Below are 144,179 nucleotides of genomic sequence, written 5' to 3'. Positions count from 1 at the left end.
ACCATCTGTAGCTTAGCAAACACCATGCAGAAAGGTGTGCTTGAAACCTCACTCCTTTTTAAAAAGTGGCTACTAGGTTCCCAACTGCAACCGAGCACTCACATCCTCATGGACACAGAGCCCAGGGTCCTCCTCTACAGATGAGCACTTGTCTTCAAAAAAACTGACCCAAGCAGAAGTGGTCCCTGCAGCGAGCCTTGCAGTGAGGTGCTGCCGGGCTGGTCGAACTTGCCTCCTGCCACACAGACTGTCTGTGGCAAAGGATTCAGATAAGGCATTAGCTGAGGTATGCAGCCCTCCTCTCCCCATCACCAGGGCACTGACTCAGCTACCTTCAGAGATTAACCGAAATATCCCAAAGCTATATATTAAACAGCACCAATTGACAGGAGTTTTTTTTTCCTGGTCTCCTGCCTTGACCACTCAAAACCATTGTTTTTTTGGTAGAAATTAGGTTAAAGTTTAATCGGCTTATACTAACATTGCAGCAGAATTGCCCTGAGCATCTTGCACCTAGGAGAAACACTGCTGTTCTTTCCATCCCCAACTGAGATTCAGTATTCGACGAGAGGCATCCTTTGGTCCATGAACAAGAGATGAATATTCACATTTAGGAGCAACAGGATTTCCCCACACACGATCTCCAGGCCACAGAAAAAGGCATGTGGTTTATGTGCAGGCAGAATGGTTAGACTGGATGGCAACTACTTATGATCCTATATTAAGAAAATGACAGGATATGAACCATTTTCTGTGGGCTTTTTTTTTTTTTTTTTGGATAGATTTCTAGTTTAAGTTTCCACTGACTCCTGAAAAGCACCAAGTGTACAGTTGCCTTTTTTGGCCAGTCTCAAATTTTTTAGACCTGATAAAGCTATAAAATTATCAGATAGGTTTTTGTTTGGGCTGTTTTGTTTATCTAAACACTCAGATCATTTCAAGATCAGCTTTAACGCACCCACATATTGTATTTATTACCATCTGCTTTCATGTGTATCCACACGTAATAGGATGGAGTAGGATTTTGCCAATAGTAGCAAACTCTACATACTTTTCCCAGCATCTTTGCCAAATGGCCATAAAACTCTGTCTGGTAGATGGCCAATGAATGCTGGTGGTCTATAACCACAATTTCTCAAACAATATGGAAAGAAATCTGCTCTGGACTATCTTTGATCTGCTAGCAAACAAAGCATTTATTCACTGGGATGAAATAATAGACATTCGTCAAATCATGAATACAAACTTTCTGAAGAGAAAACAAAGATCTCTGCTACTCCATGCAGTGGGACCACATGCACATCCCAAAATCTGATAATATTTTTTAAGTCGACTGAGCACTGGCACCTGTATTTTTGTCTCTGTGATGAAATGAATATGTTGTATGCAGAAGAAGGGCTCCTATGGCTAGTGCAGTTATCACTGCATGCATCCCCAACTTTCTGCTACTGCAAGCAACACAACTCAGCAGCACTCCTGCCTTTGCAGCTGAGTGATCAGGTGTGTCACTCTGCAGTTGTAAGGAAAGAGTGGGCTGTGGCTCTATCCCATACGTCCTGCCTACTCAACAGGTGACCTTCCCAGCTATTCTTGATAACAGTAAGTTAACCAGGAAGTTCCCAACAGTACTAATGGTAGGGTTTGCTTTCAATGAATTGAAAGCCCTTTCAAAAACAGCCTGTACATGTTTTTGCCTTTGCTGCCTTCCTTGTGAAAAAAGGCTCTGGTACCACTGCTAAATGTGCAAAGCAAACACAGGGTTCTGTCACACACAATTTACTGATCATCGTGTCTCTCACATTTCAGGTGGGATTTAGAGACCTTCTGGGCAAGAACTCGCATGTGCACTTCCCTGTTTCATTCAGGTCCAACAGCCTTGCAGTGAGAGCTCCCAGAGGCTTTCAAAGAGGAATGAGATCTTTACTGGGAGATTCCAAACAAATCCGTCCCCACCTTTCAATTTCTGGTTAGGTTTTTTATTGCAGAACAGCTCTATATACTCCCATACTGGTCTAAACTCAGCCCAGCTTTCATTACAACTCACCTTAAGATCCATTAAGGAAAGAAACTTCTCAAACAGGCCACGTCTGGCACACTGAAGAAAGCAGAGTACAGAGGCACATTTCCAGAGATTTCGACATCCCTACTTTCCTTCTGATACCCATGTAGCTGTCTGTGGCACACCTGCATGTGTCCTTGCCCTGGAGCAATAACCGTCCCGAGAAGCTGCAGGGATGCACCTCTGCCAAGAGCCCGTTCAGACTTATCTGCAGAATGACTGAGCGGAGCCTCTCAGACCTTGTGGCAGCAGAGAGCCCAGGTCTGTGTGAAAGTCTGAGATCTGGGTGAGCTAGAAGGCTATAGGCAGGCTGGAAGAGGAGATGGTTGTTACGAGACAGCCATTCAGGGGTTAACAGCACAGCCCAGAAATGCTTTGGGACAATGCCATGCGCCAAACCTCCTTTCCTTCCTGTTCATTCAGCAGGAGTCGTTCCCCCTGCACACTATTAGGATGCAGCTGAAATAAAAATAGCCTGTTGCCTGTGATTCTCTGGACAGGCTTCAGCTGGGCAGGGTTCTTTGTGCAGGACGGGGGATGAAGCATAAAGGGAGGAGAAGAATTTATCTGAGAAATCTCTTTACAAGTCTTGCCACCTCAGGCAAAGGCAGCTGTGTGGATATCTGTACTAATGTCAGGGCGCTCCTTGCTTGCAGCCTGAATGGTTCACCAGCCCCCACAAGAGTCTCAATTTCTTTTGCTTGCATACCAGTCCCCCGCAGCACTCCAGAGCAGTGGGATGTTTTGTGCTAATCCTGTTTTCACTGGTGACAGAGAAACACCACCATTAGACATAAAGCTATGATCCTATTCACATCACAGAACAACACAGCACAGTAACATTATTTGGGATTTTTCTCACCTTCAGCAGTCTAAAAGTCAGGAAATGAGGCTACCACAGCTGTTTAGGGTTCCTCTGCATTCAGAGATAGTCACTTTTAGGAAGCAGCTGATACCATTTTTCTTAAATGCTCATCTTAGGGTGATTCTAGTTTTTCCCTAAGACAAGATTAATAACCCTCCCCAGTCCCCAGTAACTGGCATTTCTCATCTCTAAGTTCCACCTGACTGCAAATAGCTATTTGAGGCCTTCCTAAGAACTAGACACATACAACTCATAAAGCTATAGTCACAATAAAATGGTGGTGCCAACTCTTACTAATAAAAGCATATCTGAAATGCCATAGAGGCTAAGTCTCACCAGAAGCTGGTGAGATCTGTTAGCAAGGGTTAGGGCTCTATGTTACTTTTGCAAATACTACAGCGGCTGCAGATTGACCCTGGAAATCTCTGTCCAGTCCTGATGTCTACACTTCAGAGTACATTCTGGCAAAAAAGCTGCAAAAACTATCCTTAGTATTGAAAATTCTCCTTGTAATAAGAGATGCTTGGGAAATCTCACTGATTAATACAACAAAAACTTAAACAGCGATTTGGTCACAGCCTGTCAGTACCTACATTTGGTGGACATTTCCAATAATATATGCTGCTTTCAATCAAGCAAGTAAAAAGACATGATGTCATTCAATGGCTGGAAGCTAAAACTGAACAGAATCAGGCCTACAATAAAGATGTATATTTTTTAAAAGGAGGCTGATTGGCCACTAAGGTGGTCATTGGTTCTCTGCCAGTGAAAGCTTTTTGATAAATAAGACTTATCTTTCCACAGACATACTGAAGCGCAACTGTGGGGTTGATACAGAAATTACTAAGTGAGTTTGATAATCCATGCTGTTAGGAGATGGTAGTAGTTACACACTTTTCCTCCTAGATGTACAATAGTCTCTGCCTCAATCTTTAGGGCCTTCTTCAGGAGTCTTTGCGCATCTCAAAAGATGGAAAGGAAGAGGAAGGAACATGGGGGAGGTATTATAGAATATTTGAGACAGGGACAGGAAACCAATGAACGAGTAATTCTCAAATGTGTTTGAGCAGAAAAAACCAGGGTGCTTGATGCAAGTCACAACAAAGAGTTGCCCTACGGGTTTGATGTGACAATGACCATAAGAGGTAGATATTTGCAATTGTTATGACACTGTAATATGTCTTTTTTTTCCTACTAGTCAAATGTACAGTGAATAACAGGTCAGACACTCAAAAAATAAATCTTGATTGGCATCTCAAGAGCTATGGCAGCCATCAGTGAAAGAGAAAGAAGAAACCATTCTAGACTTCAAACCACAGAGGAGATACAAAAAAATACTTTTTATCCTCTTTCTCTGAACTTCTGACTTTTCCTACCAGCAAAGGAATTGAGAACTACATCCAGACTGTCCAAAAGAGGAGTGTGCCAGGTGCATCATTCCCACCACCATGCTTCATTCTGGAGCAGTGCTCTGGTTCTTCAGCCATGAACAAGACCATGCAGGGTCATCAGCCAAAAAAAGACATTCTTGCCCCAATCCAGTAAAAGCACAGCTGGTAAAGGCTCATCAGGCAACACACACACACGTAGCTTAGAAAACCTGCAAGTGGCAAACGAGGTTACCATCAAGGAAAACAGGTGGAGATTTATTGATGGGCTCTTGGCAGTGTTCTCAAAATTCCCTGATAAAGGCAAAGGCTTAGTTATAACAAGTCCGCTGGCAGAAACAGCAGTTTTTCCTCCATCCAAGTGATTGGATGATCAGACTCGTATGATTGCCTTTTGAGTGCTGACTCACCAGAGGGCAGCAGCCTTCCAGATGTGATGTCAGCCCCTAAAAATGCAAGACGTCCCTCTTGCTCTCCCAATCAGACCGCCCCTCTTCTTACTGTACCCTGATGTCAGCAATCCCATTTTGCATGCTCGGCTGGCAAACTAAACATTGCAATGTTTTGGAATAATGGCAAGTCAGGTCAGGTATCTGATGCATGGTTAGTCCACAGTTCAATCTCTCAATGTGTCTGTAGTATCAAAACAATCTCATGCAATTAGTCTGCAATGAGTAACATGTCTAGGATGATCTGCTGCCTCATACAGACAGACTTTTCTGTTACTCCATGACAAATTGAAAAGATTGTTTGAAAGATCTGTACTTCAGCAGCTAGACACACTGGAAGCAGGATACCCCTTCTTCCCCCCCAATTTTCTACTTTAACTGAAGGATAGGGAAAATTACATTTATACTCTATTAAAGCAGTAAAAAACTCTGTCTTCTACGAGTATCCCCAGGCAGGGAGAAAGTCTGACATCTGTATATCTCTGGTGATGAGAGTGTCTGCAGCTACCCTTCGTTATTAGCTCCATTCCCTTTCCTATCCCTTCATTGCCCATGCCAAAATCAGGATAATATTTGTCTCCTGGTGGGGAGGTTAGGAGAGTTTCTGGGAGGCTCTATGTTACATGTGCCATACACCGGCACAAAACACAACAAGCAGGAAAGCTTCACTGCAGCGGCATTTCTGTTCTTGCTGCCTGGCTTCTGGGTAGCCTGGTGTAAAACCAACGCCTTGAAACTTCCAGCACAGACTTGGTGGTGTCATTCATTACTAAACTGGAGATAAACTAACTGCAGAGGCTGAAGGACTGAGTCCGTTTCCATTTCAGCTGAATGGGAACAGTACCACTGTTCACAGCAGGGCCTGCAATTTGCCACTAGTGATGTGGAGAAAATGCCTTTAACATCCATCCCAAAGGAAGCCCACTGAGGGAGTGCACAGGGCATACGTCCCCTGAGCGGCCACCAAGACTCTGCACAAGACACACCCACAAGACACAAAACCCATTGGTGGTTGTTTTAAATACCCCTGCCTCGTCCAGTGCTCCTGGCAAGGTGAGAGGAATTGGAACAAACATTATGGGAATGCAAAGTCTTATCAAAAAATCCCTATCAAGAGATTATAAGAATTTGTCAAGTACCGGGCAAGCGTGCCATACATGCGCAGGACTGCAGGCTGGAGCACAGTAGGTTCATAACAACATGTTCAAAATATTATATTTGAAATCCTCTCTCCACGCACGCTTTGCACTTGAGACCAAACTTCTCAAAGATGCTTAAGTGTTTGGTTTCATGTGGAAGCACTAAGTCAGAACAGAAGTTGTGATTTGTGCATAACAGAGGGGACTTCCACCTTCCACCAGCAAGATACCACTTAAAGATTAATTACTTGGAGCTTAAACATGTATTTTGGGTGCTACTTGAACAGGAGCAGCAGTCCCAGATGAAATCACAAGTCTATTATGTTAGTCACTGTATACATACAAACTGTCAAGAAAAGACAGGTCCTGCCCTAAGTCATTCACTGTCTAAATAGATTGGAGGAAGCACAGGAAAGCAGGGACACAGAGAGACGAAAGGGCTTAGCCAAGGTCCTACCACAGCAGAGCAGGAGCAGGTCACAGCATCCCCCGGTCCAGCTCACTCCACTGCTGTCATTTCTGCAGTCAGTGCTCACCAGCTTTCCCCTCCCCGCAGGCTCAGCTCTCTAAGCTGTTGATAAAATTTCTGGAGCAACATGAGACATAACGGTACAGAGAGAAACACTGGTGGGGAAGGGATGCAGGACCTCCAGCATGTCCAGGTAAACACAACACACCAGAAGGAAACTGAACAAAAAGGTTTCCTGTGAAGGAAAACACCTTTCCCTGTGACACAGCAGAGACAAGGGAGTGCTTGCAGCTCCCCCCCACCCCCCAGCAGTGGGACCCCCCACGGCTGCCCAGCTGCGGTGCCCACACCACGGAGGGGTTGCACAGATGTCCTCACCAGGACTGTGTGCTCCTGCAACCCATGCAGGACCCTCTCTGGCTAGCAAATAGGGAAAAAAACCAACAAAACAGGGCTGAAGTTGTCTACATGGGTAAAACACCTTTTCTCCAGTGTACCAAAGGTTTTGTGGCTACATTCGGGCAGAAAAGGACTCCTCCTCACCTGTGAGCTCCCCTCCATCTGTTTTGTAGCTGGAAATTCAGCCTTTAAGAGCAAGTACTTATAGAAGTACTGGTATCCAGTAAGCCCTTTGTGTGCCTTGTACAATTCATCAGGGTGGATATACTGTTCTTCAGTTACTATCCCAAATCACCTAGTTTTTTTCCTCTTCAACTGAAATCACATCTGGTTCAAGTCTTTCTAAAATATCTTAATTAAATTGGTAAAATTATTTTCTCTATGCTTGTTTTTCTAAGCTTATGTACAAGCAGGTTTTTTTAAGTAGGTGGGGGAGTGTAAATCAGGATAGCAAAGGCTATTGCTTTGGATTTATAAAAGCACACATCTAGCATGTATCAAGTTGCATGGAAACATGTTTTTGCCTAAAATGTTAAGCTTTTTTTCCAAGATCCTTAACAAGGAATTAATAACGATGTAGCCAAACAAACATTTAACCACTATATACTGTGGAGAATTTCTGATAGCTTTAACAAAGCTTGTCCTTCCAGCAGTGCCTGTCAACCACTATGATGTTGCTCACCCTCAGGAAGGGTGGCACAGAAGACTCATAAAATTTAGGTTTAACAAGAGTGAGGGGAAGCAGGCAGAAAGGAGACATATGAATTATTCATACAACCTGCAGCCCTGCAAATAAATTCTTAGTGCAGGAGAAAGACACTCGCTTACAGCAATCAAAGGGCACTCTGCAGCATCAGCAGGGCTGCAGGCAGAAGAGGGATTAGGTAAACTGTAGGATGTGGGTGCAAAGAAAAGCTGCTGGAAGTTGCTGCCACCCATTTGCAGGGCAGTGCATCAGGTCCCCTGACTCATATTTTGGAAGGAGGTCCTTGGCCGTGGTGGGATAACAGCGCTGCAACTGCTGACCTTGGAAAGCATGAAACAACCCAACCCTTCCATGGGCTTACCCCACGGATGTGGGCATTGCTTTCTGCTGTGGCTGCTGGGTGACTTCAGAGGAAGGCACCGCCTGCTGAGCATGTCTGGCCTTCTAAGAAATTGGAAGAGTTTTTAAACACCTACCCTCCCATAACTACAGTTCCTTTAACAGATGATAGTTTTATCAGCAGTGACTAAAACTGAGCACTTGCAAGCCTGCAGCTGTATTTTTGTTACCAGGCTCAGAACCTCAGTCCCTGGAGCCACGAGCAGTTTAGGCCCGGTGGTGTCCCCCCAGGTTTCCTCTGAGACTGTCCTCCTTCTCCCAGGATGCCTCCAGGAGCACCCGTCCTCGGTCATCCTTCCCTTCCCACCGCAGCAGCGCCCCAGCTCTCTGCGAGTTGGGCGCAGTTCATGCTCCCCAGCGGGTTTGTTGCCTCTTGCACCCTCCTTGTCTCAGGCTAGTCATAGCACTGCTCCTCCTGCTTTTCAGTTTGCTGCAGTGTGAGGGATAAAGCGTGTAAGCAGCCATGGAAGCCATCAAAGGGCACTTACTTTGCCATTTTTTTGCGATCAATTGCACGGCAAATCTCTGTTAAAGCTTGTATAGCACTGTCCTTTGCAGTTCAGCGAAAAAAAATGTACACAACCATGTTAACATAAAAAGAATTAATTAACAACAAAAAATCTAAGCTTCAAGGAACCCTTTTGCAGAAGTAACTCTCATTATGTAGAGTTAGGTTTCTATGCATAATACTGATTTTAAGAGACTTGATAGCTTCCTAAGGGAAAAAATATAACTTAGATCATGCAGTATAAAAGTAGCTGCCAGCTACTGGTAGTGAACAAAATATAGGTGCAAATGTTTACTTTTTAATAGATATGTGAGAGTCTTGTGTCTTCCTGGAGCCTGACTGGAATTCAGATATTGTTTGACTTTTTCTCTCCCACAACACATTTGATCTTATAATACTTTCGAAACCTTGAGCAAATAGAATATTGCAAGTTAAACATTACATGAGTCAAATGTACCCATTACCATGACTTCAAAACAACTCCGCAGAAGAACTTAGATCTGTAAGCAAATATTTTAATGAGGAATTAAGGGTAACCAGTCTTTAGCACAGCTCACCTTCCTAATAATTCACCTGCCAGCTGTGACGATTTCTGAATATAACACCACTCCTAGCCATTCCTACAGCTTCTTTTTGTTGGTGGGTGCTTGGTTTTTTCCCCATTGGAGAAGCCCAGAGCATTTGACATCTGTTCGTTATTTACCCAGTGCAATGCACTTGGCAAGCACAGACAGTTCTGTTCATTTCATCACAAGACTAAACCTAGACATGGCAAGGCACAGCCTCACTGACAGTGTTAATGGCTTACATGGCACTATGACAATTTACACCAGGTAATGATATATCCAAGGATGTTAAATTGGTTGCCAGGGCTGTGAAACAAGTCAGGGCAGAGCTGATAGTAGAGAGAAACTTTGCAGTTCTGGTCACCTCTGATGATAGCACAGCACCTGCAGGTTGGACTACTGGTAGTCCCCAAGAAGATGCTGTAGGAAGGGAGTCTGTTGCCAGGAGTCTCAAAAGTACTTCTTTTTCTTATTTGAAAATCTAAAAAATAACCTACTTGTCCACATAAATATATGTATTTGAGACATATTTAATAAAAATATCTCAAAAATTCAAATACAAAAATGCAATGTTAATTTTCAAAATTATAGTCACTCATCCCCTCTAAACTGAATTTCCTGTGAGCAAACATAAAATAGTGAAATTTAAATTCAAGGGTTTCTTATTTTTTTTCCTAAATGTAGATGACTGATTGCTGACCCCATGAAAAACAATGCCAGTGGAGTCAGGATTTCACCCAAAATAATATAGGAACTCCTGCAGGTAGCAGCTGAGGACAAGCATCCTGAAAAAGGCACCTTTGCTTGCCTTCATAGTTTGGGAATGAGAGGCAGAAACCTTTTTAAGCTGAGCATCGTCTCCAATATGCTGGCTTTGATCGCTACAGCTTTCTCTCAGTGTCACACTAAAGCAGTCCAGCAAATATCCTTGTTAAAAAATAAAGTCTTGCATAAGTTAAAAGTCAGTCTAAGCATGCCTTTAGAAACAACAGTATTGATGATACAGGTAGCCTGAAGTAATACCTACACTTTTTAATAGAAAGGATCTCTGGATTACTCTATTTCACACAGACTGATATTACCATATATTTTCTAACCTTCTATGTTTGGAAGCATATTTTTCTACTTTAAACATTATTCTTCTTTCTTTCTTGTCCTCAGAGCTATATTTTAAGATTGTGTGACATTAGTGCTGGAGCAACAAATCAGTTTCCTTACCCCAAATTTTATTTTCATTTCTATATCAAATTCAGTGCAATTATGTTTACTTCAGTAATTTTCTTAAACTTTTAATAAGACAAAGCAACTTCATTTATTTAAAGGTTTTCTAAGTGCTTTTTATGGTTGTGTGTAAGTGCCAGAAGGAAAAGGAATTGACAATTTTCAGGAATTTTTTTTTTAATTACAGAATTCTACACCAGGCTAATAAGAATTGAGGGAGTTCTACAAATAGACATGTGTTACAAGGACAGTGCATGTACCCATGAAACCAACAGAAAGATGCTTTAATGTTCTTTAGTATTGATAGCTCCAGAAATTATGGGGTTTAATTGCCTTTTTCTTGAGCAAACAGGTATTTTCAATAGCATTGATTCAGAGCCCACAAGCTTTGAGACTATGCGGTCCACCAAAACCTTTAACAGATCCTTTGTTTATTTTAACAGACAAACAAACAGACAAATGCAAGCTCCACCCTGGCCTTGGAGCCAAGAAAGAGTGGGTGTAAAGCCTTTTGCTTTCCTTCTGAAAAGGAGATTTCTGAGTGGTGTGAACTTGACATTTATTTCATACCCATGCCACTTCTTCTGGTGCACTGAGACATAAATCATGTAATATGTAAAACTGTAGAGCTTCATCATGTTTTGTTTTGGTCCCCCCATTTAAAAATTGTACAGAGAAGACCATTAAAAAGGTAAAGTTTTTGTAACAAAAAGCTGGGTCCCCAGCACAGGCAGATTCTGTTGAGAGGACAGATGCTTCCATTTCTGTGAATCCTTTCTTGGGGAGGCTTGCCTGAAACACATGTGAGTACAGGAAAGTTAACTGACTTCAACTCAGCAACCTGAAGCAATATTACAACAAAATAACATTAACTTTTTAGCAACCTATAGTAGAACAGCTATGATTTTATGGTTATTTATTTTTAAAAATTAAGGACTCCAGTACTGTAAGAGTCATTTCATCCCCGGCATTAACAGAACCTAGACTTTTTTGCATACATCTTGTCTGCTGGGGTTTACAGACCCCTGCTTTGGCACACTCAGTGGCTACAGAGCTATTCTTCTCTTCCCAAAGGCCTTTCACCTTTTTGGCATTAAAAAGGGATATCTGCAATGTTTGCACTCTAATGGAAACCAGACGTGGCAAGAATGAAAGCAGAGCCTGAATCCCACAAAGCAAATTTTGGCCCTAAAATGTTTCAGCTAAAGCTAGCTTCCTTGATCTGTCCCCTTCTGCCTGGATTTCTCCTTGGCTAGACAAAGGTCTCCATGGCCACCAACAATTCCATGCCATCTCTCACTGTTGGTATGTGGTGTACATGGCCTCTCTTTCCCAAAATCAGATGTTGGTGGGACTGGGGCAGCTGTAAGGAAGGTGCATTGGAACCATCAAGACAAGCTGTTTCTTACTTGTATGTGAAGACCATGTTTTTGGGGGCATGCACCTGAACAGCTGCAGTTCTTTGGTTTCTTTCTTGTAGGAGCATGACAGCTCCTCAGCTTTTGGTTTGCCCAGTGGTAGGCTCTGAAGTGATTTCCAGCCACCTCTCTCAAGATACTGCAGTGACAAAAATAAAACCCACCAAGCCCATTCTTACCACAGCCATAGCAACTACTTTGTGGTTACAGCCCAAGGCATGAGGAGGAGCCCAACATGGGCTGTGACATAACAGCCCTGAGCTCAGGAGCCGGACACAAACTGAAAACCAAAATATTTTCTCCTGAAATATGGAGTTCCATGAAAGTAATGTACTTTGTCAAAAAATAAGTGGTGATAGTATTTTGATGGGAAATTTGTTCCAAAAAGTCTTTAATGTTCAATAACTATTTAAAGGTGGATTTTTTTTTAATTAATCCAGCGGCTTCAGTTTCCATTACAGAACTTTGAAACCAGAGCCCTCTGTCCTCGAAAAATGTTGCTGTTTTGATTTTCTACCTTGTTTCTTTAACAAAGTCTGAGAGCTGAAATGCAGCAGGGTGGAAGCTGCCTTCTCAAACATGCTACGGAGGGCTAGCCACAGGCTCACCAAACCAACCCCCATCTAATAAACCTCGCTCAACCCATGTCAGCTCCATGCAGTAACAGCCTTGGATTTCTTTCAGATGACCTATCAGTACCTTCCCCACAAGCCCTTGCTCCCCTCCCCCCATTCTCCCAGCTCCGGAAAGTACCACCAGCAGCTTATGCCCCTCACTCCTCTTCTCCTCCTTCTTCCCCAGGTGTATTTTCTTGACTGCTTTCCATTCCCAAGCATGCTTCACTTTGTGTCTCTGCAGAGAAGCAAACAAGCCAAAAGAGAGCTTTTTTTAAGGGTTTTCCTTCATCAGAAGTCTTTTGAATGTTCACTAGCACTCGAAATAAAACTGAAAGTCAAGGTCCCCAAGCGCAGTGCAGTGGTGCTCCTGTTTTGTTACTGCTTTTGCTGCATCAAGTAAGCTATGAAATTTTGCAATGGACACAGCCCCAGATTATAACTGACAAATTGGGTAAGTGTACTCTTGGCTGTTTGACATACGATTATATAAGAGGCCAGAGGTAAATGATACACATATTACATGTTGTACAGATACACATTTGTCCAGACAAAATGAGGTCCACATCAGAATAAAAATTGTGTTAACAATACTGCCAGGTTTGAAATACTCATGTATTTTAGCCCCTTGCTTTCAACTGTTACCCTTCAGGGCTTTACAGAGTGTCTTGGAAAACAGCTAGCATTTTGCACTCCTCCTCTGCATAAAACAGCTGAAACTGTGTTTGTTTTTAAAAATTGGCTAATAATTGAGAGCTTCCTTGCCAAGATTCAAGCCTGAAGCCAAGTGCAGAGACCATATTAACATCTTGGAGTGCAGGAAGGAGAATTTTTGTGTGAAAGAAATAAATAAATTCCCTATCACAGGAAAAAAGTAGAGAAAGATCAAAAATCAAAGCACTTAAAAATGAGCAAAGGACCAGAAACTTAAACATGAGGGAGGGGGGGAAATGTTGTTGTTTCCCCACGGATATATCCTTGTATTATTGCTTCTAAGATCATCTTAAAGCAACCATTTCTTCTAGAAAAGGGGAGGAGAACAAATTAAAATTCTAGAGTTCTTTTAGAAGTGCAGCTTTCATGGCTCCCTGCATTGACAGTGTTAAAGACACTCAGGTTTCAGTGACAGGACACTTTTAAAAAGCTTAGGACATCAGACTTCTAATTCAAAATCTTCTTCTTCAAAACACAGAACATTAGCTTTTTCACAGAACCACCAAATTAAAGCAAACAGCCAACATAAAACTGAACAGATAGTTTCCTGAACCCTCTCCGTAAAAGCTGGCAAGACTATCTGTCATCTGGCAGTTGCAATATCACTCTGAGACTCAGGGCATCTGGGTATCATTCCCAGCTGTGTCCCAGTACTCGCTTCTGCTCTTTGTACAAGTCATTTACTTCCATATGCCTCAATATTCCAAATGCAAAATGTAGAAAATAGCTTGATGCTACCCAATAGTACTCATATTATTTATACATGTACACATGTCCTTTATTACTCCAGCCAGAATCTTTTGTCCCATATTCACTTGCAAAACCTGTTAAAATTCACTGAAGTCTCTTTCACTAGCTTTAGTATTGAATGCACATCCTTGGATATTTAATTTTACATAAACAAATTCAGGGTGCAGTACATCTTGAAAATCACCAGCTCAGTACAAATAATAAAAAGGAGAAGAAAGCACCTGTTCATCAGTAAGGGGCAATTCTTTGAAGCTTGGAGTAGTTAATTTAAAATAGTGCAGGTTAGATGTCTTGCCTTGCCTGGAATCCCAGGTCTCCCCTAGGCTCCCTGCAGTGGTCAGGGGAGCCTATCCCTTTCAGAAAATTTAGGTCTGAATCAAAAAACCAAGACTTCTCCAAAGCCTGAAACTACTTTTGCCTGGTATGACTCCTGAGAGCAGTGTGCATGTGTATGTGCATTTTTTTCACTGTGTCCACTTTATGCATGGGTAAAATGAACCACAGAGGTTAAATGATTCACCCACAAAAGTCTCTGGACACAAATAGAAACTCTTGGTGATTTGCATTCCCACCCATGAGATCTAAGAAAAAAAACCAGTGCCTCATGGGAAGCAGAGCCAGGTACAAGACAAGTCCATTTCAGGAGGAGAAAGTTCTCCAACAATTACAATGCGACTGCATTCCTTTTCACTGAAGAGGAAGCTCTGCTCTTAAGTCATACCCTTCCTGGTTCATAGAAACCTCTCCAAGAACCAATTTTAGACATCTGACTTGAGTCTCTTAGGCTAATGCACTATTTTCCTCCCCATTCCTTGACATGAGAAGCACATCTCATAGCAAGCTGGGAGAGATGCTGTCGCTGGTTACCAACTGAGAAAGAGCCAGGAGTTCTCATAATCCTGGATATGTCACATGCATCTAGCTGTGGCCTCAGGCAGGCAAACGTCTTCCAGTCTTTCATGCTACCAGCTGGAAATAATATCTGCAATCTGTGAGTGCTTCAAGGCTCATCTCAGTCACTGAGCTCCACGACTTACATTCAAGATTGCAGGCACTTAACATAGTACTCCTCTTACAGTGTGACATCAAAAAAGAGCAGTGCAGCCTTGCAGCTCAGCTTTCCATTTCAGATTTCCATCTTACTGTTCTGAAGGAACATTGCTAGTCTGTGAGTATCCCATTCTGTGATTATTTTGAAAACTATTTTGGATAGGCCGGATCATACCTGAAGGCTTCCTGAGAAAACCCAACAGCTTTTGCATATAAAATTTCTACTTCATGAGGCTCAGGCCCCTTCTATTCCGTTTCCTTTGTCTGTGTTCAAATTTGCTTCTAGTAAATAGTTTTGTTTTTCAGATTAACCAGTACGAAGAATTTAAGACAGCCAGATGGAAATACCTTCACAAAATTACTGAGAAATGTCATGTAGTAATACTGTGAATGAGTTCCAGGAATTACTGAAAGTCACTTGCTATTTATTGCTTACTAATACAGTGCTTGAGGTTTCCTGTCACTAGTTCAGTTGTGCCAAAGCTTAAAAAACTAAAATACAGTTTCACAAGCTTTGCAAATGCCTGCTTCTACTGGATCACTTTACAAAAAGAACTGACCTCTTATTCAAGTGCGAATGAAGAAGATTGGAGGACCTTTCTTTATTCACTTTGTGACCAAACTGCTTGCAAAAACTAACCATGAGAGCAAGAACAAAAAGGATAACACAGAATTAAAGTGTATTCTCCCCTGATTTCAGACAACTAATTCCATCACCCTTCCCAAATAACTCAAGGACAGCATTTCACATTCATTTCAACTTGCAGCTGCTAGTCCACATCGGGTAGGCAGCCCCTCACCACCACAAAGAGAAGGGCTACTCTGCATCCCCCTCTACTTCTGAGGCCGTCAGCTGAGACCACAGCGTGGCTTTCATGACTGGAGGGAACTGACATCCTCAGCAGGAACACACAAACACTCCTGTTCCCGACTGAAGACTACTGAGGACCACAGACTCACGGAGCCCATCAGGGACCTTGGGAGGACTGCAGTCCAACCCCCTGCCCAGAGCAGGCTCAGCCATGAGGTCAGACCAGGTTGCTCAGGGCTTTTTATCCTGTTGGGTCTGGCAATATTCCAAGGATGAAGATGGCACAACCTCTCTGGGCCCCTGCTGCACTGCTGGGCTGTCTTCACGGGGAAAAGCCTTCTCCTTATCGTCAGGCTGAGCATATCCTATTTCAGTCTGTAACCATTGTCCCTCACCCTCCTGCTGTTTGCTGCCCTGAGGAGCAGCTTTCTCTTCTCAGTAACCTCCTCATAGGTATCGGTGGGCAGGAGGGCACAGCAAAAATGGGGCCTCTCCATGGTGGACACAAACAGGGTGCCCCCAGCACAGGCAGTGCCCACAGCAGTGTCGGTCTGGAGACAGTGACCAGTCCCATCTGCAGCCCCGGACAAGGTGAGGTAACAAGACAGTCCTGCGGTCCACTAAGGGACTCCAGCCACAAACAGCAGGAAGCAGGGCTGGGTGCACTGTGGTGTAGCTTAGGCCAGAATGGCCTGACGTGCCATTGGGTTGGACTAGAGACCTCCAAGGTCCCTTCCAACCTCCACAGTTCTGTGATAGACCTCATGTTTGTGTTCTGGTAAAGGAGTACTGGAAAGTAGAAGCGTTTGACCCATACACTGGATGATTGCAGTCTGGTGGGCAGAGAATGAACTCTAAAATCTGAATCCGGTTTTATAATGGTAGGTGCACAATGAACTGAACCAAAGAACAGACTGTGTTTGATTAATTCCCTTGTGGGGTTTCTAATGCTGTCTACTTAGAGACCCAAATTCTGTGACACAGAATCTCTTAGTAGGTTCCTCAACCTTTTTCAGAAACAGCTTTCAGTATGTTCTGTGTAAACAGGAAAATCATTGTCACTATTATGCACTGTGTCCATCTTCGCTTCTGTCTCCCCTGATAAGCCTCAAACTCATGTATTTTCCAAGTTTGGGAGAAATGTAATAGTTGCCAAATAAAGACAATCTTGTCAAGGAAGTAAACGCCATTGGTATCCTTACCCAGGGAACTATCTGCAAAACCGCAGCCTAGTCGAAACTGAGAGATCAAGACAACTGCGAAGCCCCAGGATGAGAAGCTTTTTTTGAGAGTCAAAGCAGGCTATACTGACCAAAAGGAGAAAACAGGGGCAACTTTTATACATTTACAGCAAAACAGTGAGCAGAATATATAGTTCTCTGGATCCATTTTAACTGCCCCAAGGGGACACAGTTTACACAGTCAAAGCCACCCCCCTGATTCATGATGCTGCCACCCTCAGCAGTGAAAATACAGGCTTGTCTGGTAACAGAAATAGCCCTACATCTCAAGCCCAAACAGAGCTGCTACTTCTGGGAAATTACTTCTGCTAGTCTCTGCATGTTTTCTTAGAGGGAGACCAGTTAGGTCATGTACTCTTCCTTGGAGACCATCCAGATTTTAAGGGATTCATCTTTTTGCGCCATAAAAAGTCATGTCTGTACACCAGCACGGCACTCTGATGTAGTTTTCCACCTATTTACATCAGTAATGTCAACAGTGACATGAAGTGTTATGGCCACCAGGACCAAGGCAGCACCCTACAGGCTCTCAAAGATGTGTTCTGGCCCAGGTCTGCCTGGGAGAAGGCAAGCCCACCAGCACCCCCTCAGTAAGGACAGAGGAAATGAGATAAAACAGTGAGAACTAGTGCAAAGAAGGGACTAGAATCAGCAGTACTCTAATTCTACTAGTCCAGGGTAAAATTGGGTGTGCTGGGAATTTCCAAAAAGAAGGAGAGCAGCCCAGAAATCAGACAATTTTGCTTCTGGGGACAGGAGGTGAGGACAGCCTTTTATTTTACAACCCCAAGGAACAGAGAGCCGGTGGGAGTTTTAAGGCCTTTGCTAAACTGGCAGAGATCTGGAGCTAATTGGCATGCTCATTTAAATAGAGTATATGATCATCAGAGACAGCAACCTCCCTGCCCTCATTATCTATACTCCCACCATGGTTCCCAGCCTCTGTTTCTCATGTACTCCCTTCTTACCCATAACTCCCATCCTTCTGCCCAAACAGTTACTCCGAAGGACATCTGTGGTTACACAGCTTCTCAAGTAAGGAGGTGCAAAACAACAACATCTCCCAGGACTGACCTCCTGCCTGGGAGGCTGGGCACACACAACCCTTGTACTACAAATATGCCACCAGGAGTCAGAAGGCAAGTGCTTCAGGTGATAAGCAATGACATTTTTACAGTTGTCTGCCAACAGCAGCGTGGATGTTGTACTCAGTGTCTTGTGCTTAGGAAGAGCATCTACATAAAGAACTTGCTGAGAAAGGAGTAACAGCACTACAGATTTGTCCCACATTGATGGTGTTATGTGAGGGGCACGGGTCAGAAAGAGAGAGGAATACCTGAAGTGTGAAAGAGAATGGTCATCTGGTTGCTGTCTGTGCAGTGAGTGGGCATAGCTTCACTGATATCTGGATGAGTAAAATAGGCTATTAGTTCTCGAATTTAATGTTTTAAAGAGCAAATCACTTTAAATCAATGCACCTCTGCAACTTCCCTTTACATGCTTTACTGTGCAAGAAGAGAGGTGGTAAATACATACAGCTGCTATGCAGTTTTAAATATATTTGTTTAACTGCCAGAAATTATAATTTTGCAAAGATCACTAGAAACAATATATTATTCTTAAGTCTTGGAAATGAAAGAAAAATGCAAGCTGATCCAGTAGCAGACATACCCAGGAAGCAAACAAATGAGAAATGTTTCATCTGTTGTTCTCACAGAAGAAAGAAGACAAACGAAAAGACTAACTCACAGTTTATTCTCAGAGCAGTCCTCTCATCAGGCCACACAGGCCAACACTGAAGGTTTACAATATCCATGAGTTCTTGTTTCTGTTGCTATTAAACTCTGCAGCTTTACTCAAGTTATTTAGGGAAGCATGTTTTAGGGATGCCACTGACTTGAGAGTGCTTCTGGTTTGGGATGTACAGATTTTAGCAGGTGCATAATATTTCCTTTCTGATATTTTGTTGTCAGCAAAGCTTTTGATCCTGACGTTTCCAAAACAGGGCACACAAAAATCAGGTTAGCTAAAATGAACCTTTAGATGGACTTGCAAAGTAGCTTGTGTAGTTAATATTCTGGGAGTTCCCAGAAGACTCAGAAGTAGTGTATGTACTGAAAGGGAGAAAGTTAACTTATTTATGGTGAGCACATTTTATCACATGTATTCAGGAATATTTCAAGAATTCCCTCCCACAATCATATGACAGCTATTACTGTGGCACTGGAGAAGGGAGGAAGCTGTATGTTTTTAACAAAGCCAGTGCTATGGGAGGCATGAAAACTGTGGGTGTTTATACTAGAAAACAAACCCACAGCTTAAAAAAAATGTTAGTCAATATTTATTATTGAAATGTTAATTTCACAGCAGTGTTAAGGGAGAAGAAAAGTAGAGAGGCCAGCCAATGTTTTCCAGTTCTTCACCCTTTTCTTGGAGAAGCACAAATATGACACAGTATCAGAAGCAGGAATAAGAGCACAGGTCCTTGTTGGGACAGCCTCAAGATTCTCCACATCTTGGACAGAGCAGAGGACATTCAGCAAGTGATACTTAGGAAAGACAAATACCTGACATCCTCCTGAGAGGGGGCTGTTTCAAGATTCAGTCAAAATCAGGTGAAGGAATGAAAAGAGTTGAACCGTCGTCCTTCTCACTTCTGGTGAGAATTTGGACAAAGGGGGAAGAGAGACAGAGACGAGAAAGTATAACCCAACCCTGCTTCTTTGTCTAGCTCCAGGAAAAATTGGTTGCCGTGACCTCTGAATAGATGCACTTTTCCAGCTAGTTGGCACCTTTTAGTGTCTTCTACCTTATAAAGCCTCTTCCTCTCCAGAGAGTTTGCTAGAGGTGCCTTACCAGCTTGCTGGCTTTGTGAATCGCCTCTGTCTGGCACCTGGTTCTGCAAAGCTTTCATCAGGGCTTTAAGGGGCTCTGAGATCCAGTAATGACTGAGCACTACTCTAACAGTACAGCTGTACCAATGACTGGTGATGACTAGGCTTTCTTCTGTGAAACGGCTTTGGTTTCTCTTTCATAAACATGGGAAGGTGAAGACTCCAGCAACAGCATGTCTGACTCAGTGGAGGAGATCTGGAACAATGCAGTCTACCAGCCTCAACTGCCCTTACTGTGATGGGACCTCAAGCTCACCAGAGCTTTGAGATGGACTTGCTGAGATGTTTTTCTTATAATGAGCTTCCCAAAGTAATCCAAAAATCTTTCAAACTCACTAAGCCAGTTTTATTTTAGAATTGGGAAAAGAAAAAAAAATTAAAGCACTGAGGTCAGCAGAAATGTAAAGATGTTTATAATTATTTCCTGGTACCAATGTCCCTGTTTCCATGCCTGACTTCAGCCACCTGGGGGGTTACCCAGAGTCCCTGGTCCCTTAGGGGTTTCTCTGTCCACCACCATAACACCACCCTTTTGGACTTTTTGGATATAACCTGCCCTCTTCAGCAGTCTCTGCTGCAAGGTTCCTGCTCTTCCCTCTGGGTCTAGACAGGTATCAGGACATGTCTCAATGCCTGGGACCATATCTCCTTGAGCACATTCAGTTGCTTTTGAAGGAAGGGATACTCTTCTCTCCCTTCCAGAGGTGTCTACCAAACACAGTTCTTATAAATGAGCTTAACATAGGAGATGAAAGCAAAAAGGAATAGACAGACTCTGTTCACCAGCCCATCAGATTCACAACAGGAAACAATTAACAGAAATTTCACCTACATCACTCCGAAAGCAAGTCTTTCAGTAATGCTGGGCTTCACAATTCAAACATACTTTTATTTAAAAGCTTGACCTGTTTATGTATTGGTTTCTTTAATTTTCATATTAGTCTTCCACCAGCTTCTTACTTTTTCAGGTGCAAATCTTAGTCATTTTGACCCTGAGGCAAATTATGACTACACCAGCATGTGTGAAACACAGAACTGAAGTTAGATAATGTTGCAAATAAAACCCTGAGAGAGGAAAGGCCTTCTATCTTGAATACATGTAAAATGCAACAATTGTCACCATTTTGCCCCTTAAAATGAAACAGAAATCTTTTTGCACTTGGCCCTATTCCTTCGTAATTTGTAGCACTGTTTCAAGTCCAGCATCTATTACTCCAACTCACTGCTTCATCAAATTTTTAAACAAGTGTAAGGGAACCAGACATGAAACTCTCATCTGTCTTATGTTTATATGGCTATGCCTTAACATATGGCTCAACATTTTTGGATCTCAGCTGTATCTGTTAGCCAACAGGAATAGGGGAAGCTCAGGACATGATGTGCTAATTATTTCAGGTATAAAGATAGACGGGAATGAAGGTAGGATAAAGGGGAGGTGGATAGCGTCAAGTTCTCTGGAGTTTAAATTGGTGACAGATATATCTATACGGCAGTAGAAAAGGAAAAGCGAGATTTGCTCTTCACACTGGTACGTACTAATAAATGATAGCTTCTGCTGAGGTGTACTATGTTCGGGCACATCTGCAGTAGCACCACCTGAGAGGTTCCCCCGTCCCTTTCTTTCATGTTTGCTGCAGGACATGTATGAAGCACTGGCAACGCATTCTGACTTTCCAGGTTTATCTGTTAATCAACGTCATGGCATGGCTCATCTGCACAATCCCTTCTCTGACAGGAGAAGAACAGAATAAAAAGTCTCCCTATGCTGAACCCCTGGGTAGCAAGAGCTTGCGATACCAAAACTTTTAAGTCCTTTCATGACTACAGTTAGCAGGCTTTGGAAAAGCTTTAAGAAAAAAGGATTGAGAATACAGGCCCTTAATTATGTGTTTGTCCTGATTATATCAATGGAGTCAGTCCCTTTGAACTCCACTGGCTACAGAGAAAAACACTCGGCTCCACTTCTGAGAACCACAGACATATGTCAGGACATTCTCATACCCTCTTTTACCAGACACAGTTGTTCGGGAGACAAGAAGGACCTGTATTTGGGTCACCCCAGTGCCTGAGAGGATGCTACAAAAGAACTAAGCAGCCCCAAAATGTCTCACCATGCCACCACTGCCAAGCCAAGCTAGTATACCTAGGAGCACTGCAGTAAAACTACCCAGCTGCAGTCACTGAATGCTGCTGTTCACAGGAAAGGTGGTTACATGTCTGAGCACTGGTCAGGTATGAGCATCTGATCTCAGCAGGCGAGTTTGCCATAATCATCCCCAAATCTTCTGACAGAACCACCTGGAGTCCTGTACCCTAACAGACTATTTCCTGTTTTGTAGTAAGAATTTCCTAAGAAACTGCACAAAGAATGATGACCCAGCGTGGTGACCCAGCTATGATATGAAACAAGCCAGAGTACTAATAAATCAATGAAGTGCAGGAACCTGGTCAGAAACTGCAGATGTTTTGATTACTTCTCCAGTGGTATTTGGAGACTTTCCAACAGACCAGAAAACTAGGGAAGATTGTGATTTCCTCCTGGCCAATGGAAGTCTGCAGAAACAGTGTCTTGAGATAGGAACTTTGTCTCTGACTAGAATCATGTCTTTCAACACAGAGAAAGAGACCGCAAAGATACTTATAAGTTCTTTGTTAATCCTTCCAACAACTCCTCTGAAAAAAAGAATAAGCACATGCAACTAACAGAATAAGTTCAAATTGAATAATTTTTTCAATACCACAGAACAAATAACTAAACTAGAACTCAATCCCATCCCTTAGCTATCTTTTTTGTCTTCTCACCTGACATGTACAGTTAAACAAATAGTGTTCATTTATTTCATAGGAACTGTGATCACAATATCTCTGTTGCTTGAAGATAGTGAGCATAGAGTATCTGCCTACAACATTACCCAGCAGAAACTGTTGCAAAATGAAACCAGGAAGTCTACAGAGGCTATACTTTTTTCATGGATTCGCTAGCTTTTAATAAGCTGAAAAAGCCTCTAATTCTCCTTCAGTCCCTCTTTTTCTGCTGTACCAAAACCCCTTATTATCAGTTCTTGTAATTTTAAGCATGTATTTTTCAGAATTCCCACTAATCTGCATTTCAGGTTTAACTCTGTTGATTTTATGTTCCCTTCTATTGTCCTAAGTTGCATTAAATTTTCTTTTCTGGAAGACAATTCTTTAGGCTCTAGGGATATCTGAGAAGCTATTTCAACCCAAGCTGCCCCACGCTGAGCCTCATGCTATTGATATCCCTCCTATAGGGCGACAGTGTCTTCTTGTTGTCAAACATCTCATTGTTTCAGCTTACTAATCATTACCACAGCTCTATGCACATAAAGATCCTTAAAAGATGTTAAAAATGCTACATTTTTTTCACAAATCAGAGACAGAGTTAGAGGTGAAAAAGCCTGAAACATTTCAATTTCTCCCACTGAAGCTGCTCCACTTTGGGAAGACAGGGCAGGAACCTAAGCCCTGCCTCCTTTCCTGATGGTACCTTTCCTTTCAGTACCAGAGGTGTTGGCTCTACTGTCATTGAAACTAGGGGCTGAGAGAGAGTGACTGGAGAGTATGCCCTTGCCCAGTGGTCAGAGTACTGGTATGGAAAATGAGAGCTGTGGTCAAACTCCTTGAAGAAAGGAGGGAGAGATTCAAGTTCAGGTTAATGAACAGAAGGTCTCCAACTCCATCACATCATACAGTTGTTTCTCTATGAAATTCCTACTTTACTAATAATGCTGTGATAATTCCTACTGCATCCAAGTAGCACAGAAATGCCTAGCTTATTCCAGCAGGGATCAGGCATGGCTGACACATCTGGCCCTCCACTGTGTTTTAAGATACAGATTGTTCTGGTAAAGTACCTAAAGAGCTTCAGAAATGCAAATTTGTGCATCAAGGTCCTCAGATATCTCTAATGCAAAACAATAACTGAGCAAGGATCTCCAGAACATAAATTTGGCAGTTAAATAACCATGCCATCTTACTGTGATCATTTCCAAATGACACTCAGCTGGTGGGAAACACAGAAACAGGAACACAGTGGGCTGTGTCAAGATGACCTACATCTCCCTCCAGCATGTGTGTTATTGCTTAAGGAAGTCTGATAGCATTCCCAAATTCACAGAACTGCAGTTTTCACCAGGTTGCAGAAGACTAATGACTAGCCTGCAAGAGTTGGACTTCAACCAGCAACTGGTGGACTTTGTTTCATTATCTAATTACTATCCCCTTTTATGGTAAAATCAAGCAGAATGACCCACAAATAATAATGACCTAAGCCCCTGCGCTCTATTTGTATTTGAAGATTTCTTCTTGTTATATTCAAGCTGCCTTTTCAGACATGTAGAAATGTGCCACTGGCACTTGAAAAATAAATTAAATAAACACAAAAATGGAAATGTAGGCTCTGTAGCATCCTGAACTTTATGCATTAGCAGGTGACTGATAAAATCTTTAGGTGGGAAACTGTAGACTGCATCCATAGCTAGTGCCCATTAGCTTAGGTCTGTATTAATCTCCACCACAGTTTACCGCAACTGGGGGCCTGTGCAGTGTTCTGCAGGACACAGCCACTTCTACTTTGTCCACAAGCACATCCTTGGCACATTTTACTCACCACTGTGAGTAATTTTTCTTGGCATATAGATACACCAAAAGTTATCATTCAGAACAAAATTGTCACAGTATTTACTCAGCTGTGATTGCAAGCCCAGCTGCCAACAGAGACAAGAAGAGGTACTAATTCCTGTCACTCTGATATGGGTACAGGAGCCAGTAAGGGAGACAAAGCTGCAAAAAAAAGTAGCACGTGTCTCTCCGGAGCAACCCAAAGGGAGAAGAAGGTGCTTCTGGCCCAAGTCATGTTGTCATCTGCCCACTGAGTGATGCAGATTCTAATGAGCCTGAGTGCACTATTGGTGTGTCTAAAATGGGTGGAAAAACATGGGGTTTAAGTTGGACTGAAAGACTTTCACAGCAGCTAGTAAAGTTGTTCCTCTGGAGAGAAGAGCCAAAACTTGTTATTCCAGCCCACTTTTCTGGGCTAATTCGATCTATAACCTGGTTTCTAGTTTTTTAAGTTCCTCTCCTTCAGGCTGTGCCACCAAATGTCCCACAAAATGAAACAGTAACAGCAAAAGGAAGAAGGATAAGAAGTTACAAGAGAGAGAGAAAAACACACAGTTTCAGAAACAGACTGTGTGAGAAGAAAGTGTTAAAAAAAGGAAAAAGGCTTTAATACATTACTCAGAAACATGTATTTTCTCTTAAGTGAACAGATCACTTTCAAAGCAAGCATGCAAAAAGCATCTTCCTTCTTGTTTGCCACTCGTGATAAATTTTACAGTTCTTTGTTTTGGGGTGTTTTACAGAGCATGAATGGGCAAAAGTGAGAGAGACTTTCATGCTGGGGAATCAGGAGCAAAATTTGTACATGCAAGTTTCCAAAAGCAGCTGGTGAATTTGGGGGCTCTTCTGAGTACTCATAAGGCCTGGTTTTGCAGGAGCCCTGAGCGTGTGCAAGTCAGCAAAGAATGAGGAAACACAGTAGGATATAACCATTGATAGAAAGAGAGAAGACAACACCCCATGCTGTGCAATCACTTGACAAAAAGGGAGCTCTTGAATCTAGAGGTGGAACCTGCCATGCAGTTTTGTGGTGTACAGTATCTGACCTCAACATCTTGCACACTAAAGACATTTTTTATGAGAATATCAGCACATGTGGTGGTAGCTCCAGGCACTCAGAAGAAAATAATCAAATTCAGCTCTCCCATACCAAATCACATCACTGTTATTGCCCTAAATTAAAAAGGTGTTTGTTACGGATTCCAGCTCCCCTGCTGTCAAATCCTTTGCTCCTCCTGCATCTGAACCCCACCAAGGGCTAAATCCAAGAATGACTGCTGAATAAAGCCATTTTACACACACAATGAGCATTTTGTTCAAGCCATTTAAGACATATTTTACAATAAATCTTTTCATTATCAGAGGCATTTTAAAAATGTTTCGCCTTTAGTCACAGTTTACAGATTCACTGTGTACAGTATTAAGTTCAGTATTTGATGCACAACATATTCCTTTTTTTTTAAATGTTTAATTATTTTTAAACCACCCCATGTTGCTAGAGAGGGCCAACCAGGGGTAAGTAAACATTTTTGTCCATAGTATATGTTTTCATATTTTATCTCATTTCAGTATGCAATAGGTTCTTTCTCAGAATAGAAAGTCAGGTGACAGTATCTATATGGATACAACTGCTTTATAGCATTGGTTTCTTTATGGTGTTTCCCTGTGAGTTTTTTTTAAACAATCATTCATTGTGTATTCTAAAGGGTAGCTGTGACATGCCCTTGGAAACATTTTTCTTTAACACATATTCAACTAAAAAAAAAAATCTACTTTTGAGATGGGCACAGACCTATAGCTGATTATGGCACTGATCTCACAAAAAATGTTTCCTGTACAGTGTTTTATTTTTTACAGTCATACAGTGTCCCACTCACCTTGCTTGCAGGAGCAAGACTGGCTTGCTGGAACCAACCATGGTACAAATAGAAACCATTTCTTCTTCAAAATGAATGTGACATCATCTTACCTCTCTGCTGAGCTTTGTCTCTCATTGCTGCAGATCACAATAAAGACAAACTCCAAACTCAGCTCTTAGTGAGCACCTCCTGTAGGCTGCAAAATTCCATGACACACACCCCCAGGACTCTGCTTGGAACTAATGAAATGAACTGACCAGTATCAAAACTGTCTGCTCTTCAGGAAGATTTGGCATCAAAGTGACTCAATTGAAACTCTGTCTGCTGATGCAAGACCCATGATGGGTTAGTAGAAGAACCACATTTCACTGTGTGGGAAGTCTTCTGTATGTTAAAAAGAGAAAGGGACTCCCCCCTACATCTCATTTTTCATATTAAATCTGACCCAGTGATGACTTCCTCAACAAAGAGATCTGACCCAAAGGTGCTGGGAAGGAATACAAGGTTACAGCCACATCCTCATCTGCTTATGACTCCTTTACTCATGACTTCACCCCTCATCCTCTAAGAAGTGAATTTATGCTCCGTTCACTTCTAAATGAATCTATCACTTTGTCATACTGGGGGAGGCTGTATTTTTCTTCTTCCCTGCAGTGAAAAGCTGGACATTACCTCTCCTCTAGACACAAGAGACTAATGAGTTTCTTCACACCAGAAAAAAAAGCAGACTATGCTGCATACAGGGAGGCAAGAGGGAGGCACCACTGCAGTGTACACATGCTCTCAGACTTGCTTTAGATGATTTTTAGCTAATGTGGGTACAGTAAATAAGGAATTTGCAGCAGCAGCTGAGTACTTAGCAATTGAAAGTACTTTCACCCTGACTTCAATAACCAGGCCTGGTAGCTCAAAGGTAGTGTGAGTACGTCTGTGTATGTCCCCTGATGCTGTGCAGAGATGTCCTGAAATGCCTGGTGCTGCCATGAGGTACCTGCTTTTGTAAACACAACTGCCCAGCATTCCTCCTTGCTGCTGTGCAATGTCCCAGATACAGATCCTTTTGCTGCTGCCCAGTGTGGTACTGATCAACCACAGATCTGACCAACTTAATGGAGAGCAACCTCAATAAATAGTGCAGAGTAAATGAGTGGGTGAGGCTGCCTGTTTCTCTTCCGCAGACCAGGAAGCTTCATCACGTTTGCACCAGTTAGACAGCATCATGGAGTAGGAGACAAGCCACAAGTTACCACCTGAGCTTGCCCTGCTGTGTTTGTACCTTCCTCAGCTTCTGCCAGTGAGCAAGTGCCTACAGGGCAAAGTACTTCACATTCATTGCTGTTCATCGGTTTGTCATTTGCAGTAAATGTGTGAAGCTCTCTTGGTGTCAGTTAATAGATGTTACAGAGTCTCCTTGTGAGTGAGGCCCTTATGTGCATGTGCGGGGCTGATGTCATCAAATGAAGATATACAAAAAAGCCAGGTCAGATATACTCTGACCCTGGTTAGTCATCCCCTAATATTAGCCACTTATCAGAGAAGTCATGAAAGGTTTCAAAATGTGGACAGAGTGTACTGTTTATTAACTGTTATTCCAAATTATTTTGTAAGCAATGTGACAATGAGTTTTGGGGAAAACTTTCAGTTCTTTAAAGCCACTGAGTCACTATAGCTTCTATTTAGAAATCTTCAAATGAGAAAAAAACCCCATCTTTTAGTACAACAAAATCAGGGGAAAGTTAGTGAACGTGACATGTTGGCCTTACATTGCTGTCTGTATATTTTGCAGCAGCAACCACAGGGTATTTTCCTGTGCTTCTGCTGGTACATGTCTCCAAGAGCAAGTGCTCAGTAGAGCTTTAATTAATAAGACCTAACTTCCCCTTTGCTACTTCAGCTTGAGCCTATGGCCTAGGGATGGGACTGTTTCCTTTAACTAGGTCCGTTCACTAAAACAGATCTGAAACCGGGGAGTTGACCTTGTCAAGAAATGACTGCTACACTGAAACCCTGCTTTGCGGTTCCAGCAGTGCTTGAAGATTCATGCCTGCAAATAGCTGAGGGTGTTTTACCCACAAGAAACTTTGTGCACATGACTCCATGCAGAATCATCTCCTTGCCGGCGTAGGTCTTACTTGAACAAGTATTTATGGCATGGGTTGTTCAGCCACACTTGAGGCTCTGTATTTATACAAAATAGAGTTTAGTCATTCCCCAAAATCTCAATACTGGAACTACAGTGAATGGAAAGGAAAGGATCCGAATCTGCGACACAGATATTCTGCTACATTGCAAGATCTGGGGAACAGGGAATGAAGTTATGAGGCTCTGCCTCTTGCTCCCAAGCTGCTAAAACTCTCACAAACAACCTTTACTTTGAATTAGACAGCTTCAGCAGGTGTCCTTGCATTCCCAACTTCACAAACGGACAGGCATGGTAGAAATGAGCATTGCAAACAGAAATTTGAGAAAACAAGTTAAATATGCTCACTGAAATCAGTCTTGTTTAGAGGTCAGTTCTTTGTGAGCAAGGTCTTATTATGTAAACCAGGATTTATCTAAGAGGAGACCATCTGGATGCCTGTGACCCTGGTCCAGGAGTTGTTTTGTGTCTTAATAAAAAAAAAGATATACTACAACATCCATCACAGCTGCCTTCTCTTGGGGAAGCTGTTCTGCAAAGGACCGATAATGCTGCAGGAATAAAACGCAACTACATTTTCTCTGTTAATTTCTTTGCTTTCACTGCCCTTTTTCTAATATTTGTTGGTTTGTATTTGTAATTCCCATTTTTCTGGTTTTGTTCTATTTTCTCCTCTCTTCCACTACTATCTTACATTTCCCATTCCTCACAGCAACCACTCTTATTTCCATCTGCTCCTCCCTGTGTGGGCTCATCCTGAATGGGAGATCTTCTGAACTTTCTGTCAGTTGATCTAAAGCTGATACATGCCAGAAGCATCGGATCATGCAAGGTTCAGAAAACAAGGAGACACAAATTAAAAACGAAGGTTCTAGCAAGAGGGAAGGATTAATTCTGTTTTTGCCAGATCAGAGCTGTTTCTTTCTGCATCTTAGGAACTAGACAGCATTAACAAATGTCAGGAGTACTAAAATATGCAAACAAAGGCATTATCTCTTTTACTGGAATAGAAAAGAGTAGAGCGTTTTTAGCCTCTTTTCCAGGGATATGCAAAAGCTTTGCAAACACAGAGGCACAGCACGCCATTTACAGAGTTTTCCTAAGGGAATACAATAATCGCTGGGTGTTGGGGGTTTTTGCAGATCCCCCTAGGCATCAAACTTCGAGCCGACATTTCATGTTGCTCCGTACCCGACGGCGGCGGGCGGTGGCAGCGCGCCGGGCAGCGCAGCTTGGCTCCGCGTCCCCCTCGTCCCAATCCCCCTCGGTGTGTCCCCCCGCCCAAACTGCTGCGCTTCCTCTAGGTGGCACACGTACCCCTCCTAAAACTCACACTGAGGCGGGCACCCGCCTCCGACATTGCGTTTAGCAGTTTTTCTATGGGTTGTTGCAATTAAAAAAAAAAAAAAAAAAAATTAAATAAAAAATATATATAATAAAATAAAATAAAATAATAAAATAAAATAATGAATAAATAAATAAAAGGCAGGTCTGCTCCCAGGGCAGGGAGTGGGGCTGCGGGCTCCGCAGGGGTGAGGCAGGACTGTAGGTGGGAGATGGGGCATCGTGTTTGCCATCCCCCATAAAGGCCACGAATGCAAAGAGTAAAGGTCGTCATCAAGCAGAATGCTCTTGAAAAAAATGCTGTTGGCTTTGAAAACTGTGGTAGCACATGGAAACTGTGGGAACAGTTAAATAAAGTCAGACTTACCAAAAATGCATATTCGAATATAGCTACTGTGTGGAAAGTACAGAAAAGCCTAATTCTGCCCCAGAGCAGCCTGCCATCTCCCACAGACACGGAGAGGTGTACCATCAGCCCCCAAAGCAGGAGTCATGTCTGCTGGGGCTGGAGTGTGCCGAACACCTTTGTATGTGCTGCCCCTGCCTGGTCTGTTTTTGCAGCCTGCACGGTCAGGGGTTACATCTGTCACAAGTATGACCTCCACCCATCTGCTACTTATATTCATAGTGGTATCTCATTGCTTGCAGGCGTTACCCACAGATGAATGGCACGTTCACCACACATCCCATTTCTCCACTACTGTGACCTGCTGTCTTGCAGTAGTCTCGTTAACCACTTCCTTGCTGTACTCTTACCTCTGTGTTTGGAATTCCTGGTTCTTACTCCTGACACTTAAATACAAGCTGTTAAAAATGTTGGGGGAGGGGGAACAAATAAGCAAAGAGCCATGTTATATTTACTGCTAAAGGCCTTATTCATACAGCACTCACAGTAGTGGTGCTCTGCTTTGCCGTCATCTTGAAGCAACACCACAGATTTAATTAATAGCATATAAACCTATAGTGGCCACAGGTCATGACCCAACATGTGCCATATAGATATGCATACAACCAGAAAATGCAAAAGGATGAAGTTAAGATGATAAGGAGCAATTCTCCAAGTCTTCCAAGATTCTCCAGTTTCTAAGTGCTGATCATTAGCAACCATTTTTTGATTTTTTAAAATTTGCTTTCAAAAACCACATAAAACTTTGCTAGTCAGAAGCCCTCCCCATTCAACTGAAGAGATGTAGAAGCTACATTCAGCACACGGGGAGGAAATCACATGCCTAGTATGCACTGTAGACACCTGCAAATGCCACCAACCAACACTAACCTGCTCTTGGGAGGCCAGCACTTCACCAGCTGCAGCAGTTGGCAAACCCCTGTACCCAGGGTTTTCTGCCTTTCTCTTTGGTACAGTCACTGCTTTGGAGTCCAGCCAGGACTGCTGCAAATCTGATGAAAGAAAACATGACAAGCAGGCTTAGGCTGTGGTATTAATGGCCTGCCTCTGCAAGGGAGGCTGCGCTGCCAGCTGCAGAAACTCTCTCACTCCTCAGTGAGGAGTCAGACAGGGACCTGCACTTCCCACAACAAAATTTTGCTGTGGGAGTAACAGAAGAAGGGCTCCTGAGCTGTAAAATGTTAAGACTTTAAAGGGGGCAGCCAGTGTGGGGTATGATCAAGCAGATGTGCTGCATTAGTACATTAAGGATCATTGCAAGATTACACATATTCTGGAAGATGTATTGAACACAGCAGCAATCAGTAACTGAAAGGAAAAGAAAAAAAAAAAAGAAAAAAAAAGGCAACTCAGCTTTCCCTTATTGTAAATAAAGACTTTTTTTTTTTTTTTTTTTTTTTTTCAGTAGAAGCAAGTGTTTCCTATCACATTCCACTCCTGAATAAAACATGGAGGTAAATACATATAGCTTTAGAGAGAACTGCACAGTGGTTAGAGGTATCTGAGACTATAGGAATGGTAACTAATGTGCATGTGTGCTGTGGCAGGTGGGCACAGTGCCATTCCATAGGCAACAGAAAGTGAAACCCTTGTGTTTCCTAGGCAATCACTTCTCATGAGTATCTAACTTGAAAACAAACACATGCCCAAATGTGCTTGATAGCAGCTATCCTAGGCTGTCCCCCCAAAAAACCCAGAACAGCGTGTGATAACTCATTGTAGCACACACAGCAGCTTGCACTGCAGCATCAGCAGGCGCAGCAAAAACAGTGGATTAGCTGTATCCTTCCTCCATGCACAGCAGCCGCTTCTGTTGACTACTCAGCCTCTTCAGGAGAGCAACGAGGGAATCAGAAGCTATCCGTGTCCCTGAAACAGGATGCCACTAACAGGTTGTTCAGCATCACAAATTGTCTGGAGCTGCTTTTGTTCAGAGAAAAAAATATGTGTACCCATGCAGACTGCCAAACCTATAGTCTTTTCCCCACTTTGAGCACCCTCTGTGGCTTGCAGCCAGGAAAAACAGCTTTAGCGGGATTAATTTTAAAAAAGACAGTGGCGCTATAGAGTAATGACTGTATCTAACCAAGCTAAATGGAAATATGAAGAGGCATCTTGTAATATAGCAGCATGAGAAACAAGGCTAGTCAGGTTAACTCTATTTTTAAGAGAGTATCTTAGGGTTGCAATTAGTGAGGAGTCTGCTATCACCCTGCAGATAGGATCTCCAGTGTCTCTTCCACCTTGAGAAGACTATACTTGTTGATAAAGAAGGATGACTCAACCCACATTTCTAAACAGGATTGTTCTTTAATAAGTAGTCTTATCAAAGTTTTATAGGAAACGCTGCATACATAAGTTTAAAATGCAATGTGACACAAGTTTAACGTGTTTTACCACTAAAATAAAAGAAAAATTAAAAAAAAAAAAAAAGCTGCCAAGGTGAAGTTTTAATGACAGAAACATTAACAGCTTATCTGGTCTAACGAGAAAAGGATAAATCACAGATAGAAGAGATCTCCTCAGGTAGAAACAGCTTCATTCTAAACCATACCATAATATGCTCCCTTTATTGCTTAAAACTACCTAAGCTATACATGTATTATAAAATATCCCGTTCTGTTTGATGAGATCATATATGTATTATTTAAATCACAAGAATGCCAGCATTGTCAAATTATAAATTTGAAGTTATTTTAAAACATTTTGTGTCAAGACACTCTGATTTTGCTGAGCTTGTCTTAAAATATTTGATACTAAAACACACTTACTCTTCCATCTACTCACATTTCACTGCCCCTTTGATAAATTACAAGGCAAATCTCTTTCATTATTCTATTTACAGAAAGCATCTGTGTTCTCATATTAAAAATAAACCCACTATATCTTAAGCCCAAGCTCATAGGCTTTTAGAAACCAACAGAGTATCAAGGTAGGCCTTTCCTGACCATATGGTGTTTCCTTGCTTTTCTGTAATTATAAGCTAAGAAAAATAAAAGTCTTTTTATAACTGAATTTTGGATTTAGAGATTCTTGTATAGAAAACTTTGTCAATGAGGATTAAAATACTTCTACACATGTGTGGTGTGTTGACCCTGGCTGAATGCCAGGTACCCACTAAAGCCGTTCTATCACTCCCCCTCCTCAACTGGACAGGGGAGGGAAAATATAATGAAAGGCTCATGAGTCGAGATAAGCACAGTTTTCCACTCCTCCAGATGTTCACAAACAGGCTATGACTTGGGCCCCATCTGTCAGGACAGGACAGTACAGGACAGGAGAAGCAGTATGTTTGGTTGTTGGGCACCAACACCGGCTTGGTTTGGGTCATTATTAAACTCGTCTGTTTCCTTGCAAAACTCACTCTTCATCAGTTCAGGTCATTCCTGCTGCATTACTTCCTACAACATACCACTCACATCACAGATTATTTTTCCCCCAAGGTTAAATCTCCCTGAGGAATACACTGGTTCTCCCCATCCTTCCACATTACCCACCAAGTACACCCAGGTCCTTGAGCAAAGACAATCCCATGAATGGGTTTGCCTTTTCCCATGGGAAAAGCAATCCACAGCGCCTTCCACAGCCACTTCCCTATGTGCGCTATGGTGACCTTATCTCCTCCCACAGTATGTAGGAGTTTTGTTTCGGCAGGACTAGGACGGTTAGCAGATCCTCTGGTGTTAACCAGCCAAGTGGCTTCTGCTAAATTTGTATCCCAGTGCTTCCATGCCCCATTGCCCAACACTCTCAACATAGTTTTTAACAGTCTGTTATATCGCTTAGTCTTTCCAGGGGCTCATGGGTGATAGGGTATATGACACACCCACTGAATGCCGTGTTTCTTGGCCCAGGAGTTTATGAGGTTACTTCAGAAATGAGTCCCATTGTCTGATTCAATTCTTTCTGGGGTACCATGTTGCCGCAAAATTTGCCTTTCAAGGCCTAAGATGGGCAGTGGCATGGTTTACAGTGTATGTTTCTAGCCAACGAGTACTTTCTTCCACCATGGTGAGTATGTAGCACTTGCCTTGGCATGTTCGTGGCAGTGGTCCAATATAGTCAATTTGCCAGGCCTCACCATAGCGAAAACCCAGCCACTGCCCTCTATTCCAGGGAGATTTTAGTCATGTGTCTTGCTTGATTGCAGCACATATTTCACATTCATGAGTGACCCATGTGATGGCCTCCATGGTCAGGTCTACCCCTCCACCACAAGCTCTATGCTGCATCTCTCCCTAGATGTTCCAAAGTTCCATGGGCCCATCGAGCTACAGAGAGCTGACACTTATGCTCCCAGTCCAGGTTGACCTGGCCTACTTCAATTTTCACAACCTTGACTACCTGTTCATTGTTTTGATGTTTGTCACTAGCATGGCTTTTGGGCATGCAAGCATCTACAGCACGTACCTTTAGAGCCACGTTCTCTACCCAGGCAGCAATGTCCTGCCACAATGCAGCAGCCCAGATGGGTTTACCCCTTTGCTGCCAGTTGGACTTCTTCCACTGCTGTAGCCGCCCCCATAGGGCATTAGCCACCATCCAGGAGTCAGTATAGAGATAGAGTACTGGCCACTTTTCTCGTTCAACAATCTATAGGGTTAGTTGGATGGCTTTCACTTCTGCAGACTGACTTGACTCACCTTCTCCTTTGGTGGCCTCAACGACTTGTCGTGTGGGACTCCACACAGCAGCTTTTCACTTCCAATGGTTTCCTGCCACATGACAGGATCCATCAGTAAACAAAGCATAACACCTTTCATCTTCTGATAACTCATTACATGGTGGTGCCTCTTGGGCACGAGCCACCTCCTCAGGCGATGCTCCAAAATCTCTGCCTTCTGGCCAGTCCATGACCTCTTCCAGAATTCCTGGGTGGTTGGGTTTCCCCAGTCGAGCTTGTTGCATGATCAATGCTATCCACTTACTCCATGTAATGCTGGTTGCATGATGTGTAGAGGGGAGGTTTCCTCCAAATATCCAGTATAGCACAGGCAATCGTGGTGCCAAGGGGAGATATGTTTCTGTACCAACAACTTCTGAAGTAGCTCAAAGTCCCTCATATGCTGCCAGTATCTCTTTTTCAGTCAGGGTGTAGAGGGCTTCTGATCCTCAATACCCCTGGCTCCAAAACCCTAATGGTCAACCTTGGGTTTCTCCTGGTGTTTTCTGCCAGAGGCTGCAGGTAAGACCATGCTCCCCAGCTACAGTGTAGAGTACATTTTGCACATCTGGTCCTGTCCAGACTGGACAAAGAGCTACTGCACAAGCTATTTCCCATTTGATATCCTCAAAGGCTTGTTGTTGCTCAAGGCCCCACTCAAAATAGTTCTTCTTCTGGGTTGCTAGATAGAGTGGGCTCACAAACTTACTATAACGTGGAATATGCATTCTCCAGAACCCCACAAGGCTGAGGAAAGCCTGTGTTTCCTTCTTGTTAGCTGGTGGAGACATAGTTGCTACCTTGTTGATCACATCCATGGGCATATGATGGCATCCACTCTGCCATTTTATTCCCAAGAACTGAATCTTCTATGCAGGTCCCTTGACCTTTCTTTTCTTTATCGTGAAACCAGCTTTCAGATGAATCTGAATTACCTTTTTTCCTTCTCAAACACTTCTTCTGCCTTGTTGCCCACATGATGATGTCATCAATGTATTGTAGATGTTCAGAGGCATCATGCTGTTCCAGCGCAGTCTGGATTAGTCCATGACAAATGGCAGGGTTGTGCTTCCACCTCTGAGGCAGTCGATTCCACGTGTGTTGGACACATCTCCATGTGCAAGCAAATAGTGGCCTGCACTCTGCTGCCAAAGGAATTGAGAAAAATGCATTGGCAATGTCATTTGTAGCATACCACTTGGCTGCCTTCAACTCCAGTTCATATTGGAGCTCTAACGTGTCTGATACAGCACCACTCAGTGGTGGCATCACTCCCTTAAGGCCATAATAGTCTACTATTAACCTCCACACTCCATCAGACTTTTGCACTGGCCATATGGGCCTATTAAAAGGTGACTGAGTCTTGCTGATGACTCCTTGGCTCTCCAGCTGATGAATCAGCTCATGGATGGGAGCCAGGGAGTCTCAGTTTTTGAGATACTGCTGCTGATGCACCATCCTGGTAGCAGCAGGCACCTGCTGTTCTTCAACTCACAGCAATCCCACAATGAAGGGATCTGCCAAGAGGCCAGGCAGGGTAGATGGCTGTTTGACCTTCTATGTGTTCACTGTGGCTACACCAATAGCCCATTGGTACCCCTTGGGGTCTTTGAAGTACCCTCTCCTGAGGGAGTCTATGCCAAGGATAAAAGGAGCCTCTGGTCCAGGCACAACGGGGTGCTTTTCCCACTTTTCCCCTGTTAAGCTCACCACAGCTTCCAATACAGACAATTCTTGGCATCCCCCCATCACTCCAGAGATCCAGATGGGTTCTGTGCCCCTATACCCCGTTGGCACCAGTGTCTACCAAAACCTTATACTTCTGTGGGTCTGATGTGCTAGGCCACTGAACCCACACAGTCCAGTATACCCAGCCATCCCTTTCCTCTTCCTGGTCAAAGACAGGGACCGTCTAATCCTGTTCCTTGTCAGAGTATTCACTGTCTGACCCTTTCAGTGCCAGACCAGAAGTCCCCTCACCAGGATCAAGAGTCTAGTTATCTCAGCTATTCTATGTCTGGGAGATCACTGATTGCTGCTTTGTGTCTCTACAGCAACTACACTGACAGCCTTCTTGAGGAACCCCTTCTTAACAGCTGTCTTCCCTCTCAGTTGACGTACATGGGCTTCCAGCTTAAAGGTGAGTTCACCATCCCACTTCTTCATGTCCTCCCCTTGGTCACACAGGAAGAACCAGAGTGCACCACGTGGCATACACCTGGGGCTCCCTTTCCCTCTGACCGAGGCAGGAGAAGAGTGATTTCTTGGGGTGCCCCTAACAGCCAGGGGATGATGAGATACAGAGATTTTCCTCGAAGTTTTGGAGCCAAGACAACACTGTCTCCACAGTTGATGCATCCATATCTGGGCAATACATCACTGCCAAGCTGTCAGAATATGACACTGGGGTCCTTCGAATCACCTTCCTCCACGTGGCCCGTGTACATAGGACATCCTCTGGATCTTTGGAGACCTCATCATTGTCTAGGACACTGTAGATGTCTTCCAGCACTGCTAACTCTCTCAGGTACTGGATGCCTTCATCTGCAGTAGTCCACTTCCCTGAGGAGTTCACAAGATCTTTCTTGAATGGATATCTTGCCCTCACACTTGAGAGGAGCCATCTTCAGAGACTGCAAATTGCTGCCTTTTTTCTAATTCCTCTCTCAATCCCAGTTTCTAGCAAGAGATCCCAGCTTTTGGGCCTCCTTACCTTCCAATTGCTGACTGTCAGTCCCATTATCCCAGCATCGGAGCAGCCAGGCAGCAATCCACTCACCTGGCTGACAGTTGTAATCTCTCCGCATGTCTTGAAGTTCTGAGGAGGTCAGGGATTAGGTAGTTTCCACTTTCTGTCTAAGTTGTTTCACTCCTTCCTCCAATTCTTTGTCAAAAGACTGGCTTCTTGATCAAACCTTTCCTCTTCTTCCTCCTCCCTTATTAATGGATGATATGGACCCGTTCTCCTTGTTCACTCTTCTTCACTGCTGCAGAAATTACTGTAGTTGTTGTTGTTTAGGTCCCTATCTCAACCATGGTGTCTTCAGATACATTTTGGGTGCCTGCCTCAACCACAGTCCTCTGAGAGTGCTGAACGGTGGCTCAATAGGCACAGGCCAGGCCCCAGTACAGTGTGAGAAGCTGTTGGTTTTCACTGGGGTAGGCAAGGCACCCTTCTATCAGGTGGTGTGTCAGTTTACCAGGGTTGCTTGCCTGTTCAGGTGTAAAGTCCCAGGTTATGGGAGGTGATAACCATCCTAGGAATCTGGCCAAATCCTTCCATACCCCCTGCCACCTAGGGACCAGCCACTTGAGGGCACATTTCAGTATGGCCTCGCCCAAAAGTTGTCTTCTCTTACACCAGGACAAGACCAGATTCCACGAAATCCATAATATGCCAACAGTATTAATCAGTAGTATTAAACAGCTCACATAAGGGTGAACAAGGACCTCGGGACCCTGCATAATAAAACCATCCACATCAGTCCCAGGTAGGGAGAGGGAGATGTATTCCCTCATCTTCTCCACACAATTGCTCCCCCAGCACAGCAAGGCTGCCAATACCAGGGCAAAGAACATAGCCGTTATTTGTATTAACATGTTCCCAATCTCAGCAAAATGAAGAGATAAGCAGGGTAACCTGCAAAGTCTGTGACCTGCACGGGAGCTTGCCACTTAATAACTATTGTAGCTATAGCAAGCTTAATACGAAACTGCTGTTGTCATGCCCCACGTTGGGCACCAAAGAAGGACTCTGGTTGGTTGACCCTGGCTGGACACCAGGTGCCCGCCAAAGCCGCTCTATCACTCCCCTCCTCAGCTGGACAGGGGAGAGAAAATAGAACAAAAGGCTCGTGGGTCTAGATAAGGACAATTTAATAAAGCAAAAGCGAAGGTTGCACAAGGAAGCAAAGGAAAATAAATTACGTTCTTTTCAAATTTCCATCAGCAGGCGATGTCTGGCCACTTGCCAAGAAGCAGGGCTTCAGTACAGGTAGGGGTTGCCTGGAAGACAAATGTAAATAACAAATGTCCCCTCTTCCTCCTCCTTTCTTTTACCTGTTATTGCTGAGCAGACATCACATGGCATGGAATACCCCTTTGGTCAGTTTTGTCAGCTGTCTTGGCTGTGTTCCCTCCCAAGACCTTGCCCATCCCCAGCCTGCCAATGAGGGGCAGAGGAATGTTGGAGAGACAGCCTTGATGTGTGGAAGCACTGCTCAGCAGTAGCCAGAACACTGGTGTGTTATCAACACCTTTCTAGCTACCAATACAGAACACAGCACTATGAGGGCTGCAATGAGGAAAATTCACTCCCTCTCAGCCAGACTCAATACAACATGTAACACCAGATTTGATTGCCTGATTAGTCTTCTCTTACGGTGGGAGATGTTAACTTTTACTATCAATCAGCTGCATCTACAGACCTAATCATAACACAAGAATGCCCTGAAATTATTTAAACAGGAAAGAGTCTTACTAATAAAACAAAGCATTTAATTGTGTACAAAACTGTAGAAAGGATATAATTCAGGTCACAAGGCATGAGCCAGAAACACCAGTAAACCCAAAGTGGAGCATAGAGTGAGGCTAAATCATGTGTTAGAAATGTAAGGAAGACTTAACAGCACCTGATTCACCCAGCATAAATATTTCAGCAGTAAATATGAACTCTACAAAGCACATATTGCATGGACAGCTACTGCATACATAATATGCACTCAACATTTTACTGAAACTTATTTTACTCATGTAAACACTTTGCAAACAAGTTAACAGGATAATGGGTCTTACATGGTAGGTTACTGTATATAAGATCTGCACAATAGTTAAGAAATCCAAATGCCAAACACCATCCCATCATCAGTCATACAGAAATACTGAATGCTTTCAATCAGATCTACTACATTCCCCCTCCCCCATGGTTTTGGCCTTGATTCAGGCTCAGACTCAAAATTCATCCCTCAGCCCTTCACTCTGCCTTTAGAGCTGCCTACAGTTAGTTTTGGCAGCATACCCTGCAGCTATAATACGCACTTTTTAACAAATTTATTAGGAAAGAAAGAGAAAAATAGTCCATATTTGAAACTGGAATGCAAACTAGACAGAAACTAAAACTTCACCCTATGTTTTTTCTCTCCCATACTGGTCCTTCTGCAGCACAGAAACCCATGCTTCTGCCTGCCTAACAGTGGGGTTTGACCAAAGCCTCAGACGTCAGCTGTGTCTCCATGTTTCCACATTCTAGCCACTGCAAAAGGGCTTTGAATGACAAATAGCAAAAGACAAAGCCAGTGGGCAGACTTATTTTTGATGTTTAATTGACATCAAGTGAAGTTGGAAAGCAAGTTACTTTTCAATGACTTTGCAGAGTGCACATATCCTTTATTTTGGAAGCCTGTATGAAGCCTGAAGAAGGGGGGAATTTATGACATGCCAAGAGGCAAGGAACTGAAAGTTCAACTTTTGGAAAGAAACTGCATGAGGAATTGCAAATATTATTCTAGTTTTCAGCTAAACACTTACTCTAGCATTTAATGAACGCTCTGGAAAAAGAATGCCATGGTTAGAGTCAAACCATTGCATCACCTTTGTGATTAATTTTTTAAGTACTTTGGTGTAGCCATCTGGGGAATGACATTACCCTGTTTCCTGCTTTTTTGATAGTCCCAATTTCCGGGCTTATGTGATTAGGTAAAAGAAAGACCTTAGCTTTTTGCAGCACATTTGAAAATATGATCCCAGGAACTGATATCATTAATAGACAACCTAAATACCACCAAAGTGTTACAGTTTTATAGTGTGATAATTTAAAGCGTGTTATATGGTGACTCATGGCTTGGCCTTTACAATAGCTGGACTAACAGTATACAGACACCTCATTGAGCTGGGTTTGGCTGGGATAGGGTTAATTTTCACAAGAAGCTGGGAGAGGGCACAGCCAGGACAACTGACCCAAACTAGCCAAGGGGATATTCCATACCATAGAACATCATGCTCAGTATATAAACTGGGGGTGAGTTGGCCTGGTGGGGAGGGATCGCAGCTTGAGAACAGACTGAGCATTGGGTTCCAGCTGGTGAGCAACTGCATTGTGCATCACTCACTTTATATATTCTTTTGTTAGTATTAGTGTTATTATTACTTATTATCTCCTTGTGCCATCCTGTTAAACTGTCCGTATCTCAACCCACGAGGTTTTACTTTTTTCTTCTGATTCTCCTCCCCATCCCACCGGGGTGAGGGCAGGGAGGGATGAGCAAGTGGCAGCCTGGTGCTTAGTTGCCAGCTGGGCTTAAACCATGACAGTCCTTTTTGGTGCCCAACATGGGGCACAAAGGGTTGAAATAATGACAGAGCTGATCAGAGTGGGTTAAAACAAATTTGTTACATACATTTCTTATAAGAGTTAAACAGTCACTGGTCACAATGATGGTTTATTTGTTCACATGGTGGTGTTATGTAAATTCTTATATGCACTATGCATTCCCTGCGGTGATGTTTATCACCTCTGGGAGAGGGATCAGGACTATTGTTTTGCCATATTGGGTAATGGTGACTTATGATACTATCACATCACTGGTCATGAGTTTAAGCTGGTACTTGCATGTAACATTGTTGTCATGCCTGTACCTTGGGCACCTTCTCTCAGAATTTATTCATAATCGCACCAAATCTATGGGGAAGACAGGGAAGGATAATTTCTCCCACTCTTCCACCTCCCCATTCTCCTTCAGGCTACTTACAACAGCTTTTGAGAATTTTAAATATCCCTGGGATGTTCAAGCCAGCATGCTCTTATTGCTCTGTCTCCTGAATGTGTCTCAGGTCTCGAAGAGCCACAAAAAAATTTTTTAAGAATGCCACCCAAAGATCTGCCCCAAGGCTGGATAGTCACAGGTAGCATGGCATGTGGGAGAATATGGGCAGATATCTAGAGAACTTCTCACCTCCAATGGTTTGGAACTTCACTCCCGAACAACTATAGGACCCTGATGAAATGATAATATTTGAAAGGAGAATGCTGTGGGTATGCCAAAGAGGCACAACTTACTGCACTGTGCTGGACCCTGGCCAGTATCTACCAAACACTGCTCGATATTATGCAGCACCCTCAGGGGAAGGGAGGCAAAACAGACTGACAGGCACTGCAGCTATTCCAACCCTCGTGACAACCACAGCAGCTACCCCAACCCCAGCGACAGGCGCTGCAGCTGAACCAGAGAATCAGCCTGTACCAGTATCAGTCACACCCATACAGAAGAAAAAATACACACAAAAAGAATCAGTTCTTTTAGTGAGGGATGAAGGTGAACCAGGGTCATCATGAGAACAGGAGGAAGAAGCAGAACCAGAGATAATCACCTGATCCCTATCCCTGAGTGAGCTGCAGGATATGCGAAAGGATTTTGGCTGCCATCCATGTGAGCACATCGTTACCTGGCTGCTCTGATGCTGGGATCTAATCCTCTTGAAGGGGCTTCTGGTTCATGTTTACAAGAAGTGAGTAGCAGACACTCTGATCAGGATTAGAGGGGCCCTGCCTCCAGCCACGTGGAGGAAACGGATAACCAGGTTTATTAAACTGTGTGGATCCAATGACCTGGCATAATAGGTCCACAGGAGTATAAGGTTCTAGTGGACACCAGCGCACAATGCACCCTAGTGCCATCAAGCTATAAAGGTGCAGAACGCATCTGTATTTCTAGTGTGACAAGGGATCCCAATAGTATCCCAACAGAGGGATTCCTAACCGTATTGGAAGCTGAAGTGAGTCTAACCGGGAATGAGTGGCAGAAACACCCCATTGTGACTGGCCCAGAGGCCCTGTGCTTCCTTGGCATAGACAATCTCAGGAGAGGGTATTTCAAGGACCTAAAAGGGTATCAGTGGGCTTGTGGTATAGCTGCCTTGGAGATGGAGGGAATTGGACAGCTGTCCACCTTGCCCGGTCTCTCAGAGGCCCCTTCTGTTGTGGGGTTGCTGAGGGCTGAAGAACAACAGGTGCCAATCACTACCACAACGGTGCACCGGTGGCAATATCACATGAACCAAGACTCCCTGACTCCCATCCATAAGCTGATTTGTTGACTGGAGAGCCAAGGAGTGATCAGCAAAACTCGCTCACCCTTTAAAAGTACCATGTGGCCAGCGTGAAAGTCTAATGGAGAGTGGAGACTAACAGTTGACTATTGTGGTCTGAATGAAGTCACGCTGCCGTTGAGTGCTGCCGTGCTGGACATGCTAGAACTTCAGTATGAACTGGAGTCGAAGGCAGCCAAGTGATACAGCACAACTGATATTGCTAATGTGTTTTTCTCAATCCCTCTGGCAGCAGCATGCCAGCCACGGTTTGCTTTCACTTGGAGACGTATCCAGTACACTTGGAATCGATTGCCCCAGGGGTGGAAACACAGCCCCACCATTTGCCATGGTCTAATCCAGACTGCACTGGGGAAGGGTGAAGCCCTGGAACGCCTGCAATACACTGATGGCATCATCATATGGGGTGACACAGCAGAAAAAGGTTTTGAGAAAGGGAAGAAAATAATCCAAATCTTTCTGAAAGCCAGTTTTGCCACAAAAGAAGGTGAGGTCAAGGGACTTGCACAGGAGATCCAGTTTTTAGGAATAAAATGGCTAGGTGGATGTTGTCAGATCCCAATGGACATGACTGGCAAAATAGCAGCTATGTCTTCATCGACTAATAAAAAGGAAACACAGGCCTTCTTAGGTGTTGTGGGTTTTTGGAGGATGCATATTCCAAATTACAGTCTGATTGTAAGCCCTCTCTACCAAGTCATCTGGAAGAAGAATGATTTTAAATGGGGCCCTGAGCAACAACAAGCCTTTGAACAAATTAAACGGGAGATTGTTCATGCAGTAGCCCTTGGGCCAGTCTGGGCAGGAGAAGATATTAAAAATGTGTTCTACACTGCAGCCGGGGAGAATGGCCCTACCTGGAGACTTTGGCAGAAAGCACCTGGGGAGACCCGAGGCCGACCCCTGGGGTTTTGGAGTCAGGGATACAGAGGATCTGAGGCCTGCTACACTCCAACTGAAAAAGAGATATTGGCAGCGTATGAATGAGTTCGAGCTGCCTCAGAAGTGGTTGGTACTGAAACACAGCTCCTCTTAGCACCCCGACTGCCAGTGCTGGATGTTCAAAGGGAGGGTCTCCTCTACACATCACGCGACTGACGCCACGTGGAGTAAGTGGGTTGCACTGATCGCACAATGCGCTCAAATAGGAAACCCCAGTCACCCAGGAATTGTGGAAGTGATCATGGACTGGACAGAAGGCAAAGATTTTAGAATATCACCAGAGGAGGAGGTGATGCATGCTGAAGAGTCCCCCCTGTATCATAAACTGCCAGAAAATGAGACTCAATATGCCCTGTTCACTGATGGGTCCTGTCCCATTGTGGGAAAACATGGAGTCCTACACAACAAGTTGCAGAAACTGCTGAAGGAAAAGGTGAATTGAGTCAGTATGCAGAGGTGAAAGCCATTCAGCTAGCTTTAGACATTGCTGAATGAGAAAAGTGGCCAGTGCTCTCTCTGTACTGACTCATGGATGGTGGCAAATGCCCTGTGGGGGTGGTTACAGCAATGGAAGCTGCAACACATCTGGGCTGCCCCATTGTGGCAAGATATTGCTGCCTAGCTAGAGAATCTGGCTGTAAAAGTACATCTGTTAGATGCTCACATACCCAAGAGCCGGGCCACTGAAGAACATCAAAACAACCAGCATGTGGATCAGACTGCCAAGATTGAAGTGGCTCAGGTGGATCTTGACTGGCAACCTAACAGTGAATTATTTATGGCTTGGTGGGCCCACGACACCTCGGGCCATCAGGGAAGACATTCAACATGTAGATGGGCTCGTGATCAAGGGGTGGACTTGACCATGCACTTGACCATGGACACTGTCACACAAGTTATCCACAAACATGAAACATGCTGCAATCAAGGAAGCCCCTGTGGTTAAAGCCTCTGTGATATGGAGGGCGATGGCCTGGCAGATGAGTATATCACACCAGCCACCAAAGCAAGTGCCATGTGCTTACAATGGTGGAAGCAACCACTAGATAGCTGGCAACTTATCCCATCCCCCATGCCACTGCCCGGAACACTATCCTGGCCCTTGAAAAGCAGGTTCTATGGCGACACAGCACCCCAGAAAGAATTTAGTCAGACAACAGGACTCATTTCTGAAACAACCTCATAGGCACCTGGGCCAAAGAGCATGGCATTGAGTGGGTATATCACATCCCCCATCGTGCACCAGCGTCCAGGAAAATTGAATGATACAATGGACTGTTAAAGACTACACTGAGAGCAATGGGACACACATTTAGCAAAGGCCACCTGGTTAGTTAAAACCAGGGGATCTGCCAATGGAGCTGGCCCTGTTTCGTGCAACTAAGTACCACACAGCCACTCACTCACTTCCCCCCCACCCAGTGGGATGGGGGAGAGAATGGGAAGGAAAAAGGTAAAACTCATGGGTTGTGATAAGAACAGTTTAATAGAACAGAAAGGAAGAAACTAGTAATGATAATAATAATAATAAAATGACAATACTAATAAAAGGATTGGAATATACAAAATAAGTGATGCACAATGCAATTGCTCACCGCTTACCAAGCGATGCCCTGTTAGTTCCCAAGTAGCGATCCCCAAAGGCCAATTCCCCCATGGTTTATATACTGGCCATGACATCACATGGAATAGAATATTCCTTTGGCCAGTTTGGGTCAGCAGTCCTGGCTGTGTCCCCTCCCAGCTTCTTGAGCCCCTCCAGCCTTCTTGTTGGCTGGCCATGAGAAGCTGAAAAATCCTTGACTTAGTCTAAACACTACTTAGCAACAACTGAAAACATCAGTGTGTTATCAACATTCTTCTCATACTGAACCCAAAACACAGCACTGTACTAGCTACTAGGAAGACAATTAACTCTATCCCAGCTGAAACCAGGACACCCTGCCCAATCAAAATTTCCACATACTGCAGAAGGGGATGAAGTCCCCATAGTGCACATGAAAAATATGTTAGGGAAGAGACTCTGGATTACTCCTGCCTTGGGCAAAGGCAAACCCATCCGGAGGATTGCTTTTGCTCAAGGAGCTGGGTGCACTTGGTGGGTGATGCAGAAGTATGAGGAATTTCACTGTGTACCTCAGGGGGATTTGATTTTGGGAGAGAATAGCCAGTGAATTAAACTGTATGCTGTTAACTGCTAAATAACCTGCCACTGTATGTCATCAATACTACAGTTGCTATATGCCAAATCAATGGTATTACAGTAAGAATCACCCAAATCACTGAAGGATGGGCTTTGATGAAACCGAGCAAAGTGCCACAGTGATGGAACTTGAACTGGCTTCAGCAACTGGCAGCCAGCAACTAGATCGATGCCTTCAACGCACAGACTGTGGGCATGGGCTGCACCAAATACACTAGCCACAAGCTCCGGATGCAGCATGGAAGGATCCAACACCACATAGCATCTCTCCTGCCCTGGAAGACTGTTACGATAGATGGAGTCCCAAAGTCATGGATTAAATGAACTCAACAGACATGTTAGAGGCATGGCCCATAGACTAAGGGAATGATATCTTTGTGTATATCTATCTATCTATCTATCTGTCTTGAAGAGGGGAAAAGTAGTGGTAAATACTTCAAAAGTGTAGGATCTGGGCATGATATAGGTGGTGTAGAATAAGGGGTGGGTAATGCCCTGGGTTCGGCTGGGATAGGGTTGATTTTCACAAGAAGCTGGGAGGAGGCAGAGCCAGGACAGCCAACCCAAACTAGCCAAGCAGATATTCCATACCATAGAATGTCATGGTCAGTATATAAACTGGGGGAGCTGACTGGAGGTTGGGGGGAGGAATCACGGCTCAGGAACAAGCTGAGCATTGGTTTCCGGCTGGTGAGCAACTGCATTATGCATCACTCACTTTATAGTCTTTTATTATTATTGTTACTATTACTTCTTCTCTCCTTGTGTCATCCTATTAAACTGTCCTTATCTGAACCTATGAGGTTTTACCTTTTTCCTCTGATTCTCCTCCCCACCCCACCATGAGGGGTGGGGAGGGGTGAGCGAGCAGCAGCATGGTGCTTAGTTACCGGCTGGGCTTAAACCACAACACTCATATCCTCAGTAGTCTGCCAGCCAGGTTGGGAAGATCCAGTTTGGTATTCCTAACAACTAATTTTCAAGATGAGCTACAAAGGAGAGTGGGCTGGAGGGAAAGAAAACTCCTAATGTTTTTCTTTTTCTGAAAACTTTGTGGGCTTTACAAAAGCAAAACAAAACTAATTTAATACAAATTCTTTGCAGGTCAGCTTTTAAAAAATGTCTTCACCTCTTCCCTGTGTTCCTTACTTAAAGGCAGGACAGGCACAGCTGCCAGGTGAAAAAATTCAGAAATGTTCACTAAACCGTCAGCTGGAAAAGTTCACTTTGCAATCAGCTGACAAGAAGTCTGAATGAAAATTGAAAAAAAGTAATTAGCCCTTGATGTCCATGGACTCACATAAATCTAAATTTCGTATTCCAAGATTTCTGTGTGCTGGAGTAATGTGCTAAACTGCACTGCCTCCAAGCCCCCAACCCTGTTGAGAATAATTCACATCCTTGAGAATATGAGTTGCCTGTAACCAGGAAATCTTTCTCCTTTCTTCCCTGTGGAGACATTAAATACATAGCTATAGAGATACAGCAGTCAATAAGGATAATTTACTACAAGATTAAATCAAACCTGTAGATTCCCAGCATGTCTTTATATGCACCTAAACTGTACTGAGAATGTCAGTAGCTTTTAACAGCTAAACTTCACCACCACACTCTTGATCAAAGTAGAAAAAACTAGCACAATGTGACTGATTCTCCAATTCAATCTGATAGATGCATTACAGCTTAAGCAGAAGAGTTGTCATTAACAATATAAATCTATGTACATACACTTGAGGGCTGGATTAAATGTTTAATTGAAGATCTACTCATTGTGAATTTTATGTAATTCAGTAACATAATCATTGATTGTGGAAGATGCCTGACATCTACCTGACACGTTAAGCACTGCTTAGCTCTCAGACGGCACGTTACCTGTCCCACCCCCTTCTTCAGACACTTGGAAGATGACAGTTCCTGGCAACTGCAGAATCACAAAGCCCATGAACAGGGTGCACAGTAGCTTTTATCACTTGACTTCGTATTTTGAAAACATGTCTCAAATACACTAGAGTTTCTTCTGCTGTCCTATAGGCCTATAAGCACAATCCTTACATGTGTAAGGGAGCCAGAGTGATCTGCTCAGCACTGTACAGTTAGGTGATGGGGACATGAGAATTATTACTTAGATTCCAAGTTGCTTTGCTACATAGGTACCACAAAAGCAAGATGGGGCTGTGCTAGACTTTGTGAACTGGAGAATGTGTCCTAGATTCTGTATTCATATCTTTGTAGCTAAACCTTTGGACATGAGGACATCTAAAATGAAAAAAAAATAATATCAAAAACCTGGATCTAGACAGCACATTTTCTGATCCTGTAGTTTATCAGCATTTCCATAGTACAAACCACAGGACCAAACCTTTGGGCCATCTATGGATCGGGAAACTCCTTCTGGTGGAACAAAACTAAATCCCAAACAAGATCAGGAATAGCTTACAGACAAGATAGTCCACTAGCATTTGCTTGCATTTTGGTAGCTTACAGCTCTCTGACATAAGTAATTGATTTATTTTCTAGTTTGAGTGCTTCCTCTACCACTGATTCAGCTATTCTGGGAGAATATTTTGTTGAAGAGACCCAAGGAAGCAAATGGCATACCCAACATGGTAACCAAACATGGAAGCAAGTTTCAAGGTCTCTCTCACTGAATCTGTAATGCTTACACCTTTAATAAGAAAAACTGTGCACACAGAATGCTCATTGCAAGCACAACTAGGTAAATAGCCATAAAATTGCCAGACATGTGTCTATGCAGAGTTTTGTAGTGCTCGTGTCCATGTTGTTTGAAAGAGTACATAAAGGACTGGGTAAAAAAGAGAAAATCCACTTCCAAAATAGTGTCAATACTATTAAAAAGAGACACAACTGGATTTGAATTAGCACTTATACTTCCACTTGAAAGAAATCCAAAATCTGTTCTGGTTTATTTGCATATTTATTTTTATGCCAGTAAGGAATGTTAGGTCACCAGTGCTGTCTATCTTCCTCCTTCCCAAAGAAAGAGACCAGCTGAAGGAAGAAGAGAACCTTCTACTCCAAACCTGGAAGAAAATGTATCTCTTACAAATCTGCCAATAACTTTTTTTCCTGCCCAGTGATAACTAGCCTAATTTCTTGCCAGACCAAGCAGAAGAAATCAAAGAAGAAACAGAGTTTTTCACAAAGCCAGATTCTCCCCTGCTAAGGTTAAGTCTCCCTGATATAGGCAGTTAGGATTTGAGGGGAGCACTGAATGGTCACCTTTCGCTTACAGGTAAGCAGACTGCCAGAGCTGGCACATCACTACTGTGAGGTGCAGCTGGTCAGAGAACTGGCCAGTGAACAGCTGATGGTTTTGGAGATTGGAAGCCCACTGCTCTTGCTGTCGTGTTATCACCCAGCTTGAGGGTGTTTTAAAAATCTTTCTGCCTGGTTTTTTTTTTGTATGTTTTTTTTTTTCAAATCCTTATCACTGTATCTCCAAACATCCCTGTTATCCTACGATACTCCATTCCTCTTGGCAGACATCCCTGCTGATTTTCTCTAGGAGTCAATGATTCTATACTCCCCAGCAAAAGCAGTAACATAACTGACGATGGGGATTTTTACCAACATCTGCACCTACTTTATTAGAACATGATACATTAAGATTACTCTGCAGAAAAAAATCTATTGACAAGTTTTTCAAAATCCAAAGCTCTTTAACCTGTACTAAATTACATTTCATTGTGGCACTGAGTTGTTTGCTCTAATTGTAAAACAATGTTTTGGAAGAACTTCAATTTCTGTGGAGTCAAATCAGTGAAAACTGAGAAAATCTGCTGTGAGTAAGATTTTCCTTTGTGGTAAGCTGCTTTTGAGTAATATTGAGCTGATTACACAGTACGCATACAACAACTATCTTCCTGAATCTCTTGACATTTCTCTTTTTTCCTTTTGACTGTAGAAATCAGTATCATTGCAGTTCTTGCAAGGTCTACCTGCTTACCAGGCAACTTGTATTCATTTGGCATTTTGCCAATGTCTATATGTGTATTTAATATCCCTGCAGCACACATTTGTAATACAGTTATGAAAGGTGTAATGCCTCCCTAACTGATTGTTTTAAGGTCATGATTACACAGCTTATCATTGCACAATTAACTTTGAAACAGGAAGAAGTCACTTCCAACTGTGTAATAGCTTCTTTAAGGCTACCTTCAGCTGGACAGTGAAACTCTCCTTCAGCCAGCAACTGCATATTCAGAGCAAAAGGGAAACACCGTCTGAGACTCCTGCTCCAAAGCAAGCAGTTTTCAACTGGAGTATCTTATTTTCTCTCATGGGTGGGGTTTCAGTTCTTGCTCAGGAGAACAAGCACTTATGAATTTGCAAAGGCAGCCTTTTTGAGGGCAGCCTTCTTTTCCCTAATAGGACGGCGTGGGTTTTTCTGAACTGCAGGAAAAGTCAGGAAGAACTCCTTATTTTGTCACTCATGTATGTTTGACTGTTACTTCTTGAGGTATCTAAGAAATGCCAGCCTCTTCTGGCATGGAGAGGCAGCTGGGAAAGCAGCATGAAGGAATGTTTTGGGGTTTGATTATCTTATTTACCACATAGCCTTGGAGTAACAAGCAAGTTAAATGAGTAGAAAGCCTATCGTTCTTTAGACATGCTTTTTTTTTTGTTAAAGTAACAGGCCCTGCTTAAAAATTCCACACAATTCCAGTAGATGTGGACTCGTTTTGTTTACCTTATGGATGTATCATTGGCATCGAAGCCCTGTCAGAACTGTTTTTTTATCACTAGTGTATGGCTGTCCTGTACCTGAGAATCAGGTTCAGTGTATTATCTCTACTGAACTGATTCTGCAATATTGCTGTTTACTCCAGCTGTTGTCAAAATCAACTTGCAGTCTCTTCAAGGCTGAAGTATAGCTTTCCCTATTTGAGTGTTTCCACTGTACAGTGGTCTACATACCAGGGCATATAGATTTAACTCTTCCTCTTGTTTCCCCTTTTTTTTTTTTTTTGCTATAGAGGTCTGAAGCATCTTTATTTTCTCATTTTTATGGCACACAGTGCTTGAATAGCAAATTCATTAATAAAGAAATAGGAAAGAAAAAAATTAGAAAAAAAAAAAAGAAAACCAGAACACTAGGAAATCACCAGATTGTGTATAAATGCTCAATTATTTAACCAGAAGAAATTATTTATATCAAGAACCTCTTTATCATGAGTGGATCTCCACTCATTTCTACATATCTGAGCATAGAAATAGTAGCCAGTGGGAGTGAAGAAGCAGAAGTTGGCAATAGGCTGATTCGATTATAGGAACAGGCCAAGCATTGTAAATAGAACCACAAACTTAACCTTTATATAGACAGTCTTCACTGGCCACGCCAGCTGGCATTCTTTTGTTTGCTGCTGGTGGAAATCACCTGCACCATTTGGTACTGAAAACAGAGAGCTTTCTTGTACTAGGCCAAGAAAATAATTTCATTGTTTCGACATTTGACATCATTTTAGATAAAGAAGCAGGCGAGCACGCGGGCAGCATGATTGGCAACGGCCTAAAACGCAGGGAACGGCGAGACGGGGTAGAATTGGGATTGCAGACTTCCCAAGAGAATGAGCTTAGAGGTCCCATGCATCTGGCAAAGGTCGCATCCGTGCGGTAAGGTGAGGAAATAGGTCACTTTCGTGACACGTAACGGTGAAGGAAGCGAGGGCAGTTACAAGCCTCAAGAAGCAGCACCGCGAAACGTGCCTGAACGAAGAAGCGAGGAGCTCTCCCTTCCCCTCAGTCTCCGGCAGGTTTTTCCCCCGGGAGCAGCGGGTGACAAGAGGCGCCGGTCAACGCGCCCGCGGCGGAGGGTGACCCGGCCCGGCGGGCGGGGCGGGGCGGGGCGGGGCTGCGCGGGGCGGGGCGGCGCGGCGGCCGGGGGGGGGGGGGGAGCTGTCCGTGGTGCTGCCACCGCCCCGCGCCCCCCGCGCCCCGCCCCGCCCCGCCCCGCCCCGCCCCGCGGCATCCCGCCCTCACCCGCCGCTCACCCCGCGGGTGTCTCCCCGCCGGGCAGCGTGCGCGGAGGCGCGCAAACACCTTGCCGTGCCGAAGGAGCGCTTGCCCGTCTCCTCCGGGGCCTTTGTTTGGAGGAAGGGTTCAAAGTCTCAACCCGCTGCATTTTTTTTATTTAAAAAAAAAAAAAAGAAAAACCAGCCCGTTCAGGCGGAGGGTGGAGGCGTCGCAGCCGCGGCTCGCACCTCCGCGCAGGCTTTCTGCGCCACTGCGCCTACTGTCTGCTACTAAGTGGCCGTGCCGACTCAAAAAGCTGGGAAAAGCTGTCGGTTCACCCTAGGAGAAGGGGGAAGAAGGACGGCCACCGCCGCCTTCTGCGCCTCGGGTACCTGTGGGTGTCCGGAGAGTGCGGGGAGGCAGCGCCAGGGCGAGCGCGCCCGCCGGGACAGTGGCGGAGCCCCGTTGACACCCGGCCCGCAGTCCTCGGCCCGCTCTCGTCCTTAAATCCCGCTTTCGTTAAACTAAAGCCTTTTGCTCCCTTTCCTCCTGCTCTTCCCGCGGGGCCCTTCTCTCGGCGGCGGGGGCGGCGGGGGGGGAGGCGGAGGAGAGACCGCTTCGCCGCCAGACGCCCTCCCGGGAGCCCGGCCAGACGCCCTCCCGGGAGGCCGGCCCCCCCGGCCCCCCCGGCCCTCAGAGCGCAGCGCAAGGCGCCCCGCCCCGTCGGAGCAAGGACGGGGGCCGGCCGCGGCCGCTGTGCTCCGCCGCGGTGACGGTGACACGGGCGCAGGGGCGAGGCGGGGCCCGCGGGACCGGGCCGGGGCGGGCCGGGGCGGAGCGGAGCGGAGCGGTGAAGAGCGGAGCGGCAGCAGCTGTGCGCCGAAAAACAGCGGCGGGAAGCTCCGTCGCGTCTTTGCAGGTGGAAGCGGTCCCCGCGACGGCACCGGACAGGAAATCTCGGGCCGAGGCCGAGGCCGGGGCCGGGGCCAGAGCCAGGGCTAGGGCTAGGGCTAGGGCCAGGGCCGAGCCGAGCCGTGCCGCGCTGCGCTGCCCTGTGTGCCCAGAGCGGCAGGCGGCGCGGAGCGGCGGGGCCGAGCACTCCCATGGGCAGGGCGCCCCTCGCGGGCCGCCATCGTCGCCAGCCCCGGGCAGCGCGGGGAGACCAAGGAGAGGCTGCAGTTCTCTGCGACCCCCGACCGGCAGCGCGCGTGAGACCGAGGCGAACCCGGAGCATGGCTCGGCAGACGAGCAGCACGGTCGCGGACGAGCTGGCCAACGCCGCCGCCCGCGGCGACCTGCAGCGCCTGAAGGAGCTGCTGGACGGCGCGGCGGACCCCAACGGCGTCAATTCCTACGGCCGGACCCCCATCCAGGTAGGGAGGCCCGGGGAGGGGGCTGGGGGTGATGGGGGTGGTGGCGGTGCGGGCGGCGAGGAGGGGCAGCGGTCCCTCCGTGGCCGAGGAGCGGCGGCGGCAGCCCCGGAGCATCCTCCGGGCGCCGGCCGCCCCCCGACGGCCGCGCCTGGCTGCCGCGGAAACGGCGCGGGGCGACGGTTCCTCTCGCCTTTCTGGAAGGGCGAAAGTCTGTGACGGCCGCAAGAGAGAGGTTTTAGTCTTAGCAATCCCTGACTTTAACCATCTGAGATAGGGTGACTCAAAACTGAGAGCTTTAATGCTCATCTCGCAATAAACGTGCAATAAAAAGTAACGAGTCACCTTTTCAAAAAGAATTACCCTTTCATCACACCTCGTCTTCTGCTTTATACGCCTGTTAGCATTTTTCCTCACCTCTCCCGTGAAAAAAAGTGTATTCACTGACTCTCACGATATATTCACTGGCCCTTACGAGCAGATACAACTGGGTGCGATAGCCTTGCCCAGCAGACCCTGCAGGTAGACAGCTAGCAGTCCCGGGGGGGAGGGGGGGGGTCAGTCTGCCTACATTTTACAGTCGCGTGAACGTGTAGATAGATGTAGTGCCCGGAGGAGTAGTAGGTACTAGATTTATAAAGCCGTGTTGATTTCCGTGGTAGTTCTAGCCAGCTGCTTCTTAAATTTTTAAAATAAAACGAAACGGGAATAATCTGAGAAGCTATATTTAAGTTTTACGGCCAGCGCTTGCGAAACCCTATCCTACAAAATGTCGGTGCAGCATTTCTGTCGAAACAACGTATCCGATGCCGTCCTCCGGCCTGTTTTTTTCTGCACCTTTGCGCAGCAGGGATTTAGCTCGTGCGCTGAACGACCCGCCGGGTGCGCGGGGGGAGAAAGGCAGCTTAGAAAACGGCGAGCCCAAGCCGGGGGGCTCCCGGGCGTTTTGGTGCTGCACTGGGCGGGCGGGGGGGGCGCAGGTTAAAGGTGCGGTTTGAGTCCCTCCTGAGGGCGAGGGAAGCGCGGAATCCACGCTGCAGGGAGGGTGGCTTCCCTGCACACGCGTGTCCCCTTGCCAAGGACCTCCTGGAAAAGCTTCCCGGGTGAGAGCGGGACGGCGGCAGCCCCCGGGAGCGGCTCCACCGGCACGGTTCCGCGGTGGCCGTTGCAAAGCGGCTCGGGACTAGCCCTCGGTTGCCGCAGGAGTGCGCCAGGAAAAGGGCGAGCCCTTTCCCCCGGTCCCTCCACCCCGCCGGTCCCTCCGCCCCGACACCCCTCTCTCCCCCCCGTCTCCGGCTCCTTTCGCGAAACAGCCCCGGTGGGGCCCCGCACGCCCCGGCCCCGACGGGTCTTCCGCGCCGCTCTGCCCCACCTGGAAGGTTTCCCCCGGCCGCCCAACGATCCCGCCGGGTCCGTGCATCCCGCCGTCCGCAGCGACTCCGGAGCCGATCTCTAGGCCTCACCCGCGGATTCTCCGCTCCTTTCCGCGGGCGATCCTCGCTCCTGCGGGGCTGAACGAGGGTGCCTGTGCGGGGCTGGCTCCGCCGCCGCCGCCGCCGCCGCTGACGCTGTCTCTCCCCGCAGGTGATGATGCTGGGCAGCCCGCGGGTGGCCGAGCTGCTGCTGCAGCGCGGAGCCGACCCCAACCGCCCCGACCCGCGCACCGGATCCCTGCCGGCCCACGACGCGGCCCGCGCTGGCTTCCTGGAGACGCTGGCGGCGCTGCACCGCGCCGGGGCGCGCCTCGACCTGCCCGACGGCCGCGGCCGCCTCCCCCTCGACGTGGCGGCGGGGGGGCCGCACGGACCGGTGGGCCGCTACCTGCGCCACCCGCCGCCCCGCACCTAACCCCCCCCGTCCTGCGCGACGTCATCCTCTAATTTATTGCCCGCGCCCGCCTCGGGAGACCCCAAGTCGAGCAGCCCTCACGTGCCGTAAATACCACCGCCACCACCACCACCGCCACCACCCCCCACCCCCCCGAGTCGCGTTTCCCCGCTCGGATGCTCGAAGGGCCCGCGGGATATGTATCGTTTCTGGTCTACACTTTGCACGCTCCTGCATGCTACCCTGCACTCGAACCCCCACGCCCCTGCATGCTCTCCCCTTTTCACGCGAGAGCACAAAAGCTGTGAAGTGAAATATATATGAAGGACACTCCCCTCACAGAGATCGCACAATAAAACCCTCGTATTTTGACAGGACGGTGTCTGGGCTTTCTGTTCACCCTCCTCCCCGGGGCTCCCCACTCGCACTTCCCGGCCCTCCGTCTGAAGGGTGCGGGAAAGGCTCCAGGCTCTCCCAGGCCCGAGCCAGTGACTGCTCCCCGTTTGATTTCAGACTCCGATTAAGTGGGACTCAAGGGGCGCCGAAGCCAGTCTCTGCCTCTCCCTGGCAAAACCGGCCGGGACAGCGGGGAACTGAGGCTTCCTGGTGCGATTGCGGCTTTGGCAAATGCCTTCTTACAACCACGTAAGATGCTGTGCAAGTCTGTGCATGGGCCCGTGGCACATCCGTGGCTCTTCTCATGACGGTTGTAAACATGGGACCTGGAGGGAGCAGATAAAGAGCGATTTGTGTCTCTGCAAGCCCGATACCGCCCTCGCTTGAAGTAATAGATGTTTTACCAACTTGCAGGTGACCTTCACTGAGTTACTGTACGTTTAACAGTATTTTGAAGACATCATGACGACGGTTGCAAATCGAAGGCGGCGTGGAACTAAAAACCAAAAATCGTGCGTCCGAGCTCGGCCCCAGGGCTTCCCAAGCTGCTCGAAGGTGGCACGTTTGGTAAAGAAACAAACGAGCCGTTGCAACAATAAGCGGTTGCAGCGGTTGTGCTGCTGGAGGACGAGCCGGGGCGAGGGGCGGGTTCACGATCGGAGAGCTGCTCCACGTTCCCTGACCGCCCCGGCGCGGGTAAGCAAGCCGGCCGTCAGCATCCCGCGGGAAAGCCACGGCGGCAGCCCTGCCTTCGCCGCGGGGAAGCGGACGGCCGGGGAAGCCCGCTCCCCGCCGCGGCCGGTCCCTGATCCTCAGCCCCCGGGGCTGGGCAGCGGGAAGAAGGGGTCGGGCAGCGGCGGGCAGGGCGGTGAGGCAGGCGGCGGGGACGGGGCTCCCGCCGCACGAGTGGGAGAACCTGCCTCCCTCCCCCGGCCCCCCGCGGGGCCGTGCTCGGACGGAGAAGGAGAAGCGGGACGGGGCAGCGGGAGAGCTCCGGTCCCGTTCCCCCGAGCAAACCCTGGGCGCACGGCAGAGCCGCCTGCGAAAGATTAAAGGGGAAGAAGATTTCTCTTCATTCTGCGTCCCTACAGAGTGTCCAACCCCCAGATATTTCACACATACACATTAAAAAATATTATATAGGTACTTTTATATAACGTATTAGAACATGCTATTTATTGCAACATAATTTCATACGATGCGCGCTTTATAATTACTTCGTATCGGCTGGCACGCTACAAGGATGTAGTTATGCCATTTATGTACATCATACATCGAGGTAATACCTATATACGTAACATGCACATATATATAAAAACATTATATTATGTATCAAGCCTATGTATTTGCTTATGAATTATTTGTATAAGTAATCCTCTTATGTTTAATTATAACTATATTACATGCATATAAATATGTACAAAAAAATCGCATTATATCTAGTCTATATTCATGCTTGGTTATTGCATGGGTGCCTAGAATATGTATTTTATACATATCTTTAAATAAAAAGATATAAAATTACAATGTGCGATGATACCACCTTATGAAATTGTACTGTGTTCTCTCTTAGTACATGACATAGCCATAAGCGAACCAACGATGACACTGGGGATGCAGCAGTCAAGCACCTGCATCCCATGTCTGAGGGAACTGGGATGGAGCTGGGACCAGACATGGAGACAGGTCAAGTCTAGAGCCTGACCACCCTCTTTACAGAAAAGTAAGGGTCTAATAAACTGCACTTCCAATCTCAGTTAGACCAGTATTCCTATTTTAAAAGGTCGTTTTCTCTAAGAAGCAGAATTAAATTTTAAAATTTTGAGTATTTCCATTACAGCTTATGAAACAACAACAACAATAAAAATAAAACATAAAAATAAAATAAAATAAAATAAAAATAATAATAATATAAAAATAAAATTAACGTGGCAGGGAAATAACAGACTTTCCTAGGCTGACCACACCAAACGAGCAGAATATGCCCTCAAAACCCAGCAGGGCTAAATGCCTAATTGCTATAAATCTGCCTCACGCCATAGGTCTGGAGCCCCTGCCCGGGCTAGGCCCACGATGAGGGCTACTCACCCCGTCAGAGGATTGGGGTCCCCAACACAATCCCACTCAGCTGCGGGAGCTTCCACAGGCACCTTTTCTTCTGGCAGCAGCATCAGCTCCAGGGCTTGGAGTCCTCCCTGAAAAGAAGAATAGTAATGGTTAACAACAGACAGCAGTAGCAACATATATTTCGAGAAAGCCCTAAAATAATTACGTTTAACATCTCAGACACCTCGCACTTTTTATTTCTAATATAGCAGCTGTAAGTAAGTACATGTGCACAAACACCACACACACATACACATGCACACACAACCCTCTGGTGGCTTGGTTTGCACCCTGTGCACGACGAGATGCTCCTCCAGCCCGGCTCGGCCATGCATTCAGCGTTGGTGGGTATTTGGTTTCTATTGCCAAAACTGTCGGTTCATCCTCCCAGCACTGCTCCAGCACCTGCATCATGCAGCCAGGCAGGCATTCATTTCTCTCAGTTTTGCCTTGCCTGTCGGGGAGGAGTCGTCACGGGAGGGAAGGGAAGAGAAGGGAAGGGAAAAAAAAAAAAAAAAAGGGAAAAAAAAAAAAAAGGCAGCATCTCTCCGAGGGCTACTTTCATTTCGAAATGGCTGTTTTCACTCACCCATTTCCTAGGCTTGAAATCGGACTCGGTCCAGGAGAAACCATTACAGGCTCTTCTTTATTAGCATTGTTGTGAGGGTTACTCCATGCCCCGGCCGAAGAAGGAAACTTCTGTTGACATCGATGTTATTACTGTTTGTCCAGCCGAGAGAAGGAGGTGTTTGTTATTGGGGGGGGGGGGGGGGGGTGTGTTGCATACGCATATGTCCACCAGCCCTCCCAGGGGCTGCCGCGATGCCTCCCCACTCCGGAGCCTTCCCCGCCGGCTCCCTGCAGTCCCTGCACCCCCAGCTCCGCGTCCAGCCGCGCCGTGCCGAGCAGGGCCCCGCCGCAGCCGGGGAAGGCGAAGATGCGCCTGTAGGACCGACACCCTCCCTGCTCATCACCCTTCCCCGCGCTTCGCACCGAGGTACCCCGCACCCTGGGAGGGGGGATGCGCAGGCAGAGAGGGTCCCGGGGACGGGGGGCAGGACGGGGGGAGGGGGGAGCGGGGCACCCCTACCACCACCAGCAACAGCCCCCCCCCCCCCCCCCGCCCAGAGGTCCTCTGCCGGACAGCAGGCCCCGCTCAGCACCGGCTGTCGGGGGGCTCAGCACCCCTCCGGCGGTCCGCGCGGCAGCGCCTGGAGCCGGCTCGGGGGGCGAGCGCCGGCAGGTTGCTCGGGGCTTTCGAGCGCTCCTCCGCTAGTCCCCCCACGCTCCCCTCCCGGCCCCAAAATCTCACCCTTCAAACCGAAAACAAAGCGGTCCGGCACCGCGGTGCACGACCGGGAAGAAAGTCGGGGGAGAGGAAACAGTTAATTACCCGTTTCGGTTACCGGCTGGAGGAGACGAGATCCGCTTTTTTTTTTTTTTTCCCTTTTTTTTTTTTTTTTTTTTCGCTCCGCTACGCAACGGCCCCGCGTCGCGTTCAAATGACCATGTGACAAGGAAATAGCTGCTCGCCCGGGCCAATACTGGGGGACCAACGCGGGCCCCGGGGGAACGGGCTGGAGTGGCGATGCGCCAAGCCGCCGCAGCCCCCGCCCCGCCTAGGGGCTCCCGAAGGGAGCGAGTCCTAAAGCCGACCGAACAACGAGAAAAAGAACAGAACCACAACCACCACCACCACCACCACCAACCACCACCACCACCCCCCCGCACCAGCGGGGCGGGAGGCGGCGTGTTTGGAGGGGACGGACGGACAGGGGGGGGCGGGGGGGCAAGGACATGTCGTCAAGGCTTTATTTGAAAGCGGGGGAGCGCCCTGCGATTGGCCGGCCTCCACGCGCGTTCGGTGGTGATGCTCCTCGGGGCGAGCCGGTGGGAGGGAAGAGGAGCCGGCGGCCTCCCCCGTCCCCATCCCCCGCCGCCGGTCCTCCTTCGCCCGCTTTCGAGACGGGAGCCATCATCGTGGGAGGCGTTTAAGGGCGGGGGGGGGGGGCGGGGAGGGAGGGAGGGAGGTAAGGCGAAATGGGGAGTCGAAATTAGTCAAACGGAAAAGAAAAAAAAAAAAGAAAAAGAAAAAGAAGGGGAGAGGAAAAAAAAAAAAACAACACCCCACGCCAGAAAGTCCTCTCCAATGAATGGAGGGTGAGAAGGCCGATTCACCGGTGGGGCCCCGCCGGGGAGGTATTTCTAGCGCGGCACGCCGGGGGCTCCGCCGCACCCATGACCCCCCGGATTAGGTGCACCGTCCGCTTTCGGCGCGCCCGCAGCCTGCGCCGGGCCCGGGCGCTGGCCTGGCGCATCCTCCACGGTGTCGTCTGGGCGCTGGGGCGGTGCCGGCCGCCGCGGCTCGCCCTGCTGCTGGTCCTGCGGAGGCGGCGCCGCGGGAGCCCCCGGCCCAGGTAGGGCCCCCGGGGAGCGGGGCTGCTGGGGCTGGGCGTGGGGGGGACGGGGGGGGGTTCTGGGAAGGCAGGCCCTGGTGGTGGCGGACGGCCCGACGGGGCGGCCGGAGCGGGAGGCGCTTGCCCTCCTCCCGGGGGGGGAGCGGGGTGCCCGCTGGCCGCTGCTGCTGCCCGGTCGCGCAGCGCCCGCGGAGCCCTCTCCGCGCCACATGCTCAGATTGCACCGGGAACACGTGAGGTTTGTACAGACGTGCGGGTTATTCTTTTTTTTTTGTTTTTTTTTGTTTTTGTTTGTTTTTTTTTTTTTTAACGCAGTAGGAAGCAACAGGTCCTTGAAAAGTTACTGTACCTTGCTCCTGCCTTTTATTTTCCCCCCTGGAGAAGTTTTTCTTTTCGTTTTCTCTATGGCTGATTTAAAAAAAACAATCCCACCACCCCTTACCAACATTTGCAAAACAAGGAACATAACTATTGCTCTGAAGAGAGAAAATGGCTACTGTTTTCCGAGCGTCTGTTACTTTGCACTGTTGTAAATGACAGTGAAAGACAGTGGCCTACTTTGCCTTCCCTCGCTGTTATATAAATATGCGCAATAAGGGTCAGAGCGGCTGAGCAGCGTCAGAAACGGTAATTAAAACACAGACGTGTAAAGGACCTTGAGAGACACCCGAGGTGCAGGCGTTTTTAGAGACTTTCTCCTGACGGCAGAATGCAAAATCGTATTGCTGCGGATCTGCACGGCGCAGCTTAGGCCTCGATCATTACACATAATTGGACACATAATGAAAAATAAAGCGAATATTAATTTTGAGGGGTATTTGAGGATTGTTCTGCAAAATCCTCGTAGGGGTCATTAGAGGAGTCCACAACCTCCTGTAATCCAGAGCACGGACTGGAGAAGGACAGAGGTGGAAGAGAAGGAAAGTGGAAATATGTGCCTGAAAAGATCTACAAAAATAGAGATTTTATATATTAAAATTATATATAAATTAATTAAATATATAAATTAAACCCTTCATAGGACTCGAGGTGTGGAGATAAATCAATTCACAGTTTGCCTGCTCCAGTCTCTGGTTATATCACTTTCAGCACTTTATTGAATATCAAGTGTGGGAAGATACACACACACACACACACACACACACACGCATATATATATAAACCAGAAACAACATCCAGTTTTCCTTATTACCTTCAGATCCCTCGTTTCTTGAATTAGTAGTAGGCCTAATTTCTTCATATACTAAATGGGGGAAAAAGAAACTATAAACCCTGGTTGACCTGAATCTCGAATATAAAACATAAATACGAAGGTGCTGATTATCTCGAAGTAAATTCGCTGTAGCAAGGACAAAACCCTCTTATCGATCAGGCAGTGTGGCAATTTTTTTCTCTCTTTTTTTTTTCACGCTTGCTGTAAACACTGCTGCTCCCCCCCGGCCCCAAGCTTTTCATGGGGGAGATCATGTTCTTCTCAAATGTCAGTTAGGTTTAAAATAGTCACTGAAATGTGCTGAAAATCTGATTCTGAAGGGGCTGGGGAGGGGTAAAACAAGGGGGTGTGTTTAATCTAAAAAAAAGATGAGATTTTCCCTTTTGTCTAACCGTACTCCTTCCATAATAGGATGTAACAACATTACAGTCACAAAAGTAATGCATAAATATTTTGGCAGCTCAGAGACAGCGAACCCCGAACCCACAGTATTTCGGGCCGCAGTCTGCAGGTATAGGGTGGCTTCATATTTGGATTAGATGGGAATCTATTTCGGGGGGGGAAATAAGTTTAGAAATAAAGAGAAAACAGCTCTTTTTGCTCTTACTGCCTATTTAGAGAGACTGGTCCTATTCTCAAGCTTTGTTCAAAATTAAATTGCTTAATTAAATAGATGGAACAAAGAAAATTTTAACACTCCTCGAGCAGGGTTAGAGACACTCTTTCACTGAAACAGTGTCCACAAAGCTGCTTCTGAACCCGGAGTGGGTCTGAGATAAGGACCGGCACTCAAAAACTGCCTGATAGGGGCAATCCTACAGCTGCCCACCCGGGCAGGGCATTGGCCACACCATGATATATTTTTCTTGCAGCATCTAAATCTACTTATTTCTTAGGGCGATGGAAGAGATTTTATCTGTTTTGCCTTTTGTGTGCATGTATGTTTATTTGTGATATGTGCGTGTATGTTTATTTGTGATTTGTCTTTGCTTTTTTTTTTTTTTTTTTTTTTTTTTAAAGAAAGGGAATATTTTGCCTGATGAATGCTTAGTTACTTTTTGTAAACTGTTAGGTGATTATCCAGAGCCATTAGGTCGTTTTACTTGCCGATGACTCCATAGCCCAAAACGAGGTACCGGAAGAATATGCATCTAAAATTTTATGGAGGGTTTCTAACAAAAATGTAAAAATATCTAGGGATATTTTCACAGCTACTTAGGGCAGCATATTACATTCACAAATGCGCCATGCACAAGTTTATATCACACGACTCGGAAAACAGAAACCGTAGTATTTATTATTGCAGGTTGTTGGTAGGGTTTTGGGCTTCGGGGGTGTGTGTGTGTGGATTTTTATGTTCAAAAGACACCTCTGTGGCACAACTGCTAAAGGTCTAAAATTAAGGTGCTAGATTTTTCTGTTCTTACCCAGTATGTGTAATGAGGATAATTATCTTTGCAAATATAGTGACATTTTAAGCTGAAGAGTAGAAAGATAAAGTTCAGCTATTTCCTTTCATCATTTTTTGCTTAATTTTTAGCATAACTCCAAAGAACTGTTTTTTCCACCCCCCCTTAATTGTAAATCAGGTTACTTCCATGCAATTTCTCTATTGCACCCCCACACCTCCCCTCGTGTGCTTTTTTTGCCTGTTTACAGGCGAGGAGATCCCAGTATTATGTTCTTTATAGTGTGTCTCTTTGTAGTATTTAATTAACCCCTAAAATTATTACCGAGGTACTCGTTAGAGGATAAAATAACTCAAGTAAATGTTTTGAAATACATCTTTTAAATTTTTTTTTAATTATTTTTTTCGTTAAAAGGGTAGTACTTGCTAAGCTTGAAACAGGGCATAAGATGGCTGCTTCTGGTAACTGAAAATTACCTTTTCCGTCCTGTATGCTATTATCAAAACGTCTGAGAACAATTTGGAGGATTGCCGTATTGTAGTATTAAAATGGATCTGTTTCCAGTGCCAAAGAAAGTTCTATATTGTTAAACAGCGACTTTAGAAAGAAATAAAAGGAGAAATGTAGGACAGGGAAACTGCTTAATGCGGATCGATTTTTTTTGTTTTTGTTTTTCCTTAGGGGAAATATCTTTGCCGTAAGGTTTGTTGGGGAGAGAAGGTGGTTTCTCCTCCCTTCCTCCAAGATACAGGTGTAACACAAGGGTCGCTTTCAAAACACATTAGCACGGGCTTGGCTGTTATTTCTCTAACTTCAGCTATGACTGTGTGTTGTTATGTTTCGATTAATTTGAGGTCGTTTGTTGGTACGAGAATTGTGCAAAATAGGATTTGCATTTGTGGGGGAAAAAAATCGTATGACTTCAATACTGTAACTTAAAATTGTGTCGTTTTAATGGTCCAGTAGCTTTGATAAGTGATTTGGAGGGTCAGTAGTTGTTAGCACAGGACCGTATTTGTTGTTTCACACTATTGTGCTATTTCGTAGCTTTTAACAGATTTTAGCAGGGATGTAGATGCAGACGGGCCCTCCGACTCATCTAGTAACGTCTTCACTTACAAATATGTTGAGGTGTGGGTGTATATATTTTTTTATGCTTATATATTCACAAAAAGACACGTGTGCATATATTTACACACACACACAGAGATGCATACAATGCACTATCAATGCTATTTCACAGAAAGCAAGATTAACCAGTGATAATACGCAACCCTGCCGCACCTCAATATTGATTTGGAATTTTAAGACACCTGACACACATAACCAAGGAGGTTTTCTCCTTGGATTTACCTCTACATGGCTATCACTAATGACAGAGAGTGCATGAAGGACTGGAGGGCACTGTGCCTGTTGGGTGGAGGATCCTTTCCTTTTAATTTCTCAGACGTTACGGATTTTTAAAAAATCCACATTTAAACTTTATTTGATGATTTTTAAAATTTCTTACTTATTTTATTTTATTTTATTTTATTTATTTTATTTTATTTTATTTTATTTTATTTTATGTAATCGCCTGCCAGCCCTGGGGTCCGCTCTGCACCATGCGCTGCAGCAAAACCGCGGTGCATGGGAGCTCACCGCAGGTCCTTGCCGAGCGGGCATCTCACCCTACCCAAGCCCCCTTCAAATGTTGTACCCTGCTCTTGCAACGCCATTTTCCCCGGAAACTTGGCAAGGAAGGCTCAGAAAGCCCCCAAATGAGGAAATTTCAGTGAACCCCCAACTTGTATGCGCAGGAAAAAAATTGTGTTTATTCCTCCTCATCCAAGGATGCCTCTGCCTTTCAGCCGTCGGTACACGTAGACATAAAATCGCCGGTTTTCCCCTTTCGCCACGCAGGGCTGTTCATGTGCCCGAGCGGCGGGGGGAGGTTAACGCCGAAGGGAACAAAGGAGCATCTGCACGGCAGGTACTCCTTCTGTGGCAATCGCACCGGCTTTCTGCAATTAAAAAGAGGACATTAGGGAACTGACATTGGGGGAGGGGGGGGAGAAAAAAAAGAAAAGAAAAAAGGAAATAGCCCCTAAAAAACCTCCTTAGCCTGTTTTCTGTATTTGCTGACTTCACTGTCCGACCCCCGGACAGCGATGCCCCGCTCCCCGCATTGCCTTAACCCCCCTCCTCCGCCTTGTCTCTTTCTTACCCAGGTCTGCCCTTAGCTCCGAGGTGGCAGAACAAAACCTTCGAGCCCCGAGTCGTGGGCGCTGCGCGGCCCCCCGTGGGGCCGATCGCCCCGCTCCCCTCGGTAGGGGGGTCGCTTGGGGGGGGTGAGGGGGGTGGGGGTGTGTCACGGACCTCCCCGGGCCCCGCAGCGGGGAGCGGCTTGGTCCAGGAGGGGTGAGGGGAAGGGCGGAAAGCAAGGGGAGGAGTCAGGTGCTTTTTTTGAGGAGGGGGACACCTTCACAGCGGCAAGGCGAGGCCCTGCCCGGCCTGCGGCTGCCGGACTGGAGCCGCACTTTACCCCGGCTGGGTCTGGCCGCGGCTTTCCTGCCGGCGAGAGGCTCCGGCGGGGCCGGGTGAAGCGTTCCTCCTCTGCCGGGTGCCATTAGGTGGATCGCAGACTTCCTGCGGGCACGGCTCTCTTCCTCATCCGGGCCGCCTGCTCCCGGCCAGCGGCGGGACGGAGGGACGGACCCCAGACCCACAGCTCGCAGGGGCTCGGGGCAGGGCAGGGCCCCGCTCCGGAGGCAGAAGCCAAATCCGTCCCTCGCACAAGACTCCCTCCCTGCCCCTCAGGGAATGCTCTGGTCCCGTGTCCCCCACCCCGGGCCCGTCCCACGCAAGGCAGCCGCCGGGCGCGTCCCACCTGCCCGGGCCGGGGCATCTGTCCCGGCCCGGCCAGCCCGCAGAAGCCGTTTGCCGGTGGGGCTGAGCCCCCCTCCCCTGCCCTCACCCACCCCCACCCACTCCAATATGAGGGAGGGGGGCGAAGGGCCGCAGCCCCCATCCCCTTCCTTCTCTCGCACCGACGGCGCCCCCGGAGGAAGGCAGCCCCCGCGGGAGCCGCCCCGCGCCCTCGCGGGGTGTGAAACCGCGCTGCCCCGCGGGGCTACCGAGCTGCCCCCAGCTCTCAGCTTGGGGAGCAGGTTGCCGGTACCCCGCCGTCCTCCGCCGCACCCCCCCACTGCCCCCCGCGCCCTCCCAGTTTGGGTGCGCGGATTTTAACCGCAGCCGCCAGGACCGCGCTCCCCTCCCCGCTTGGAGCCGGGGGCGGGGGTCACACAGGCTGCAGCGCCCTGCCCCGCCCGGGGGGCGCGGGGTGGGGGGGGTGGGGGGTAAGCAGGGCCGTGGCCGTGGCCCGGGGGCCCCTTCCCCGGATGGGGGGGCCGGGGGGCGGCCGCTGCCCTCGGGGAGGAGGAGCTGCGGAGGGGGAGGTTCTCTGGGTAGACTGAAAGCCAGGAGCGGCCCTGCGGTCCGGGCCGGCGGGGGCGATGCAGGGGTCCCCCCGGAGCGAGGGTTCCGGCGACCGTCTGTGCAGCGCCGCCGCCCGCGGGGACCGCGAGGAGGTGCGGAAGCTCCTGGACGCGGGCGCGGATCCCAACGGGACCAACTCCTTTGGGAGGACCCCGCTCCAGGTACGGAGCACCGGCGGGTGGGGGTGAGGGGTGGGGGGAGCTGTCCTCTGCCACGCTGGCGGGGGCGGGGGGGACGACGGAATTTCAGGTTTTGAGTGAATATTTATTGTTGTTATCAGAGCCGCACTGCAGCCGCAGCTGCCCGAATACGAGCGGGAGCTTTTCTGAACCCTCGCCCTCCTGCGAATGCTAAATGGGAGTTTAGAGGGGCACGGCTGGCAGCAAACGAATTTTGCTAGCGGGTACTCAGAAGGAGAAGCGGGACTGCAAAATCCGCTTCCAGATGGGTTCAGGGAGTTGCCTGCGCTTCGAACAGATTTTCTTGTTTGTTTTTTTGTTTTAAATACAGCCTTAATGGGTCTTTTTCCCCAAAGAAATCGAAGTGGGGTCCCTTACTAGTATATTCATGTGAAAGAACAGCACAGAAGGCGAAGTAGAAATTGTCACTGAGTAGAAACTGTAACTCGAAATTAGGTATATATTTGCAGTCGCCACTATTATTAGTAGTATTTTAATATTCACTATTCATCAATAGTGGTAGTATTAATTGATGGCTATTATAAGTACCAGTGTGTAGTGGAGTTGCTTTCCACGCGTTTTGAGAGCTAGAAGTGTGTTATATTAAACGACGTGCTTAAGCTGAAAGTTTTTAAATGCTCATCGAACGATTAAGGTACTGTGATTTAAACTGGAGCTGTGTATTTCATGAAAAGTTTTTCTCGAGTTGTCATTTGAAGCATATATTTAATGATTCACCAGCTAACTGAACAGCCATTTTGGTCCCTGCACTTCATATGGATAAGGAAATATTTTCCTAAAGTAAGCTGCTGAGAAAGGCACTGAGAAAGTTATTCGTTTTGTTTCTGTTGTAGGTTCAAATTCCAGATGAAAAGGGTCTCCAAATTGTTGTAAATTTTCTCTCCCCCCCCCCCCATGTCAGAGTGAGACTAAGTTCTGTTTCCCTGACCAACACTTTGCAAAATGGCTGCCACTCTGACATGTGGACTTTCTTCCTGAAAAATTTAACCTCTGCAGGAATTTATAAATTATGAAATTTATAAGCATTTTTGCACTTCTATGATAAATAAAACCAAATATTTGTAGCCCATAACCAAATTGTCTCGAGAAAGAAAATAATGAGAAAACCTATTGTCTCAAGGTATTTTCTACAGTTTAAGACTTGATTTATGGATGTTAAAATTCCATTGAAAATGACCAGGACAATGCGGGAAGTAAAACCCCAAGTGTCACATTCTTTTGTTTGTTTGCTTGTTGGTTTTGTTTGTTTCTTTTTTGTTTTGCTTTTGTTCAATCGTGCATGATCAGACCTTGCCAGAAGTTTCTGCTTTTGGTTCAGCTGCAGAGTGGCATTGGGGCTTCAGAAGGAAAGTTTTGTGCGTTACCCGTGGGTGCTCAACAGCTTCCCTTGCTCCTGTGAGAGGCAGCACAGGTTTAGCCAGAGCTGAGAAAGAGAGAGAAAAAAAGGGCTCGATCCAGGACTCAGGAGGGGGGGGAAATCCACACCGGGCACTGAAAAGAGCCAAACCACTGCCAGGGCCGTTACACCCAACTAACTGCCTTGTCCGGCCGCGCCTGCTGTGCTGCGAGCCCCGCTCTGCACAGGTAAATCAGTAACGCACCCTAAGGGGCAGGAGGCTTAACGCAAGGCTCCTCAGGGCTGTCACAGAATACACAGTGTGCATAGGTATATACAGTGTGTGCGCACACCTGTCTGTGTGTACATATATATATATGTGTGTTTGTATACACACAGACAGGCACACACACTATTTATGGTACAATGAATGGTACATATATAGGTGGTATATATAAATGGCATACGGATAGTGTGTGTGTATGTATACCTACGTATATATGTGTGTACATACATATGTACGTGTGCGTGCGTATACGCACCCCACAAGTACCGTGTATGCCATGGTATCTAGACATGGCACAAAAAGTGGAACAGAACGTACAGACGTGTAGCACCTAGTCTGGAAGCCACAGACATCGCAGCTAGTATTTTATCGCAGAACACCCCAGGCTGGACGGCACCCACCCCGACGGATGGTCGAGTACAGCCGTGCGCACCGACGCGGGTCACAGCTACAAAGAGCTGACGCAGGAAAACCATGCCCAGAAGACACCCCAGCCCCGCAGCCTCCCAGCCCGCAGCCGCCGCCGTCCCCACTACCCACCCCACCCGCCCCGCCCCGGCTCTCCGCAGCCGCGCTGCTCCGCGCTGCTCCGCGGCTGAGCGGGCGGGGCGGGCGCCGCCGCCGCCGCCGCTGACGCTGTCTCTCCCCGCAGGTGATGATGCTGGGCAGCCCGCGGGTGGCCGAGCTGCTGCTGCAGCGCGGAGCCGACCCCAACCGCCCCGACCCGCGCACCGGATCCCTGCCGGCCCACGACGCGGCCCGCGCTGGCTTCCTGGAGACGCTGGCGGCGCTGCACCGCGCCGGGGCGCGCCTCGACCTGCCCGACGGCCGCGGCCGCCTCCCCCTCGACGTGGCGGCGGGGGGGCCGCACGGACCGGTGGGCCGCTACCTGCGCCACCTGCCGCCCGTCTCCGCCGCCGCCCCGGGAGCCGGGACGGCCGCGGAGGCGGCTGCGCCCTGACCCACCCCCCGCCCCACCCCCGCCTCGCCCGCTGTCCGCTGCTCGCCCCCCCCGCCCCCCCGACCAGCGCCCGGAGCCCCGGCGGCAGCCCTTCCCCGCCTCCCCCTGCCGAGACCCTCTCTCTCCCGTTGCCCCCTGCGCGCATCTCCGCCGCAGGTTGCCGGGGAGGTCCCCCCTGCCGTCGAGGCACCCGGCGAGCGCTCGCGGCTGGCGGTGCTCCGGGGAGCCTCGGCTGCTGGGGAGGGCGATCCTCTGTCCCTCTGCCCCAGAGCTCCTCCCGCACACCCCGGGCGCTCCGTGTCCCGCTTCTGAGAGGCCATGCGTGCTGCTGAATTTTCCCAGAAAAATCGGAAAGAACCAAACCGCGGCCGCGGGGAGCGCTCCTGCTCTTCCCCCCGCCGCAGACTCCCCGGCAAACCGTTGTCCGGCACTCCAGGGTGAAAAAAAACCCGCAACAATTTCGCCGTTTACCCCCCTCCATTTATGGTGGAATTGATGCGGTTTGGAGAAGTGAGCACGCTCCGTTTCCCTTAGCGGCTTGCTCACTGACCTGCCAGCCGCTGCCTCGATCTCCATCGGATACCTGTCTCATTCACGACGGTACTGGTTTTATTCATTATCGCACAACCCCGGAGGGCTTTGCATTTTGGCGATACCTTGAAATTCTTTTATATAGCTCTCCGAAATAGTGAACGCAGTCACCATCCCGTTTACAAATGTAAGTCATCTTCAAATCTTCTCCCCTCACCGCCCCGCTCAATTTAGAAAAGTCTTAAAATATTTAACATTGATGGAGATTACAATTTGGGAACTACTACAAATATTTTGTAGAGATGTATTGAGGGACGGCTAGCCATGCCAGAAACCAATTGGTAATCGTTTAGTTACTGCGTGGTGTTAACATTTGGAGATACCCCGCTGATAAAGAAGATCTGGGCAACGAGCTCGGTATTTTTAAGTCAGCTTTCCGGGTCTCTGAACCAGATATTTGGAAACAAAAACAAATGACCGAGATAAATCTGAATCTCTTCACACGCATTGCCTCTGTTTTTCCTACGCTATTTCCATAGGCTACCCAATGTTCACTTATGTGTGATGAAATACGTGTTATTATTCAAGTGCAAAATATATGTGTATATAAAAAAAAAAACAAAACAAAACAAAAAAACCCCAAAAAACCCCACAAAACAAAACAAAAAAACCCCAACCAATCCTTGTGTTCAACTATTAAACTTCCCTGTACGCAGCACTACTCAGTGTTGGGCAGTGTTATATCGACTTTGTCCTTGGCTTACATTTTTTGTGTCACACAACACATTCACGCAGGTAGAATGGACAGGGCTTATACGCAGGTGTGTATTATTCACACACATACACACTCGAGCTAAAAACATCCATGAAACTCGTTAATTTCCTTATTTAAAACACGGCTTACAGAGCAACAGGAAACCTCAGCTGCACTTCGTACCTTTGCATGACTTCACGATCTCTTTAAAAGCGAAATAGTTTTTTTTTTTTCTTTTCCTGCTAGAAGACCGATGGCAAGCACACTCTGTAGAATAAGGCACCACGGGCGCATACTATCCCTGAAGGCTATTTTTTTCCCACTCCGGCATATACGTTGGTATTTTTGTTGCCCATGCTTAGCAGCCTGCACTTTGCTCAGGGCACAGACCACGAGGCCAGAAGAAGCGCTCCAATGCCCGCTTTGTTTGCCATGGAACGGCTTTCTGCCGCTCATTTCTTTAAAACAGAAGGGGGAAAAAAACCCAAATCACTCTCCCCTCAAAAAAAAAGGGCTATTTCCTAGCTCTCCGGGGGCCAACTGGAGAGCGACCCCTGCCCCAGAGGGCGTTTGGCGGCCGGCGGGACGAGGGCTCAGCAAATCGGTCTGGGGCGGGGGCAGGGCGGGCGGGATGAACGCGGGTTTTTTTTCCTCCCCCGACCCCCCCTCCGGCTTGCATGCATGCAGGCGGGAGCCCTGCGACGCTTGGGCTTGAGGGCGGGTGACGGTCCCACCCGCCCAAGATGCCGGCGGACCCTGGCCGGAGCATCCCTGCCTTCTCCGCTCCCCGCTGGGCCCCGGCCCCCGCTGCCCGCCGCCCTGCCCACAGGCTGCCCACCGGAGGCGCCCCCTACTCCGTGGGAGCCCCGGCAAGTCCCTTCAGAAACACGGCAGGTGGAGGAGTGGCATTCACACCGGCATGCCATCGGGGCTTCCACGCAGCCTCTCCCAACCCGGGAAAGCCGTGACGAAAGAGTGTGACTTTCCCAGGGGCTTTGGCCTCGGAGCTGCCGAAGCCCAAAACTTCCTTGGGAAGTCATCGGAAGAGAGGAGGATGAAGAGGTTTTGGGATGGACTTAACGCGTGGTGATTTCAGAGGTGGTGTAAGCGTGGTAAGTGCCTGAACGGACAAGGCATTCACCAGAGTGAGGAAAGGCAGACTTCGCACTGCTTAGGAAAGTATAGAAAAAGGTTTTCTCTCCCAGTGTCCAGCCCAGCCTCTGTGAAAAAATATTCACCACTTTATTGTCTCTATAAAAAGGTCTTTAAAAAGATAGGTTCATCACACTGAGGTAGCAGCTTTATGCTGCTTTCCTTTCTGTCATAAATGTTCACTCTTTGGACAAGGACCCAGCAGCAGTATGTGTTACAAAGCATGCTTCAGTTGTGTGTGCACACCAGCATCTAAATAATTTGACTAGATATCTTCCACTGTGGTGTCCTCTGTCAAGCTTTTATACTTAATGAAAATCCCTTCAGGTGTAATGGCACTTAGAAAAACAAAGTGTTTTCTATGACACATTCTGGAAATTTACTCTTCGAGAACATGACTCCCAACAGGCATCATCCCCTTTAAATTCACCTAAGTTTGTTGTGTCTAAAGGTCCATAGGCTTTACATACTGTGTTCACAGTCTTTAAAAGCTTCACAGAAGTGAAAAACAAGAACTATTTTAGGAAACAAAGTCATCACCTGACCTTGCCTGGGCCATAGGCGTGGAAATACATTAACCTCACTGCCTACTTACATAGAAAACAAGCCTCAAGCACTGTGAGTCTCAGGAGGAAAATGTAAATGCTCAGACCCCTCACAGAAGAAAGTGAGGAATTTGAAGATGGGACAGGTAAGCCACAGGACCTGGTGCTGGAGAGAGGACCTCTGAAGACATTCATATCTTACAAGAGCTCTGGAGGGGCAATCACCCCCAGTAGCAGAGGTGAGGGTTGATATACCTAGTGGTTCTAGGTACATATTTTTTTTAATCACGTCTCCATCAATCCTAACCTGACACTCACTGAAGTAATTCACCACTTCCTCCCCCCCCCCCGCCCCGTTCTTTCCCAAACTTACAAGAAGAAGAGGTAGGAATACTTTAAGATTCTGTATGAACAGAAGTTAAGAAGGAACACTCTTTTTCTCTGTGGAAAAGAGATCAGAGGACAAATCTCTCCACATTTCTCTCTGTTACCATGTACTCCTGAGTACCTGCACACTTTTGGTAGAAACACTTGCTAAGAAAGTGCTGGAGAAAGCCCAAGAAGGGGAAGCAAAATGAGAGGTGGTCTTTAGAGTTGAAAACCAAGAACCTTGCAACTATAGGCTTCAGGTTGCCTCACGGAAAGGTGCACAGATATTTGACACTATTCCCAGCATTGCTTTTGGTACACTGAGGCTGGGTTGTGAGAAGCCCTGTTTGCACCTACTGCTCCAGCCAGGGACTGTCCAACAAGGGAGAGGATTTCCACAAATGACCAAGGGAACAAGGCATTTAGAGTTCCGCTCACACTGTCAGCAGAAGTCATGGTATTTGAAATACCCTGCTTCCTACCACTGAACTAGGTAGCTCATGTTGCCATTGATGTAGTCACTCTCCTCAGGAAGCAGCCTCCTACACGTGATTTCTGAACAAAGACATTGTTACTTGAGGAGGTGAGACTGGTAATCTAGAACATAAGAGTTTGATCTCCCAGGTGGGGAAAGTCCCAAGATAAGCATCTTTTTCTCTGCATGGTGCTGGTGGTTGATAGCATGGACTGGGTAAAAAGGTAAGAAAACAGGCATGTTGAGAGCTGGGAGGATGGGGCAGAGGCACAGGGTGTCCAGAACAGGTGGAAAGAAGGGAGGTCCAGCTCAGGGAAGAGGTTCCTAGAGAAAGGGGAGACAAACATGGCAGAGTCTGTCTAAGTCTGAAAGGATGCACAACGGACATTTACCTCTACCCCATCCCATGTCAACCCAGATTGATTTTTTTTTGGCTTTTAAACCAAAACTCATCCCTGCAGACACCCAATGTATGTGGCTGATGAGCAGTGACACTTACAACTAGGCAGCAGACCCTGTTTGGTGGAAATCATGGGAAAGAGGGCATTTCTTGCCTCCAGAGATCAAGCATTTGAACACTGCTAGCTTTATGGGTTTTTTACATTTGTTTACAACTTAGGTCTTGAGCAGCTTAAGGGCCAGAAGAAGGAATTGAGAGTCAAGCCAAGGTACTAATAACACCATGGAGTGGCATACATATATCAAATATGGTTTAGGTCCAAGGACAGAGCTGATTCCACTGTCCTCTTCACATGCACTTTAAGGGGAAAGTAACTCCTACCATCACCTTCCTTCTACTGGCTTATCTTCCTGGCTTACCTTCAGGCAGATGCGAAAGAATGATTTTAAATGTTTGACCACGGTATGAAAACAAATAAAATGTATTTCAGGACCTTCTTACACAGTGGGTAAAAGCCCATACAAAAGCTGCTTCCTATAAAGCACTAATTAATAAAACACAGATTCTAAGGTCAAATGAAAAGATTTCCATGAGATCAAATGTCTTTCTCCTTGTGCTAGAGGAACCATGGTGTAAGAAACCACACAACTGGACAGACTTCATGTGTCATCTAAGATACATTTCACTTACTACAGGCATTATTCTTGGTTCTGTATGTTGCTAAATTTGGGCATCAAACATTGTGCCCAAACTTAATTATTTTTTTCTCAAGTTGTACATAGAAACCACTGATTTTTTTAACTCACGTTGTTCCCTTAAGCAGTGCTATTCAACACTGTGGACATCAACATATTCTACAGATTTGCATCATCCATTTCTTTTCTACAGCTGTACAGAAGCACACAAGCTATTGCGATTTATCAATGTACTTAATTTGCATATATGCTCCTTCTGTGGTTGTTTTCAGTAAATGTTCATGAAGTTCTGTTCACTAGTAGCAAGGCAATCTGTTTCACCAAATGTCAAGCTAAGTAACTCCAGGCTAAATAATGTGCAGAAGAAACCTGATTCACTGACAAATGCCTGCCCTAAGCCAGGACATTTGAAAATGCCGAGAGGTGTATGTATTCAAAAAGAACATCCTGCAAACAGACTAGTCCAGCAACCTCGTTCACAAAAATTATATACGCAGAGGTTACATTCACATTTCATGTCAGTCAACAACAATTTGTAGAAAATTCCAGTCTACATAGCCATGGAAAAAATAGATGATGTTAATTAAAAAATTGAGAAACTTCTGGATTCCACTTAGATTTATTCCACATGAATTTAAAACATTCTGTTTTCTGGTATTGTTACTGAGATCATAAGGCATTTATGTTGCCCTGCCCTGAGTAGAAGAGTGAGTCAGAAGATTCATAGTGTCATTCATACCTGCCTAAGGTTTCTGGAAGCAGGGTCTGTATTCAGTGGTAAACACAAGAGCAATAAAGTTATTCCTTATTGCTTGGTTTCATGAGAATAAAATCTAAAGGCAATAGAAAATACAGATACAGAGTTAAGTGTGGGCTTTCTTACCTACACAGAATCTTTGTACTCTCTTCCAGGAAAAACACCAAACTAGTGTTATTTTCTCCCATACAGTTCAACAAAGGTCAAGAGATCCAGACTGCCAGTTGTATACTAGGAATTAGGCTATGGAACAACGACTTTATTGTTCATTTACAAGAATTAACTGAAAACAGACAATGCAAAGTTTGATTTTTTCATCCTAAAGTTTTATGACACCCTGATGTTCAGACAGAAGACATATTTCCAAGTATGCCTAGTCATGCATGGCTTTACACCACAAATTGCCTGAGGCAATTCATAGTAAAAGTGTTGGAGAGCTTGATAATTATCTAAATAAACAATCGCAAACTTTTGCAAAAGAGTGATTAAATGTTAATTTAAATTCTCTTGCACTGTCCTGCTTCAGTCAGTACTGCAATGACAGCGAGGAGAGGAAGCAGTCGTTAAAACAGTTAAGCCAGAGTTTCCATCTTAGAGGGCTGATCCCGCCCAGTGCTGAGCACCTCCTGATTTAATTCCTCCCCTTACTGACACTCAGCTGGTTTCGATAAACAAAATACTGTCTTACTGGTTACAGTTCCGGGAACCCCAACTGCTTTCAGGTCTGTTTTGAATACCAATGTGAAAACTAAATTCTGATGTCATGTGCCATGTGTGCTGATGCTGAGAGATGATTTGGGTGTTGTTAGGATGAAACAGTACAAAGTGTTAGCTAAGTGAAAATGAGATATGAGTGGGCTATCTCATGTTAGCAAGATAGATCAATGTTAGGCTGCACAGAATGATATAGAGGAAATAGAAAAGGGAGAAAAAGGGTAAATCTAATGGCTTGCTTCATGGTCTTGTTTGTGCCATATTTGAACCTGCAATATTGCATTGGTATGAGTACATTACACTGTGAACATCCACACTGGAGGATGATCTGAGCAAAATAAATGAAGTTCTCCTCCAACAGAAAGGGACTTTAAAAGCCTTGGATAGCTGGAGTAAGCAAAATACAACATCCAAACAATCAGTGAGAAGCAGGGTAGACACAATAGCAACTCCACAGTCAGAGAGCACAAGTGCTCACGATACAGGGAAGTGTGGGATGCTGGCTTGGGATATAGACAATGGCTGTTTGGGTCTGAATGCTACTGAGTCCAGATCCAGAAGTCTCTGCAGTCAAAGCACAAGGAGATCTGCTGCCTGTGACACATGAGCCAAGATGAAGCAGAACTCCTAACGAATGACACTGGAGGGACAGTTGGACAAAAGTGTGAGTGGGTGTATGTCTTCCTCTTGCATTTGTTATTTGCATGTTGGAACTTACTCTGCAGTGGAACTTCTGCTTGTGGCCTGCATTGATCTGGACACTTGATGTAGTTCCAAGCTCTGGTATTTCTTTTGGAGCCCAGAGGAAAATTTTACAAGGAATCAATTCTGTATATCTGGCTACCAATTCTGTATTTCCCAGTCCTTGGCTAATACTGGCATGCCTCCTGCTTTGTGCACCTGTGCTATTTACAATCACTCACTTCCATTCAGTCTCCTCTCTGTATATAAACCCAGCAGGTAACGAAGAACCCTGAAGCCACTCACTCCTCTCCCCGGCCCCGGTGGCATGAGGAGGAGAAAATATAAAGAAAGGCTCGCAGGTTGAGACAAGGACAGGGAGGGATCATTTATCACTTATGGTCACAGGCAAAAGACAGACTCAACTTGAGGAAAAAACCAAAATCAATTTAATTTACTACCAATCAAATCAAAACAAGGATAATGAGAATTAAACCCAAATTTAATTCCCCCACCCCTCCCTCCTTCCTGGCTCAACTCCACTCCTGATTTTCTCCACCTCCTCCCCAACAGCGGTGCAGGGCGGCAGGGAATGAAGGTTGGGATCAGTTCATCACAGGTTGTCTCTGCTGCATCTTCTTCCTCAGGGGGAGGTCTCCTCACTCTTCCCCTGCTCCAGTGTGGGGTTCCTCCCATGGGAGACAGACCTCTATGAACTTCTCCAATGTGGTTCCCTTTCATAGGCTGCAGTCCTTCAGTCACAGGCTGCTCCAGCACCGGCTTTCCCATGGAGTCACGGCCATCTTCGGGGGCCTCCGCTCCCCCGCTTCCCTCCATGGGCTGGGGGGGGACAGCCTGCCATCCCACCACAGGCTGCAGGGGCATCAATCAACCTCCTCCAGCACACCTCCTCCCCCTCCTTCTGCACTGACCTCGGTATCTGCAGAGGGGTTTCTCTCACGTTCCAATCCCTCTACTCACTGCAGGTTCCCCTTCTTAAATCTGTTCTCCCAGAGGCACTACCACTGTCACTGATGGGCTCTACCTGGGCCAGTGGCAGGTCTGGCTTGGAGCCGGGGAAGCTTCTAGCAGCTTCTCACAGGAGCCACCCCTGTAGCCCGTCCCCCACTACCAAAACCCTGCCACACAAACCCAAAACAATGGCAAAGAAAATTAGGCTTTCAGCTTTTATTTCTAATATACCCACTTTCCTGGCTGCATTTTTCTATTCCCCCAATGCGAATCCCACACAGGACCATGAGAGACTGATCTGTTCTTCAGCAGCTCTTGCTAGCTCTAGGGGTCATCTCCGTCCCACAAAAGCCTTGAAAACATTCAGGCCATACAAATCAATGAGTTAGTTTAGGACAATTCCAGTGGAGAATGAGAGGTAGGTTTGAGAACTGTAAGGTTAAATTTCAGTACCTAATACTTTACTAGGCTTTCTGTGGTTCTAATCCATCTTGCACGAGACATGCCATTTACTCACAGAGAAGCTGGTTCATTTGCTTTGGTGTTCACTATTTACGTACCTGTATTGAAGTAGTCACTGTTTAAATGAGGCTTTAAAATGTACCGGATTGGGAAACATATACATAGAAACCAGTCAGGTCCTGAAAGGTCCTACTGAAAGCTTTGTTAATGTTCGTAAGAGACAATATTTGGTGTAAGAAATGTTAGTGTAAAACTGTACCAGTAAGTGTATAACAGGTTGTGTTTAACACACAGAAGACACTGTTTCTCTAAGAGGAGCAATGCCATCAGTCAACCTTGAAAGGCATTCAGTTTGGAGTCTGAGATGTTTGAAAACTAGGCAACTGCAACAATTTAGCATCCTATACCCCGGTAAGCTGTTTACCAGGCCAAGATGTGATTTTCCAAGGACCTCAAGCTAGTATTTGTTAACACTGGTTATGATGTTATAACATAGGAGAAGTCAATACTATGCACCACAAGAAGGCACTCCAAATCCATCACTGCAATCAGACTGAATAATGGTTGTACAAAAATAAAATTGTCATGGAGAGACAGCCAAACAGAAGAGAGGTAATTTCCATCAACAAAGTCCTCTGCGTGTCATTGTCTCACTCTTGTCAAACCAGAGACATTTCGAGCCTAGGAACAGCCACTGTTCTCTGCTAGAATGTTTACTTGCTTTTAGTAATGCAGTACATTAAATTTGTATCTTCTTCTTCTCTATCATACCTGTCGTACTTCCTACAACAAATTCGATACCTTTCTTAGGACTGTTTAGACAGACCATTACAACCAGTTACTTGGCCTATCTTTATATAATTGAGCATTACCTATGCTTTTCTTGCCGGTTACCATCTTCATCATGTAGTCTGTTGGATAAGTATCGCCCAATACATTTCAAAGAATATAAAATGTATGCTAACTTTGCAAAAACACAGTACACACTACCACCATGTTACTGACTATACATTCTACGTGAGACACCTTTAGATACCAAGGCTATGTCGACAGAGCAAATAGGTATCATAGAATCACAGAATGGTTTGGGGTGGAAGGGACCTTCGAAGTTCATCTAGCCCAATCCCCCTGCCAGGGGCAGTGACATCTTTCACTACCTCAAGTTGATCAAAGCCCTGTCTAACCAGACCTTGAACACTTCCAATGATGTGGCATCTACAACCTCTCTGGGCATCCTGTTCCAGTGCCTTACCACCCTCATCGTAAAAAAATTCTTATATCCAATCTAAATCTACCCTCTTTCAGTTTAAAACCATTACCCTTGTCCTATGGCAACAGGCCCTGCTAAAAAGTCTGTCCCCATCTTTCTTACAAGCCCTGTTTAAGTACTGAACGGCTGCAATAAGGTCTCACTGGAGCCTTCTCTTCTCCAGGCTGAACAACCCCAACTGTCTCAGCCTGTCTCCATAGGAGAGCTGTTCCATCCCCCTGATCATTTTCATGGCCCTCCTCTGGACCCGCTCCAACAGGTCCATGTCTTTCCTGTGATGGGGACCCCAGAGCTGGACACAGTACTCCAGGTGGGGTCTCACCAGAGCAGAGCAGAGGGGCAGAATCCCCTACCTCGACCTGCTGGCCACACTTCTTTTGATGCAGCCCAGGATACGGTTGGCTTTCTGGGCTGTGAGTGCACACTGCCAGCTCACATCCAACTTTTCACCCACCAGTCTTTCTCCGCAGGGTTGCCTCAATCCCTCTGTCCCCCAGCCTGTATTGATACCAGGGGTTGCTCTGACCCAGGTGCACGACCTTGCACTTGCCCTTGTTGAACCTTTTGAGGCTTGCATGGGCCCACTCTTCAAGCCTGTCCAGGTCCCTCCGGATGGCATCCCCTCCCTCTAGCGAATCAAATGCACCCCTCAGCTTGATGTCATCCACAAACTCAATCCCACTATTTTATGTCATTGCTGAAGATACTAGATAGCACTGGTCCCAGTACAGACCCTTGAGGGACACCACTTGTTACTGGTTTCCACTTGGACATTGAGCTGTAACTCTCTGGATGTGGCCATCCAGCCAATTCCTTATGCTTACCTAGCGTTACCATCTAGCCTTGCATATGACAATGAATGTGTAACAGAAATGTGTAACAAAAACCACTAACCATGGACCTGGTCTGTGCTATACTGTCCTGTGACACTGTAAGTACTCAGTACATAAAACAAGAAAATTAACCCAACAATTATCTTTATATGTCACTATGGAATGTAAAAAAAACCCCTCAAAAACCCAAAGGGGATTGAAAATGGAAAGCCAGAAACAACTTTCTCTTAGAACATACAAATATGAACTTTATGGCTCCAATCCATTTCACTAAAACTGTCTAGGGGGCAAAGATAACAACAATGAAAACCATTTTTAAGGCCAGCCATCTGATTTGGCTAGATTTTAAAAGTAAATCTATGAAATCTATGTTAGATCTGTAGCCTTCCTGTCAAGTTTCAAGCTCTAGCTCCTGCAAACTAAGTTCTTCTAAAAAACACCAAGAAATATGGAAAGGTGATTAAGCTATTTTCCCCAGTATCTGAAAAGCACCTGCACTGGTTTTGCTAGGGAGAACATGTCCAAATCTAAAGGCTTTCGCAGTAGGAGACTGGGTGTCTAACAAGACTAGCAAGCTAAAAAGCTTATGTACCTGCTTTTTAAAATTTTCCTTTGGATTAGTTTTTTTTTTTTTTCACATTGCTGTGAGAATCCGTACCTTTCATGTTTCTGACTTCTCCCTTTCTTGGCTTGGATTGCATTCTGATCCACTTCTGTCTCAGCAGTCCCTGTTGTTTCAGGGACTTAGAATCTTAAGTTCTAAACAGCACAGTATTTTCTAAAAGTGGTCTTTCTAAAAGGGATGTTTACAAGGTATCATCATCAACCTGTTCCATGAATGGCAAAAGTCGTTGTCAGACAAACAAAATTCACTCACTAATGACTAGAAGCAAATAAAAAAAAACAATTTCACACAGTTTGGAGAAGCATAGGTTTCATTTGTTTTATTTACTAGACAAGAAGCTGCAGATTATTTTACTGAAGTCAAGTTGTATTAAAAAAAAGAAATGCATACATTCAAAGCACTTGAGCACATTCATCACTTAAACCAGAAACTAAACCTGGAGTTTTTCAGATCAATGAAGCAGCAAAAGGCCAGCACAGTGTTCAGGACACTGGAAGCAAAGTACTTTTCTGTACCGTTCTGTAAGTCACGTAAGTAAATCTTCAGGCACAAATTTGACTTAGGCATTACCTAAATAAGAACATTCATTCATTACACAACTGCTGCTCTGAAAGAAACACAATTATTAAACCATGTCTTCTAGCACACAAACAAAACCCACTGCTTTTAAAAAAACCCTACTGAAATAAAAAATACGGATAATGTATAAAAATAGTATAATTTGAAATGGCCTGTTCGGTTTCTGGTATGTTTCTGGAGTGAACTGTAACCATTTGCCTTGTCAAAGGAAAAGATGGGAGGCAGAAATTGCAAAGCAAATAGCATACCTGTGAATCTGCTTTCTTATATCTTACAAAATTGCAACAGAGTATTACCTAGTCTTTCCTTTCTTCCATCAACTAAAGGTATCACTGAATAGAGGATGACAACTTGCTGCTGACTTTTTTCTTCGGCCACTGCCTGATCCAGCTTGACAGTAAGGCTATTTCTAGTTTAAAACATACTCAAAAATCTAAATTCAGCCATCTTATACATTATGAAGCATGATAAAGGTTACAAAAGCTGCCTTATACATTATCATTGGTCAACGTTTACTCCATTCTTTTACACTTGTAACAACTCTTGAAGATATTATAAACTCTGGAAGTTTGAAAGTGATCCACTCTTCCTTGTGAGCACCCAAACTTCAAAGTCCATCCAGGTTGTTACTGCTTTGGCAGGAGGACTGAACACTGCACTGCTGTCTGAAATACAAAGCCAAAGTAGATGAATGCTACCTCTGCCAATGCAGAGCAGAATTACTTTTCAACATAAAGGCAGACTACATTGCTTCCATTTGGATTACAAACATGTGTAACTCTTTCCATGTTGATAGTATCTCCAACTTCCTCCAATACCACAAAAATTAAAAGAATTGCAGGGAGGGCATACGCTACAACAGTTCAAGGACTTGTCATTACAACTTTGTATCTATGTAACAGGCTTATTGGTATTGAGAACAACAATCAGATTGCAGAAACACTAAATTAAGGACTTCAGGATCACAGGCTACAAATGACAAATTGTGCAGCTTGCTTTTTGTTTTTAAGGCTAGCATACTGGCTTACATACATCACATTCATAGAAAGCTCTTTACAAATATTATCAGAAGGCTCTGAAAATGAATTTCCTTTACAAAAGTGATTTCTACATGTTTCTTCATCAATTTTGAAGTACAGCTATCAAGAACAGAAACGTTTCTCTGAAGGTGCACTGATTGGGAGTAAATGAAATACTCATGTTATGCAGGGACAGCCAACTTTGACATCAGCCTCATTCAAGGGTAGGACCTAAGAAACATTTCAATTTCAGCTTTCCTGAGAGGACCTTAGCCTGCAAGGACCACAGTATGTAGACCAATGCAACTACAGTTGAAGTGAAGCCTCAATGAGTTTTTCCCCTCCACCTTATTCACCTGAGCCGATTCACCCTAGTCACATAAGTATGTTCATTGATTTCATTGAGGTATTTTTTGAGGAAGAAAATTACTCAAGAATATTTACTAGATCAGAGCTCTATATTCATAACATATGATGTCAGTTTCAGTTTGTGATAGACTAGAAAAAATGGATGAAAAATGTTAACCTTTATGTCCTTGGACTTGTTAGCTACCAAACATATTAAAAGTCCAAGTATGTCAATGACGAAGTGTGCTGAAACACATCTACAGATACCTTACCCAATCTAAACTATCCCACAGTATTCACTTACCACAGGTCTCTTACCAAAAAACAACATTATTCCTTGTATCAGAGGTCTGACAAATACCATTTCACATAGGCTAGTACAGAAGTTCAAAAAACAGCAGGTACTATCAGCAGGTCTCCTCACAGAGTCAAGAAGTTTACCTGAGGAGCATTCACAGAAGCTCTGACACCTCACCACAAGCTGATTTTCTTACACCCATGCTGTAAGAAAAATCAGTTCTAACATGACATTCCTTTTACCATCCCAGTACAGATGCTCTCCCAATCCGCATGGGGTTGAACCTTACTCTAATAAAAGTACAGAGCTCAATTGCCAGTTGTTATGAGTTACAATTCTTTTCAACAAGACAGTTTTTCCTCTCTCACCAATACTTTTCCTAACAAAGATAAAAAATAATCTACTATACTGGTTCCCTTTTGAAATTGTCTGCTGATTTGTTTACTTCGTTAGGCAATGAGTGCACATTTTACTTGATCAGCTTTTGATATCAAGGCAGTGGCTGAAGTTCTTGTTGCCTTTGATGTCCCTTCGAAGTGTCAACTACAGGCAAGGTCTGGTTTTCCTGAAATCAACCCTACATGCCTGCTCTTGCTTCTGGATTCCTTCTTTGTAGTTTGTCCCTGCTTCCAACCCTTGAATGCTGCATTTTCACACTGGAGCTCTGTTTCCTGTTTAGCCAAGTCAGTCTCCCAGTTAGTCTTTCTGTGGATCACCCCTGTGCTTAGAGAATGCTGCCCTTAAAGACCTGCCAGCTTTCTGGAGCTCCTTGCCCCTTCAGAGCTGCCGCCCATGAGATGATTCACTGGTTAAACCCAAGTACGCTTACCTGAACTCCAGCATCTGTACTCCGCTACTTGCCCTCCTTGCTCCCTATAGGGTGTGGAAAGCCACTATTTAATGAGAATTACAGCAACAACTGCCACTGATTGTCACCTCACTAAACAACTCTTCTCAGTGAACAGCAGATCCAGCTGTATATCACCCATGGTTGACCCTCCTATCCAGAAATTTCCCTGACACCAGCCAGAAATCACTGTGATCAACAGCATCATCTGTGTCTCCTGATCCATGACATAAATACAATGTGGTCATACTCTGTTCTGAAAGAGCAAGGGCTTTGTACCCTGGCCATGCTTCAAAATGACAGGCTCTAGATACATGCTGTGCCCGCAGAAAAGTTTGCTCCAAACATTTTTTTCAAGCTTATGTAACCTAAGCCTGGAGAATGATCTCTTTTCACAGCAACAGAGCCAGGAAATACTGGCCTAAAGACATCTTAGGCAGTTAAAAAATAGTAACTTTCAAACTACACTTAAACGCACTGGCATATCATAGATGAAAAGACATGAAAAGGAATGGATGGCAGGCAGCCTATCCTTTAGCAGAAAAACAGCCCTTGGACATTCTTGTTTCAACACTCCAGGGTCTCCTAAAGACCACTGTGAGATTCAGAGGTGGCATCACCACATGTGTGGGTGGGTGGGATGTATACCGCCATGGGAGCAGATAGGTCAATGCAGGTGGGCAAAGAGACTGGCAGCATGTTTTCTCCTGCCTGGTGAAGTTCCTCCAGTCACAGCAGCCAGATTACAGAGCTCAGAAAGGAAAAGCTGTGTCCATGTAGAACTTCATAGCTTCACATGCTTCCCCAAACACTGGAAACAGACACTGGCAAATGTCCATTTGAGATGCCCAGCTGCAGCTTAGATATAGGCTGGCATGGCTTTACATCATCACTGACAGCAGAGTACCAGATGCAGTCTTGCTCAGCTCCCTCCTTGTCTGTGTTCCTTACCACATTACCACAGGGCATGCAAGAGGAGTTGCCTTCAAGCTCTAGGAAAAGGTGCCTCAGAAAGATCAGTTCAAAAAACCCATCATCTGACTTTCAAAATTCCCAGAGTAAAATATACAGAAGAACACTTCAAATCAACAAAGAGAATAGTTTTTTACACTTCAAATCAACAAAGAGAATAGTTTTTTAAAACTCTTTATGGTTCAACTACACACTTGTATGCACTCACAGAGAGGCACATACATGCATCTCTCTCTTTGCTGTTTTGCAAAATTGCCTCTGTCCTTACTCATTAACACAGAAGCCTAGGACCAATCCTTCATCTACTCTACCACCATTTAATGCCTCAAACAGAAAGATTTGTAGCCTTTCCTGCCCTTCCTAAGTAAAATCAGAGGAAGCCTCCAAAGCCTCAGACTTCCCTGTCACTTTTCCAGTGTACTTCGTTGTGTTAAATCAAAACCAATTGACTCCTACTCTCCTGACATAGAATCTCAGTCCTCACTGCCAATACCTAGTTCCTGTTTCCAGTTCTTCTAATGTCTTCAGATCAACTCCCTTTCTCAGTATATTATCACTCAGACCAAGCCACTATCAGCAAAGAGCATAAACATGTAAGAGTTGCCAAGCCCACGTGAAACTATCTCAATACGCATCACTGATACCCGGCAGTAGCAGATGCTTAAGAGAAAGAGTGTAAGAAGCTACATTAGAATGGAGTGACTCTTCCTCTGGTGCATATTTTCTTTCAGCAAATAGTAGTTCAGGGACGGAGCTGGAGGAAGCACTTGCATTGGTGTTTTAAACAGCTGACAATGAAATGAAAGAAGGGCTAGCGTTCATTAAAGGGCAACCTTGCAAACTCAGTGCCAGCTCTTTCCAGTCACCTGCTCTTTCACTCTCAATGAAGAATCACGACAATCATGCAAGGGAAAACCAACAGGACACTGCTTACTGAAGTACACCCACCAGAATTGGAGGCAGATCCCTCAGTACTTAAGCAGCGTTATATACCTGGGAAATTTCCTTCCATGCTAGCATGGCCAAAGTAGCTGAGGAATATCTAGCACATTTTTTAGATTACTTGTTCAAACTCTGAGTTTTTTTTGTATAGCTAGGCATCTGTATTAAAAAAAAAAGTGTGGCCCAGTCCTCTGAAAATGTTTTCTGTGGATTAGAGTGGAGAAGGAATACTGATTCTGTTGCCCCCCTTACCCATCCATGACACAACTTCCTAAACACTGCAAAGGGGAAAGGGAAAAGTTTGTTGCCTCTCATAAATGTATAGAGCAAACATTAAAATAGCTGTTTCAGATAACTGGTTGAGGAATAGTCATAAACATAATCCAAAGCTTCCTAATAAAAAGTAGGTTTTCTAGTGAAGAATCAGCAAAAGACTCATTTCAAGTGTTTGGGTTGGACCTCCATGAACCTGTCCTGGTCAAGTATGCTTAAAAGCGTCTGGGGTGAATTTTGCTTAATATGTCTTTCCTTTAGGACACTGACTAAACTAGAGATGAGAGTCACTGACAAGAGAACCATACTGGAAACAAAACTGAAAATTTTATCCCAATCAGAAGACATGGAAGATTTTTACAGCATATACAGTTCTGTTGATAGTTGAATTTCAAGGACACACTTTCAGAGATATGAAGACATGACTTATTATCTGTGCTCATCTTTCTTACCCATTCAAATTTCAGTCAACACAGTGAAAAGAGAAAGAACCTAAGACAGGAGAGAGTTATCAGAGACTGGACTCTCTCAAAAGTTTCCTCAACAGGCTTCCTCCTTTTTAGACTGCTGCTGCTTCCACTAACAGAGATCCTTGTGGCCCACTTCTGTCTGCTCTTTGCCTTTCATATTCCAATTCTCCTTCCCTGTCTCCCATACCATCTCAATATAATCCTCAGTTGCTCTCATGCTTCATGCTTTTATACTCTTGGAAGTGGCTACTTGTCACAAAAAGCTTGTCGAGAAGCTGGACAGACACCCAAACTATTTTAACGTTGTTCTTTCCCTCTATGTTATAGCCACATACGAACCTCAAGCATACCTATGAAACAGAGTTGATGTAAGTAAACTCTTGCCTAAGAAAAATTCTGCCTAAAAATTCCTTCACCAATATATTTTGAAATGTTTTTCTTTTTCATTTTTTTTTCACGCCCTATGGATCTGAAACCTGTGGAAGACCACAGTTCTAATAATTTCAGTCTGGTTATTACCTGTATGTTGTAACAGACTCCTCTCCTTTTATATATTAAAGAGAGCATAATGTTTCTGGTTTGGTTCAGTCTTCTCCGCTTGGGTTTCTGTTGTTCTAAGATCTAAGCTAAAGCTGAGTGGAGGTATGGGTTTTTCATTTGGATACTCACATAATTTTGTACCTTACCTGTGCTATGAAGGGTAACACTTCATCAACCATGCACAGATGTCCTTATTTTTTTTTTTCCTTTTGTAACATTTCTTTTGAAACGGAAGCTAGATCTTTGCAATAAAGCTTATGAGAGTCTTAATGAATTTGTTTGCCCATCTTGAATGGATTTGGTTTGTTGAAGCATCTACTCTAAGAAGTTATGATTTCAGCAGAAACATCTTGGAACATATACCTGTATTATGTGTACATATGCATACACTGTCCCCAGTACTCATCAGCCTCATGTGTGTACTTACTTTCAGGGTGTGCAGGGTGTCGGTCCATTCCATGGAACCTATCTGAGGTATAGCAGTAAGGAGTATGCTAGTAGCCTTATTTGCATTCCCTTTCAGCGTCTTCAAAACTTTATCCACTGACACCTAGAAACACAATAAAACTGAGTGCTGCCTCTCAATTTTGATGGCACACATTTTAAATACCCAAATAAATCATTAAGGTGAAGCCTTAAAATGCCACAATCTTTTTAGCCATTAAAAACTTCTTTCCTCTGTGGCTTTATGTCTGATTGTATTTTACACAAATAGGAGAACTAAAATAGATACATCATTTTGCAGAGAGCCGCAAAAGAAAAAAACACTAGACCAATTATGGGAGGACAAGCTCATACACAGAGCTCATGAGCTTCATACACACAGACTCCATGATTCAGACAAGAGGAGATAAAAGGTTTGCTAGTAGTGAAGCAAGTTTATGAAAATGAATGAGGTAGCAACAATTACTTTCTTTCTTCTTACTTTACGTTCTTACTTTCACAATTGTTCATCCAGAATAACTCAGTGATACTGATCTAAGTAAGAACAGATTTAGTTCAGTATGTGATCTCTTATCAAAACCTACAGGTTCTCATCCAGATCCCTCAGGACAAGACCCAGAGGAAAAAAAGCTTCACTCACTGCTTCTTCATGTTCCTTCCAGCAGTCGTAATCTGTTGCCATGGCAATACTAGCATAACTCATTCCAGCTTCTTTCGCAAGAATCACTTCAGGCACTGTGGTCATGTTGATAACATCAGCTCCCCAGCTGCGAAACATCAAGCTTTCTGCTCGAGAACTGAAACGTGGGCCTTCGATTGTGATCATTGTCCCCTTGGAATGACACTGGAGCCCAAGCTTCTTGGCAGTCTCAATAAGAACCTGCAAAAGAGGCCAATATCAGGAAAAGGAAACAATTCCCCTGGTGCACTGCTTTTGCATTCCATCAAAAAACCTATATACAAAAGAAATTAGCTTTATACAAAGCAGTCAAGCTTCTCAGGGCTACAGCTGTCCAAAACCAAGGATCAGTTTCAGTTTCCTCATCCAGCAAGAGAAATTAATAGTCCTACTAACAGGAATGATATCTGAGTTTGTTAGTATCAGTTGGATTATTGTTTTCAGTGCAGATCAAGAAGATTGGAAAACAGAAGATTTTTGCATGATATTTAGGCTGTGCTTACCTTGAGAATAGAATGGTGAAAACGCTCCATTGAGCGCTACATTACCACATGGTGGAGTTGAGGTGGTGAGAACAGTAATAGGAAATTTACTTTTTGAAAGTAAAACTTTACAAGCACGTACTTCAAAGAGTACCCTGGGAATCTGTAGAGAAATTATTACTACATTTTCCCATGTCAGTGACTGAGCTGTGCACTTTACATATACCATGTACTTCACATTAGTCTTTACAGTTCCAACTAGGACCTTGTATATGGCAGCATCATCATGACTTTGTCTCTTGGTAAATGGCCTGGGTAACACCAGTCGATACAGTAGGAATAAGAGTGTACCAGCATGTGTAAATGGGACTAGGACACCCATAAGTGTCCTGAGTAGGAAGGGGAAAGTAACTATGATGACATCTGTTTAAAATGACCATCAACAGAAAAGAAACGCTTGAAAATAAGTATAAAAGCACCATGAAAATTTGTGACAGGACAGAAGAGAACTTCACAGCACAGCAGTGGTGAAAACCTAGTCTGACACCACTAGAAGCTGACTTATCAGCATCATGACCTTCACACAGGCCAGGCGGAGCAAAATGATGTGCAAAGCCTGCACTCCAGCTGGTTGGTCAACCTGTCATACACGGGTGCTACAAGCAGCAATACCTCGAGTGTACTGTGTGACCTTGTGAGGTGTCTCCTTGCTGGAATGTGGATCAGTGGATTGTGTGGAGGAGTACAAGCACACATAAAGCCCAAATACCCACATCTCCCACTGCAGATGCATATGAACAGGTAAACTTGCACTCCCGAAGAGGGTGGGTATGCATGTAACCAATACGTGCTGGGGAAGGGTATTTGTGCATGCAACTGCGTGAATATGCATGTAGGGGTAAAGCAGAGCTTCTGGGGATTAGCCACAGAATGACACTTAGAAATTTGTAGGTGTTTATTAACATGCTGTAAGTTAATCTAATATTAATTACACCTAATATTGTGGTTTATTGCTGATATTAACTCTGAATATATGATTCACTGATAGCCAGTTAATTAGACATTGCTAATATATCAATAGACAAGTTCAGTTGTGATTTGACTTAAACCACAGTTGAACAGTATTTCCCCGAAACTTTTTACAAAGTTCCAACTTCACTCCCTATAAGATATTGCAGTGAGCACCAGTTTTGGAAAACAGTAATAACCAAGGCACCCTACATTATTAAAAAATTTGCAGTTGGAGAAAAGATAAACTCCTTTCAGATTCTCATTTAATTTACAGTGCATAAACCAAGTAAACCAGAGTATTTTCTTGTATTTGCACAAATACAATTTAATATAAAGTTTTCAGATGTTTTAATGCAAAATTCCTTAAATAGTCTATTACATTAATAGTTTTGGGTTTATTATTATTGCATTTATCTACGAAATTCCCCTGAATTAGGATAAACTGGGCTGAAATGATCCAAACAACTTTCAGGGATAGTTCCAGGAAAAAAGTTTAAGTCACTTTAATCTGGTATTTTCAAATTAAATGAAAGTATCCCTTTTCAGCCTCACTAAGACCTCAAAACCACATGTTCTTTAAAACATCTGTTAGGCTGATTAGAACCCATAGGCTAATGAGATAATGATCACATGCGAGACTGGGAAGTACCTAAATGTTTTTTTCTCTGTTTGAAAAGGAGCATTTCTCTGTTGGCTTTTAAAAAAATGTAATACCCAAAGAACACTGTCTCTAGCTACTTAACAATCGAATGAAAACTAGCCTTGGTGTATGTTTCCTGCAAGCTCAGGAAATGGCTTATGCATATCTGCCTACCTTTTTCAAAAAAGAAGAAAGAGACACAGTGTGAAGTACTGCCAATCACTTCAGTAATAACACTGTTTTTAATCCATTTCAGAAAGTGTACAGTTAGCTCTCAATAAACTCCTTGAATCTGTTGTGACATGACATCATGCTCAAAATCAGTAAGCAACTATATGCTAACTAATCTTCAGTAAGAGCATGTGATAGGCTCTTGTTGCATGAAAAATGCAAAGTCTTTTGCCTAATTTGCTGCTCAAATTATGAAGGGCAAAAGCATGCACATGTATAATATGTAGTAGTTTGTTTCCTCATGAGATTTAAAATGTCTTTACTTTATTGCTCAGTAGTACAAATATTTGTACATGCTCTGGGTACAGATTGGGCCACCTGCTTCACAATTCAGCTTTGTCCTGCTCAGTGCAGTAACTGCGTCTCTTAGATGGATATGACTGATTCTGTAAGCATTCTTGTGCCCCTGGAGAATGTACCTCCTTGCAGCTTCTCATCAGAGCATTCCACAACAGCACAAAGTACGCAGTTCAATCTTCACCTTCTCTTTTCCTCAGGTCTAAGAATACACTAAGTTGGCATATTTAATCACAGATACACTCCCCCCCCAGAAGCTTATAAAGGTGCTGAAAAACAGAGCAGTGTTTCACACTGCTTAGTCTAACTGTTTTTGAAGCCTGAAAATCTTGAAGTGACAAAACTAAGAGCAACAGTTAAGAATAAAAGCCTACTGTAATCTGGCTTGTTTCTACATTTAATATCCTTTAAACTAAGCCTTGACTCTTCACCACCACCCACTGCTACAATGCATAAAAGCACAAATGCAATATTGTAATTTCTGTGAATGCTAAACTACTATTTATTCAATTTTTGTATTAAGTATGTAAAGTGTCTCTACCATAGGTGCAGTTTTATTCAGAACAAAAAGGAACTAATTCCTAATTCTATCTTCCTGCTTTATCCACTTTGTTCCTCTCTTGGCTTGTTACCTGATAAATAAAGATCTTTTGTCCTGTTATTAAGACCCCAGGGAAATCTAGGTTGCCAACTGACATCTTCCGCATATCCCCCTTAGGAAGACAGCTCCTATAGACACAAGATCTTTTACTTCCCATGCCTTCCAAATGTTAAATTTTCCTTAATACCATCATATATATCTGAGAAATGGGAATAAAGAGGTGCGGATTACCTCTGTATTCTAAGAATGCATAATTAGAGTACTATATCATGAATAAGTGCCGTAAAAAAAAAAATTTCTAAATACTATTATAAAATTCACTAACCTCTCTGGTTTTGGTGCAGAACGGCTCTGCCATTGGAATATGACATACTCCTGGAAGAGAGGAATGTTGCCCATCGTATAAAGTACAATGTCTTTTAGTTGTCCTAGAAAAGTAGAAAACATGCTTAGGGAGAAGAGTGGGAATGAAACAGAAGAGAAAGCAAGAAATTTACACAATTCAGAAAACATAGCATACCTGCGAGGGAACAAAAGTATCAGTATGATATTAATGACCACCTGTAATCCTGTTTTGCCTCTGTACAAACCTTTCAGAATTGAGCTCAAGAGTATAAAAATAAAACTGTTACTTCAGTACTGCACTGTCAATTAATTAGAGAAAATCTACTGTTAACAAAACACTGAAGTGCTTATTTGCTCCTAAATGACACAAACAGCTACATTATGCTGCGATTCTACCCAAAAGAAATCAGCTAAATTTAATAGTCAGGCAAGTAATCTCTGAAAAAAAGGAGCACAATAAGCTTTCAGGAAGGGAAGGAATCAAGTCTGAATTACCACAAAGCTTGTCAAAATAGAGCTTGCTCATATCATTGCATTCCTACATTGAAAGGATGGGAATTTATAGGAACAGCTTCCTGAACAAAAGAGGTATGAATTCAAAACCCAGAGAAAAACCCTGGAACAGGGTGCCTTCGTATTCTCAGAAAGATTACACACATGCATTGGCAGCTTGCAAGTAGAAAAATCCTTTTTCTCCCTTCTTTCAATTGAGAAACTGTTTGCTTGCATGAAAATGGTCAAACATGCTGCAGAAATTACCATCCAGCATGCCATTTTGACAACTGGAACTGTTACCCACTATCACTTTACCTTCAAATGCACTGCCTCAAGCTGATTCAGCCAACTGGATGGCGAAAACCTTCTGGAACAAAATTCGTTGAGACATTCTCTTCTTCGCCCCAGCGTGTCACATATTGTACTTTATAGGAGAAAAGTAAGCCAACAGCCAAATTCAATCCACAGTTAAAATACAAAATTTCTGCTGGTAATACTGCTCACAACAGTTCCTCACCTAAGTCACCAGCAAATATTTAAAAGAAGGTTTTAAATACAAGTTACATGTTAGAGTAGATTTAAAAAAAAAACAACAAAAAACAATAGGGTAGCCTTAAAGGTGAGGTTATAAAATAGGAAAAGAGATCAGCAGATTAAAAACATATGCAAAATGGGATACAGCTGTCAAAATCGGTTGAAACGCTAATTTTAATTTTTCCTTTATGGGATAGTGAAGAGCTACAAATAGAATGTATCCAATTTTACACACTTTTTTTCAGTGTCTGCAAATGAATTGTTTAGAATTGGAGGAAATGGGAAAAGTCATCATCCATTTCCTGCATTATAATATTTCAGATGTTGTTAGTCAGGCCCTTTCACTCAAAAAAGCCCTGAGGAAAGATCACGTATGTATAAATATTAATCTCTGACTTTCAGATACCCTGTGTTCTTTGGAGAGAATGGCCACATCACTACATGGTCTAATAAAGAAATCCCACTATGTTTAGCACCATACATACAAACTGCATGGGAATAAGTAACAACAGTAAGACCAATGACTGCTCTGAGCAATGGACCACATGTATTTGTACTCGGAGTGCAACAACTTCTCTTCTGCATGGAAAGCTGCAACTTTGCAAAGGCCACAGCTATTCGATATGGGGCCAGCTGATGTGTCTGTAAGTTTCTAGGCTTAGGGCAAGAATAAAGGCAGATTTGAACCAATCTTTGATTCTTGCTACCTGTGAATTGATGGCTGTCACAGAGGAATGCCTTTTAGCCTCTCCTCATTTCTGTAGCCCTGCTACTCAGGTCAGGAGTTGGCCATCCTGATCTGTCCCACACACCTGTCTGCAAGGTACAGGGCAGCAGCACATAATTTTCACCACTGCAATACCGCTCCTCTGCATCCCTTGCAAAGAGAACAAAGGTTACAAAATCACAGATGCTTTTCTTGCCTTACTCTCACAGAGACCAAGAGCCAGAGAGCAAAGGACAGTATCTGCCTAAGGCTCCTCTTTTCATAGGAGTTTCAAGACCTTCCCCACGTACTCCACGTGACTCCTTATGGAATCAGCAGGAAACAAGATATAAGGAACTCAACAGGCACTCTTCAAAGACAATCTGTTCCTTAGATCTCACAGTTTTTAATGTAGAGAAGTCCGTATGCCCTCCATCAGAAGGAGGGCCTGCTTAACAACAGAGCACGACTGAATGTTACACAACTGCCTGGTTGTTGACATTAAAACAGGAAGCAGTCACCAAGTGCCTGCCTAGAAACTAGCCACACTATTCGTAGTAGAAGCGCACAATCCAGACGGCTCAAGGATAGCGTAAAGGGAAAGTACAGAGATGCCCCCAGTGGGTGAGATCAGAAGCAGCACTTGAAAGCGCTGGACTGATAACTACAAGGAAGCAGCTAAGAGCTGGGGCTGCACAGCTCCTGCTGGCCATCTGACCTCTGTAGGGCTCTATGGAGAACCCCCACTGTACCCACCCTGTGCCAAACAGTGGAAACAGTGCCAAACAGGAGAAAAGGGAATTCTCTCCCTGGGAAAGGGGCATGTATGTTTTTGTGCATAACTGCTTGTGTATCAAGCTCAAGGAGACAGTGGTACTCACAGTGCAAGCAAACCCTTGCACTGTTGCGTAGTTTTACCACGCCTGTCTTGCCCTTACTGCTTTTTCAGATTCAGAGCTGAGTATACTGCAGTTTTGAAGGTGTGCTAAGAGTTTGTATGCCCCACCTTGCAGCAATAGCCACACCTTTAATCAGACAGTAAGGTGGCTTTTGCTCCTTCATTTTGATTTTATCACAGTAACACAAGATTTTCTGGCAATGCTGACTATGACTGATGCTAGGAAGCAAAATCCAACTCAAGTAAGTGAACAAACCAATCATTTCCATCTGTGACAAACAGTCCTCTACCACTTGCATCATCATCATCTTCCCCTTTCTTCCAGTAGTGTTGAATTATCAACAGGTTATTAGTAATTAAAGAACAAAATGAAAATTCACACTGGCATCTGCTGTATAAAAAGCAGCCCCAGCAAGCTCTGCCTCTTTGGGAACAATGAAAGAAAATTCTCCCATGAAAAATGTTACAGAGTAGTGGTGTATGTCACACAAAGAATTCAAACAATAAAGTTGGCAGCTGTTATAGGATTTCTTTTATTAAGCTATTTTCTGCATCTTCCTGACTGAGCTGAGTCATCCAAGTAAGTAGTTACCTTCTTACTCTTCTTTTCTTAGCAAACATCAGCAGCAAACCAAACAGAAAGTATTAAAAAGCCCCTAATCAGTCCGATCTAGCCAGTTGACTAACAGCACTGTAATAAACTAACAGGAGCCAAAGACATAAAAAAAAAATTCTTCCAGATTTTTTTTAGGCACTTGTTTCAAAGAAGAGAACAACTGTTGTAGTCCATAATAGTACCTGTGGTTACTTTTGTATTTCGAAGTAGGGAGAACACCATGTAAATATTTTGGTACTTACTTAACAAAATGTATCTTTTATTGCTTAAAGATACAAACTAATAGATAAGCCTGAAGAAAGCAGAGACTATATACCAAACCAAACACTCACTAGTGGTGCTAATGATCTGCAGAACTAAGCTCTCAAAAGTTTGGAACTGCTACGTAGTTCTTACTACACCTATTCAGTGTTCCTCACTGTACGTCAAACCTATGCTCTAAACTAGGTAGAAGTCCTACACAACTTCATATATTGAGATTCTGTCATTAATGCCACGGTGTACATGCCCAAGGGGAGCAAATTACAATTTGTGCCTACAGCTTTCTGCTAATTTCTAGGTCTTCTCCCATTCCCATTCACTATTCCTTCTTCTTGCTTCACAGCCAGAAGGAGAGTAATGATGTGCTCCCTACTGAGGAGCCCAGATACCAAAAGGTACCTGGACACCTGGAAAGCACTGATTTTAATGGCAGCTTGAGCAAATCCTTCCCACCTAGACCCAAGCCTCTTCGCTATGTAGTACCTGGTATGGGTTAATAACTATATAGAAGCCAGGGTACCTTTCAAGAAAAATAACCGACCGTTTTTGCAGCTTTAACCAGTATCTTCTTTCCAAGACTGCTGACGTAGTTTGCTTGCAGGACCCTGATCTTTCATTAGAAGGTATTTCAGAAAAATTGCATCTTTTCAGACTTTGGTGGACAAATAATCGTTTTGTCCCATGAAATTACCTTCCCATCAGCAGCGCTGTTTTCATAATGATTTATGACATATAATACAATCACTCTTACAGATGATACACACATCTGAAAGGCAAAAAGGCAAACCCTACATCCAAAGAACCAGCAGTCTAACACCCACTGGCAAAGATCACCGGGGAAGAAGACTTCTCACAGAAATCAATTGTCAAATGAAACAGACTATTATGACTTGTCAGTTTTCTGAATTAAAGGGCAAGCTAGTAATGATTTTTAAATTCATATTACATATTGTTTTCCACACTGAGACATGTGCTCTTCTAAGAAGCTTCTTGGTTTCCTAAAGCCATGAAACAAGTCCCCACAAGGTCCCACTCTTCTACATTGAAATGAAAACTTACTTGCCCAAATGAAACACTGCTCATATATGGGCTATGTCATTACTACTGGTGACCACCTGAATAAACTCTAAATGAAGACGCAGTTCACAGAATCACTGAATGGTTGAGGTTAGAAGGGACCTCTGCAGGTCACCTGGTCCAACCCCCTGCTCAGGCAGGGCCACCTAGAACTGGTTGCCCAGGACCATGTCCAGGCAGCTTTTGAATATCTCCAAGCAGGGAGACTCCACCACCTGCTTGGGCAACCTGTGCCAGTGCTCTGTCACTCTCACAGTGAAAAAGTGTTTTCTGATGTTCAGAGGAAACCTCCTGTGTTTCAGTTTGTGCCCAGTGCCTCTCGTCCTGTCACTGGGCACCACTGGAAAGAGCCTGCCTCCACCTTCTTTGCACCCTCCCTTCAGGTTCCCCATTGATGAGATCCTCCTTGAGTCTTCTCTTCTCCAGGCTGAACAGTCTCAGCTTTCTCAACTTTTCCTCATAGGAAAGATGCTCCAGTCTCTTCAGCACCTTCGTGGTCCTTTGCTGAACTCTCTCCAGTATGTCCATGTCCCTCTTGCACTGGGGAGCCCAGCACTGGACACAGTATTCCAGGTGTGGCTTCACCAGTGCTGAGTAGAGGGGAAGAAGGTTCACCTCCCTTGGCCTGCTGGCAACACCCCTACTAATACAGCCCAAGATACTTTGCCTTCTTTGCTGCAATGTAAAGGAACCCTGTCCTTTCACTCATCTTCTCATCAGATAAATATACTGATTTGTTGTATAACACTCCCCTATTTTTTTCCTTCTTGAAAGGGACATGTCCTTAAAACCCAAACTTAACCAAGCTGATCATTTCCTTTCCAGCTCAGAAGTTTTGATGCAGACTGGCAAATGCTGGGAAATGTAAAGCTGCGGGAAGAGATTAGGTAGCTTCAGAATTAATTTTTAATTTTGATAATGACATTTTGGATGACAGATGGTCTCTGATTTCATATCTGGGTTCATTTCCTGGCTCTGTTAATGTCTTTCTGCCTGACCTCTGCAAGAGTTAGTTTCTCCATACTTCCACCCCTCATCCGTAGCAGATAATAATTGCAATCATTCCAACTGTTTCTTGTTTAAAACTGCAGGCTCTCTGGGCCAGAGGCTACTTCCTACTATGCATGCAATTCACAGTTTAGCACGATTAGGCTCCCCTTACCTACTTAGGAGTCTGCTAGATGATAATGCTGTCAAAATAACTGGTGCTTTACTCACAATCATCCAAACCGTGTATGGAAGTATGTTTAGTATCTTTCCTATACAAATCAATATTGATACTAAAATTACTCCTTTCAAAGTACTACTGGCAGAATAAGGATGATTATGATTTCATCTGTATAAACAAAGTGATCAGCCTAAATACTTTTAGACTTGGGAAAAAAAAAAAGACCACTGTCAGCAATACAGCTGCTCTCCACCCATAAATCAACTCTAGTATAACAGGAAGCAGTTTATATGGGGATTGCTCCTGCAGGGTGCTTAGTCATTTAGATACACTCTGCTTAAAATCTACTCTCTTACAAGAAGAGCATTTCAGCTACACACACACAAAAACGTCAGTAAGTCAAAACTTGAATAGCACTGCACTGCAGAGAACAAAACTAGGTATACATGTTCAGTTGGCAAAGAAATATTGCCAGCAGCCCCACAAAGCACAAAGAAGCTGCATAAACCATTCCAAACACTTAAAATTGGGTGGAATACTCAAATAGGACTTCCAGATATAGTACACCTGTAAGTACTAATAATAAATTTACCTCTAAAAATGTGCAACTATTTTTTAAATATTTGGTGTGCTTGGCAATCTTTAAACATAGCTTCCCTCATCCCCTCCCCCGTTTGCTTGAATTTTTCTAAACATCAGATAATCAAGGAGGGGACGACTGACTGGAGTACAGAGACTTTGGAAAAAATTTACTTCCTTATGATTCTTAGCAAATAGAAAAAGTTAGCATCTATCCTCGTTTTAAAACAACCTCCTTTCTTTTCCTGCTGTGTTGCATTTGATCTCTCTTCTGTAGAGCCTCATTATTACTGCATAAATTTTCCTACAATGCCTTCTTGCACGCCCCCATCTCATTTCAGATTCTTCTTAAAACTTGTAACAGCTTGTGCTTTTATCCATGTTCCTCTCCCACATCTGAGAGGAGGATATATCTTCTCTTCAGAAGACTCTTCCCAAGGAGCTATACTTTAGTTCATTCGAGGTCATTCTTCAAAGCCTGGTATTTCATCTACGCCTGTTAGCCCTGAATTTCTTGTAATTTCATTCCTGTTTCCTATCACGTCTTCTTGTATGAATCTCACTTTTTGCCATAAGAACTGAGGCTATCACCTCATTCCACAAAAACTTAATTTAACATTAACATGTTATTATATGGTTTAACCCCACTTGTCCCCTTTTTTCTCCTCCAAAACTAAGAACACAGTTAAAACCAATGTTGCTCACCTGTCAATGAACTGGTCAATTATGACAAGATCACCAGGTTGTATTTCCTCTCGTAATGAGCCACAGGCAGTAGTCACTAATACATGTGAACAATTTTCTTCTTTTAATGCCCAGATATTGGCACGGTAATTGACGTTCGATGGCATAATTGTATGATGCCTTCCATGTCTGCAAAGATACATGTTGCAAGAGAGTAAAATAAATCAGATTTAAATTGTCTTCCTTCTCCAAGATAAAGAAAATTCCAGAAAATGTAATTTCCCTAATAGCATTGGAAGTGGAACTGATCATTTCAGCTACTTCCAGTGTAGCTTTCCTAACTGTATTCAGGTTCTCTCAAGATTTGATTTAAGAAGTAGTGGTGCAGTTTTCTTTTTAAATGCAAAATTTTTAAGTTCAAGACTGTAATGAAAAGAATCTTGAAAATACAATCCAAATAGACATTAGCAGCTTCAAGAGTACAAAAAGCATTTTTCTCTGAATTTTCCAAGTCAGTTCCATAGATTCTGAAAACCCAGGTATAACAAATTAAATATTCCATACACTACAACAGGTTTCTAAGATTTACATACACCTCCACAAACTTCTGCTCAGAAGTGCTGTTTGTATTCTCCCACTCAAGAAGAGTGGCACATCAGGGGAAATTCAAAACAGAAAGAACACACTGTTTTTATCTGTCACCTTCCCAAAGAAAACAGTAGAATCATCGCATTTTTCTCTTTGCTCTTAAAATGATCTGACAGCTTTCATAAATCAGAAGAACGACTTCACACTGTTGCAGTATATTTTCTCACCAAGACAGGAAATACGTAGTCTTATAAGGACAAGCTTTCGTGTTACCTCTGTCATTGCTACAGAGGTATATCACTCACATAATGATTGAACACATTTGAAAATTATTTTCAACCATGTAAGAGGAAAGGAGGAACTTAATTTCCCAATTGATTACTTCACAGAGACCAAAAGGTCTTAAGAACTTTATCAGCTGGGAACTGGGAGTTACACACACAATGACCAAGCACTGTCAAGCAGGATTCCCATGTTTTCTGATAAGATTTATTGTTAAACGTTGCAGTTGTTATCATAACCTTCTTATAGAATATATGTGCCTTTTTCTTTAAATCTGGCATTCACAAGCAACTCTGTTATTTTTCCCGAAACACAAAATGAAGTTACAGGTACCTTAGGCCCAAAAGTAAACTCACAATGGTCATATGCGAATGGTCATAAATCCCAGTGAGGATGTAAACCACAGCTGAGTTGTTCAGCCATCTGTAGCCCAAGGCCTACTTTGATACAGCACAGCTATGAGATCTTGGCTTAGCATTTCATTTGAGAAAATGAGAAAAATGTTGTCCAGGTGTAATAGAATACATGAGCAAAGTCCATGCAAGATAAGAAAAGTAAAACCACAGACAGAAGGGTAGCTGCAGAGATGGTAACAGTCAGCAGATTAACAGAAAAACTGGCATGAAAAGAATCAGGGCCCTGAATGCATCACTGGGTGGTAATTGCCCTGGCCAGCCTCACCCTGGGCCTCCACCCAAACAGCCGGTGTCTGTGAGCCCAGGTGCTCTTGCCTCTGAGCTCAGGCCCTAGCCTTCTCTCCTGGCCTGAGCTATGTCACAGTGTGCCTGTCCCCAGCCCCGTCTCCTGGATGGCTTTCAGACCTTGCTGTAGATTGTCTACAGTCCTGTTTTCTGGATGACCTTTGGACACATTCTGCAGCCTTGTCTCCAACCCTGTCTCTGGCCCCATCTCCTACTGCTCCTGCCTGGACTCCCTGGGTGGATCCTGGACTTGGATTCATTGCCTCGACTTGTCTGGGACTGCTGATGGACCCTGTCACCAGCACCTGGCTCTGCCCATGCTGTCCAGATGCTAAGAACTGTGTTAGTGTTCTTATATTTAACCTCGTAGCACACTGGTCTTAGATATCCATGGTTACATTAGTGTGAAATTTCCATGCACTCATCTGCAGATCCTGCTTCCAGAGTCTCTTCTGAGTATGGTAAGAGATGTCTGAATAAAAATGAGCCGGGGAGGGAGAGCTACAGGGAATGCAGCCTCAAAAGCAATAAAGGTAACAGCCAGAAGACTTAATAATCACAAGGAATAATTTGGAAGAGTCTGTAGTGGTACCAGAGTTAACCTGGAAACAGGTAATTTCCCAGTTTCACAAAGGAAATTTGCAAACACGGGGAGCAGTCGGATTACTGAGGTTATCAGGCACCACCAGCCTACCACCAGAGCAGGCAGCCTTGCAGGTTGCCATTCTTACTAGGGCAGCACCCCCCACTGGATTTCTCTTTCCTAACCTAGATGGTATTTTTAATACTCTCAGTACTTGCAGCACCAAATTTGTTCAGGAAAAACCCCAGACTTCTGCTGGACTTTGCTAGCAACCCCAGAGCAAGATGAAGTCAGAGTAGAAATTCAGTTCACCCAATGTAAAAAGAAAAAACTTTTGAGAAACCTTTAAGACACATAATATAAACCCCCTTAAAATGCTCATTTACCTTGCCAACAGCACACAGTCCACATTTTTTATCTTTCCCAATATCAAAGCATCCGAGGGCTGCAAAACAATCAAATAAGAATGAGTTACAGCCTGACAATCACATTAGAAACCTTAACTGCTACTTAAAAATAAGCAGGATAGTTAGGAAATACTGGTTACCCCTGTAGTCTCCCATTTTCTTCTGCTGAGCTCCATAATTTGATATGGCAGATTAATAAAACTGTCTGGAACAGAAGATCAAACCTGACACCAGAGGGATTATCACAATTTTTCTGTATTCCTACTAACAATATTGCAACTCCTTACTTTAGGGTTTGCAACAGTAATACTTTCAAATAGTTTGAAACAGTATTTCAAACAGTGATAGACAAACATAAAAAACGAAGCACATAGGTATTGCCTTTAAATTGGTTAGACCTCTCACTCTCTTCTGTAAACTTTGGTAGCTTTTTGCTGAACAGGTGCCATTTCCTACTAAAGGCCCCCTCCCAAAAGAAATCACATTTAATCTGTCCCTTTCTGTAACACTCCCCATTCTCCTCTCTGTCCCCCTTCACCCCTGTAGCTCATGGTAGGGGTGTGGGGAGGAGTTCTAGACTCCTCCAACCCACCCTTCACTCCACCCCCCAGCTTCCTGATAAGTTCCCTCTTCCCTGCTGCTGGTAGTCCCACTTTTGGGAATATGACAGAGAACTTCTGGTACACTAGTGGCAGAAGCAGTGTTGTATTTGGTCAGCCGAGGGACCAGGAGACAGCTTGCGCTCTCCTCTCAGCTACACAATGAGAACATGCATTCCTCCCGATGAACCAAACAGCCGGGGAGCTAGAGCGTTTTATTTTTAGCTGCCCAGCTGGGACATGTGCTCTGCCTTGGAGATGGTCATACTGCCCATGCAGGGCAGCCCCCAAGTAATTAACTGCTCTGTGGGCTGTGTTCTGTTCCTGGCTATATGCATTAGGGATCTGAAATACAGAATGTTTCTAGCTTCCCTTTTTGTTAAAAAATGTAAAGCCTCTGTTTAATTAGATACTAAACTAATCCAGATCCATCTGTGCAGCTGGATGTGCTGCTTCTCCTGCCCAATTCAGAACTGCACACATTTTGCTCTTTTTACTGCAGTGTAGAAGAAACTGTAAGTAAGCTGGAAGCCATTCTGTGCCAACCTCTCTTTCCATGCCCTTGGGATTTAAAGCTGAAATAGCTATTAACAAAATTATGATTTATTTACTGATCACAAGTTTGCAAGTGTCTGGAAGGACTCACACATTTGCATTTAGCAATGTTCTGTTGCCTGCTACCTGATATAATTTTATTTGTATTTTAATGCTAGCGGCAAGATTTCAGATAGCATTTAGTTTTACAGCTGTTAATTCTATTATACACTTGAAAATTTGCAGAGATCTAGGATAAAGTAATATATGAGTTCCACATAGCTGCATTTTAGAGATAACTAATTTCTAATAAAAACACCACTTTCCACTCCCTATTGCATAGCTCCTTTGGGTAATTTTTGATGTGGAATCTCTTCAAAGCACCACAATTTACTCAACCACCTAGGTTTAAATTATGCCAGACACAGATTTACCACTTTGTTGTTTTAATAAAGGGAATGTTCAGAAATTTTATTTCTAGAACTGTAGTGTGTTCTGATTTCTTTTTAAAGGTCTGCATTTAATATTAACCTATTGTCATTTAAACGTTTAATCTATTTACCTTACTTTATGTATACTGTTCTGAACCAGACATGGCTTTAAGAATGAAATTTCACACAGGGCAAAAGCCTTGCTGTCTAGGTGCCAAGGAATTTTGATGTTCCAACATTCCATCTCAATGAATGTTCACAATAATCAGCACTGGGGTTTTGGTTTTTGGGTTTGTTTTGTTTAGAGAGCACACATTTGCTGTGTGAAGTAATAAGCAAGCAACTTCACTCACAGCAGGATACAAAAATACTCTTAAAAACTAAAGAAGACTTCAGCCAAAATTCCTTGCCTCCTGTCAAAATGAAAAGTAAAGATCAGTAAGTTGAAGACTGGATCCTTTGCTTTACAAGTGACATATTCAAGTTTAGTGCAAGTGATAGATACAAGTTTGCATTAATTTCCAAAAGATTCGGGGTCGAAAGGTGCAATTTAACTGCTATTTGATATTCATCCCCACCACAGAACTCCACTAGGATACACTGCTGATGCAGCAACAATGCAACAGCTTTGAAATTCAACAGGCTTCAAAATCTGGTTGCAGCAGCTAGGGTTTCCTTCCCTATCTGCTGCCATCCTAGTCACTTCAAAAGGCTTCAGGGTGGCTGTGTAACAGGACTGGTTGTCATCTTTACACAGATTTCCACAGAACACATTCAGGGCATCTTCCAGGTGACTGCCTGAACACCTTTCTTGCACATGATTGCTAGAAACATGGTAGAGAAAAGGAAAGATTTGGAACAAAGAATGTGCTGCTAAATGATGAACTGACAGTTTAAGAAAAGAATTTGCAGATACTGTATCATGGGTCATTAGAAGAGAAGAAATAAGGATAAATCAACATGTGTAAAGTTACAGGTGAAAGATACAGAAATTTCAAACTATGTGTTGACCATATAACAGAGCTACTGTATACTTCTGTTTCGCTCTCTTTTTCCCACAAGTTCTTCCCAGTGCTGTACCTCTCTAATATTACCTCAGTTGCAGTCAGAAGCTTTGAAATGCTGATAAAGTAATAGAAACTTCCAATGGAACAATCTAAATTCAAAGCTCTAATACAGTATTTTTAAAGCAGGATTTAATAAAAGGCCCAATAAAAAGTTGTCAAACATTAATAATTCATATACATATTTAACTACTTCCCCCTTCCACAAAATCCAAGTCAGATATATATTATTCAGTGTTGCAAAACAGAAAAGGAAGCAAAGAACCCTGGGCAGTTAACCCTAAATTATGACAGTAACAAACAATTGAAATAAATTCCTTTTGTCTGCAACATAAATATGCATAAAGTATTGTTCATGTGGTGCTTACAAAATTCATTTTTTCCTTGGTCTCACGTCAGAAGCAAGCTGGAACAGAAAATAGAATGAACAAGCAAAATAAAAATCTAATGAAAACCTGAGATGGAGAAGTATCTCATAAGTTCCCCAAGCTTTCATTTAACCTGTGACCTAGTCTAGGAACCAAATGATGTACATCATTTTGGGGAGGCAGAAGAGGAGCTTAAGTGTCACTTTACATGGTCTGATCTTCCTGATGCAAGCATACAAAGCTCATTTGCGAGGTGGGCCCCCTGCTGCCCCTACTTTGCCAGATATACCTATGACCAAAAAAGGGGGGGTACCTAAAATAATTTTCTAAAACAGGAAGATATTTTGCTGTTTTGGGGAAAGGTGATTCAGAACCAAGTTCTGTCATCCAGAAAGTAAAACGATCTAACTAAAGTATATTCTGAACAAAGTTTTATTAGTAGCTTCAAAATTCAATGATGAAGATAAGTGCTGTTGCAAGCCATTTTCTTATCCTATAAGAGAACAATGTTTTCCATATCTGGAGTCGGAATGTCAAAAAGTTTTAGGGTATTTTCCATAGAATCAAAATTTTTGATGCAATGAAAATGGTGGAAGTGGGCAAGGGAGAAAAGATGGCTGGAATATTAACAGCTGTAAGCATATTTATTTTTTAAAAACCTAATGTACTGCATTTTCACTAGGATTACTAATGTAACTTGAAAGATCACAGGAGGACCAATGTCAGTACAGAGAACTGCAAAAATTCTCATACTAGTTTCCTTTAAATTTTTCTATACTTCACCTGAAAAAAATATCCCCACATTCCCTAATGATGTAAGTTTTGTTATTAAATGATTCTTAGGATTTGAGAAGGCCAAAGCAGAAGACAATTCAAGGACTTTATATGAACAAAATGTAAGCTATTATTCTGCTTCTAAAAGTAAAGAAACAGCATTAAAGAAATGTCTATTTTGCTGTTGTCAAAGGTGGCAAGGAATGTCACCACCAGAAAGGCTTTCAGCTAAAAGTCTTTCCGCTATATCCTTGCCAAGAAACTTAAGCATTAAAAAAAAAAATTTAAGGAGAGTACAATTGTACACTTTGCATTTTTACAGGATAGAATGAAATGGACCTACTTTTTTTTTTTAACTATGCCTTGCATTTTCCTTTTGGCATTCAGACATTCATTTTCTTTCTTCCTAGTTTTGCTTGAACTAAAATAGGCTTGATGTTGCATCTCTAATTCTCTCAGCAATTAAAAGACCACAAAGTTCTGAACAGTTTATTTAGACTAAGCCCTTTACCTCTTAAAATTTCAGGCAGATTATCTCTCCATTGATGTCACAGCTCTATGAAAAAGCATCTTTATGGAAGAAAAATCTCAATTTGGTTTTATTTCGGTAACAATCCAGGACAAGGCACACCTTCAGGAAAAAATACTAACATAAACCACAAACTTCTAAACTTTTCCAAGCACACTTCAAAAGAAGTTCTCGTTTGCCCTTTTGCATTTGGCAATAGCTGCTTCTCTCATCTCTGTTCCAAAATGAGAGAGGCAGGCTGTGTAACACCGCCTTCCTGAATGCTGAAAAGTTTCAGCAGCAAAATAAGCAAACATTGATCCACCTAATGATACCAATTAGATTTGTGAAGTTTGCTTCTGCTTCAGTTGAAGTCCATGAACTTGACCCACTCAATGCACTTTATGCCACTGCAATTTGTGGTCTAAGCCCTGTGTGTCTTACATTAAGGCTGATCCACCAGTTTCCCCACGAGGATGAAACTCCATTCAAACACTGAAGTTAATGAGATCCTATGCAGGAGTTAATCTACATGAAACAACCATCAGACTGGCGGCCTGAGTTCTTATTAGTTCAGCTCTACAGGCAGAGAGAAGAGAGACAGACCAGCAGGGGTAACGACAAAAGCTTGCTGTTTTGCTGTGCTCAATTTCACAGATACAGAAGCCCCAGGAAGTTGTAGTTTTCCATCCAGGTCAGCTTGACAGTCCCAGTTCAGCTCACCACAGTATCTAGAATCCACATGTGGGTTCCTACCATAACATCTCAGTTATAACCCCCTGCCTCCTGCCCTACACAGAGACAGGATATTCACAAGCTTTTTCTTTAAGTTGAGCCTATGTTAAACGCATATAATACACCACCTCAGACACAGCCAGTCCATTGATCAAGGTTTCTCACAAACCACAATAGGCAACCAAGATTTATTTTTCCCTATTCATGTGCATTCTGTGAAGAACACAATAAAAAAGACAGGAGCTAAGCTGCTTCCTAAATGACATTAAAAAAGCCTTCCATACTGACGAAAGGTGCAGGATTGAGGAAGCTTTTTCCACTCCCTTGTGCAGAAGCCATCCTGCAGGTACTCCTACTCTTCTCAGCAATACTAAACCCTGCTGTAGGCCACCTACCGCTTTGCAAAAATTGGGCCACCCACATCCTATTGCATCCCAGCACTGTGACAGAACAGCCCTCCAAATGCTGTGCTGCCACTGTGCCCTTAACTCTGATCTGAAGAGATGCCTGTGAAGGAGGTGAAGAGTGTTTCATCCTTCCTGGATACAAAGGCTTCAGTTACTATCCGCTACAAGCATAGTGCTATTTTTGCTTTGTGAGCAGTCTCTGGACACAGAGATGCTGTGACCATCCATGAGTCTCAAAAAATAGGGAATGCAATGGCAACTGGTTTGGTTTAGCCAGTGGATTCCAATTCAGACCAACCCTGGCTACCATTTGGAAAGCAGGCTACAGAAAATACAGGAGGCAAGTTCCCTTCATTCTCTTGCAGTTTGCTAACAGATTTTAAGGGATGGTGGAAAAGTCAGATGCATAATTCTGATTATGTTTTCTCCTCCCTTAATTTTTATCTCCTTCCCCTTCTTGAGTGGTGCACACACAAACTGTGCTTGCTCTTTACGCTCTTACTTCCCCTCAAACCGTTTTCCCTGGAGTCACGGATTCAGATTTTCAGTCACACACCACAGTGCTGAGCTTTCTGGCAAGCTTCTACCCATAAAATGGCTCTTGTTACCACATGCCAGATGTTTTATTCTACGTATACAACCTTACACTGGTAGATTTCATAAGATATAATTCCAGTGGCAATTATAAAGCACCCAGACTCCCCTGGTCTTATGATAATTACAGAATAGGTGAGATCCAGTTCTTCTATGAACTTCCTGTGTCAACCTCTCTTCCCCTGGATTTCCTGCCTTTAAAACTCTCTCCCATTCTTTGTGTTTTATGTTCCTACTATAAATGCGTTGGGGTGAGAATTGCCCCTCACAACACACTCGGCACTGTGTATAGAGCAACACCTGTAGCCTCCACTCCCTTTTGCTGAGGAAAAGGGCTGAAGCAATGCGGAGGAGAGTTGGTCAAGAATACCTGTGCCACAAAAACAGTTTCAGAGCTTTGTTTGCAAATCAGTTTCAAATTATGTGCTTGTAAGCATAACTGTAAGGAGAGCATTGGTATGTTAAGCATAATTCAGTGGTTACAGGGAAAATGGTGGCCCATATACCTCAAAGGACAGTTTTCTGCAATTCAGAAAGTTTCCTGGAGCGATCTGACACATACTGCAGATCACACAACAGCACAAATTTGAAGACAGGGTTTATCCCTCTTGACTGCAAATTCAGGACTGAGTTTGTAATTTCATCCAATCTACAAACAAGAAGAGGTATAGTCTCCTTTGCACATCACCTTGGTAACACCTTGTTTCTACAAACTAAGAATCACACAATATGTAGCAACTAAAAGGAAATACTCTTGTGACAGTACCTCCTTTATGCATTCACTTAACAGTCTGAAAATTCTTAAAGCATACAAACACTTTTAGAAACAGCAAAAAATCTCGGTAATAAAAAAAGTAGTTATACAGACCTTGCCATAAGGGGTATCAACATATTTTTCTGTTCTTCCTTCTAAGATATCCGGATCATCCAGGCCAGTTCCACCAATAATTCCGATCTTACACAGAAAAATACGTATTAGTCTTCTTGAAATTACACTCCATTTAACAGCACATCTGAAAAACTAACTAGGCAGCTACAAGATGTATCTTCTGCTTGAGATGGGGCTAGACTACAAATCAATGAAACATAATATGCCCAGCAGTTTTCCAGAAAGGAAATTTCAAATGACTGATTTTAAACAACTGTATTTCACTTGCAAATTTCTTACATTATGATTCTCCTCTTTAAAGATACCAAATTTAAAAAGCTATGGAAAATGCACAAGATGTGCCAATTCATCATTTATTCCTGTTTTGGGTTTGGGTGGCGAGGTTTTGGCGGCAGGGGAGGGGCTGCAGGGGTGGCTCCTGTGAGAAGCTGCCAGAAGCTTCCCCAGCTCCAAGTTGGATCAGCCTCTGGCCCAGGCTGAGCCCATCAGTGATGGTGGTCGTGCCTCTGGGAGAACAGTTTTGAGAAGGGGAACCTGCAGTGAGTAGGGGGATTGGAATGTGAGAGGAACCCCTGTGCAGACACCAAAGTCAGTTCGGAAGGAGGGGAGGAGGTGCACCGGAGGAGATTGATGCCCCTGTAGCCCGTGGTGAGACGGCAGGCTGTCCCCCCCCAGCCTGTGGGGGGAGTGGGGGAGCAGATGCCCACCTGCAGCCCAGTGAGGACCCCACGCCAGAGCAGGTGGGTGCCCCCAGAGATGGTTGTGACTCCATGGGAAGGCCCACGCTGGAGCAGTCTGTGACTGAAGGACTGCAGCCTGTGGAAAGGAGTCGCACTGGAGCAGTTCGTGGAGAACTGTCTCCTGTGGGAGGGACCTCACGCTGGAGCAGGGGAAGAGTGATGAGTCCTCCCCCTGAGGAGAAAGGAGCAGCAGAGACAACGTGTGATGAACTGACCCCAAACCCCATTCCCCGTCCTCCTGTGCTGCTGGGGGGGAGGAGGTGGAGAAAATCAGGAGTGGAGTTGAGCCAGGAAGGAGGGAGACATGGGGGGAATTAAAATTTGGTTTTACTTCTCATTATCCTTGTTTTGATTTCATTGGTAGTAAATTAAATTGATTTTGTTTCTTCCCCAAGTTGAGCCTGTCTTTTGCCTGTGACCATAAGTGGTGAATAATCCCTCCCTGTCCTTGTCTCAGCCCATGAGCTTTTCTTTATATTTTCTCCTCCTCATCCCACCAGGGCCGGGGGGGGGGGGAAGAGTGAGCAAGCAGCTTCAGGGTGCTTTGTTGCCAGCTGGGCTTAAACCACAATAATTCCCAATATAAAAATGCAGGTTGTTATTTAGGAATGCCTCTAATGAGTGAGAAATACCTGTATAAAGCATATTATAGCAAAGGCTTCTTGTTCACATGAGGAAAATCAGTCCTATACACAACCACCATACTGAATACCAGGCATTCCTATATAGTAGTATACATACAAAATGATGAAAACCTTTTTTCAAAATAATTTTTGTTGACTTGCCAAGATCTAAGAACTTCCCCATTTCTCTAAGTAGTCTGCACAGCTTCTGAAAAGGGGGACAGCTCAACAGCATCTTCACAAGTGAAATAAAAAGAATCTGCTGACAATTTCACCTGCTGTGAGTACTGCTGGGTTTCTTCACATACTTACAGTTAGGTCATCTGGTACCTAAGAAGGTGTAAGTGCTCATTCAACTTTGCCTGCAGCTGGGTCACTAATTGTTTCCTGTGTAGATGTACTGGTGTCAGGTTTTATTCAACTCACAACCTTTCCCCAAGTAGAAACTTAACAGACTCTTGCTCCTCTTACTTTTTTAATGAAGTAATTTCAAGTATTTTCTTGCCAAATTTTTATGATATTGACCAACAGTTGCAAAGCATAAAGCAAAAGGGAAAAGAGACGGCAAAGCAAAGGGCCACTTAAATAAAATCTATTTTATTTCCTTAGGAGATCAGGTTAAAAGTTCCATGTTGTGTTTTGATACAACTTGTAGTGAAGAAGCATGAAGTGACTCACAATTACCACCTATCTGTCATGCTTTAGTAATTACTGATGTCTTGGTTTTGCTCATTGGTCATCTGGTCTAGTTCTTTTGTAAAAAAGGGGAAAGGAAAAAAAGGTAATTTGAAACATATATTCTCACTGAGACTAAATTCACCTGTGATTTCATACTCCACCTAAAGAAAAATGCATCTGAATTTTCTTGTATCTTGTTTTTGTCTTTCTAGGGATAATTCCATTTTCGATCAAGTTGAGTTTTCTCTTGAGTTCAGAACACTTCTAGCTCTTTGGATGGAATGGGTACTGTCAGGCCCTTCATAACCTCAGGCTTAGTAATTATATTTAAAAATAATGTCACCTCTTATCACACATGGAGAAAATGCTACTGCTTTTTTTTTTCCTCCAATGCGACCAGTTGTTGCAAAGTTTGTCTCACTTTTAAGCTGAAGAGTTCATATCGTGGCTTATGATTGCTCACCATGGAAAAAAAAAATTTTAGAACCATTCTGGTGTGAGTTACTACTGCACGGTTCCAGCACTATTTATTAAAGACAGGAAATTTCTCAAATAAAACCTCCAGACTTCGATGTACAACACCCCCCTTCCACAACACACACCCAACTGTCTCTTATTCTAGCTTTTTCTTAACTTTCACATTCATAGAGACCTCATTTGTTCAACCACTGTATTAGCTGGCTCATCAAGCCTTTTGTTTCAACAAGCAGAGGCTCTGTGGTCTTGGTTACACATCAAATACTTCTCTGAGAAAGCTTTCCACACCAGATGGTGTAAAAAGCTGATAAGCTGAAGTAGTTTTAAACAAATCTCCTGCTTCCTTTTGCTACCCCTCTGTGGAGCACGATGAGTAGTGCAAAGGAAAATGCACAAACTCCAACCCTGAATATATTATAGTCAAAGCATTAGGGAAAACCTAGATCGCTGTTTCCGGTAGTATTGATGGGTCTGTTCCCATGTTACTCATGTTGCTTATTTATCACAAACGTTCAGATTGTTAGATTGCTCATGAAAATCCTGAGAACTATACAGACTTCAGGATGAATAATTTTTTGCCTTAAGAACCATGTAAGGAGTGTGCAACAGGAGCAATCATAAAACTCAAAATGAACAGAAGACCACCTTTAACACTGTTCATGCATGCATTCAGTCAATACGGAAGATTACTACATTGACAGAAGCCAGGATCAAAATGCTGCCTTTTGTTTTTAATCTAGAAAAAAAATGGTTCTTTCAATAACTTAACTAGTTTTAGTTTGGTATAATGCTTGTTTTATTAGTGTCTTATGACTTAAGATTGAGACTATTCAAAAGGGAATGCTCATCTGCCTGAATTTTTATGTCTGGCAGAGCAAAACTTGTCAGGACTGAGGAAAACAGTGCAAAGCCGGAGATAGCAGCTACACGACATGAAAGTTATTTTGGAACTGCAATGCTTTAAGCTCCTTATGAACACACAGATCCAGCGCTGTAACACACAGTTCCTGTACCAGAAAGCAGTACACCTGATCTGCGGCAGCGCAGAGCTCGGTCTGTTCACAGCAGCATAGGCCTGGTGAGGTTGCTTTCAGATTTGCTCTTGGGCTCCTTACTCCTGTTGCTGCAGTGGCAGCAATACGTGCTTGTGGTGCAACATTCAGTTCCAGAGCAGGGTTTTACACCACCGGCCATGCTGTCAGAAATGGCAGCAGTGCAATGAGCTGGCAAATTATTCACAGCTCCCAGGGTGGAGAACCCCCAGCACAGAAAAAAGCTAGACTACTGTGAATTTGCTTTTGCATTCTGTCCTGGTTTGGGCTGGAATAAAGCAAATTCTCTTCTTAGTAGCTGGTATAGTACTGACCCAAATGAGCCAAAGGCCTGTTCCATATCATATTATGTTATGCCCAGTATACAAACTGGGGGGAGTTTGCCAGGGGGCAGCACAGTTCAGGGACTGGCTGGGCATTGGTCAGCAGGTGGTGAGCAATTGTATTGTGCATCACTTGCTTTGTATATTCTATTATTATTTTCCCTTCCTTTTCTGTCCTACTGAACTGTCTATCTCAAGCCATGAGTTTTACTTCCCCCCCCCCCCCCCCCAAATTCTCTCCCCCATCCCACAGGGGAGTGGGCAGGGAGTAAGTGAGCAGCTGCATGGTGCTTAGTTGCTGGCTGGGGTTAAACCATGACACCTTCTTCCTGCCTGCAGGACACCTCGGCAGCAGTTTGGCCCACCTTCCAGCCACCTTAGGCAACACCAGCTAGAGAAATGCTGGGCTCACTGTAATTTACAGGAGAGCTACTACAGTAGAAGGAAAGTTAGCTCAGCAGAGATTTTTTGAAGCAGCTACTTCTCCAACCATGTAATGCCAACTTGAAACTGGCAGCTCCAACCCTAAAATTAATTTTCCCTCTCTGCAAGAGAATTATTTTTCATCCAATTTACATAAGCGCCAGGAGTATCAGCTGCATCTGGGGGCTGGAGACTCCAAAATCTGGTTCTATATTAAATTCTGCTTTACAGACCTTCTAGTGAATTATCAGAAGGAACGCAGCTGCTGTAGGCAAAGTGGGGAAGATACTCTGCCAAGGGACCTGAGGCCTACTTCCACCTAGCAGCCCAGGCACTGAAGGCAAGGAATGGCAGAGAAGACTTGACTCAGGTAAGAAAGTCTCAACCTTCCTGAAAAGGCAGTGACAGTCACATCTAGCAGTGACCTCAAGAATGAGAAGATGCAAGACTGTATGCTCAGTTCCAGACTTTGCATCCTACAAAGGGACATAACCTGTAAAAATTAACGGAGGCTGTAGCTGAGGTTATCTGGAATTAAATCTCAAGTAAAATGGCATTGCAGTGGAATGAAACATGGACTAAACCATAGTAAAATACTTGATCTCAAACACTGGCATGAAGAGCAACAAGAGTGAAACTTAACAAAAAGTTATCACAACCAATAACTACAAAATCAAAAGCCTTTCTCTGTGGGAGTCCAAATGATGATCACACTTAAGTGTATGCCTTTCTTCACCTGCTGTTTGGTGAAATCCCTCAAATGGGTTCAAGCACAAGACACAGAAGTATCAGTGCAGTAGCAGTCTACGCTTGTCCATGTGAGGGTCTTAAAACACTAGTTCATGTTAAGAGCTAAGAGTCTTTGTGACAGCTAACAACTAATGAACACATCTGTATTCCTCCTCTCTTCTGTTTCAGGGATAATGAGAAGGGGAACAGGATGGCATTAAAAAGGAGATAAACAGCAAGCTGTATACAATTAACAGTTAGTTAAGAGAATAAACCTGCTGTCTCTGTAAAATAAAGACAGCTTATAAGCAATTTCTACACACCAAACCAACCGGGAGTGTCACACCACCTCAGAAAGCTAATTCACGTTTTGGTCAGAACGCAAACCCAGAGTATCAGCCTAACTGGCTTGCTCACGTCCGACGCAGGCCGCCACGTTTTGCAGCCATTTTTTGAACACGCGGGACGGACGAGTCTTAAGCTAAACTTTTGCACCGGCTCGCTTCTGCTGCAGCTTCGGGATTTGTGCCCCCTGCGAGAGTTACGAACCCGCCCCGCTTCTTCTCACTGAGAAACCCGACACCCGCAGCCGGGTCGCAAAGCCCCGAGAAGCAGAGGCCTCCGGCTCTCCTGTGAAAAAAACCCGGTCCGTCTCTTCCGGGACGGCCGCGGGAGAGCCAGCGGGGACGGCCCGGGCCGCCCGCCGGGACACGGCCGGGAGCGGCGGGCAGGGCTAGCGGCGGGCAGGGCCGCCGCCTGAGGCAGCGCCGCGCCGCCTGAGGCGCGGGGGCTGCCCGTCCCGCGGCGGAGAGGCCCCAACCGGGCGAGGCGGCGGCCTGGGGAGGAGGCGGGGGACGCGGGACGCCCGGCCCGGCGCCCGCCCGCCCCGGCGGCTCCTCTCCAGCCCGCCACCGCTGAGGGCCGCCGTCCTCTCGGGCCCGCTCCCAGCGGGCGGGGCGGGGCGGGGCGGGGCGGAGGCGGGCAGGGAGCAGGGAAGGACACTGCGGGCCGGGGGCTGCGCCTCCGCCCACGCGCTCGGCAGCGCCAGCAGGGCAGCGGCGCGGCCCGCGGCCTCCCGCTCCGCACGCCCGCTGCGACAGCAGCGCCCCGGGGGGGCGACAGGCGGGGAGGGGTTGAGGGGGGCAGTGGGTGGCAGCGGGCGCCGCCGCCGCCTCCTCCTCCTTCCCAAACCATGGCGGCGGGGAGCCACTCTTACCTTAACGGCCGCGGCGGCGGCCATGTTGGCGGGAAGGGCGGGAAGCGTGGGGCGGTGCCGCTGGCACCCGGCCAGCCCGCCAGCGCCGCGCGCCACGTGTGGCCCGGCCCGGCCCCGCCCCCGCGGGGCCGACCCCGCTCCCCGGCGCGGGGGGCGGGAGGCGGGAGGCCGGCGGGCGGGCAGGCGGGCAGGCAGGAGGGCCGGCCGGGTGCCGCCGCCGCTGCTATGCGCTCTTCGCTAGGTGGCAGCGCCCGCCCGCGCTGAGGGCAGGCCGCACCGGCGACCTCTCCCCTCCCTCCCCTCCCCTGGCAGCTCCGGCCCCAGGAGGCGCCGGGGAGGCCCGGCAGCTCCGCGGCGCGGCAGGTCCGTGCCTGCGGCCCGAGCGGGAGAGGCCGGGGCGCCCGGGGACTCCGCTCCCCGCGCCTGAGGGACCGGTCTCCGGCTGCGAGCCCGACGCTAGCGGTTTCGCCTGATGCTAGTCAGACAGCTGGAATTCTTCAGGAAGCGAGTAGGAGCGCACGATGCAGAACAGCTCCTTGGAGTAAAATCTGGTTTATCGTGGTTTTGTGTCACAGCATACGACATAACTGCTTCCCCCCCCCCCCCCCCCCCCGGATATCTCCTCTCTGCAAGTGGATATTGCCATCCCATTATTTCTGTTAACATGCTGTTCCTGTACTTCACCAGTGGCCTTATCGGAACATCTCCAGCGTGCTTTTGAAACATCGCTATCGTCTGGTCCGTAAGGCCTGAAATGTCGCTACGTCCTTGAAATGTATCCTCAGTGAAGGTTTTCATGCTTTTTTAAAAGCTTTCATCTCGGAAGTACTTTTATTAAGTCAACGAGAATGCTGCTGTGTTTAAATATCTCTTGAAATCGCAGCCAGGGCACCCATCCTGCTTTCTTTTTAATACTTCTGATCTGCACATCTACATGCGACCCTCTGGGAGTCTTCATTGACTGTGTGTAAAGGGAGCAATGCTGCAGCAGGTGGTATGTAACTGCTCTTCCCAGTTATGCTGCAGTTTTAGAAAACAGTATTCCACAAATGTCGTGGATAGATAGAAATAATTTATCTACTTAAATGTGTAAGCACATGCTGAAAATGCTAAGCATCGGCTCGGTCTCTGAAAACTGACTTTCAGATGGTCCACATTTCAGCTGGACTGCCTACCGTATTCTTGGAAACACTGTGGTTTATTTGACTTCCCCCGAAAATTCCTCAATTTGTGAACAGAGGGTGGAACTGAGCAGCACTGCAAAATCCCGGGAGCGCCCTAGAAAACAGTGGCATGAAGCAAAAAGTGCTGATTACTCCTGGATTGCCAGAAACGGCAAAATGAGGCCAAAATTCCAGCTCTAACCTATGTGAAAATTCCTAGTTATAAATTAGGTATTTGTAACTTAAGTGGAAGAGGTTTGTTTTCGCTTAAAACCCAATTCATTTAGAGGTTTAATATGGTTTAAATTAAGGGTGGTCTTTTCAAGGCCCAAAAATGATTCTGAGAACAAACTGGAGCATGTGTTGAAAAAAAAAAAGGAATTTTATTTTCTCTCTGAAGTACATGTATATAGAAACTATGTATATTTAGCTCTTCAGGCTAAATATAGCTTCAAGTGATATGAAAATATAAACACTGTAGCATTATATATTACTAACTACAGTTGTCCTGTTTGTGGTATTTTTCTTGTTGCCACAAGTCCATACATTTAAGCAGAACATTCATTTTACTGTAACACGATCTTACATTTTGAGAAACTTCAATAGTTTTGATATATTTATGTATTATATTACTATAGATAGATATAAATATCAAATATAGAGCTTTCAGAAATAGCCAGTATCTTGTTAATTGGAAGTATTTATTTTTTGAAAGTATTTGTCATAGATTTTCTTTAAAGCAACTTTATCTATCAGAGAGACCTCAGCCATCCAGACGTTCCATTCTCAAGTGCCACTCATTGCTACCTGTGTATTAAAAAATGTCACACATCTGCTAGTAAATGCAGACTCAGATTCATCACTGAATATATGTCCTACATTTTATCACGGCTGAGAAACCTGCTGAGATCTGTGAGGCAGTTCATTGTATACCAGAGAAAAGATATTCCTGATAACTTAAGGCAGTAGCAGCTGAACTTTTATTCCAGCTGGAATTTGCTCTCTGTGCAGCTTTAAACTTTATCCTCTTGTCTTCAGTGTATGTTAGACATTTTCCTACACCGCTGGGATTTTTGTCACAGGGGCTGAAGACTTCTTACTGCAGTTCAAAATGTGAGACTATACTGATGAGAAATGACTTCAGAAAATCATAGTTTAACAAAGGGAGAAAGAAGTACACACACTTCTTCAGTCTGGTGCAGTATAGCCATAATACCATAATAAAGACTGAAATTTACCCTATTTTTCTCATTCTAGGTTGGCCTTTCTATTGAAGGTACATGTTGTACTTTCAGTGCACAGAATCTTTTAGTGAATAATTTTTGGCAATTACTTCTGTTTAATTCTACTACAGTTTTCCTCCACTGAACTGCTTATAAAAAGCTGTGTCAGTTGTGTTGCAGTATTCATCTTTTACTAGAACTATGTGCAATCTTTTTGCTTTTCTGGTTCTGTTTTTTGCTTCTTTTTGAATATGAGAACTCACTTTGTTTAAATAGTGTGAAAATATTCACTATTTGAACTCTTGGGGACCATAACTTAAAAGAGTCCTTTCTTAGTCCCATTTAAAACTTGTGGTAGCTGTTCCTGCACAGACTGTTCTGTGGGAGTTTGATATTGTAGCTGTCCAGAGAGGTACCACCTTTCCAACTTCATGCTTATGGACTCTGTAACTATAGTATTTCATAGGAGTATTAGTCTATATAAAGGTATATATATATCTCCAGGGTAAATCTGAACACAGAACAGCAAGCAGAAAAGCCTGCTTATGATGAATTGTTAATGACATAAGTACTTCAAGAAATGTTGAGCTGGAAGCTCAAAAGAAGCTTCGTTAGATGGGGATTCCGAAGATGTCTAGTCTGAGCCACTGTTTTTGCACATTCTAGACAGTGGGTGGACAGCTTGTACTCAGAAAAAGGAGCTGAAAAACTGGATTCTTGCAGACAAACTAAGTACCTTTTCAAGTTTAATACCATGCTAATTTCAATTTAGCCATTAAATAGTAAGGAAAACCTGTATCAATATGAAATTTTGCACTCCTTCAAGTGAGCTCACTGTATATCAACGGCTAGTGAAATCCCATTACTTACACCAGCTTATAACTTAGGTCGAGCCGTACATGCCTTTAAGCCTTCAAAATGATTTAACTGTTAAATAACAGGTAAGAAATAGTGCTTTGTGAAATATTTTTAAATGCTTTCATTTCTGTAGACAATATGCTTTTGGTAACTCAGTTTTTAATAGCTTCAAGTGAAAGTCCTGCTATAGGACTGAGAGATAGGGTCCACTTCAGTGACTGTTCATTAGTAAACTATAATCTAGAAATTCTTAATGCAGTATTTATCATAGTGAGTAGTCAGCTTTCTACAGCAGCCATTTGAAATTGGAAGCAGATAATCAAACACCACCCCACCAAAAGCACCACCATAATTTTCAGGAAAACATCGTGAACATGGATGTTTAGGATGAACACATACCATTAAAAAGACACTGGTTACAGCATTACTAGAGAAGTTGCAATTTCAGTTCACAATTCATTTATGGTGTTGCAGAAAACCTTGAAATAAAATGATAGCTTTGTGTTTTCCCAGAGGGTGCGCTTGGTACTTCGTATTTTAAATGATGAAATGTAAATCCATTTATCTGAATAAAAATGAGTTATTTAGTGGAGTTTCATTTCCCTTTTTCAAAAATAAATGCGCAGTGACTTGGAGTCTCTGCTTTAATGTCTCAGTATTTCAGGTGGCTGTGCCTCATGGACAGTGTTTCCTTGGATTAAGTTAAAATAATGTGTTGAGAACTAAGTGTCATTTACAACTTACACCACTCAAAAAATACAAAAGTACCTTTAGATGAAAATAAGCGATTTATACACAAGGTTAAGGCCCTTCAAATGTAAAGTGTCATTTTTTATGCCTCAAGAGAATTGTGGTGAAAGTCCACATGTTGTCAATACCTGAAAACCCTGTCCTTAGAAGTACTGATGGGAAGATCTGACAATTTAAGGTCCCTGCAACTACCTAGCAGTTTTGGCCATATGCCTGACGGAGTTGTGAAATCTTGGCCAAATGAACAGAAACATTCTTGTTTGTGTAAAAAGCACTTTAATGACACAAGTAGTATATTATTTAGTTAAATATAGAAAATAGTCTATGTGTAAGAAGATAATTCTTCACAGTGCAAACAAGGTTGGAAGAAGAGGCTGTAGTGTTGTGGGCAGATAATTAGGAGATAGTGACCCTTGAGTTTTACTCCCTTTTCTGACATCAAATACTTTTGTGCATTTATGTAATTTAAACTCTGTCCCTCCTGTAAAGTCATAATCTTGATTATAATCAACCTTAACTATGTTGAAGGGGAGTTCATATTAGCTGGAGTGTATTTGTGAAAATGCTTTGAAGATGAAAAGCACTGTATCAAGGTAAAAGGTCCTATTTTTTTTTACAAAAGTTGCTGTAAAGAAATAACTACTGCATACACATAGCTGAGCTTTGAATTGCTTTTGCTAACAGTACTTCAAAGAAACAACATTAGCACTGAAGAGAGGGGAAAATAAATTCTCAGTGAAGTTTTCTTTCTGCATTCCTTCATGCAGATTCCAGTGTTGAGAGTTCCCATTATTGTACTTCTTGTAGACTTTGTTGTTTCTGTCCTACAAATTAACAAAATCTATTTCAATAGTGATGGAATATTGCACACACATTAAAAGAAGAGCATCCCCTGTGTCCTTATGTATCAGCCAAGACCCTACTCAAAGAGGAAGCCCATTTTTACCATATGCTCTTACTATGAAACTGGCTTTTTCTTGGACAATCCATGTAAACTTTACATTTTCTCCTGTATACTGGAAACAATTTGTTGGACCTTGTCCCCAAAGTAATAATTAAAGGTTTCAACTGACTTCAAAGAAAAATTAATTACTGTGGGTAGGGCAAATAATTTTTAAGCATAAATAAAGGCTACTGTACGGAAGCATCCAAGCATCATGTTCAGGAATATGTGAAAACGTCAAGTTTCCAGCTGTTTATTATGATCCACTACCTAGAGTTCAGTGTTTCTACAGCTCTCCTGTGGATCAGAAAGGTGTGTGAACTCTCAAAAGCATGCCAACAAAAGTCTAGCTGAGGAAGTTCAAGCAACCTTTATCAACAGCTGAAGTGAAGATGGCTGTCTTCACATTGACTCTGCTATGGGACTGTAATACTTTACATTCGTCCATCCATTTGCAAAATGAACAGTTGGCTTTTTCCTTAGTTGCAACAAGTGGAAGTATCTTCAAGGGACCATTTTAGCAACACAGAAGCACCAGAAAACGCCTTCCCTAGCATGTTTTTTCTCAAGGAGAAACCATGGAGAAGCTGACCTCACCAGCTTCAAAGCTGTGGTGTGCTCCTTGAGCACTAAATAACCTTAATGAAGTAAAGACTGCACAGTCCACAGAGCAAGCAACTGCCCGTTGCAGGTGAAAGGAGAATTTTTCAGCTTACAGGTAATTTACTGATGTAGTATTTTGGAAAGCTTCCATGCAAAAAAACACAACACTGTATGAGATCATGTATATAAAATCTACTACAAGATAAGATAATCGGGTCCAGAACCTTGACATTTGATGTTACTGACACAAGTTACTTCAGAAAATAAAATCCATGCTGCAATTAGGCAGGAATTTCTTCCCGGTTGTAGCGTACGGCCCCAAAGTCCCATTATCTTCAATGATGCCACAGAGAAAAGGGAACCCCAGATCATGTAGGAAATGATTACAGAAAATGAGTATTATTTTGACGATTAGCTGCACTGGTGTGCTGGAATTAAAGGTGTGCCCTTCTCCCTAATACTGCCCCCATACCAGTTAATTGGTTTTTGTGCATGAAGTACATGAGTGCATCCTTATCACCTGTGGGTAGAAGTGCTTTTAAAATTAATCTAGGTAGCTATAGTATGAGCTATAGTATGAGCTGCCTTCTCATGTGGCTCTGCTGGAACTTGCTGATCTACCACATGCTTCTACTTCCAGCAACTTTTTTAACATGTGTATCAGCCTAGCTCTACATCCATCGCACAGATAGTAAAAGGGGAAGAACGAAAAAGACTGGCATAAGTTTTCCATTGGTTTACATTGAGGTGTAGTTATTTGAACCCCAGACCTATTTCGTTTACCCATAACTCCACTTCGACTCCGTCTTGACTTCAGGTGCCTTACTTGGCTGTGCTCAGGCATTGCTTCTGCATGACTTTGATGACTAAAAGCTAGGTGCGGGAGATGGCACCCCAGGGGACTGGCCCGGGAGGCGTGCTGACTCAGGGGCGTCTGACGCAGACTGCCTGGGGAGGCAGGCGTGCAGGTACGCACTGCTGGCCTCCCGCACCCTTCAGTTGATACATGCCCATCCCACACAGCCTTGCTGCGGATGGTGAGCTGCGGGAGCGGGGCCAGATCCTCACCTCGTCTGTGCCTCTGCCTGCTCCCATTAAGTGGGCTCGCAGTCCCGTTTCTCTATGGTTAGACCCCTGGTCCGGCACTCCTTCTGTGGAGGTGAATAGGTACACGGGCATGCAGCGCTTCGTCCTGAGGTTTGCTGGTGCTTCTAGCCAACACCTGGCTACGCTGCACCAAATAAAACCCACATCACTCTTTCGTGTGAGTCCATTGCAGGTACAGCTTATGTCCTTTAGCAACGTGTTTTGGCTCTAGCAGCAGAATAGCTCCTTTTCCTTGCATGAGCCGTTTCTTTGCTAGTGTAGCCTGTTTGGCAACACTGGTTAAGCCTGGATATATATGTCATATTCTAGCTCATCATCCAGCTTTAAACAGCAACCAAAAATTAGGTCTACGCATGTTACCTGAAAAAGTTTTGTATGTCTTCTTTATATTGCCATCTACCAAAATAATAAAATAGGCTTTTTAGGAAGGTGACCACTTAAAAAAGAGTCTAATTCAGTAACTATTATAAAATTTTTGGACTGAAGCTGACTTTTAAATAAAGTTTATAGCTAATATTTTAGTTGGGCTCATCATAGGGTGACTAACACAATGTAATAAGAGGAGTAAAATAAACCCCTTAAATCAAAGGACATACTACTTTTCAGCTTAGTAAGAGGACAATGCTTTGAAAAAAGAGTTCATCTCTGCTGGTATCCATTATGTGTATGGCATTCATCTTATTGTAGTTGAGAAATGTGCAATATTTGAAAACTATTTCTCCTAACAACACCCAAACGAGATGGGAAAACTACTTACAGATGATAGGCTGAAGGCTTGATAAAGAGGTCAGGGAGTTGAAATACTGAAGACCTCAGCTGGTGCTCAGGCCTCTGTGTAGGTGATCAGTTAATGGGGAGAGGCCTGCACACCTTGTAATGAGACCAAAGTATCCCAAATGCCAAGAGAGACATCACCCAGAGCCTGCAGAGTAACTTCTATGTTGTCCTTACTACAGGTTGAGTCTTTTGTCAAACCTGAGGAGAAGGGCAGTGCAATCACAGTGAGTAGTTCTGCCATGGTCAGGTCTGCAAAGAGAAGGGAAAGAATTTCCCAAAAAGCCTTTTCTAGGAGAATTCTCTGGGTCTCAAGGGAACACAGAGGTGCATCCTCAGACATCACTGCCCAGGCATATGAGTCTCACCCAGACTCAGGCACAAAGAAAACAACTCCTTGATTGTGACAGGCCATCTCTATCAGATGCTCATGTGACAGAAGGAGTTTTCAGAAGTTGAAATTTTGTCTATGAAGAAAAGTCTATCTAATTTCCACTCTTTGCCTTTGAGCAAGATTTAGGAGATAGCTATAAGGTAATAATCACAGTTCTTGGGATCAATATCCTTTGCTGCTCTTTTTTAGCTGCTGTAGTAAGTAGAACATGATTAACAGGAGTATTGTTTTGCAGTGTGTCTCCCTTCTGAAGCTATGCCTTGCTGTAGCCACCAGTGTACCTTTGCAAGGAAAACTCTTTAGTGTAGACAAGCAGAAGTACTATTAATTGTGAAGGCAGTGCTTTGTAACTGCACAGCATGTATTGAGATGGTCTCTGCTTCAGAGAGCTTACTGTTTACACAGATCCAAACAGGCAGAGAGGACATGAGACAGAAACAGAAGCAACTGAAGCTACTTGAGCAATGAAAATACAGAAACAGGATCCAGATCTCCTGACTCCCTATCCCATACTTTTTTCACTGAGCCAGACTAAGTTTACAGCCACTGAGCTTCCTCAAGCAATGACAAGTTGTAGTGCCCCAAATCCTAGTTCTGAGCTCAGTCACAATAAGAGTTCGTCCTGCTGCTGCTGTGCACTCATTGTCCCTCCGCTCTCCTAACAGCTGAACTGTCTGCACCCCTCCCTGCTTAAGAAAAGGATTTTGCCAAAGCTTCCCCAACTTTCCTTGGGACAATGCATATGAACAGATTTAAATTTTAATGACTCCAGAGAATTCTCAAACAACTGTGGAAAGCAGAAGGAAAGCAGCAGAAGACTATTGTCTCTAATCAGCCTGAATAAAATGAAATGGGAAGAGTTTTAGGAGCCTAAAACGCCACATGGATAGAATGAACTGTTTAATAGGTTTGTGAGCCCTGTGGAATCACCACTGTGCTTCCAAAAATGTCTTTTTTTCCTGTTTTCTGATTTAATAGGAGTAGATTTATTTAAACAAGATCATCTTTTTCTAAGCAATTAATACAAATCTTTGGATGAAGAAAAGGGAAGGGTTATGCTGGGGTAATTGATTTGTCTTGTTACTATAATGCATTATCAAAATAATTTGAGTTTAACAAGCTTTAGCAAACTGTCTAAAGCTGTTAGCAGTTTAAAACCCTGCAGCCACAAAGAAGCTTCATGTGTTGATAGTCCTGCCATGAAGAAAGAGCAGAGGGCTAGAGGAAACAATGCTCTGCATGGACATACCATGGGCCCCAGTAGGAATGTTCGCAGTGGGCCTGTGATTGGGATTTCTGCAAAATTAAGAGCTGTACGGTCTGAGAGACCACATGGTTGAAGAGCATTTCTTGGCAGTCCTGAAACAGCATATACCACATTTTATGGATCTAGGTAGGAGCTAAAAGACAAAAATATTGCTGGAGGATGCATTATGGAGCTGTGGCACTTCAGCTGTTAAATGAAGAGACATCTAAAGAAGTAATTCTCAATGTCCTATTTAGAAAGTACTTAAAGTCGCTGCCTTTGGTGGGACTCTAAGGAAACCATTTTCAACAAATATGTAGGAAAACTGCTTACACTGCAACAGGTTGCATGATCCCATGACTCATTTGAATTGCAGAAAGGAAGGTTGACTGGGAGAATAAAGAAAGACTGGCAGAATAACAAAATAATTATAAATTGATGTGTGAGCAGGCAGGGCACAGTGCTATCCTGTGTGGGTGTACATACTGATGGTCTGAATGTGCTGTTTACTATTGTTGTGAAAAAGGTGCTAGTTTAAAAAAACGTCAGGAGAGAAGTGGGGGATTTCAAAAGCTTTTGGCAAAGAGCTACTGACTCAGTGGGAACAGAGTAGCTTCAAACCCATCTGAAAGCCATCAGTAAGTGCTCCTTTATCTTTGGTATTATTAACAGCTGCGTCATAGACTTTTGGATGAAGTTAGCCTCATGATAATAGCTTTCTATATGAGACACAGAAAATAATGACTATGGAAGGAAAAAACCCAAGCATCAAACTAAAATGCACAGCTAATATGTCTAGCTACTTTGGCCTGATTATCTAATCTATTTTTCAGCTGATACTCTTGTTAGGGGAAATTTCTATTTAGTTATCTCTCTAAGTCAGTAAAGAACTGAAAAGAAAGCAAACAAAGTAATCTTGCCATGAGTTGATGCTCTGCATTGTATGTGCTCTGATGTCCTGCACCACAACAGAAGATGACAAGGCCTATGGAAACAGAGTGCGTGCTGGTTCCCTGTGAAAGGATCTTTGCACCATGCACAGAGGGAGAAAACAAAGAAGCTTGTGATCCTTATAGACAAATATAGCCATTTAATAGATTTCAGCCTTTACATTCCTCTACAAAGAAGAGCAAGGAGGGAGATAAGAATAGAAAAAAATTAAGTAATGCTTGAGATCTATATAGTTATTTTAGAGGATTTTCCTATGCAGAATTGGACACATTCAACCATGCTGCCTCTGTGTGTATCTGCAACCTCTTTTCTCACCCCCCCCCCCATTAACTTTTGACATTACTGTCCAATGTCAACGCAATCCAAGAGGGAGAGAAGTCTCAAAGATACTGATACCTTTAAGATACATGAAAACATGTGGCTGGGCAGAAGAGGGTAAGTTAATAATCCCCTCTTTCCCACCTCTTCTTCCAAAGTAAAGTCACACAGAAAATCCTTCTAAAATGTACTGGAAACCAGGCCTTAGTGTTTCTGCTACTCAGATGGCTACTTTTATTTTTTAGTTAGTTACATTCTGTCCGAAGAAGCAACTGGATACTAAAACATATTGAAAAATTCTCCTATAAGGGTGCAAGTGAGTTAAAACACATTAAGCTGAAGTCAGCAGCAGTACATGTATGCTTATCATTGAGAACAGGGGTAACTGCTTTGAGAGAGTGGACCTGTTAGGTCAGGTTCAGTTTTGGAGAGATGCTTCCAGTCTGAATTCTCTTTACCCCATCTCCAGAGTGGTAGTCTTTTTCATCTCTGCGGGATGTAATGACTGGACAACATGAAAGGAAATGGAAAGTCTGGAAATCTAATTTCTTATTGATTTAAACCACAAGCTAAGAGGCACTTGGAGAAAAAAATGTACCCTTAGGCACAAGGAGTGCAGATTTACCACTTTTTTTTTTTTAATAGCACATTTTATTCCTTTTTGTACTTTTTTCCTTCTCTTTCATTGTAAAGCTTAGATCATATATTCCTATATTATTCTCATTTTTCTTTGTTTCTAGTCTTCTGTTTTCCCACCTCATTCTGTCTTTCCAATTTGCCTGATGAATTCTTCCACCTTTATACTGAGGTTTCTGAAAAAAAAAGAAAAAAAAAAAAAAGAAAAAAAAAGAGAGAAAGTAAAAGCCCAAGAAACTCAGAAGGAAAACAAGACTTCTTGTAACTATTTGGTGTCACTGTGCCTTACTCCCAGTACAGTGGCAAATACTCATGTGCAGCAAGCTTTCTTGAAGAAATTATATACTGGAATAAGTTTTAGTTTGGATTGTTCACTGGAACGATTTTCTGTAACTTTGTCATTCTGTGTTGATATTTGGTTGTGTTGAGTCTAAATAAAAAACTCGCTGCCTGACAACCTTTCAGCAAACTTACCTGGCATTATTTGACTGGCCCTTCCAACCTGGGAAATACTTCTTGCTATTACACAACACCTATTCTGACTAGGCTGAAGGAATGGAGTTGACATCCCATTTAAATATGCTGTTTGTCTCTTCAGTCAGCTCTATTGCAATATCACAATACAATGCTAAACAGAATGTGTGGCTGCCATTTGGCTGATTAATTAATATTTGCTGATAAAATTTTGTAAAATATAAGAAATTATTATTATTCATAAATCTGCACAACAACATATTACTTTGTGCATGAGCAGAAAAAGTCCTTTTAAGGAAAACTTTTTCAAGCAAAATTGTTCCTTAAAAGGAAATTGACTCATATATTGCATTTTCTTGTTTCAGCATTTAGGTTTTTTTCACCCAAGACCCAGGAAAACACTCAACAGACTTAAAAAAAAAAAATAATCCAAGGGATAAGGTCTTGGCTTAACAGTTAAAAATAAGGCTTCTTCTAGCTAGGATATTTGTTATAGGGGTAGTTAAAAAAAGTGTCAAATGCCTCTTTTATTATTATATGACCAATAAACTCAATCATTTTTATTTTGCTATACTAGATCAACTCTTCTAGAGAAGGGCTCATGTTAAACCTGGAAGATGACAAAGTTCCAGGCAAATTTGAAGGCAATTATTGGGCAAAATGGCTGGTTATAACATAGGACAATATTAACCTAAGCAGTTAATTGGCTTGCAACTTACCCACTGGCTAAATCTCAGATTTTTAAAGGTAAGTGGGTGCCTATCACTCATAACTAGCTGGTGGATAGTTGTAGGGAAGTTAGACTTGCTTGGGGTTTTGCAAAATAAAACATACAACCATCCAGTATGAGCTGACCTTAAGTGAATTTCACAGTTAACTTAAATGCTGCTTAGTAATGCCAATGTGACTGTATTCCTTATGCTAGAATGATAGTTTATCAGACACAACCCCCAAATCCTCCTAGTAAATATAAATAATTTCTCATCTATTCAAACAAATATGGCACATAACTGCCACTCATTTATGAAGCATGATTAGACTATTAACATCTGCAGCTCAATTCGCATATGCAAAGAATCAGATGATGCATTAAAGGAAATAGGTGATGTAAAGAACTTAAAGCAGACTTCTGTCCACATAAATACAGTATAAGTGCCATGGTAAAGACTTGTGGCAAAGAGGCTTCAGGCTATTTCATTAGTACATAATTTGGTCTCATGCATGTATAATGGAGATAGAGCATTCTTAATGATCAACTAGATTTGTGTGGCCGAAGAGCAACAATATTATGTAAAGCTTTTTGAACATAGTCCATCAACTGCTTGTAGAAGGAAAAGCTGGTGTAAAGAAGAACCATGCTCCTTCACCTTTGAACTGAAGATATCTAACATTCAATAAGAACTTACTACAAGAGGAATGATTAGCAAAATCATTCAGGATCTGCTTCTCCAAATCTTAATAATTTCTGTAAGTTGGAAGTACTTTGGTCCAAAGAATTTGCAATGTTCCAAGTAGAAAACAAAGACAGATTTGCCTTAAATTTATTCCACAAAAAAAAGAAAAATCCCAGAATATTTCATCTTCCCAATCTTTCGGCACTGAGCTTGACCCACCACATATGCTAAGCATCCATTAATAGTATTAATTTTGTAATGTTGTATTACTGAAAGCAATCAGCACTATTTTTTAGTTCCTTTGATTTGGTATCACAAGCAGTGGATGAAAATGTTCTTACTTCAAATTAGAAGCTGAATAATTTCTCCATTGACCTCTTGTGCAGTTTAAATTTCACACATATGCTTTACATTACTTTTCTTCAAGGCTAGTCACTGTAAAAACCATTCTTTTAATGAAATCTGTGACATCATGAAAACCTACAAGATTCAGATTAGATGTATTAGTTTTTTTCTGAAATATTTGGCACTTATCAAGGATTTTGAAATAAGACTGGTAACAAGCATGGGAATCAAATTATTTTTTGCTTGCTTGTCCAGATGATTGTTTTATGTGACTGAGTCAGCATGAGTATTAAATCCACATTGATCTTCAAGCATGGAAGTAGTCATGTTAGCTTCAGCACTTGAAGTGATGTGCTGAATCAAACAGCACCCATTCAAGCAATATATATTCATGCAAAATTGGAGAAAAAACCTTATATAACGACCACCACTCCCAACAATATAAAATGCTTCAACTTAAAATAAACCCTGGTGTCTTTGATGAATACCATTCACAGCTATTTGAGAACCAAGCATTCAATGCCCAATTATCAGGTAGATTAAGGATTTGGTGTCCACACTGAAGTGTGATAGTCAACAAACAAAAGGAATGGCAGGGAGGCACCACAGGTGGCCACCCACAGCCAAACTTTAACTATGTCTGCCTCAGGAAATGTGGAGGTTCCTAATTCTGTTCATTTAGCTGCTTTGCCATGAATTTTTTTTTTTTTTAATACTGGGCTGATCCCCATGGCAGCAGAAGTGGGCCAAGGATGAAGGCATTTGAAAAATCCTCTCTCACTTTACAAAAGTAATCGTGTTCCTTACTGAAATACAGTACTTGAAAGAGGGGCAGAAAGACCCTTTCACATCTTTATGTTGGTGGTTTGAGTCCCGCTGGGTTAGTGGAAAAATATGGTTTTGCACATGTAAAATTGTTTGGCAACTGGCAGTTCATTGTCAAGCAGACAGGGACTCCACTACAAAGTTGCCTGTCCTTTGTCAACTGCTACTTCTAGCAATGACACCAATAATTTCTCATCCCAGTATAAGCTCTCCTGAAACAGGATCATGATATATTGCCATAGCAGTAGGCTGCTGACTCTGTTAGGCTTAGCGTGTGTATTAATATGACTTTAAACGTCTTAGGCCCATTGATACACTGCCATTCACAGGGGAAAATAAAATCTCTGAAATAAAACCTGTTAAATGAGTTAGTTAAAACTGTTCTCGTGCTTTGAAATGTTTAAATTAACTTCCTAAATAGCTTGAGAACACTGTTCTGAATAGAGAGTGATAGAGCTTGGTAGTAGTCATGTGTTACATGATGTTTTATTACTCTGAGCATTTGCTTTGATTACAAAAGCACATGCTGAAAAACACCAACTGTTCAGGTCTAACAGTATGGGGTTGTTTTGTCTCCTTTCAGGCTGATTACAAAAAATTACTATTCCCTGCATAATTTCACAGATTCTTTCTTTGGATTTCACTGGGAAACTCCTGATGAAATAGGTTTGGCTGATACAGAGCAGGAAGTTTGACAAGTACTGCACAAGTAGTTAGTACCTTTATACACTGACAGGGAATCAGTAACTGGCAGCATGCTTTACAATTGAAAAATATGTCTTTAAGGAACTAGTACAATGCAGGTGGTATTGTATGGCCTCATTTGCTGCCCTACCCTGACTTTTCCTCTAAGTAGTCTGACGCATACCTTTCTGATTTTTTACAGAATCTTTTACATTCTTTTAACAGCCCTAAAGAGCTGGTATTGTATTGTGTAATAGGAACCTGCAGAAAAAAGCAGCAGCATATTAAGCAGGCCCACTTGTTGAAATCCTGCTTACATACAGGAAGAACATAATTGGTTTACAGGTATATCACACTACTTTTGAATACGACTTATCACCCATGGATAAACTACCCGCCATGAGAAAGAACTGTTATTTAACTTTTCACATCACTTAATGTATGCTCTTACGATTCTGAAAAACTTTACTTAAAACACTGACCTAATAATTTCCAGTTGGTACTCTGATTTGAACAAAAAAGTTTTTGTTCAACTCTGGAAGGGCTTTTCCAGGCAGCAAATATTTCATTGCACCATTGGAGCTTGAGATCTGTGAGGGAAAAATAAGAATATCATGATAATTGAACTGCAAAACTAATACAAACAAAATGTGCAATTAATATAAGTTACCTCTGTATTAATGCATAAATCTTCAGAAAAAGTAGAGGAATTGGAAGTCTTCATACATGACACAGCTATGCGGTTGTTACTGCTGAGATTTGTTAGCAGGACTTACATGATTGAAGTGTTGAAATTATTGGTGGAGACCTACTAACAGATTGGTAAAAGGGGGACAGTGGTGGTATGTTATTGATTTTATCCAATTTATTGACAGCTTGGAGGTCAGGTTATTGAATCTGGTAAATGACTGCAGAAAGCACTGGTAGAAAACCTTTTTAAAAAAGCCAGTCAATTCAGATTTAAGAGCCAGTACATTAACATGCTCATCTCTTCTCTAAGGCACCAAAAGAAAAAGGTTGTTATCCAGGAAAAGTGCAGTTACAAAGATGCACGCTACAGAATTTGAGCTGCCACTGCCACTAATATGGCTTTGGATTTTCTATGGTTCCCAGAAGTTCTACTTCCTCTACCACCAACGTAATGCGAAGAAGTGACCAATGCTGTGTGACAGCTCATTCTGGTAATGCTGGCATAAATTTAATCACTAAATTAGCAGTAAGAGCCTGCAAATTATTAATGTGCTGCTAATATCTGTGTGAATTGAACATATACCCGTCTATTAACTTATGTACTTAACACTACGGAATTGCCAGTGTTCCGAAGAAGAAATTATTATTGCAGCAAGACATTTCTACAAAAGTGTAAATAAAACATAGTTATGTTACAATACTCTATTACTGAAAAGAAAAAAAGAAGAAGCTCAAGTTCCTTATTTTTAAAAAAATTGGTTACTTCCATCAAATGTACCTTATTAAATCAACAGATGTTTGAAGCATGTGTGCAGTTCAAAATCTGATCAAGAAAATATTCTAGGATAAACTTAACTTTCTACTCTTCTGTATGGTAAGATGGTTTACTTTTTTCTACTGATTTTATTTTTCATTTGATGATTCTTTTTAACCAATTTTTTTAAAGAGACAATTTCCAGGGGGGGGAGGGGGGAGAAAAGTTTTTGTGATAAGGGGTAGAAGAGATAATCTTACTCAAAGGACAGCTAGGCAGCAGTGGGAGGCAGTCATGCAAGCTGTAGTGCCCCTGGGAACATGGCTCAGAGGTGATGGCAACTATGGGGCAGCTAAATTACAGTTTCTGCCTGGACCAAATGCAATTTCCAGTTTCTGGAGAAATGAGGAGCAGGGAGGCAGTTAGCTTTGGGGAAAACTTACAGTTCTTTATCTTAAAGTTTCATTAGAAATACTAGTGAGAAAAAAACCCCAAATGTCTTTATACGCATACATCTAGGAAATTATGCATCAGATACAATATATGCCATGTATTTTAGTAGGTACCAAATAGGCAGTTAGTCTCCTAGAAATTGTATTAACTTCACCCAGGGATTGTTACTAACTACAACTTGGAAAGATATTAATTTCTGGAGCCTGGGAAGAACAAGAAAAGTAATATGGGAATGCTGGAAGATCATGTACAGGAAACTTGTTGCTCAAGTGTTGTCTTCAAGTAATACTATCTGGTAGGCATTTTCCATTCAGATGAGTTTATTTTTTTGTTGTTAGAGAGCATCAATAAGTGCATACTAAGCACAACCTAAAAGTAGGTGAAATCAGGGTTGAAGTACCACGGGCCTCACTGCATTCAGGTAGGGTGAGGGGGAAAATGGACACCAGTGAATTCAACAAGCTGTGTCCTGAGGGGGTGACGGGGATGGGAGTTCTGCATCCCAAGCCCTCCTTCCCACAACCTTCAATAATAACCATCTTCTGTCATAACAAAACCAAGGTCATGAGTCATGACTCTGTTGTAGATGTTTTGCCCTGCTTAGCCACAGCTCAGCAAATCCCAACTGATGACAATTTATAGCAAATATGCTGTTAGCTTGCATAAGAACAACAGGAACAAATGAGTGGCTTGGACATGTGCCCAACTCTGTATAGTGCATACATTAGGGCAGAGGCAACCTACTTAGTCATCTCTTCATGCTTCCAATCTTGGCTGGTGAATTTGCATATGCAAATATTATGGCTGATTTGAAAATTGCCCAGAGCTTTGTTTTGAGTGTTTTATAAATAACATCACTTCAATAACACTCTGTAACAAAATTCATTCAATGTATATTTTCCTCAAAAGTCACAAGAGAAGCCTTCTTCTTCCTTCATGCCTCAGAAATAATTCTCAGGATTTGATGGGAGATGTAATGGGAGAAAATACATTGTGATGAAGAAACTAGTATGGACTCCAAAATTCTGGTTACCACTTAGGGAGGATCAGATCTGTGTCTGGTTCATTATCAATACTTACTCAGGAAAGAAGAAACTCAGCCCACTTTAAACGGTCCATGCTATGTCACATAGCACATGAGGCAATACATACTTTGTAAATTGCAAATTATACAGATGAAGAATCAAAGCAAAGGAACAATCCTTGTATAAATTTGTAAGAGGAAACCCAATGGCTGTAGGAGTCTCAGTCCAAAGCAGGGGAGAGGGGGCCACTGAGCCATGATAAGGCCTTAATGTAACTTCACTTATATTACATAACAAACATAACAAAAAAGTTTAACATTGTCTGTGGTGAAAGACTAATATACTAAGGTACCATTGACCCAGCCTAACTATGAAGCCTTAGTTTATTTGTAAGACCACAATGAAATTGCTGACATGCATTGTCATGAAGCAATTTAGCGTCCTGCTCATTTAACATGATTTCTAGAACGTAGGATAAAAAGTGCAGTAATGGCATGGTTAGGATGCCTAGGGCAACGATGAAAGCAGCGGTCACCTCTGAGTCAGTTTCAGGGAACAGACTCCCCTGGGGAAGAGCTGGAGGATGAAGACACAGTAATAGGAGGATGTTGTGACTGGTCACCTTTGGATCAGCTCAGCAAGTGGCTAAGAATGATGAATCTTCCAGAAAATGGAGGAAATTAATCCCAGAGGGCCATAGGTAAAGGTGTCCTAACGGACAACCCAAGGATGACCAGGGTGGGGTCAGCAGAAAAAGGCTGGCATTGATGAGACTGGGTCATGAGCATCAGCTGCTATGTTGTCTGTCCTCTTTTCCAGATCACCCTGACCACCTGCAACACCCTGAGGCCCCGTGCCACCAATGTGGATGCTCAGGGACAAAAGCGGAGTCTTGCAGACCTTGTAGCACCTGGAGATTCCAGGGATTTGGGAGCAGCCATCATAGCAATAGCAGTGTACTGCTAACTCTTCCATGACTGCATGCTGCTAAATGTGTTGTAGTTATCCACTGCCATCATCATAGTTATCTAAGAGTTATCTTACAGTTGAATACTGCTAAACCATAACTGTGACCACTATTGTCATGCTTGCATTATTGTATTTATATATTACAGTTGTATAAACTATCACACTGCACATGCTATTAAACATCATTATATAGACCTGACATAGTCACAGTCTCTTTTCTTGCTGGGTAATACCTCTGCCTCCCTGCCACCAGAGAACCTCTCGCTACCTCTACAACATAGTTAATTTCCAGGACAAACTGTGTAAAAATTTCTGCCTGTGCCTCCTCCACCCACCCCAAGAGGCACCTGTAAATTATATCCCCTTTACTGTGTCAGCATGCACAGTGACATTTCAACATGCCTGAGTGGGCAGGCAGTTTGTTTGGAAAGGTCTGCCTTTCCAAAATGCCCCAGGTAGTCTAAAAACAGAGATGTAAACCCATCAAACAAACAAAAAATAAATGAATAATTCTAAGTAACTAGAGAAACCTGTTTTGATGGAGGAGTTGCAAATACTGACATGAACACAATGCTCAAAAGCCTCTTCTCCAGACAGGTGTGTTATTTGCTCTAGTCTATGAAGAGAGCCTCCTGATGTGTAAAGATAACTTAAAAATTTGGAATAATACAGAAATTTTACTCTGTGCCAGGTAGAAATTTTAACAGTCCCGGTGGCTTGACTAAATGACTCTTAACCCAACTGTTTTCTGGGATAGCTGTTTCAGAGCTAATACATTGGCCTTGTAGCACAGCTCACTGGGTAGCAGCCTGAGGCTTTTTTTACACCAATGTACTGTTCTGACTGCAGCAAAAAAATTTGCTTTGCTGACTTTTCCACTTGCCTGACAGGCATAAAAACCCAAGGACATCTGGGTGAAACCATTTCCATTCCAATACTGACACAGACCAGAAGGGAAGAGATGACTAAAGCTAACCACAGACTGTTTGATAGAGTAATGCCAACATTTGAATTGTTCTACAACCAAATCTCTGACACTTGGCATCCAATTTTGGCTCCATCTTCAACACAATAATGGAGTAGTAAGGTGCTGAAAATATGAGCAACCCCTCATTCTCTGCCTTTCGTAGAGAAGAGACAATATGACATTTGGGGATGCTCTCCTCTTCTCTTAAATGGTAAAAGAAGGGAGCAAAATTTGCTGACAGTTTTGAGTGCTTCAGAAAAGTCTGTCTCATGGCAAACATGGAAAACCCTTGACCTAGCTAGTGTTCCTTTGCACTTCTGCTGGATACATAAGATGTCCTATTAACAGTTAAGTAGTGTCTCCAGTTCCTCAGAGAACATTGACTCAGTTAAGCTTCATTTAGGATTCCCTGCATGCTTATGGCTTTTAGTCTTCTTGTAGACAATACAAAAATTAAGACAAAAATAATCACTCATCAGATGCTGCAACTGTAGAAATTACCACCCGAAGAATTCTCACACAAAGATAAAGGAAGCTGAAAACAAATACAAAAAAATATAGAAAATATAAAACAGAACAGCAATCTGCCTACAGAATAAAAAAAAGGTGGATGGGGAGTGGGGGGAGACAGAAAGATTCTAAGCCATCTGGAGCTGTGTATTACATCTATTCCTGCCAGACAGATGAAAAAAGTGAATGAAACTGCAAACATTTTAGGTACAATTACTGTTTAATCTTGCAAATATGTTTGCATGTTCAGAACTCATTTAGTATTTACCAGGAACCCCAGCACCCTTAAGAAAAGGCCTGGCTCCTCACCCGTATCCAAGCTGTGTCTGCTACAGCAAGGAAAGGAGGCTTGGCATTACAATCAGCAGCTGCAAAACAGAGGGTGGCTTCACTTCTCTGTGTCTGCCTTTCCAAGGAACATCCCAGTCACCCAGCCAAGTACTGCCACGGCACAGCAATACTATGGCCATATCCACTTCCTCCCAGCAAACCACCAACATCAGGGGTGCTTGGCACTGGTAGAGTAGCAAAAATGGCTAGGGCATACCGTAAAGAGAAGCTAAGTCAAAGTATTTTAAAGCAGCAGTAAGAACCTTTTGAGTTGCGAAAGGGTTATTTTCAAATTGAAATCTCTGAGGGTCTATGAATTGGTGATACCGAGTTTCTATCTTGAATATTGAAAGTATTAGACATTCTCCTCTTACTTTAAAAAAATATACATCACATAAAACTCAATACATGAATGCACATTTGCCAAGTGTCTTGTTCCATGTATGTCTAAATTTCTGTGATCTTTATCTATGCAGCACTTCACCACCATTGTATATCATGAACTAAAAGCATCAGTAATTGTATTTATCAGCTGGATTAGGTTTAGTAACTGGAATCAACTTAAATTCTACATCCTGCTTATCCTGGAGATACATGTATTTCCAGTTCACAGGAAGTGTTAGGGCTAATTTGGAGTGAATGATACCAATAGCATGATGACTACAGGTAAGTAGAGCAGGTGACAGGAGCACAGCCTCAAATATACACCTTCACTTGTCTAAGAAGTTTGCTACATAGTCCTCCTAAGAGTACCTGATGGCTATGTGTACACACATCAGCATGTATGTGTGCTGCGTCAACGCATACAGACCGAAACTATCACCTGTAAGTGGGGGGTTATGTTTGTACACATGGGTTCAAAAGTCGTGCTGTGATCAGTTGGTTTGCAGTATCATACATGGCACATCCACAGCTATTTTATTCCTCTAAAGCACCCATTCCCCAGTAACCATGTCTCTCAGCTACTGGCACAGCCTAGGGCATGAGCCAGGAGTTGAAGTGTATTTCTTTCCTTTTCCTGTTCTTCAGTACTGGACCTTACTGACATTAGCTTAACAGAGAGAAGGAGCTAGAAACGCTTCTGGGAGCTGCACACACTACAAGCGTGCAGCTTGTGCTGCAGTTTGCGCTGCAGTTTGCTGTCTACTGAAAGCTCCACAGCCACCAATGTCCTCTGGCTTCTTCAGCCCGTGACACATTCCCTCCCCGCCTTGCTGTCTGCCAGTATTTACTGTCTCTCTTGGGAGAAAGTCCTCCAGGGAGAAGGAAGATGAGTATTACATTTTCTGTTTTGAAGAACAATTACGGCACTTCACCTTCACAAGTTCATGCACGTGCTCAGGTTGCTCCTGCCTCTGTTTGCTTACCTGGCTCTCTCGTCACCAGGTGTATATTCATGGTGTGTAATGCTCCTATGTGTCTGCTGGAAAACAGGTACATGCACTTCGGTGAGTGTGCAAAGGGGCATGGCTTTGAGGAGGGAGACTGGAGGTAGTCCTGACCTCTCAAATGTGTGTGAATTTGATCCATAATGATATCTAAAATAAAAAAAATGGTATTTGTTTTTCCATGGCCTTATGTCTGGGGAAGGGTGCTGAATTCTCCAAATGGAGGGTGGAGGGGAAAGTGGGAGCCAGAGGCGAACACCAGGCGAGTGGAGGGCAATGTGGAGCCTGGCTCAGCCCTCTGAGGCACTCACTCCTGTGTTTCTGAAGTCAGTAGCTACATCGGATCTTCAAAAGCTGCAAGTGTCCATGATGTCAACACAGCCGCTGTGTATAGCAAAAATGTGAGGCACTAACAAGCTGAAAACTTCTCTTTTCAAGCCTGTGTTTATAAACCATCTGGATGCGTGCCTTGCTGTACAAATTAGTTTGAACACAAAGTTTTTTGTACATTTTACTAGGTCCCTCCAACAGTGTGATTTCAATAGCATGATGATTGCAGATAAGTGAAACTGATCACAGGAATTAAGTCTGGGACAGAGATGTGGATCTGTTTAAAGAGGGAATACTTGGCAGTATGTGAAGGAGTGGAGAGGGAGAGGGCAAAAGACAGGAAGACTTACAACTGTAAGAAAACTGTTCCTCTTCTGGAAGCCTTTGGACACCATACTGTATGGGCAATTTATTTCTCCTGATGGCTAAAGGGAGACAATGCACCATTCATACCAGCCCTGAAGCACAGCCCAAGCCCCTGGGGATCCTCACCCTTGCTGTAAAACTGCTGCTTTGGAGTCATTGCCCTCTGAGCAGCACAGCTAATCAAGGCCAGTTTTGCATGGGGTGGGGTGCTCTGTCCCCTTTTCCCCCTTCCCCTCACACCCCATCCTCTCCCAGGAGGGGAGACCCCTGGTTCTGATGGGACCTGGTGCAGAGGACAGTGCATGGCCAGGAGGCCCCAAGTGCATTGCTTGCACAACTGCAAGTGATGGCTGGTGTCTGCAATCCCCTCTACAGCATCACTGTCAGCCTCCCTCCGCTGCCTGTGTGAAACACATCTCTGAACCTTGCTGCATTGGCTCAGGTTTGGTCAACAGGTTATTAAGGAACAGGCAAAGAGAGGAATTAATACAGTTATTATTAAGCAGCATGGCCCCAGCTCTGTTTCCTGAGGGAAACTAGGCAATATATAGAGGAGCAGTGCCTGCATAGCTAAAACAAGTGAGGCCGGGGAGGGAAAGAGGTCAGAGAGCTGCAGTGTCCCTGTGAGCCTCTCCAGTGCTGTGCGTGCATGGATGGCCTCCTGTGAACACGAACAAGGTGCAGTTCTCAGTCCCCACTACTGCTTTGACCATGTCATATGTTAGGCAGTTTTGCTTCTAGTAGCATTCAGTTTAATCTGTCCCTGGTTAAAACATCACTGAGCACCTTCCACTTGTCATTACTGGGTTCCTGTATTGGGTTAATTCACACACATGTCCTCAAAGGAGTAAAAAGATGCAATGTCTGATTAGGACCACTTGACCTGATAGTAGTCTGTAGAATTTATTTTTTTTTTTATGTTATAAGAGATATTCCTATTTAACCCTCAAGGTTACATAATGACAAGGCTACATGAGGGAGACAAGGCAACCACAGACTGCTCCAGGCCAGTTTCATTTTTAGAAAAGAAGTCTTGTCCTGTCTCTCTCACATCTCTTTCTGTATGACTGGTTGTTGGCTCAAGTTCAACAAGGTTTTGAGCCATCCTTCTGTCTTGGCAGGCTTTCCCCACTTTCCTTTCTTTATGCTTACCTGCCACACAGTCTCTCAGTCTGTAATATCGAATTGGTGGTCTCAGTGTTTGCTCTTATAAATCTTGGGCACTTGTGCTGTGCCATGTTTTATCTTTCTCAAGCATATGGCCATTCCAAATGACACATTCCTTTTCTTCCACTCTCCAAATCCCACACCTTCATCACAACATACTCAACCCTGATTTGGCAAGCAGGGGCTTAGGTCAACCCTTTCCATTCCTTTTTGCTGTTGCAAAAGATCACTTTCTTAGATAGCAGCTTAGACAACGTCACTCTTTGTATCACAACACTGCTTCCCTCTTCTTCCTCACCACATACAGGTGACTTCTTGTCACTGTCAAGGTTCTTCATGTTCCAGTCTCTACCTTTCTCTCTCTTTTTGTATATATAAGGTGATTGATACTGCAGAGTTGTTCACAGTGCCAAAGTTTGCTCCATTTAATTTTCAGGTGAACATCTTCAGACTTTCTCTCTCATTGCCCTTTAGACTCAGAGCAGATCAGCAAACCACATCAGTGAGATGTATTATCACCTGTCTCACACTAGTAGCATGATAGCTGTTTCTGTGTAATTGCCTTGCTGTGCTGTTTCAGCTCTGAAAAAGGCTGTTATTTTATTCCATCTTTGCACAGAGTACAGTGTGACTAAGCTCCCTTAGGCTCCCTGACAATACAAATATAACTTAGAACAGAAGGAACTCAGATCTCCTGATGTTTTAGCCACTAGTGCTCACAAACACTGGTGCTCCCACGTTTACTGCAGGAAGAGCAAAACTGAGCATTTTCACTTCTGGGTATGAATTACTATGGTATGAATTCAGGTCTGCGCTGAGATGACACATTACTCACATCATTAACCTTAAGTCCTAAGGCACTTTTCACAAGCTTAAAGCTGAACGTGTTTTTAAGAGGCTTCAGGAATGTTCCCGTAATCTTTAAAATTGCCACTGTACTTTAGTTTTCATGAAAGTTGTTCACATGGAACAAATTCACATTTCCTAGACTTAATTCCAACAATAGATGATTTCTTTTAAAATATCACTACAAACGTTTTATTTAAAGGGGACTTTAGGACCAATGCAAATTGAACCAAGAAAATATGTAAAAAGATTGGAAGTTGCTTTTGCCAACGAGAGGAAAAAAGGCTTTTTTTCATCTGGATGATTTTTTACATAGACTTGTTTTAATAAAAGCCTTTATGTGCACATGTTGTCACTTCATTGTGAAAAAAAGGCATGGGGAGATCTGTGTGATATAAGGCAGGAGGGAGCTGTCAATAAAAAGACTGGATCTGTCCTACATGAATTTGGGCAAGTCATTTTATTTCTCTAGGTCTCAGCCTCTCCCACCAGAAAATGTCTATGCTTGCAAGGCACTATGGTCTAGAGAGGATGAACTGCTGCAGGAGCACCAGTTAGTATTACTGTTTCTAAGTTTCTGACAAGTCAGAACCTCTAAGAAGGCAGAAAAAAATGGTGAATGTACCGTTATATCTGAAACAAGGCTATGACTTCATTGCACAGTCATGTGGGAGGAAAGGAGTAAAGAAAATAGGTAAAAACAAGGCACGTGAACTTTTGCACGTGCTGCTGTTGAAACACTCAGGAACTAACTCCAACCAACCTCTCAGATGTTTCAAAAACATTATGTCAACATTTCCACCTCCCCCCACGCAATGCCTCACACTCCTATGTGGTCTCTGTCCTCCTTCATAATGCATCAGAAATGTCTAATCACCATTGTTATCATCTTTTGTCAACTATGACATTAGATCAGTTCAATCAGATGCAGACAGTGAGGTCAGCATAAAGCATTCAAATGATGACAGAAGCGGTTTGCTATGCATAAAGGAGTTGGTTATTGTATCACATGTTTAAGTTTATAGGTTCTGTTCATCTTTAGCTAAATATCTAGTTATTTAACAGCTGTTATGAGTCAGCCAGAGAGAGGATTAGTTAAAAAAATGTGGTGGTAAAAAATGCTTTAATCTTGAGCTACAATAGAAGAGCAAGTCTGGTCAGGTCATGTCTAATAAAGGTGGTTCTCCAGTAGTACTTAGGAGTTTATCACTGTTCATACGAAACAGGAGATTGTTTGATATAGTTAATCCTGCCATCTTTGTATTAACCTTAACAATTTCAGAGATAGTTGGGAGAGAATTTTTTCAGGGCATGGTACCATGCTTAAACATTTTCAGGTAAGATAATTTTGCAAATGGGTACTAAAGAGGTTTGTCTTATGCAAAGCCTTGTATACTCATCAAGGTTCTTGGGATTTTCCACAGTGGGCATATCTTAATGACTTCTTGCTAGTGTGTCTTCATGTCACCTCTCTTGTAAAGGTAATGGAGACATTGAGACATGAAGTCATTGTTCCAGTTTTTGTCCATGTCCTTTACCTCTAGCTAAGAAGCATAAAGAGAATACAAAGCTGTAAACCTGTGAGAATGGCTATTGGAAGATATCCCAGTTTTGTGGGTTTCCAGTCTAATGTCTCCAGACCATGCTTAACTCAGCCTGGCAACCAGAGGTTTAGACTGTTGGGAGAACAGGCATGTAGGAGAGGCATATCCAGGCACTGCTAACCCATTACTTCCAAGCTTTAGGTGATCACCAATGCCACCGAGACATGTTCGAGCAGCAAGATAAGAGCAGCCCCAATACAATACAGAAACACGGGTATGAAAATACTGAATTTAACTTGTCTCCAGACTAGATAAATAGGGTTAATAACCTTGGCCTAACATAGCTGTGATGGGTAGGTGCTAAATGTCTCTGAGTTGTGGGGCAGGGTGTGAAAATCAGCACAGCACCCAAACAGCTGCAAGGCTGAGAATCTGTCAGCCTTGAACACCTGCAGCCCATAGCAGTATTGCCTCTGAAAAACTTATCTGAAGACTGTAAAATCTGCAGAAACCGCCTCACAGAATTGAAATCTCACTGTTGGGAAAAGGTTAACTTACTGAAGTCCCCATGGAAAAGGTGGGCTCTTAAGCATTTCAAGCACTTACTCTAGAACCTCTGTGTGTGTTTGCTTGTTTGTTTTTAATTCAGATAACATAATACCCCATAAAAAAAGAAGCCAACATTTCTTCACAAATATTTATAAAAATAAAGATTGCTTTGCCAATGTTCAGGGACTCATTGAGGAGTATGCTACCAACTGGAAGCTAAATAAATACAACTGAATTGCTAGTCACATTTCTAAGGATGTGTTAAACTCAAACTGTAGCTACTTAGGCAATTCCTGAAAACCCAGAGTGTAGAAGGACTTAATCACAAATCAGACAAAGGAATTATGAACACAAACCACTAAAGCAAAGAAAGTTTCTGGGAAAGTACAGAAACTGTATAGTCTCTGTGCCACTTGTTCTTAGCTTTTCCTTTTGCTAAATGGGAAACAGGATAGTAGGAACCAGCAGACAGCAAACTGGTTTGCATTTAGACATGTAAAAAAGTTTCTCTAATAAAAATTTAACTTTAGTTCAAATGTGAGCCCCATTGATTTTTTTTCTCTTCTCACTAATACCTCAGTGGTGTCATAAAAGATATTTCACATAAGATCTGTCAGAATTATTTATTTTCTGTAATGATAATAATGTTAGAAACCTGCAAAAAATTGCAACAGTCAAACAGAAAAACAGTGAATTAAAGCCAGGAAACTGATACAGTTTAAGCAAGAAATCCAGCTCTGTTCTTAAGTAAACTAGAAAGCCTGAGGGAAACCCCTTAAAAACTGTTCTAAAGATAGGATTATGGTTTTTTTTACAAGAATGTACTTTTCCAGTTTATCATTTTCCTTATTATTAAGAATTATGTGCTGCACTCAGCCTGATCTGGAGCTTTGGATACTTTAGAAGGAGTTTTGGTTATCATCTGGTCATCCCCAAAATGGAAATCAGTATACTACCTGGAAATTCAGGACAGTGCTAGAAGCTGATTTAAAATCAAACATTTTCCAAAGACAAATTCTATATTTATAACTGAAAAGGTGTTTAATATATTCAGCATTTTTTTACCTATCATGTTATCTAACCTTTTGATGATGGAGCTTCTCAAAGATAGACAGTAGCCACCTCCATTCACACCAGCACCCAATATGAAATGATATTTAATTCCTGACATGGTTGCAGAAATTATCTATGTCAGAAAGAACAAGGAAAAAATCTATGCTGAATTTTCACTGATTTTTAAGGCATTAATTTTGCACCTAGAAACAAGGAAGGAAGCAGAAGAAAACAAAGCAAAAATTAGTTGTGCAAAAATATAGAAATACATCCTTCATGTAGAATATGTGCTTCTGTCCTTTGATGAACAGGGACAGAAATAAGGGTGCACTTAAGTGCTTTGCCATACTTTACCTGAAGACCAGCTTGCTCCTGAGAGATGCTCGTAAATGCACAAATTCAAGCACACCCAATTTCAATATATTCCAAATTCAAAGCCTTTCCTGTCCATTTCTTTTTAAGACTGTAAAGAAAAAGATGTTATCAACATCTTAACTGAAAAGATAGATAATTTTAAAAAGTAATAAAAAGAAGGTACATCCTCAATTCTCATGGAAATTTCCATGATTTCTTAGAGAAGAGCACAACAATTAAGCAATTAAGTGCCTGAAACATTGATTTGGATCTCATGATTTAATTAGCAAATTACACCTTTGTAGGACTTTTCACAGAATGATAGAGGAAAAGAAAGTAGGTCTTTAGTCATTCTAAATTATCTCTGTATCGGAATTGTTATTTAATGAACACCTCTGATTAAGTTTGTTTCATTATATTATGAGATCTGAATCATACTATAAGACCTGTATAGACTTATGAATTTTAAGGGGAAGTAAGTTAGTCCAATATGTGTCAGCTTGACGTCTAAATTATTCATCTTTTTGCTACTGTGCTTATGAGTTGTTGACCTTTTAATAACAATAATAACATTGTATGGCTGCACTCCTGTTGTCTTCATCTTTAGCCTGGCTTTATGAAATTACAGTTAATACATAGGACCCTAATTTTTACCCCTAGATGTACTAACAACCCTTAAGATCAAGTGATTTTCACAAAAAAGGGTTTGAAATATTTACTTTGTTTTGATCCACATGGTGGGTTTTTTTTTTTTTTGATTGTATCTGTTTTGATTAAAGCTGCAAGTTATAGAAATAACAGAAAAATAAATTAAAATGGTTACATGGTAAGAACCTTTACTGTGGTGACATTCATAATGAGATGAAGACGGGGTTTGCCTTTCATTAGCAGAGTAGCTGTGGCAATATAAGCACCTATCTTAGTGGAATTCTGATCACAGGCATATTGCTTTATCTTTTCCAGTAAGTGTTTAGACACCTTAAAAGTTCTCTAAAGATCAACAACAGGCAACTTATGTCCCAGGAATTAAATGAGAAATGTTGCTGGACAGAAAATTCAGGATCTATTACATAGCATGCTAAGACTAAAGATTAGAGTCATAAAGCTGAGGCATTCGCAATAAATACGTATCTTGAAAAACAATAAAAAAAAGGCCCTTGATTCATTATCATCCTGATTCAGGTACTTCCAGGGTAATGCAATACACAAAATCAGTAAGGGAAGGAGTTCTTACTGATGAAGTTATTCGGAGACATAAATAGGTTTTGCTTTTTCTTTCTTGGAAAGATTTAAAATTTAGCTTCCATATTGTTCTCTTCCTGCAATAGACATTTCTTAGAATTACTAGAATTTACACCATTGTGTCATTAGAGTTACTAGAATAACTAGGATTTACTAGAATTCCTAGAATTTATAGCATTATCACTAGAACATGCTCCAATGAGAGGACAATGAACCTCCTCATTTACAAAATAAAATGCCTACAGTATTCCAAGTTCATTTCAAGAAGTGCAAGCTTGGAAAAAAACTATGAACATTAGCAAAAACTTCCTGAATATCCCTTCTTTAATTTAAAAATAATTTTCCTACCCAAACAAAAATAGATCTCTAAACACGAACAGATCAGATGATTCTACATTCATAACAACACACTGAATGGTTTTGTTCATAAGGTGAGTTTATTGTCAGTGTCGTCACTGTCAGCTACTGCCAGAACAATATCCCAAATTTTCTGTCAAGTTTGGTCCTGTATGGGCAATTAGAGCTGTGTTCTTCTAAATGCCTTTGAGTCACTCTCATGCAACATTTAATAGGGCCAGCTTTAAGGGTACGCAAAGAAGTTACAGTGACAAAGAAGCAATTTCTTAAACCCAAGTTACCAGAGAAAACTGCTTCCTGTTGAAATTATTAGCATAATTCATCTAGTATTTTATAAAGAAATTTTAATGGGCAGCAAGGTGAAATGTCTCCTATCACCCCTTGAAAATAGGCTGGTTGTGGTCTAAGTTATATTCACAAAAGGTTTCCTGACATATTGTGTGTTATATAAGCCATTTGGATTTTCTATTTCCCATTCACAGCAGTTGCATGTTTTTGCCTCTTCTTGAACATTTAGTTTAAAAGGAAAAAAAGGAGTTCATGTCTAGTTGTAGACAGAACTAATAATAAAATCAATAGGAAATTATTCGAGTTTAATATCTGTCCTATTAACGATTAGTCCATAGGAAGATTACAACTTTATAACAGAAAAACTGGAACTAAAAATTT

The 144,179-nt window shown here is 43.7% G+C and overlaps 2 protein-coding genes and 2 long non-coding RNA genes across 4 annotated transcripts; 1 reads left to right on the top strand and 3 right to left on the bottom strand.

Annotated features, from left to right (window-relative positions):
- The first annotated feature begins 53,166 nt into the window (after positions 1-53,166).
- On the top strand, positions 53,167-55,488 carry CDKN2B (cyclin dependent kinase inhibitor 2B). Its single transcript, XM_075020652.1, has 2 exons — positions 53,167-53,307; positions 54,889-55,488. Exons 1-2 carry the CDS (start codon positions 53,167-53,169, stop codon positions 55,150-55,152), a joined length of 405 nt encoding a protein of 134 aa, XP_074876753.1. The 3' UTR covers positions 55,153-55,488.
- A 9-nt stretch (positions 55,489-55,497) lies between these two features.
- LOC142027058 (uncharacterized) lies at positions 55,498-58,359 on the bottom strand. The gene is made up of 3 exons (XR_012648993.1): positions 58,223-58,359; positions 57,616-57,722; positions 55,498-55,853 (listed from the first exon to the last, which is right to left on the bottom strand). It is a non-coding gene; the product is annotated as an uncharacterized LOC142027058 (long non-coding RNA).
- Positions 58,360-80,471: 22,112 nt separating this feature from the next.
- On the bottom strand, positions 80,472-114,048 carry MTAP (methylthioadenosine phosphorylase). The gene is made up of 8 exons (XM_075020300.1): positions 113,929-114,048; positions 107,647-107,733; positions 100,744-100,802; positions 98,225-98,392; positions 91,166-91,268; positions 87,540-87,779; positions 86,883-87,005; positions 80,472-81,411 (listed from the first exon to the last, which is right to left on the bottom strand). The coding sequence occupies exons 1-8, from the start codon at positions 113,950-113,952 to the stop codon at positions 81,373-81,375; spliced, it is 843 nt and encodes a 280-aa protein (XP_074876401.1). The 5' UTR covers positions 113,953-114,048; the 3' UTR covers positions 80,472-81,372.
- Positions 114,049-124,769: 10,721 nt separating this feature from the next.
- On the bottom strand, positions 124,770-141,694 carry LOC142027314 (uncharacterized). Its single transcript, XR_012649088.1, has 3 exons — positions 141,587-141,694; positions 129,099-129,206; positions 124,770-125,070 (listed from the first exon to the last, which is right to left on the bottom strand). It is a non-coding gene; the product is annotated as an uncharacterized LOC142027314 (long non-coding RNA).
- Positions 141,695-144,179: the final 2,485 nt, after the last annotated feature.

The sequence above is a fragment of the Buteo buteo genome, chromosome Z, assembly GCF_964188355.1.
Source record: "Buteo buteo chromosome Z, bButBut1.hap1.1, whole genome shotgun sequence".
NCBI classification, from domain to species: Eukaryota; Metazoa; Chordata; class Aves; order Accipitriformes; family Accipitridae; genus Buteo; species Buteo buteo.
The sequence above is the reverse complement of the archived record's forward strand: the minus strand, read 5'-3'. Positions and strand labels throughout refer to the sequence as shown.

Coding starts and splice junctions, on each gene's coding strand:
- CDKN2B (XM_075020652.1), top strand. CDS start 53,167: ATGGCTCGGCAGACGAGCAGCACGGTCGCGGACGAGCTGGCCAACGCC. Junction 53,308..54,888: donor ACGGCCGGACCCCCATCCAG/GTAGGGAGGCCC, acceptor CTCTCCCCGCAG/GTGATGATGCTGGGCAGCCC.
- MTAP (XM_075020300.1), bottom strand. CDS start 113,952: ATGGCCGCCGCCGCGGCCGTTAAG. Junction 107,734..113,928: donor CCGCCGCCGCGGCCGTTAAG/GTAAGAGTGGCT, acceptor TTTCTGTGTAAG/ATCGGAATTATTGGTGGAAC. Junction 100,803..107,646: donor TTGATACCCCTTATGGCAAG/GTCTGTATAACT, acceptor ATTGTTTTGCAG/CCCTCGGATGCTTTGATATT.